Raw genomic sequence first — 143,624 nt, 5'->3', positions numbered from 1 at the left:
ACCAAAGCCTGCAGACTGGGGGTTTTCCAGGCTGGAGCTCCCTTTGCCACTGCACTGCCCCCAGTACCTTGCTCCCAAGCAGCTAGCCCTTCCCACTCCAGGGCTAGGGTGAGACTCCTTCAGCTTCTGGCCCACAGCCCTCTTATCAGGGCCAGCTGGGCCCTAATTGAGCTGGCTCCAGCTGTGGCTGCTTCCCCAATCAGCCTAGGTTTCCTGCTTTCACTCCCTTTCCCTAGCCACAGCCCTCTCCAGGGCTGATTTTATCCCGTTCTGCGGGCGTGGGGCAGTTGCCCCACTACAGGAGGATTTAACCAGAAAAGCAGGAAAGGCTTCCCGGGAGCCAGCGGCCTGGTGTGGGGAGTGTCGTAGGAGTCCTAGGAGGTGGGGCGCTGAGTCTGACCAACCAATGCACTAGGAAACACGCTGCAGAGGGATGGCCTACCAGGTGCTCGATGGTGATCAAGAGGCCTGACAGGTCTTTTCCTTCTTTCTTTTCCATGGGGCTCTCTCCAAGTCTGAGCTCTGAAGATTTGCCTTAGATAAAACCTCAATTTTTGTGCTGCAGCTCAAGCGCCTTCCTCACCAGTGCCAGACCCCTGCCCGGGTCACTGAATGGCAGGTCATAGGGACAGGGTGAACTACCCTCCTGCACCCCAAAACTGCAGGGCTCCCCTTGGGCTGCTCCTCCATGTGCAGAGCCAGCTTCCCTCTGGGCAGCAATCGGGTGACTCCCCCTGTGCCTCAGGGTCCCCTCTGGGCTGCTCAGTACTGCGGCCTCACATAAGAGGTGGGAAGCTGGGGGATGTAGGTGTGGTATGCCCTCTATTAAACTGCCTGCCTCCATGTTGGACCGACGGCAGAGAGATCTATGTCTGACAGGGAGAGCAGCCTCGCGGGGTTAGCTGGGCAGAGGACAGAGGTGGGGGCGGCCATTTTGCTGCTCTTCAGGGTTGGGTTACGCTCTCAGAGTTGCTGTTTGTTTGGTTTGGCAGGCCCATTTCTGAGTGCCGCTATTAGATACTGGCTCAGGATTATTTCTGGACCGCGCATTGAGCTGGGCTTTCAGACAGCTTTCAGTTTTCTTGCTTGTTTCTATAGAATCACAGAAGTGTCGGGCTGGAAGGGATCTCGGAAGGTCAGTGAGTCCAACCCCCTGCGCTGAGGCAGGGCCAAGTAAATCTAGACCATCCCTGACAGATATTTGTCCAACCTGTTCTTAAACGCCTTCAGGAGTGGGGATTGCACAGCCTCCCTTGGAAGTCTGTTCCAGAACTTAACTACCCTGAGAGTCACAAAGTTTCTCCTAATATCTAAATCTCCCTTGCAGCAGATTAGGCCCATTACTCCTTGTCCTACCTTCAGTGGCAATGCAGAACAATTGATCAATGTCATCTTTGTAACAACCCTTAACTGAGGACAGTTCTCAGGTCCCCCTTTTGTTATCTTTTCTCAAGACTAAACATGCCCAGTGGTTTTAATATTTCCTCATAGGGCAGGTTTTCTAAACTGATGAAGTGGGTTATAGCCCACCAAAGCTTATGCCCAAATAAATTTGTTAGTCTCTAAGGTGCCACAAGGACTCCTTATTGTTTTTGCTGATACAGACTAACACGGTTACCCCCTCTAACACCTTTAACATTTCTGTTGCTCTTCTCTGGACTCTCTCCAATTTGTCCACATCTTTCCTAAAGCGTGGCACCCAGCACTGGATGCAGTATCCAGCTGAGGCCTCACCAGGGCTGAGTAAAGCAGAACAATTAGCTCCTGTGTCTTATACATACAACATTCCTGTTAATACACCCCAGAATGATATTAGCCTTTTTTGCAACTGCATCACACTGTTGACTCATATTTACTCTGTGATCCACTATAACCCCCAGATCCTTTTCAATGGTACAACCACGTAGCCAGTTATTCCCCAGTTTGTAGTTGTGCATCTGATGTTTCCTTCCTAAGTGCAGTACTTTGCACTTCTCTTTATTGAATTTCATCTTCTTGATTTCAGACCAATTCTCCATTGTATCACAGTTGTCCTGAATTCTAATCCTGTCCTCCAAAGTGCTTGCAACCCTTTCCTTTTATAAGCATACTCTCCACTCCATTTTCCAAGTTATTAATGAAAACATTGAGCAGCACTGGACCCAGAACTGACCTCACTAGATACGCCCTCCCAGTTTGACAGCAAACCACTGATAACTACTCTTTGAGTATGGTCTTTCAACCAGTTGTGCACCCACCTTATAGAAATTTCATCTAGATCACATCTCCCTGGTTTGCTTATGAGAATGTCATGTGGGATGGTGTCAAAAGTCTGACTAAAATCAAGGTACATCACGTCCAACACTTTATTCAGGTTTGATGGTTTCGTACCCACCAGCAGATGAAGAGACACCCTCCACTCCATCCAAATGGGCACCAAGCTGCAATTGATTTAGGACAATTTTTGCCCCCCAGCTGCTGGGATGGAGAGAGCCAGCCCCATTGTTCTTTGCAGGAGCTGGCACTTTTGGGGGAGGTTCCTGAAGGTTCTCTAACAATTTTTCCCCAAGCCAGGAAGCTCCAGAGATAAGATTCTGGGGGACCATGAAAGCATCCACCTCAAGGTGCACAGTAGAGCTCAGCATGTTGAGTCTCCCCCGGGCACCAGAACGGCACCTACAGACCTCTGCACACCTTCCGTGCCTCCTGAATCCTGGGTTACACTCAGGTACCTTTTCACTGTTCTGGCAATGGTGTAATTCCAGACCAAGCCTTGAGGGCATCTCAGCCTCCCTGACCTCATTAGCTCTTGTCACCAGCTCTCCAGATAGAGGCCACAGTTCTTTGTTTTGCAGCAGTAATGGTTCGTGTCTCTGGTTGGTTTTCATCCCAGTTGGGGTCGGATCAGCTCAGACCGAGGTCATGTCTACACTACAAAATGAAGTCGACATTACACTGGCATGCTGCTGCTGCTGCAGTAATTACAACAGTTGTGCATGTCTACACTTTGCTTCTCGTGTCAGCAGTGTGGGTCCTCACCAGGAGCCATTTTATCAATTGCACTGACAGCGTGGGCCATTGTGGGAAGGCTCATGGAAGCCAGTAACAGTCGACATAAGCAAGGCAGTGACTAAACTGACACTGTGTTGGCCTATCTACATCGACTGTGACTCTACACCACCCATGGAGGTGGAGTTATTAAGTTGGTGTTGCAGGGCAGTTATGTTGGTAGGATTGAAATCTAAATGCACACTTCCATAATTAGGATGACATAAGTGGCTGTGCATTGAAGGGGGAAGTCGTAATTCCATCAGCCTTTTGTTTCCCAGGCATCAGTTGCCTCTTTGCAGTGCTAATATTGCCCGGGGATCCAGCCCCTTCCATCCGCACGGTCCCCAAGTGCTTTGCAAACTTCATAGGCAGAAACCACCTGAAAATGTAGCCGCCTTTGGGTGACCCAATGACCTGGCAACACTCTGAGAAAGCACCGAGTGCCACACCCAGCTGAAACTGCAGGAGGGAGGTGGAGGATGGTGTGCAATCACCAGCCGCACTGGGGTATGGCCCGCAGCCAGGGACGCTGTAACAGTGGAGACCAGGGGGCCTGGCCCATCCACTTTTTGCCACAGGATCCCGCTTCCTTCCCCTTCTCTTCCCCCCAAGATCCACCTTCCAGCCAGGCCAGCAGCTGGTGGAGCCTGGTCAGGGAGCCTGGGCAGTTGTGAGGAGCTGTGCGGACCCTTCAGCTGCCCAGGATGCGGAGGGCCCGTGAGCAGCTCCCAGCCCATGTCCCAGCCTCCCCCACCCCCCAGGGCAGGTGGAGGGTCTGCGCCGGCTCCCCACAGCTGTCTGTGCGGCTCTTACCATGGCTGGGCTGCGGCTCCAAGGTGCTGCCCCCGCTGGAGCCGCGTCAGGGTAAGAGCCGCACAGGCAGCTATGGGGAGCGTGGGTCCCTTCACCTGCCCTGGTGGGAGATCCTGGGGACAGGGACACTGGCCGAGTGCTTTCAACACCCCCCCCACTCCAGGTGGGGCATGCAGGCTCCCCAGCTCTGCTCTGGCTTGGCTGTGAGTGGGGCCTCTGGGGGAAGAGGAGGGGCCTCAGGGAAGGGTCATGGTCTTGGGGAAAGGGGTGGGGACTAGGGGAAAGAGGAGGAGTGGGGCGGGGCACCAGGGGTGGGGGGCCTTCCCTCCCACCTTTGGGAAGGCTCCGCTGCCCTTGCCTGCAGTGCCCTGCTTTTGCTAGCACACTCCCGGGATCTCCAGTGACCTGGGTTCAATGCTTATGTCAGGAAGTGCTCATCAGTTAATCTCCCATCACTTAAGGGGAGCCTGAGTCCCTCCACCTGGCCACTCTCTCCACCTAATTTTCAATGAGGTGCCACAGACCCACCCTGAAAAATGCTCTGCACACTGCCCTAGAGGCTGGGAAGCCACTGGCCAACTTGAGATGGGAGCCTATGCCCACAGCGCCCTCCCCATGCACTGCACAGGGCATCGGTACCCCACACTGCCCCCATCTGTCTTCCAAATATTGCCCATGCAGCAGGCTGCCCCAGGCCCTGGCTAGACAACACATTGCTCCATGGCTGACCTGAGCTCAGCATCTGCCCAGCCCGCTAAACCCACCCCCCCTCACCAATGGGCTCGAGGTCCACGCTGTATTAGCTAGCTCAGAAGGGTGAGGGCAGGTAGGATCTTCCTACAACAAATCACCCGCTGTTCTGAGCTGCTCCTGCTGCAGTGCAACCCCTGGCATAAGGCAGAGCAGCCCCCTCAGCTGCTCTAACATACCGCAGCTGCCCCACATGGGCTGCAGGATAGCTTAGAACTGCCAGGGCATGGCATGTTCCAGCCTCTCTTCCTCGCACGCCCAATTCACACCTCGTATCCTCAGCCACATCCGCAGCACACCCCTTCCCCAGGGCTACCGGCCAGGGAGCAGTATAAAAGCTGCTGCTCCTGCTTGGGGAATCCCCCCAGAGGCTGGTCCATGCCCTGCACAGTCCCAGTGGGCCACCTGAGGCACCCAGTCCCAGATCCACACAAGTATTTAGACGCCTAACTCCTACTGGTTTCACTGCACCCTCTCCCCGGTCACAGTATACATCAGAGATGGAGAAGATCATAGAATCATAGAATATCAGGGTTGGAAGGGACCTCAGGAGGTCATCTAGTCCAACCCCCTGCTCAAAGCAGGACCAATCCCCAACTAAGATGATCCAGTTCATTCTCTGGGCATCAGTGCAGGGTTGTCCCCTCCAGGGATTTCTCCAGCCAGGTTTTAAACATCTTGTACACTGAGGGTCTGATCTATTCCTGAACTGACTCCTTCTCCATCAGGGTCGGGCCCCGGGCAAAGACAGGACTGCACTTCGTTCATGCATTTAGTGTATTTATTTGCAGACCTTTTTCTGGTCCTCAGCCCCACAGGGTGGGAGTTAAAACAACTGCCATTGGGGGAATTGACCGGAAGGCCACAACTGAAGTTAAAGGCTGGCTTCCAAAGGAGAGTGGAGAAAGGTCTTATGGAACAAGGCAACGGCATCCCAAAGGGATGCAGCAGGTTCCTGACCCCTTGCATATGCAGCAAGTACATGGCCCATTGTGTATAAAACTGGTGCATCACCACTTGCATACACAGCAGGTGCACGGCCCGTTGTGTATAAAGCCAGTGCATACCGCTTGCATATACAGCAGGTGCATGGCCTGTTGTGTATAAAGCCAGTGCATACCCCTTACATACACAGCAAGTGCATGGCCCCTTCTGCATAAAACAGGTGCCCAGCCCTTTGCATGCACAACAGGCGTTGGGCCTCTTATGTATACAACAGGTGCATCAAACCTTGCACCTGAGGTGGATTCATAGCCCCCTGCATATACAGTATGTGCATTACTGCTTGCGTAGTCGGTAGCTGCATGGCCCCTTGTGTATGCAGCAGGCACGTGAAAATTGTCATCAGGTGTGAGTGAGTCCTATGCAGAATCTAACCAATCTGTGGTTTGTTCCCGGTCCCCCTCCCCTCTGGGTTTCCCTCTTTCATCCCCTTCCATCTTGCCTTTCTCAGTCATCCTCTCTCTTTTTCCCCCTTCCCCCTCCTCACTCCAGTTCTTCATTTCCCTTCTCCCCGTCTCCTGCATCAGGACCACTATTCCCTCTAAGCTGTGCGCATGTGCGTGCGCACACAGATCCTAAACCCCACGCACACGGCGAAACACCACGCGCACAACAATTTGCACAGAAGCACAACAATTTGCACAGAAGAAATTTTTTGCACACACGGCTTGTCAAAAATTAGAGGGAACATTGGCCAGGACCCATGGCCCAGGGAAGGATCAGCTGCCTGTGTACACACCACACAGTGCAGTCTCAGGGAATCTTTCGCTGGGAAATAGGAGAGGATTCGCAATGGCTTCAAATGGCGTCTTCTCCTTACACGTCACCTTATGCCATTTCGCAACAGCGCAGAAATTGTTCCCTCCTCGCTACCTTCCTCCTGCACTTTTCCACGGGGCCCAACTTCAGCACAGAAGAGGGCCAAGGGATCTCTTCCACAAAAGGAGACGCAGCAAATGCTCTCTACCCAGGGCAGCCTGAAGACCTTTCATGCAACCTCCGGCTTGGACCGGCCAAAGTTTATATTTAGAACCTGAGGAGGAGAAGCCAGGAGCCAGGGGCTTTCTGACTTTAAAGCTGTGTTTTGAGCTGTGTGCTTCAGCAGAAGGAAGATGGAATAGAAGTGTAATTTCTGCCCCCACCCGCAGTCTCCCCTGCCAGCAATACAGTTCCTTCATTGGAACAGCCAATTTGCAGTCACTAGGGTCTGTGTCCTACTGGGACAACTGGGATTGGTTAGTCCACGTAACTCAGTATTTACTTTCTGTTTATTGCCACTCTCCACGGGGACTTTCTCCCCTTTTCCTAACATGACTGACCAAGTCTGGAGTGAGGGTCACCTGACGTCAGGAGAAGCACAACCGAGCGGTCTTTCTTCAGACACTGTCGGCTCCTTACGAGACCCCGGGGACGTCGCAGTGCTAAGTTACCAAGAGCAGGGTAGCGAGAGCACTCAGGCTGCGCTGTCATTTAGGCAAAGCACAGGGAGAGTGGGGGCTTGTTAGTTTGTACCAAACACCGATCTGTGCTACTCTAGGGAGAAAAAGCTCCGAGACACTGACCGGCTGCCTGGCAGCAACCCAGGTCTTAATCAGATACTTACTTTTTGATGGAAAAAGCAGTGTCCCAAGGAAAGAGCTTTTAGGGTCAGATTTTCACTCTCCTTCGACTCCGAGAGTGTGAGTGGCTTTGGCTCAGCTGGTGCTTGCTGGCAGGACAGCTGCTGCTGCTGCTGTCAGATGGTCACGAGTGAAACCTGAGGACCTGAGGGGTTCTTCAGGTAACATCGGTCTCTCTCGGCTTCGGCATTCGTCCTCCGGGCAGCCAATCAAGTGGGAGGCAGTTCCTCTGGCTCTGCAGCCCCATCGCAGGGTGCTGGACAGCGGGGACAGGCTCCCTGGGACACACACACAATGCCCAGCGGCTCCCAAGTGATCCATGGGGAGCAGAGTTGGGAGCAGCTCACTAATTGAGTCCCAGCGAAAGGCTGATCCAGCCAGGCAGCTCCTGAGCTCAGGGCAGAACAAGGGGCAGGATCTGCTGGCCGGCGAGGGCGCTTCAGACTCGAGCTGGGCAGCAGCTGGTTTTTTGGTGCAGGAGTCGCCAAACCATAGAAAATAATCCAGTTCCAGCTGTGCCAAAATGACATTTTCTTTTCATTTTTCAGTTAAACGAAACAACGAAATTCACTTCAGCCCAAACCAAAAGGCTTGTTCTGAGTTTCAGTTTGATACCGTCTTCTTTTTAAAAATTAAATACAATGGAAGTCAAATTTTGAAGCGAAGGGTAGTTTCAAATCGAAGACAAAAAGTTTCATTTTGATTGTTTCTTCTTTCTTTTTGGGGGGGCAAAAAATGAATGTGGCATAAACTATTACAGTTGACCTAAATATGTGCTTTTCAGGGGGAGAAAGTTTTTTTTCCCAAAAAGGGTGGCCTAGTTGCCCTCCTGACTGAGTCTGGCACATCAGGGATCCCACAAATTGCTACCAAACAGGAGTGGGGCAAACCAAGGCCATCACACTCCAGCTGTTCTAACCTGAAGAGAAATGACATGCAAACAGGCAGGGCAGTAAGACGAGACAACTGTTAGGTAGGGGGTGTTCTGAAACCACTGCCCTTTATGCCGACCAATACTGTCTCATTGCCTCCTTGTCCTGCCCCATCTGTCCATGTGTGTCCGCCTGCCCGCTCTTGTTGTACACGCCAATTGTCAGCTCTTTGGGGCAGGAACCAACTTTTCGTTGTGTGTTTGGACAGCGCCTGGCACAATGTGGGGCTGGAGCATGGGTTCCTAGCTGCCACCTGTATAGAAATAATACCTACTAGTGGCTGGAGGGTCAGGCTGTAGATTGAGAATGTACCAGCTCTGCTTGGATCCAGGTCTAGCACTGAATGGCTCCCAGGGGCCAATTCTCCTCTCATTGCTCCTGAAAGAAGCTGTCTGTTGTCAAGGACAGTCATGCCGCAGCACCCAGCCCTCTGGGGAAACCAGGAAAGCACAAGCATCCTGGCCCAGAACAAACTCAGGTCCTATGTTGCAAGCCCCATAAATGGATGTGCCTCAGTAAGTGCCCCCGGAAGCAATGAAAACCCTACAGTGGAAGGGGAAGGCACTAGACTGCTGGAGAGCCGCACAAGCTGAACTCTGCCCAAAGCACAGACCTCCTCGCCTCCCAGCAGCCTCCAGCCACCCACAACCCCCCTGAACAAGAGTGCAAGCAGCCCACCCCTCCCCCACCACAGGATGAAATCCTCTGAAGAACAAGTCACAAACCATGCCAGCCTGGATGGCTACAGGTCCCCAAGCAGAACTGTTGGCTGGGCAGTTACCCCTCCAGGGTTAAGTGTGCAAAGCAAGGGCAGAGCCTCGGAGTGCAAATGGAGAGGGATGGTCAGTGTATCCAATCCAGGGAAACAGAAACCCAGAGACGCTCTTGACTCTCCTGGCCAAGGGAGAAAGACACTGCCTCAGAATAGCAGAAATCATCAAAAGCCACAAATTAAAACTGGGTGTAAGCCCAGGGGAGGGACAGTGAAGACGGCAATGCCAGTCGAATGGCAAATGTGTGAGACAACCCCGCACACTGGAAGGAAACTCCACCCCAGGCACCTGCTTGCGGATGTATCCACCTGGTATGGAGGCGCATAAAGCCAGAAGGGAGCACTGTGACCCCCTAGTCCGATCTCCTGTATAACACAGGCGGCTGAACACCCCCAAAGTGACTCCTGTTTGAATTGGATCAGATCTTTTCAAAATTTGATTTAAAACTTGCCAGTGGGGCTCCAGCATCCCACCCTTGGTTTCCCTACAGAGACACTCGTGTAGCTTGTTGGGGCAAAACAGATTTTGCCACACACCAGAAAGAAAAAGAATACAAAGCTGAGCACCTCATCCACGTATCCCAGCTTTTCAAAGACACAAACCACCTTCTCTTATCTGTAGTTAGGGCAGGTGGCACCAGGCAGCACTGTTACACAGCTTTCTGCATATTCTTCTTCACATGTGAGCAGATGTTTAGTTTTGGGAAGACATGCTGTGTTACCATTAGCTTTGTTACATGAGGTTCGAGTATAGGGAGCTGTGGGAGCAGCCCTCTGCCTTGGTCTTTCACAAAGTCAATTCTTGATGCAGAGTGGCTCTCTGGGATCTAAGCACTGGTGCTGAGCTGAGTTCCACCAAGTGGGTATTGCCTGTGTGCTGTTTGTGACTGCCTCCTTCCCAGGACTGGGATATCCATGTTCTGTTCATTCGCTCTGCAGCACCTGGCATTGGCCACTCTCGGAAGGCAGGATACTGAGCTAGATGGACCATTGGTCTGACCCAGTATGGCCGTTCCTAATTTTTTGCTAGAAATTTTAAAAATCAGGACTGTTTAGAGAGGCCTGGGTAGCAGTCCCTGCTCTTCCTGACTCAGAGGAATCTGAAATGAAACACTGTGGTTTGAATCAAGCTGGGCTAGGACCCGAACATGGTTCTCCCACAGTCCAGTGAGCTATCGCCAGACTGTGAACACACAGACTCCTCAAGCTCAGGGTTTGAGCTGAAAAGTAACATTCGGACACAATTTGGTTGTCACAGAAGGTTTGGGGCTTGTTCCACAGCAAACCAAAAACAAATGTCAGAACCTCAAAAGTTGCTGTGAAGTGGGACTGTCACTCACTAGGCAGCTCTACTCACCAGTGCCCGGCTCCTCCTCATGCTCACCACCAAGAGGTGCAGGCCACTAGCGTGCGCTGAATTGAAGAGAGGCCCATGCCACGACAGGACAAGCTCAGCACCACACAGGCTGAAATGTGAATGGGGAATATTGGGTTCCTCCTTCCCTCATGGCCTGCTTGCTTTCCTCCCCAAGAGCACAGGGTGTCTCTAGGGTCCTCACTGGGGGCTCAGGATAGCTCTGCGTAGACCAAGGCTAATTTGGCTGGAATGGCCAATCTGAACCAGAGCAAAGGAAGCCACATGGATCTCACCTTTCAGTCTTTGAAGCGGTTTCCACTTCCCCACGGCACTTCCCCTGGCTCAGATTAGGGGCTGTGCTGAGCCCAGGTTTGATCCTTGCTGCCCCATGCTACACATGCGCATGTGTTACAGGCCTATGCAATCTGAGAGCGGGGTGCTAGTGTAACACTGACAGACCCCAGTCTTTGGGATCAAACCTGGGTCCTCTGGAGCTTAGTGCATGTGCCTCTACCATATGAGCCTAAAGCCAACCAGCTGTTAGCTAAGGCTGTAGAGCAGACTCATTAATCTCTCTCTCTCTAAGTGGTCTTGGCACTACTCGGTGGGACACAACACCACACCCAGAAGGTGTGTGGGTTACAGTACCAATTGCAGCTTTGTGACTGGTCTGGTGACAGCTCCTGTGACTCAGACTGGGATAGGAATACACAGCTTCCCAAGGCAAAGCAAGTTATTTAGTACAGCCCCCGGGGTCCCTTGGCGCACAGCGAGCTCCACCTTAGCCCTGCACTCCCCTCCCCTCTGCCAGGCAGAGAATATTCCCATTGCAAAGGCCTGCACGCATCTCCTGAAAAATGAAGGGCTAAGTTCTACTCTCAGTACAACGAGCAGGGATCCAGTTATATGGCTCCCATCCTTGTCAGTGGGGAAAGGTCCCAAGAACACAGGACTGGGAGCGAGGCCGGGTGGCCCTGACAGCTCCTCCCGGGGGCAGAGTCCCGGCGGAGAACTGCAGCAGGATGAGTCTGCAGAAAGCCAGCAATCCACGCGCCCAGGTTTCTGGGGAGCAGCGCCGCCGCCTGCAGCTCTTGGGCTGGGTGTGGCGGGGCAGCCTCTGCAGTTCCAGGGACACAGGGGCTGAGCGGTGTTAAAGGCAGAAAGTTTGGGGCGTCCATGAACCCCGCGGGCTGGGGGAATCTCCCGCCTTCACTGCGCCCCGCGTCCAGGCACCCACCATCCGCCCCGACCCCCAGCCCAAGCCGGCAGCCAGGGCCACCAGACGCCCCGCACTCACAGGGGGCTCCAGCCGATCGCCCTTTTTTTGAGGGGAGGGATAGCTCAGTGGTTTGAGCATTGGCTTGCTAAACCCAGGGTTGTGAGTTCAATCCTTGAAAGGGCCATTTAGGGATTGGGGCAAAAATTGGGGATTGGTCCTGCTTTGAGCTGGGGGTTGGACTAGATGACCTCCTGAGGTCCCTTCCAACCCTGATATTCTATGATTCTATGACTGGAAAACCTTCCCTGTATATGCTGGGGTGTCTAACTCTAACAGGATGCAGAGGGGACAGCAGGGCTCTCACTCAGGAGAAGCCCAGACACTAGGTCACCCGGATCTTCCCGCAGCACAGGTGAGGTTCTTGTGGGGTGGCTGCTCCCAGCGCTGCCTGGCCTCCAGGTGTCTCTCTAGCTGCCCATGGAGCTGACTGCCTGTGGGGGTGAGGGCTGGTTCCAGGACTTGACTGGGATCCTGACTAGCTGCTGGCGAGAGCTGCTGTGAGTACGCTGCCCAACCAGCCACAATGAGAGGGGCCAATGGCAGGATACAGCAGGCCCAGGCTACAGGCTGTGAATGCACCTGATAGGGGCTTCCCCAGGTACCTCAGTGTAACTTGACTTGCCCTTTCCTGAGCCTGGGGCCAGCCTGGCCTGACTGCTGAAGAGGCACACCTGAGAGGGGTCAGGTGCTTCCCCTACAAACAGCAACAGGGGACTACGTGGAAGTGGGGATTGAGGGGGCCAGAGCAGAGTCAGCACATAAGCACCCGCAGAGAAACCTGCAAGGGGGCTATGAGACTCACTCCAGGCAGGAAACACCTGGTGGTGCTCTGATCAGAGGGTAACTGGTTGTATTGTGCTCAGGGAATTGCAGGTTTATTTTGAGTTTAGTTTCTGTCAATAAACCCAGACCCCAAGAAGGGGCCTTGGGAACAGCTGCCGAAAAGGCTGCGTGAAGATTGTTTAAGAAGCTCCTTGAGGGGGATACTGAGGCAGGCAGCCTATAGTGTGACCCCAGACCCTGAGATGGTGTACAGGAGCTAGCCAGCCTGGTGACACTCAGCCATAATGAGGAGGGGAAAATGGCCAAAGGGAGGTGGCCCTCAGGCCAATGGAAAATCCTGCCATGCTGTCTCAGCTGCAACCAGCCTCACAAGGACTTTCATGGACTTCCCTGTGAACTGGGCTGCCTGGCAGCCATGCCCCCAGTGAGAGGGAACCAGGCGAGTCTGGAAGAAATCAAGAGACCTTCTCCCTGGTCTGCCACAGGGAAGCCATGGGCAAAGGCGGGAGAAGGCGAAGGGGAGAACCTGCCCCAAAACGCTTGGCTCCAGTCATTGCCAGTGGTCATCCTGCTGCAGCCCATCGGAGAAGAATGTCTCCACCCCCGGAGCAGCAAAGCACAGAGTGCACACAGCACGGTTGCAGCTGTCCCTGGTGCATGGAGTGGCCTGTGTGTCTTTCCTCGTAACATCATGCAGCTGGCTCAGAGCACACTAATGTGGCTTGCTGGGTCTCACTGTGGGGTGAGAGTACCTGAGGGTGCCCATGAGCCCTGACTGAATCCTCCCATCTGGGCCCTGCTCTCCTGCAGAAGGTCCTGACTCAACAGCTACCCAGTCAATTCAGTCAAGGCAGAGGGAGTCAATGCAGGTCCCTGTTGGTCACCCCACGTCAGACACCAGCTCTCCGTGCCTATTGCTGGTTCTTCTGGCCTAGCAAGCCAGCTCCTAGCATGGCCCTGGGGCCCATCAGCAATGGTGCAGACGCGTCACTCTGATCCATTAGAGTAGTCATGTCCACTCCAGGCAATTCTTTGCCCCCAGGCCTGAGCACCATACGGCAAGGAGGGCTCACGTCCCCACCAAGGCAGGTGGGGGTGCAGCCGAGGGACAGAGGAGGGTGGAGCAGAGAGGGAGAAGATAGGTCCCAAATACCCCTCCGAGGAGAACAGCCGTCTTTCCCTTCCCATCTCCCAAGGGCAGTGAACCTTGTTTGCTCTCCTACTTCTCCCAAAGGCAGGCCCTGTCTTGTCCCTCAGAGCAGCACACGCTCCTCTCTGGAGCATCAGTCACTCACATTATAGCTGCATTGACCGAGGTGTTGAATTAAGAAGATTCCAGGGTGACAGATTTCAGGCTGTCTCCCCCAAACTGTGCCTTGCAGCTTACAGCTGGTCTGTACTGTCTTCCCAAAGAACCCCTGGAAGAGACTGGCCCTTATATATAGTGGAGACACAAAGCTCCTTGTCCTTTCCAAAGGCACCCTGTGCTACTGGTGTCGGGCCTCCCATTAGCCCCTGCCTGGGTATGTCTGGACTTGCTTCTTCCACCCTGCCTTACCCTGCCGGGAGCCTCCTTGCTGCAATGAAATCCACAGCTTTGGCCTCACCCCGACCTTAGAATTGCCTGGCTTTCTAACCGTTATTTTGTTGATAATGTTTGTGGAAGGCTTTTTCCCTATATACTTAGACTGTGGAACTCCCTGCCACAGGATGACAAAAACATCACAAGAGCCAAAGTGGGACTGTACCTTTATATGGCTCACAGGACTAGCCAGAGGGCAACAGTTGATGCTAACAAGGAGCATTGGAAAGGAGGGAAAACGCTGTGGTTCAGGCTTTAAATCAGTGTCTAACTATTAGGGACCAAGACGAGACTTATTCTGGGGGGCAGATTATCCCACATTGGCTACTGCAGATTTTCTGCTTTGTCCTTGCAGCAGCTGGTGTTGGCCACTTCAGAGACAGGCCACTGGACTGGCTGGACCTTGGCGTTCCTGCCTATTCCCAGCCTTAACTTTGCCTTACCAACCTGCTTGGTCTAGAACTAGGAATGGAGGCCTGGCTGGGTTCCCTGAGTATACACGTCCTGCAGAGAGTATCAGCTGCACCACAGGGACATTGATGAGCCCTGGTGAAGGGTCTAGTAAAGGCCATTCGGAAGAGACCCCTCCTTTGTGCTCCAAATGCTGCCGTAGTCCTGCATGCATTGCTGTGAGCCAGGCTAGGACCCAGCGAAAGGAGGCTATGCTGAATGACGCTAGCCCTGCTGGATCCCACGGACACAGCGGGCAGGATCATCCCATGCCAGGATCTGGGAGCGAGGAGTTTGCACAACTCTCCCCAACTCCCGTGTCATTGCTCGTCGCACGGCAGATTCTTAGCAGCTGGGCGCACACAGCACCAGGCCCAGTGAGTGCCCTGCGCAGGCTCCGTAGCGGGACGTCTGGGCACGCAGAACAGACTTGCTGGCTCCCCGTGTCCCAGCTGTGAGCTCCACGGGGCAGCTGGGTGCTCAAATGGCTAGTGGCACATCACCAGTCAGCAGCAGGTGACTGGAGATGGGAGCAAACAAGGGGGAGGGGTGGAAGAAGCAGCAGGGAAAGCACTGGACTTTTCTGGCTCATATAAAAGCTGGCCTGTGAGCAGGACCTTTGGCTTATCCCCCATCCCAGTCTGCTCATTAACCCCCTAGCAGCCAGGTCTCTGGGGTGACAAGTGGGGAAACCCTGGCTCCCCGAGCTCTCCCTCAATGCCAGGTGGGCCCGGGTGCCAGGCGCTGCTGAGAGCAGCAGAGCCCTCCCCCCTTCCTCCACAGGTGCTCTCAAGTCCCCAGAAGAAACACTCATTGACTGCTCAGGACAGCAAGAAGAGGGCAGCAGCCAGCGCTACTGTGGGATCAGACAGGGCCCTCCACTTCAGCTGAGCCTGTCTCCAATGCCCGCTGCTCTGGGGCTGCTGCTCATTCCACAGCCCATGCCGCTGTATCCAGTGTCAGCGCTGGCTGGACTGCTACAGGCTCACAGTGCCACCCGCAGGCTCTCAGCAAAGCCCTGCGCCGCTCCCCGCACTAGAGACGCAGCCCAAGCGGTGGAAGGGCCTCGTGTAGCCAGGAGGCTACAGCATATACTTGCCAATGAGGCAGCACCAGGAGGTGGCTCAGGGGCTTGTACCACCAAATCATCTAATGCTGATGCCTGAGCCTTGTCTGTACCAGGGCCTTGAACAACGCCACCCTGGGAGCTGCCCCCCCGCAGGGAGAACAGCCCAGAAGCAGCCTGGCGTAGGCGAGAACTCAGGGAGTCAGGCCAGACTGGTCAGGGCAAAGAGCTCCACAGAAGATTAACTGAGGCAGGACCATGGCCCAGACTCCTTCCCGTTCATCTGTGGATTGGGCCCAATGTGCATCAAGGAGAGGCCGGGCCACCCAAAGTAACCTGCAGGGCCCTGGGGCCCCAACCCTCTGTCGCTGCAAGAACCAGGACACCACTGGGACTGGAAGCACACAGCAGGCCAAGCAATGCGGAGTAAGGGTCTGTCTGCACTGGAGCGGGAGGGGTGGATGTACTCACGCTAGCTCCGTGGGCGCTAGTCTGTGAAAAGTAGCAGGGTTGCCACCCCATGTACACTCCTTGGGTCTGCACCTGAGAGACTAGCCTGTCCCACTGCTTGTGTCTGAAAATTACCCTCCTTGCTCCAGTGCACACATTCCATTAGGGCCTCCCACAAGGGATTCACCACCCACCTGCCTGTGTGTGTTGTGTCGTTCCTCTGTGCCCAGGCCAAGGGGGCTAGAACTGTCCACAGCTCCTAGGAATGGCACTTAGCCCGTTAGCCAGACACATTAATGCCAGAAAGGACTGTTGGGTCATCAAGTCTGAGTTCCCATAAAGAGCACAGGCCAGAGACCCTTCCCCGATAGCTTCCTCATCAGCCTTTACCTTCCCTGTGAGCTGCAGAGTATCTCTAAGAACGACACCCCACCTTGACTTAAAGATGGCGAGAGATGGGGAGTGCACCCCATCCTTGGGCAGGTGCTCCATGGGTTAGCTCAAGCTGCAGAGGGCTGTGCTCTCAGTGTTGCAGAGCCTGGGCTTGGTCACCTGCCAAGAGCATGAGAACAGCTGCTGCCAGGCCCCTTTGCATCCTTGTGACGTGGTTCCATTGTCGGGGAACGTACGCTGACACCTGCCGATGTCTGTGCAGTGTGGCCGAGTTAACACGGCTGTATGGAAGCCGACATTCCCGACACCCTGCCCCTAAATTCCCCGGCATAGCACAGCACGGACGTAGGTCTTTTTATTGAAATCACTCCTATGTGCACAAATAATTACAGAAGGAGAAGAGCTTTTAGTCACCTGGGCTATGACCACGATTACAGAGTGTGGCAGTATTGCCTAGTGGGGAGAGCAGTGGGCTGAAGTACAGAGACCTGGGTTCTAATCCCAGCTCTGCCACTGGCCTGCTGAGTGCACAGGAGTGCGCTAATCTGTCTAGGGAGGCAGTGTGGCCTAGTGTATAGCACACAGCACTGGGAGTCAGAACACCTGGGTCCTGTTCCTGGCTCTGCCATGGGCCTGTTGGGTGACCTTTAGCAAGACACTTCCCCTCTCTGTGCCTCAGTTTCCCTGGCTGTAAACTTGGGATAATGAAACTGATATCTTCAGCAAAACACTTTGAGATCTACTGGTGGAAAGCTGATTGATCAGGGCTGGCCTAGCCCCAGGCCTTAAAAAGGGGCAGGCTATGCCCTTACAAGGGGCCACAGGAGCTGGTTCTGATACTCTATCTATGCCCTGGTCTACACTAGGAGTTGGGGTCGAATTTACAGCGTTAAATTGATTTAACCCTGCACCTGTCCACATGATGAAGCCCTTTTTTCGACTTAAAGGGCTCTTAAAATTGATTTCCTTACTCCTCCCCCGACAAGGAAATTAGCTCTGAAATCGGCCTTGCCCGGTCGAATTTGGGGTACTGTGGACGCAATTAGACGGTATTGGCCTCCGGGAGCTATCCCAGAGTGCTCCATTGTGACCGCTCTGGACAGCACTCTCAACTCAAATGCACTGGCCAGATAGACAGGAAAAGGCCCGTGAACTTTTGAATTTCAATTTACTGTTTGGCCAGTGTGGCAAGCTGTAGGTGACCATGCAGAGCTCATCAGCAGAGGTGACCATGATGGAGTCCCAGAATCGCAAAAGAGCTCCAGCATGGACCGAACGGGAGGTACGGGATCTGGTCGCTGTATGGGGAGAGGAATCCATGCTATCAGAACTACGTTCCAGTTTTCGAAATGCCAAAACATTTGTCAAAGTTTCCCAGGGCATGAAGGACAGAGGCCATAACAGGGACCCGAAGCAGTGCCACATGAAACTTAAGGAGCTGAGGCAAGCCTACCAGAAAACCAGAGAGGCGAACGGCCGCTCTGGGTCAGAGCCCAAAACATGCCGCTTCTATGATGAGCTGCATGCCATTTTAGGGGGTTCAGCCACCACTACCCCAACCGTGTTGTTTGACTCCTTCAATGGAGATGGAGGCAACACGGAAGCAGGTTTTGGGGACGAGGAAGATGATGATGATGAGGTTGTAGATAGCTCACAGCAAGCAAGCGGAGAAACTGGTTTTCCCGACAGCTAGGAACTGTTTCTCACCCTGGACCTGGAGCCAGTACCCCCCGAACCCACCCAAGGCTGCCTCCCGGACCCGCCAGGCGGAGAAGGGACCTCTGCTGAGTGTACCTTTTAAAATACTATACATGGTTTAAAGGCAAGCATGTTTAATGATTAATTTGCCCTGGCATTCGTGGCTCTCCTGGATATATTCCCAAAGCCTTTGCAAAAGGTTTCTGGGGAGGGCAGCCTTAATCCATCCACCATGGTAGGACACTTTACCACTCCAGGCCAGTAGCACGTACTTGGGAATCACTGTAGAATAAAGCATTGCAGTGTATGTTTTCTGGCGTTCAAACAACATCCGTTCTTTATCTCTCTGTGTTATCCTCAGGAGAGTGATATCATTCATGGTCACCTGGTTGAAATAGGGTGCTTTTCTTAAGGGGACATTCAGAGGTGCCCTTTCCTGCTGGGCTGTTTGCCTGTGGCTGAACAGAAATGTTCCCCGCTGTTAGCCATGGGAAGCGGGAGAGGGGGGAGGGGCTAGCCAAGCACTGGGGGGAGGCAAAATGCGACCTTGGAACGAAAGACATGTGCTATGTACGTAATGTTAACAGCAAGCTCGTGAAAAGAGTGTACCCATTGTGTACCCACCATGTACCCACCGTGTGAGTGTACCCATTGTACCCCCTGTGAAAGAGTGTACCCATTGTTCTATAAAATGTGTCTTTTTAAATACCACTGTCCCTTTTTTTTCCTCCACCAGCTGCATGTGTTTCAAGGATAACAGGATCTTCTCCTTCCCAGAGGCTAGCGAAGGTTAGAAGGCGAAAAAAACGCACTCGCGATGAAATGTTCTCTGAGCTCATGCTGTCCTCCCACACCGACGAATGCATGGAGGCAGACAATGTCAAAGTGCAGGAAAGCACAAAATGACTGGGAGGAGAGGTGGCAGGCTGAAAAGAATAAGTGGCGGGCTGAAGAGAGGGCTGAAGCTGAAAGATGGCGGCAGCGTGATGAGAGGAGGCAGGATTCAATGCTGAGGGTGCTGGAGGATCAAACTAATATACTCCAGCGTATGGTTGAGCTGCAGGAAAGGCAGTAGGAGCACAGACCGCCACTACAGCCCCTGTGTAACCAACCGCCCTCCTCCCCAAGTTCCATAGCCTCCTCACCCAGACGCCCAAGAACGCGGTGGGGGGGGCCTCCGGCCACCCAGCTACTCTACCCCAGAGGATTGCCCAAGCAACAGAAGGCTAGCATTCAATAAGTTTTAAAGTTTTAAACTTTTAAAGTGCTGTGTGGCCTTGTCCTTCCCTCCTCCACCACCCCTCCTGGTGCTTCTCTCCTCCACCACCCCTCCTGGGCTACCTTGGTAGTTATCCCCCTATTTGTGTGATGAATTAATAAAGAATGCATGAATGTGAAGCAACAATGACTTTATTGCCTCTGCAAGCAGTGATCGAAGGGAGGAGGGGAGGGTGTTTAGCTTACAGGGAAGTAGAGTGAACCAAGGGGCGGGGGGTTTCATCAAGGAGAAACAAACAGAACTTTCACTCCATAGCCTGGCCAGTCATGAAACTGGTTTTCACAGCTTCTCTGATGTGCACCGCACCCTCCTGTGCTCTTCTAACTGCCCTGGTGTCTGGCTATGCGTAACCAGTAGCCAGGCGATTTGCCTCAACCTCCCATCCCGCCATAAATGTCTCCCCTTACTCTCACAGATATTGTGGAGCGCACAGCAAGCAGTAATAACAGTGGGAATACTGGTTTTGCTGAGGTCTAACCGAGTCAGTAAACTGTGCCAGCGCGCTTTTAAACATCCAAATGCACATTCTACCACCATTCTGCACTTGCTCAGCCTGTAGTTGAACAGCTCCTGACTACTGTCCAGGCTGCCTGTGTATGGCTTCACGAGCCATGGCATTAAGAGGTAGGCTGGGTCCCCAAGGATAACTTAACGGTGAAATCCTAGCAGATCTTAAGTATAAAAAAGAAGCTTACAAGAAGTGGAAGGTTGGACATATGACCAGGGAAGAGTATAAAAATATTGGTCGGGCATGTAGGAATGAAATTAGGAGGGCCAAATCGCACCCGGAGCTGCAGCTAGCGAGAGATGTTAAGAGTAAAAAGAAGGGTTTCTTCAGGTATGTTGGCAACAAGAAGAAAGCCAAGGAAAGTGTGGGCCCCTTAATGAATGAGGGAGGCAACCTAGTGACGGAGGATGTGGAAAAAGCTAATGTACTCAATGCTTTTTTTGCCTCTGTCTTCACGAACAAGGTCAGCTCCCAGACTGCTGTGCTGGGCATCACAACATGGGGAATAGATGGCCAGCCCTCTGTGGAGAAAGAGGTGGTTAGGGACTATTTAGAAAAACTGGACGCACAAGTCCATGGGGCCGGATGAGTTGCATCCGAGAGTGCTAAAGGAATTGGCGGCTGTGATTGCAGAGCCATTGGCCATTTGAAAACTCGTGGCGAACGGGGGAAGTCCCGGATGACTGGAAAAAGGCTAATGTAGTGCCAATCTTTAAAAAAGGGAAGAAGGAGAATCCTGGGAACTACAGGCCAGTCAGCCTCACCTCAGTCCCCGGAAAAATCATGGAGCAGGTCCTCAAGGAATCAATCCTGAAGCACTTACATGGGAGGAAAGTGATCAGGAACAGTCAGCATGGATTCACCAAGGGAAGGTCATGCCTGACTAATCTAATCGCCTTCTATGATGAGATTACTGGTTCTGTGGATGAAGGGAAAGCAGTGGATGTATTGTATCTTGACTTTAGCAAAGCTTTTGACACGGTTTCCCACAGTATTCTTGTCAGCAAGTTAAGGAAGTATGGCCTGGATGAATGCACTATAAGGTGGGTAGAAAGTTGGCTAGATTGTCGGGCTCAACGGGTAGTGATCAATGGCTCCATGTCTAGTTGGCAGCTGGTGTCAAGTGGAGTGCCCCAGGGGTCAGTCCTGGGGCCGGTTTTGTTCAATATCTTCATAAATGATCTGGAGGATGGTGTGGATTGCACTCTCAGCAAATTTGCGGATGATACTAAACTGGGAGGAGTGGTAGATACGCTGGAGGGCAGGGATAGGATACAGAGGGACCTAGACAAATTGGACGATTGTGCCAAAAGAAATCTGATGAGGTTCAATAAGGATAAGTGCAGGGTCCTGCACTTAGGACGGAAGAACCCAATGCACAGCTACAGACTAGGGACCGAATGGCTAGGCAGCAGTTCTGCGGAAAAGGACTTAGGGGTGACAGTGGACGAGAAGCTGGATATGAGCCAGCAGTGTGCCCTTGTTGCCAAGAAGGCCAATGGCATTTTGGGATGTATAAGAAGGGGCACAGTGAGCAGATCGAGGGACGTGATCGTCCCCCTCTATTCGACATTGGTGAGGCCTCATCTGGAGTACTGTGTCCAGTTTTGGGCCCCACACTACAAGAAGGATGTGGATAAATTGGAGAGAGTCCAGCGAAGGGCAACAAAAATGATTAGGGGTCTGGAACACATGAGTTATGAGGAGAGGCTGAGGGAACTGGGATTGTTTAGTCTGCAGAAGAGAAGAATGAGGGGGGATTTGATAGCTGCTTTCAACTACCTGAGAGGTAGTTCCAGAGAGGATGGTTCTAGACTATTCTCAGTGGTGGAAGAGGACAGGACAAGGAGTAATGGTCTCAAGTTGCAGTGGGGGAGGTTTAGGTTGGATATTAGGAAAACCTTTTTCACTAGGAGGGTGGTGAAACACTGGAATGCGTTGCCTAGGGAGGTGGTGGAATCTCCTTCCTTAGAAGTTTTTAAGGTCAGGCTTGACAAAGCCCTGGCTGGGATGATTTAATTGGGTATGGGTCCTGCTTTTGAGCAGGGGGTTGGACTAGATGACCTCCTGAGGTCCCTTCCAACCCTGATATTCTATGATTCTATGATTCTATGAACTATAGGCATTTCAACATCCCCAACGGTTATTTTCTGGTCTGGGAATAAAGTCCCTTCCTGCAGCTTTTGAAACAGACCAGAGTTTCTGAAGATGTGAGTGTCATGTACCTTTCCCGACCATCCCACGTTGATGTTGGTGAAACGTCCCTTGTGATCCACCAGTGCTTGCAGCACTATTGAAAAGTACCCCTTGCGGTTTATGTACTCGCCGGCTTGGTGCTCCGGTGCCAAGATAGGGATATCGGTTCCATCTATGGCCCCACCACAGTTAGGGAATCCCATTGCAACAAAGCCATCCACTATGACCTGCACATTTCCCAGGGTCATTACCCTTGATATCAACAGATCTTTGATTGCATTGGCTACTTGCATCACAGCAGCCCCCACAGTAGATTTGCCCACTCCAAATTGATTCCCGACTAACTGGTAGCTGTCTGGCGTTGCAAGCTTCCACACAGCTATTGCCACTTGCTTCTCAACTGTGAGGGCTGCTCTCATCTTGGTATTCTTGTGCCTCAGGGCAGGGGAAAGCAAGTCACAAAGTTCCATGAAAGTGCCCTTATGCATGCGAAAGTTTCACAGCCACTGGGAATCGTCCCAGACCTGCAACACTATGCGGTCCCACCAGTCTGTGCTTGTTTCCTGGGCCCAGAATCGGCGTTCCACACCATGAACCTTCCCCATTAGCACCATGATGCCCACATTGCCAGGGCCCGTGTTTTGAGAGAAGTCTGTGTCCATGTCCTCATCACTCTCGTCACCACACTGACGTCGCCTACTCGCCCGGTTTCGCTTTGCCAGGTTCTGGTGCTGCATATACTGCTGGATAATGTGTGTGGTGTTTAATGTGCTCCTAATTGCCAAAGTGATCTGAGCGGGCTCCATGCTTGCCGTGGTATGGCGTCTGCACAAGTAACTCAAGAAAAAAGACGCAAAATGATTGTCTGCCCTTGCTTTAATGGAGGGAGGGAGGGAACGGGGGCCTGACGATATTTACCCAGAACCACCCGCGACAATGTTTTAGCCCCATCAGGCACTGGGATCTTAACCCACAATTCCAATGGGCAGCGGAGACTGCGGGAACTCTGGGATAGCTACCCAGAGTGCAACGCTCTGGAAGTCGACGGTTGCCTCAGTACTGTGGACACACTCCGCCGACTACATGCACTTAGAGCATTTGTGTGGGGACACACACAATCGACTGTATAAAAACGCTTTCTACAAAACTGACTTCTATAAATTCGACCTAATTTCGTAGTGTAGACATACCCTATGTTAGATACTTACTTGCCCCTCTTCCATACCCCAGCAAGACAGGACAAGGCTGTTATCCCCATTAAACAAATGTGAGGGGAGAGAGAGTGCATGTGTGTGTGGGGAGGATGCAATTCTCCAGCAGGCTAGGGACCCTTGGGAAGTGGTATGTTGGCAAGCACTGATTTTATCACAGTCTGGGCAGCAACAGGAAAAAAACCAGAGGAACTGAAAATCACTGGCCAGTGGCCACTTCACTGTGTTGCTCAAAGGCCAGACTTTGTTGTTGCTTTTGGCTCCCTCCAGGACTGCGCTCTGAATGCCTGGGCTGTGGGGGCTCTTCTGAGTGGGCCATAAAATTAAACAGTTTCATAACCCAGGAGAGAAGAAATCAGTAAACAGCTCAGGGATTAGGGAAGCCAGCAGAGTGGTCTCACAAAGGACAAGTCTTGCTGGACAAACCTGACCGGGGCTTTGCAATGTTGTTGTAGCCGTGTTGGTCCTAGGATATTAGAGAGCCAAAGTGAGAGACAGTCAGAGTGTTGGTAGGTGAAGGGCTCTGGATTTTAGTGCAGCCCTTGACACAGGACATATCTGGGACATCTTTTCAGAATGCCCAGTAGTCCAGGTTACCTAAACAGGCATTTCTTTGGCACCCCTAGAGCAAGAGACAAGAGCGGTTGATGCTAGAGGCACACACCGTAACACAGTAATGTCTGAAGCAGCTTTATTACATCGGCATATAAAATGAGCTCAGAATAGGAACGACTGGCACAGTTTAACTCCTGCTTGATGCCCCTTGCAGCCAATGATTTTAGTTTATCATCCAGTTATTGGGTGATGTTATGATTAATTACCATGTCATGTTACATATAAGCATTGTATGGTAAATTGAGTTAAGTTGTAGGGTGGTAGAAGTATAAGCTTGAACAGTAGTTAGAGGGAATCAGGGATTAGATAGCTAAGGAAGAAAGGCTGAAATGTAAGACCTGTAGGCTGAGGCCTGCAAGATTTTAGCTTAGCTATTTTAGGCCCTGGAGCTAAGAAATGCTGACAAAATTAAGTGACTGTAGAATAACCCGATGCACTGAGATGATGGGAAAAGAGGCACCAAGGGGTAACATTGCAAAAAATTAGCTGGAAGATTAATTTTAAATCATAAAAATGTGGTAGAGGCCCACATGTGTCAATGCCAATGAGAATAAAGAGAACCTACATGACCTATAGAAATTGGGGTCCTGTCTGTTTCTAGAGAACATCAGACCAATAAGGAAAAAGAGGGGTGACACTTGCATGTACATGTGCAGAATGTAAGTATAGGGAGAATCACATTATAAAAAGGGGATGCTCAGAGCAGGAAAATTGAGCTTCCTATGGTCAAACTCAAGCAGGAAGCATCCCTGTACTGATGATCAATCCATGAGAGACCCACCTGACCCTAATGCTGTCTAGGAGGATGCGAGTCTGGCTGCAGTTAGAACTGGTGCCTGGATAGATCTAGGCATTGTATATGCTGTGATACTCATAACTGTGTTGGTAACGTTAATAAAATGGATACAAGATAATAGACCTTCTTCTTATGATTGTCTGTTACTTGCTTATGGCTTCATGTGTTCCTATGAGCTCTAGAGCTAAAACAGGCAGAGAGAGCTCTGCTGAACTGTAAAAACAACAAGGAGTCCTTGTGGCCCCTTAGAGGCCCCTTAGTGGCTCAAATTAGTCTCTAATTTGTTAGTCTGTTGAACGGTAGCTGCCAGAGCCAAGCCCTCGATGGTGTAATAGAACAGCACTAAAGTAACCTTTAAATAAAAATAAAGGCTACCTACACCCCAATGGTGTAGGAAGACTGGTGATGATGATGGCTTGACACAGGGTCAGATTTTCTGAGGTGGGGAGAGCCCAGGTCAGTGTCTCACCAAATCCTGCTATAGTGTGAAATTCACCCCGTGCACAGGGCCTGTATGAAGCCAAGACATCATTAAAAGCCTAAAAAAGTGGGACTGAAGCTGGTCCTCGCCCTAATGCTGGCTTCTCACACAGGCGCGAACCCTGTTCACTCTGATTCCAACTGCTGGGTGTGGGTATCCTGTTCTGTGGGTGGGGACAGGGCTAAAAGAACCAAAGCCAAAGGGGGAAGTATCAAATGAAGTGTTGGCCAGGGGTAAACAGCAAGGCACGGAGCTGGGAATGTGTGTTGTGCAAGGACTGGCCTCATCCAACATCTTCATTACTGAGCTGGGCAGTGGGAGAAAGCCACATGCTGACGAACTCTGCAGATGGCACTAGGCCAGGAGGAGCTGTGAGCACCAGGGAGAGGAACAGGAATCACAGAAAATAAGATTCAGCTTGGAAACATGCAAAGCCGCCCGAGAAAAAGCGTCTTGGGGGGAGGAGAAAAACCTGCCAGGTAACCAGGCTGAAATGCCCTGGGAGCGAGTGTAAAGAACAAACACACGATGGCAGCAAAAGAGAAGCCTTCAGGGCAGGTAGCACATCACGGTGCAGGAATACAATTTCCTTCTCTATATGGCCTGGGCAGGCCATGCCAGGCGATGCCGACATCTGGCCCTGGGCAGGCCATGCCAGGCGATGCCGACATCTGGCCCTGGGCAGGCTGTGCCAGGTGACGCTGCATCCCATGCAGCTCAGGACCAGAAAGATAGAGAAAACCCCTAAGTATTTACAAGAAGGGCAACCCACCTGCTAAGGAGACTGGTGGATTGGATGTGTGTGGGGGACGTGAGTCACAACAGCTGAGAGCAGGGTGGGGGCCCATGGCAGGGAGGAAGAGGAGTGAGTTAGAGCAGTGCATGGCTTATAACTAGGAGGAAGGCAATGAATGGAGAATACAACCTGAATCTCTGGAAACTTTTCCCAAGTGCAAAATCTTTGCTGTGGGGTCATTTCCCAGAGGGAAGGGGAGGAAGGTCTGTTTCTTGGGACATTGAACACAAAGCTGGACAAGCCCTGAAGAATAGAATGCAGAGTACGACCCTGAAACAATCTCTGGGGAGGGGCTAGAGTCGATCTACAAGGTCTTTTCCCTCAGTCCCCACCTCTGTATGTTTGGCCAAGGAAGCAGAAACAAACTGGGTGGCAAAGTGGAATGCAAGGCGCTGCCCTACTCCCCACTGGGGCTGCTGCTGCGGGGCGTGGAATAGCGGTCAGGCTTTGGGAAGCTGTTTATCACCAGCCCTTTCCCTTCTCAGGCTGTAAAGTCTTGGGTCACCAGGTTGAAGACGTTGCTCTCCATGGACGACTGCCATTTGCCCCAGTTCCTCCGGATCTCAGCCTGCACCTGGAACAGCCCAGCAGAGAATCACCTTGGAACAGCGCTGGGAGAAGCTGGGCCTTCCCCACTTTGAGCTTCACTTCAACCCATAGGAAATGGAGGCCAGCACCCAGACCCCTCCCCCTAGGACTCATTCAGGTTTGGCAAAGGGCTTTGAGAGCCTCACAGGGAAGGGTCCACAGGGATGCAGGGTCTCATATCTACAGGCCAATGAAAGGTGGCTTTTTACATCATCAGTTCAACTGATTTAGCCTCCCAGTGTCAGAAACCCCCTCCCTCAGCACTCTGGGAGCCCCCTTTAACAGCTACAGATGGCACCAGCTGGCTGGGCTGGAGCCGAGGAGGGATGTGGTAATAAGGACACAATCCCTGTGCTAGACACCGCACTGGGGAAGTTAATTAGAAAAGGAACCCTGAGCCAATACGGTGCGTGTGCACATCCTTGTGTTTATGTGTATACGTGTGTGCACTGCATGTATCTGTGTGCACATGCATGTGTTCACAAGTGAATTTGTGTGCACACGTGCATGTGTTTGTGCATGCACGTGTGCACACGTGTGCTGAAGGGAAATCACTCACCTCCCCATTCAGGAAGCAGTACAGCAGAGCCACCAGGAACCCCTGAAATACAACAGCAGGGGAAGAAGTTTCACAAAACAAACATGTTGCTGCATTTCTCCACCCTCCTGGAAAGCCCAAGGGCTAGACTCCTCCCATTTTATTTATGCTGTTACAAATACTCTGTGGATGTTTATCTAAAGAAGGTGGTTGCTGCTATTGGGGCCTAGCTATTCGTAGGAGCCACATGGAGTTTATCTGGCTGGTTTGCAGCCCTCACAGCAATGATACATTCTGTTCCTTGGTAAGATAAGGACTGCGCCTGGGGATTCTGGGTAATTGCATCGGGGGAGGGAATCAGGGTAGTACTGAGCTGGTTACAATCACACCCTGGCTGTTAGTTTGACATGCTGCGAAAGGGTGATGCTCCGTTTGCGTTCATGGACAGTCAGACGTCTCCTTCGACTGTATTTCCCCCCCTTATTTTGTAGTTGTTCTCTTTTTTAAAATAAAAAAATAAGAGCCCATTTTCTGCCTCTGTCAGCCTGTGGCAACCCCCTCCGTGCCCTGTTTTGATGTGTGGGCAGGGCACAGGGTGCAAGGGCTGCACCTGGGTGGTACAGGGAGAGAGAATCTGGGCCCAGGTTCACAGCTGGGGCTTCTGTTATTACTCCTCTCTGCGCCAGCTGCTCCCTCACTCTCATACCTGATAGGAGCCAAGAACCAGTTCAAAATAGAGTCTTGCTTCAACGCCAATATGCTCCGGGAAGAGGGCGAACACCACGTAGTGAACCCCAAAGAGGGGGATGAGAAGCAGTGTGGATTTTGCCAGTCTCCTGGGAAGAATCAAAGTGACAGGTTCTGGTTATACAAGAATCACTGGGTTCGCACTGTTAATGAATTAAAAATGCTCTCCCCTCCCAGGAAATAGAGCTACTGGGAAAGTATTAAAACTGAATAGTGCATCTGGCCTTTCTACATCCGTTTAAATGACACCGCACTAGGTCTGTTGCAGAACAAGTGTCACTTGGGGAGGGATCAGGAAAAATGACCCACTAGTTGGAGCCATGTTGGTCCCAGGATATTAGAGAGACAAGGTGGGGGAGGTGATATCTTTTATTCCACCAACTTCAGTTGGCGAGAGAGACAAGCTTTCAAGCCAAACAGAGCTCTTCTTCAGGTCCGGAAAAGACTCTCCGAGTGTCACAGTTAAATACAAGGTGGAACAGATTGTTTAGCATAAGTAGTTAACACATTTCAAGGGCCCATTCAAGGTGAAGTGGCCTGTTAACACACCTCCAGTCATAGGGGGAAAAGGAGAGAGAAAAAATGAAATGTTGAGGGGAGGTTGTGTTAGTGGGTTAGTGCTGTAATAAGCCATAAATCCAGTGTCTCTATTTAGTCCATGATTTTTAGTATCTAGCACAGTTATGAATTTAAGCTCCCACACTTGTCTTTTGAAGGTTGTGCAGGTCTCCTTTGAGGATGAGGCCTGAGAGGTCAAACACAAAGTGATCGCTTTCTGTGATGTGCTCACCCACATGTGAAAGGATGTTTTTGTCAATCATTTTCCTGTGTGAGTTTGTTTGAGAGCGTAGTGATTGTCTGATTTCACCACAATGTTGTTGCTGGGACATTTAGTGCACTGGATGAGGTACACCACATGTGATGGGCATGTGTAGGACCCATGGATCTTGGAAGGTGTGTTTGGGGGAGGACTTTGATCATCGTCGTAGCCATGGGCGGCAGGTTTGTATAATTTCTGGTGATGCCCAAGCAGAGCCGTCCCATCCATAGGACGGATTGGGGCACTGCTCCGGGCCCTGCGCTTTGGGCGGCCCCGCGCTTCAGGGGGACAGAGAGTCCAGGGTGGCCTGGGGTGCTAGCGGGGGGCCTGGTGCTGGCAGCAGCAAGCAATCCGGCCACACCATGCCCCGCCTCTTCCCACCCCACCCCCACTCCATCTCATCCTCCAAGCCCCAGCCCCTGAGCAATGCCGGGAGCCGGCAGGGTGGAGCGGAGTGGGCTGGGGCTGGGTCACTCGCTGCTGCCAGTGCCAGGCCCCCCGCTAACCCCCCAGGCCGCCCTGGACCCCATATCCCCGTGAAGAACAGGGCACCACTGTTAGAATATAGATATTCAGGCCTGTTGGTAAAGGCCTGTACTCGAAGAATTTAGGTCTATTCTTATCACTTGGCTAGTTATAGAGGTATAAAAGAAAGAATCAAAATCACTGTCTGCCGGTGTAAGGGCCTTCTCTCACTGTGACAGTCTGAGGCCCTGTGCTTAGGCTAAGGCCTTTGGCTAAGCTGCAGAGGCAGCCATAAGCTGGGAAGTGAACGGTCACCTCCTCACATTCCAAACTAGTCACACTGAAATAAGGTGCTATTGGGCTGTTAGGAATACACTCCTGTCCTGATAATGCCTATCGCCTCCAGAGAAAGGGAAGTGCCTAGAAAATGTAAAAGGAAACTTAATTTGATAGCATCCTGTCTGGCAAGAACTCACTTATCAATAGCTGGGATGTGAAAACCTCACTTCTGTACTGTTTTGTCATTATAGTTCCCACTTTGCTATTGTTTGTCTGTATAATCTCTGTCTGGTTCTGTGATTGTTCCTGTCTGCTGTATAATTAATTTTGCTGGGTGTAAACTAATTAAGGTGTTGGGATATAATTGGTTACATAATCATGTTACAATATGTTAGGATTGGTTAGTTAAATTTCAGGAAAATGATTGGTTAAAGTATAGCAAAGCAGAATTCAAGTTTTACTATATAGTCTGCAGTCAATCAGGAAGTGAGGGGGTGGGTGTGGGGAGGGGAAATGGGAACAGGGAATGGGGGTGGGGAAATTGGAATCATGTTTTGCTAAAGGGGGAAATGGGAACAGGTAATGGGGCTGGGGAAATTGGAATCATGTTTGGCTAAGGGCAGGAATGGGAACAGGGACACAAGTGTAAGGCTCTGTGGTGTAAGAGCTGGGAAGGGGGACACTAAGGAAGGAAACTGGAATCATGCTTGCTGGAAGTTCACCCCAATAAACATCGAATTGTTTGCACCTTTGGACTTCGGGTATTGTTGCTCTCTGTTCATGCGAGAAGGACCAGGGAAGTAAGTGGGTGAAGGAATAAGCCCCCTAACAACCACCATGTTGCATGACAGACACTTAACAAAATTACCGGACTTAGTGATGGACATTGGTGTGGGGTGGGGGAGGGTATTATGTTATTCAGTCATTCAACCCATAAAATAGCACACAATTTTTCACACTGAAACCCCCCCCAGTAACCTGGCTAATAATAATAATAATAATAATAATAATAAATTCAATACATATAATTAATGAAAAATGTGTGTATATGAGATTATTATATGAGAAATGAAAATGAGCTTTGGGAAAAATTATAAATGGACTTCTTTATAAAGAAATTGTAAGTTTTCTTACAGGAAAAGCCACAAACTGTTTGGAATGGAAGAGTAGATTGAATTACTTGCCTCAGTGAAATTAAATGCCCAGAGAATTGCTTGGCCTGTGATGATGACGACCTACGATTGCTCACCTGTGGCTCCCCCTCCCGGTGCTGTGGCGGCATCTGGAAGCAGGCCCCCTGCCTCAAGTGCGGCTCCCATTGGCCGCGTTGGCCAACAGGCTGGGACCCTCCCGATCAATGGGCTGGGGGGGGAGGAGGAAGGCAGAGAAGGAGATTGTAGGGAGCAGGGGAGGTAGGGGGAGGGGAGCTGTTTCTGGAGGCACAAAGCGGGGACCCTCTGGAGAGGGGTGACAGAGGCACAGGGGTCGGTGGGGATTTTTCAGGAGGGCAGAGGGTTGTGTGGGGCTGGGGGGGAATGATGGACGGAGCCAGCTGCAGCCTGGGTCTACTCTGCGGGGGGTGGGGGTGTTGCTATAGGCCCCCCAGAAAACCCCCTCTTTACCGTGTATTTTATGCCAGCCCTGGGATGCCCATCGCTGCTCCTTTCCCCCACCCCCAGCTCCATCTGTCTGTCCTCACAACTCCCCAGCTGTGTCTGTGTGTCTCTGTCTGACAGTAACAGACTCCTGCTGCCCTGGCTTGTGGGGTGGTGGGGGAGCTTCCCCGAAGGAGAGTGCCCCACGTTGCTGATCCATGCCACGGGGCCCCCAAAACACGGGGCCTGGGGCCCAAACATTGGTAGAGCTGGGCCCACCTTCATGAATGTTGATGGAGAATGGGCACCACGGGCCCACATATCTCGCGACCTATGGTTGTAGCAGTGGAGATATGGCCACAGGTTTTGCATCCATTGTTCTGGCTGGGTCTGGTGCTGCTTTGAGTTGGTGTGTCTTGGTCTGTGGGGAACACTAGCAGTGCTAGTGGCTGCCACCACCATGTTACCAGGCCCAGTAACTCATCATTATTCTTTCATTTATATAACACCCTAAAGACACATGTTGCGGAATAGGCAAATCCAATGTGACAATATCCCTGCCCAGGAAAGCTTGCAATCTAATGGCCTAATTATGCCATGAGTGAAGTTGGCAGATCTAGGCCTTATATTAAAACACTTAACTTGCAGCCAATCAGATTTGTGAGGCGGGGTAGGAGGGCGGGGGTGGGGAAAGGAAGTGTGGGTTTTATGATAAAAGATTGCCACAGTCTTAGGGCATGACCCAATAAAGATTTTCAGATATGGGACCACCACCAGCTCATGCCATGCTGACTGTGGCAACCATTTTAAACAACATTGTCATAGTCATCAAATAACATTGGTCTACAGTTGGAAATTTAAGGGATGGCTTCTTGGTGTTGCCTCAGTGTAACTTTACAATTGGTGTAAGGACACATTTTGTACTAATTTTGATCATCAACATACCCTTGACAGAATTTAATTACATTTCTCTTTTTTCTTTCAGATGCCACATTGGTAGTGTGAAAGCTGCTTGGTGACTGGCTAATATTAAGTGTACACAGTAGCAAAAAGTATTAAATTATTATTGGCTATTACTAGTGCTTCAAAACGTGTCAGAAAGATACAAGCTTGTTGGAGAGCCAGGTCCATCAACAGGGACGTCCCATTCCTCTAGCAAGTGTGTGCGTTGTCAGGAAGACACAGGTGCAGCATTGATTAAGTCAGCAGAACCACAAAGAGAGCATCTTGGATTTGGCTATCAAACTTTAGCAGAAAATAGCAGCTGTTTCCATAAGCTGAATGCACTTCCCCAATCCACAGATGTATGTAGATTAGATGATGGTGGTATTGAAGTGACATTGAACAAGAACAATAGACATTGCCAGAAAACCTGTTACATCAAATTTAACAGGACCAAACCACGAGGACTGAATTAAAAAACAACAAAAGAACTGAGAAAGCTGTGAATCACCCTGACGAACAGCAGAAGAAATATGCATGTTCAAGTGACCAACACAAAGGACCTCCAGAAAAAGAAGTGTGCTTCGTTTGTCAAATAAACATACCATCAGAAGACCACCATGAAGCTTATACCTTTGGCACGGGTAGTCTGCAAGTATGTACTTCAGCTGCAAAACCAGCGCTTGCGTGCAAAACTAAGTGCAGGGGACTTAGAGCCCCAAGAGGCAAAGTTCTGTGCAAAATGTTTGATGTCTCTCTATAATAAAGTCGGGAGAAGAAAACTGAGCAAAGCAACACAGCGATGATGTCATAGAGCTTTGCCTTTGCTGAACTGACAACACACATTGAAGAGGCAAGACTGAATGAAGATGTGTCTCCAGTGTTTATACAATTAGACCTTCCTAGGTGCTATAAAGCTAGACTAGAACACTGGCTGGGTGCATTCCCAGCGCTAAACCAAAATCCCACATCTCATCACATTTTCCAGATCTCCAAGCACACAAAGGATGTGATGCACTCCTTGCCTTCAACTAGGATTATTGGACATGCCCAACAAAAAGCATCTGAGGAAGATTGTGCCAAAGAAGCACTTCACCTGTCCCAAACAACAACAAACATTCAAAGGGACATGTTTGAAATGAAAAACACCGTTTACTGGATCATTTGATCCAGGATGCCAGGGAAAGTCTGTGCCTGGTCACTCCTGGCTGCGATGTTCGTGATATTGGATGGTCCAAACATTAAAATTCAGTCCAAACAAGTTTCCATTCGTCCAGCTCCCCCTACGTCAGCACAGCTGGTGCAGTGCAACAACAGCATCCGTTGCCATGAAGGAACAGAAAGTTTGTACCACAACAAAGCTCAAGAAACACCTTTCCCAATCGACACTGGTTTGACACTTCATGCACAGACACAAAAAATAAGTGAGCTAGTAGATACCTTTTTAAACTTGGATTGCTCATCTCCTAGGACAGAGCACTGGCTATCTCTACCAGCATGGCAAACCGTGCATGCCAGCACTTTGAAGAAGAGAATGTAGTCAGTCCTCTAAAGCTTTTGGTGATCTGTTCACTACTGCGGCAATGACAATTAGATGACAATCCCAGATAGATAGATGACAATCCGAGGTCCACCACAGCAATCGACTCCTTCCACGGAACTGGGATATCACTTTTTCATCATCCCAGTGCTCAGCTGCAGAGAGATGTCTGGGGAATTCCCAAACCGGACTGTGAGACTGCAGCATCAGTGAAGAATCTTGAATCTCTCACACTTGTCCCTCTATTGATTGTGAAGAAAACCAGCCCCCCGACCCCTGCTGCAAATGGTGAAGTCAAGACTGACTGCCAACAGATTCTTCTTTGCCCCCTTCCAGCTGACTCCAAGTCTGTGGCAATGATCCGTCTTGCCATGGATGTGATAAGGAATGCTATACACCACCTAACCCACACCACGTGCCAGTGTTCACTGTGGATCAGCCCCTTTTCACCATAACCAAAAAGATACTAAGCCTGGTCTGCTAGGTATAGAGAGGACAATTTTGTTATTAGGCTGAGTTGTCTTCACCTGGAAATGGCAAGTCTAAAGCTGACTGGAGACTGGCTAGAAGACAGCAGATGCACACAAGTCCTTGTTCAGGCCCCAGTGGCCTCTCTGGGAATGTTCAACTTCTTCTTGAAAATTGTCTCATGTCACACGTTACCAGGTGTGCCCACCAAGCAGCTACCAGCAATCTGTACTTGTTGCTCCAGAATGCATGCACACAGTACACAAGGTCTTGGGGAAGAGGAGTCCCCCTGGGAAATGATAAATGGTGTGACAAGTGAAAACGAGAAAACCCAGAGTTCTGCTTCTGGCATACCACACTTCATCTGGAGCTTCTGGTATTGACCTATGTGCACTCAATCCAACAGGCCAACTTTGCTCTATAGACTGAATGCTGGGAAAGCTCTCACCTTGCGTCTTTGCATTAGATCGTACCAATTATGCTCGTTGGGCGCGTGTTCACCTCCGAGATAGGGACCCTTCACATATCCTGACACAGCTAAGAAGGAGCCTGTCAGGTTCCCAAGACACAGCATGTTTTCTCTGCAATCGCACTTGACCAGGCTCATGAGCAAATAATGCCACAATCAAAGAGGTTGATGGAGCTGTTGGTCTAACACAAAGTCCAGAAGCCCTTTGGTGCTGGACAATAGCAGGACCAGAGGTGGCCAGGTTGAGAGGAGAATTTGAAGCCACAGCGGAGAAAGGAGCCCCCTGAAAAAGTCTAACACAAAGCAGCATGAGAAGGTGAAAGGTGCCTCGGTTTCTCTTGCATGACATGTCAAAGCACTTGTTGAGGTCACAGAGGACATGGGCAACCCTTTCTCAGAAGAGAGTGTAGACTTAGTTAAACTGGCCAGCAGAGATATTGCAGACCCTGTTGTGGTTGTGTTATGGAGGTTGGAAAATCAGGCCGCAGCGGAACACCATGTTTGTAACAGAGATCGCAAGACAAAACAAAGCCATCATCAGAGGCTAGCAAGCGAAACAAACTGCCCTTGTTCGGCAGCCCCCAGCAAGGGAGACCTCAAGACCAAATTGCAGTTTTCCTCCTTGACAAATGACTGCTCCCCTTTTCTGACCTGTACATACCTTGCCAAACACATGATGGTCACCGGGATATTTCTCAGTGTGAGAATCAGGCATGCTCCCTTTCATTGTCTTAGATGGGCAAACTACACATTGGCAAGCAGTCTGACCTGATGGCTATTCTGGAAGGGCTAAGTTCAGCTGCAAGGTACGCCTCCGGCAGTAGATGCCATAGTTTTTGATGGGGCAGCTCTTGTGAAGATGTTGAAGCCCATTGCTAGCAACACATTTGATGACGATGCTATGAACATTTTTATTCCCTACTTCAAGACACAACTGCAGTGTTGCAGGAGGGTGGGATGTTTGCATTCCACATAGTCTCAAGGTCCAGATCAGAAGCAAGATCAGAAGGGAGTCAAGAGGAGCACCAAGCCTTGCATCCCTCTACCACTAAAACTGGCAAGAGTTTCTGCGCATTGATGAAAATAAAAATGAATCTGCTGCTTCCTTGCATAGTCTATTACACAGTTAGCAGTAGAAGGTAAAGAGCTAATCGCCACGGATGGTCAAGATGGGGATTTGATAGCTGCTTTCAACTACCTGAGAGGTGGTTCCAGAGAGGATGGTTCTAGGCTATTCTGAGTGGTAGAAGAGGACAGGACAAGGAGTAATGGTCTCAAGTTGCAGTGGGGGAGGTTTAGGTTGGATATTAGGGAAAACTTTTTCACTAAGAGGGTGGTGAAACACTGGAATGCGTTACCTAGGGAGGTGGTAGAATCTCCTTCCTTAGAAGTTTTTAAGGTCAGGCTTGACAAAGCCCTGGCTGGGATGATTTAATTGGGGATTGGTCCTGCTTTGAGCAGGGGGTTGGACTAGATGACCTCCTGAGGTCCCTTCCAACCCTGATATTCTATGATTCTATGTACACCGCAGCCCTGCCTGTGACAAGACCAGCCTTTCCCCAGGCAACCACGAGGGAGCAAAAAGCAGAATGCTGCTCCTGTATTCAGTCAAAGAGGTACTCCAGTTCTCATATGCACAGTTGACACCGATGGCATAGTCCTTGCTGTCACATATGTGCAAAGACCTCAGATCCCTGCACTGTGGATTGGACTTGTACCTGCCCATGAGACAGCTTCTTCACTCCGCCTAAGCAAGTCAAAGGCATTCCCAGTGTTTCATGATGATACCGGTTGTGACACAGCATCTGCTTTTGCTGGAAGAGGAAAGAAATCTCCATAGGAACCCTGGCAGGCATCTGTCCCCTGCTTTCATGGGTTTGTCAGCTGCACCACAATCCACAGCGGACGGAACGATGTCTCTGCTGCAGTGCCCTGTGGTGCCTCTGCATGACAGGACAAATGGCACAAACGCTGCTGAGACAAGGGCAGAGCTATGGAATCCCTCCACTGACCAAACCTGCTCTGGTTCAGCACAGTGAGCGACCTGCATACCAAGCAGGACGCTGCTGGGGTCAGACTCCTGAACTCCCCTCCCCCAAGGAATGGTGATGGCCTGGGGGCACTGAGGGATGGAGCCCACTGTGGACAACCCTCCCAGAAGCACATGATTATTGTCGTGAACTCCTAAAATGGGGCTGCAAAATGGGGTGCCAGGCAAGGTGCAAGCATGGCAAGGCAGCACTGAGCTGGCTGCCCTGTGCCCTTGTGGTGGGGAGTGCGATGTTTGAACATACGGAAGACTGTGAAAGAGACTTTCTTGTTTCTTATTTTGTTTTAGGCTGCCTGTTTACGTACACTGCCTTTTCAACCTTTGAGACACAGCAATATCCTGATATACCGAGATCAATAGAGAATATTGTTATTGGCAAGGAGAAATGTAACTTTCAGTTTGTGAACAGAAACTCGTAAATGTTCTGTGTTATTTTTCTATATGATTAATATTTTAGTAAATATTCCCTGGTGATGTGCTACAGGGCATGTACTAAAATATCAAGAACTAATAATCTCAAGCCATTGCAATTCATTGCTTTCATTTTCAGGATACCTAAGACAATAGGAGTATAAATGTCCAAAAATAAAACCCCACTGGAATGGTTTAATTCAATAAACGATCACTATCAGAAAAAAACAGCAGTAGGGAAAAAAATGAATTCTGAATTTAAAATGGCTGCCACAGCCAACATGGCATGGCATGAGTTGGTGATGACTTGCTATCTGGGAGGGATAGCTCAGTGGTTTGAGCTTTGGCCTGCTAAACCCAGGCTTGTGAGCTCAATCCTTGAGGGTGCTATTTAGGGATATGAGGCAAAAATTGGGGATTGATCCTGCTTTGAGCAGGGGTTGGACTGGATGACCTCCTGAGGTCTCTTCCAACCCTGATATTCTATGATCTTTATTAGGTCATGCGCTAAGGTTATGGCAAATTTCACGCTTTTATCAAAAACACACAATTCTTTTACAAATCTGATTGGCTTTTGGGCCCCAATTCAGAAAGGCACTTAAGCCCATGCCCATACCTGGGGTTGTTAGTAAATGGGAAAAGGTTCAAACAAAAGTTTCAAGGATGATTCTAGGTCTGGAAAAGACTGAAGCACCCAGTCTGTTTCATTTACCCAAGAGAAGCTTAAGAGGTGACTTGATGATGGTCTATAGTGAGTTTCTGAAAGTCAAAAGTCCTTGAATCTAGGAGACAAAGGCAGAGCAAGCTCCAGGGGCTGGAAGTTGAAGCTAGACAATTCCAGACTGGACATATGGTGCAATTTTCTTAACAGGAGGATAATTAAACATTGGAACAACTTCCACCCCCTCTCCCTAAGCTTCAGCGCCCAAGCTCCAGCCCCAGCCACAACTTCAAAGCACGTCTCTACAGCTGTTTTCAGAGTGCTAGTATGAGCCCCACTAGCCCAAGTCTGTTGACCCGGATCAGGAGGCTTACTCCAAAACTCTGTGTAAATGGACCCATACGGACAGTAGGGTCTGAGGCTGAAGGAAGGGCGATAGTAACTGCCATCAGGGTGTGCACTTGCTTAACTCAGCTCATGGTGGTTCTGCATTTTCTAAATGGGTTTGACACCATTTATGTCAAGGGATGAGGAGGGTCAAATGGGTTCCCAAGGGAGGTGTTTTAAGGAGACACTTGGAGAAAGACAGTGAGGGGAAAATGTACCGTACCAATATTCTAACTACAGCTTCTTGACACAGCTCCAGCAGAGAGCTCGAGCATGACAGCTGGCATGGACATAAGCTATTTGCAGTCCTCCATGGGGCCTTTCCTTGTTTGGGTTTGATTTAGCAAAATTATAGCTTACAACTGCTGGGAAATTCTGTATTGAATACAGTGTAGAAAATGTTACAGCTACAGGTGCCACTTGGGGCCTACAACTCTCTCATGTGAGCAGTCTCATTTCTGGTTTTACTTGCATGAGTAAAGGATGCAGGATCGGGCCCTTTCAGGCTGATTAGGCCTCAACTGGAGTGTTGTGTCTAGTTCTGGGCACCACATTTCAGGAAGGATGTGGACAAATTGGAGAGAGTCCAGAGAAGGTGACTAAAATGATTAAAGGTCTAGAAAACATGACCTTTGCAGGAAGATTGAAAAAATTGGGTTTGTTTATTCTGGAAAACAGAAGGTGGAGAGGGGACATGATAACCATTTTCAAGTACATAAAAGGTTGTTACAAGGAGGAGGAAGAAGAATTGTTCTTCTTAACCTCTGAGGATAGGACAAGAAGGAATGGGCTTAAATTGCAGAAAGGGAGGTTTAGGTTTGACATTAGGAAAACCTTCCTGACTGTCAGGGTGGTTAAGCACTTGAATAAATTGCCAAGGGAGGTTGTGGAATCTCCATCATTGGAGATTTTTAAGAGCAGGTTAGACAAACACCTGTCAGGGATGGTCTAGATAATCCTTAGTCCTGCCATGAGTGCAGGGGACTGGACTAGTTGACCTCTTGAGGTCACTTCCAGTCTTATGAGTCTATGAGAGTTGGTGATTTAACTATCTAACCTTCATGTGGCATTAGAGCAGGTTTTTTAAGACCTTGTGGCCCAAAGTTTCCAGGCAGCACTGGGGATCTATGGGGGTCCTGACAAAGCACCTGGTTTTATGAGCTGATGACAGACCCCATCACAAAGCCTCCCTCTTTGGATAGCACCTACTGTGGTTACTCTCACTTGGCATTTTCTATTCTGGTCCTGAATCCATGACAGTAAATGATTGGGGACAGATATATAAATTGGTGCCTCTCCACTGTAGTCAATACTGATACAAACTAGGGATCTGGCTCTACTCTGCAAGCTTTGGAAAGCTCTGATATGGGGTTGGGGTGTCATACAATCACACCCCATATGACACCCCAACCCCATATCAATCACACCCTGTATAGCACCCAAGCATAACAGCCACTGGCCTGGTGAAATGTGAATCCTTGGGAAGGACGCTGGCTGGCCAAGCCAGGCCTAAGCGCTATGCAGGAGAAGGGATCAAATTTCCTGGGACCAGACCATTGACATGGTCACTGAGTCAAGTGGTTTATCCGGCCTGGGAAAGGGGCCCAGACTACTGGAGCAGAGAGTGTTAACGCTTTGCTTACATATACTGCTGCTTGTAGTTTTTGCCAACGTCAGGGGATCGAATCTTCTGCACTAACATTCGGATCACATTCAGGAATATGAGGAAGTTCATCTTGCAAAAGGAAGAGAAGGTTTGTCTCAGCCTCGAAATAGAACTGACCACCCGACAACATTCCCAAAACCCGCAGGCTGGACTCCTCCATCTCCCTGCAGGTATCCCAGCCTCCCAGGCAGGCTGCCCATCCCTTCTCACGGCACTCGCCTGGCAACCCGCACGTTTACAAAGCGAAACACCCTGCGGCATACTCACGAAGATGGCAAAGAGAATGGGGGCCTTGATCACCCACCAGTACAGACTGGCATAGTCATCCCAACACCTAGGAGAGAGCAGGGAAAGCACAGAAGCATTACCAACTCATTGTGCTTTTGCTCCCTGCGGCAGGGGTTCCCGCGAACAGCTCCAGCCTCCATGTGATTTTGGAGCTAATATTGACACTCACGCTGTTCTGGATGCCTCGGGGTGCTGCTAACGAGCTACAGAGCCTTTCAGCTGTCAGTCACCAGCCCGAATCCAGTCCAGCTCAGTAATGGTTAGCAGCCGTTCCCAGCTACTGGCTGTTTGGTGGCCCCTGTATGAGTCTGACAACTCTCAGCCTTATCCATCATGCTGCAAAGTCGCCGCCATGTTTTGCACAAGTCTGTAAGCTCTTCAGGGCAGGGACTGTCTGTGTCTGTGTGTGCACATGTGCCCGCATGTAGTGCCTGCACAATGAGATCTGTGTTGGGTCCTACAGTGAGACCTCCTGCAGTGGGAGCCACAATTGCCTTGCACGCTATCCATTTGTGAGTTGGTGGTGGAGTAATTGTCACACACACGGGAGGGGAGGGGGGAGTTCAAAACTCAGACAGAACAAAACACACAAGTGAATCTTTTTTAAAAACCTCACTATTTTTTAGCCAATTTCATGATTTGGCGGAGGTGGGAGGAGGAAGAGAGGGCTCCACTCATGATGACGCTGTCAACACTTGGGAAAGTCCCTCCAAGCCCGACCCAGGACAACTAGGAATGTTAGAGAGGCAAGAAAAATGAAACACGGTGAGATGAGCTGTCACAAAGTGGTAGAAAGGGAGGGGCGGGGTCTGAAATGAGTGGGGGAAGGGTCAGGGAGGTAGGCATGGCCACCACTGGCAATGGGCTGAGGGGTGGGCATGACCATCTAGCTAAACTGCCGGGAGAGTCACGTCATTTTCACGTTGCCGATTTTTTCACCATAAAACCAAAGGTTCAGGTGTGAAAAGGCAGCCCAGCCCCCTGGGAAAGTAACATGGGGCCAGTCCATTAGCAGTACTGCTTAGGGCTTGTCTACACAGGGAATCTGATGGCCACTGCTATAGCGGAATAGCTATTAGTCCATCTCAAGCGCCCTTCTTCTCAAAAGTCATTAGTGGATCCCCACAATCACCCCGCGAGGTAGACCAGCGTTATCCCTGCTGTACAGGCCAGAGTCTTCTTTTCAGGGAAGCCCCTTGACACTGCGCTGGTACTTTAATTCATTCTCACATGGCCAGCACGGCATAAAGAGGCTGAGATTACATGAAAAACCAGCCCAGCAAGTTTAAATGAGTGCCCATGTTCTAACTACAAAGCTTTGCAATGCTTCGAGGCTGGGGCGCTGTCCCTAGTATGTCTGTGTGTACAGTGCGCATCATGATGGGGCCTGATCCTGACTGGGGCCTGTGGGCACCACCAGAACAGAAAATAGAGACTAATAAAGCGTTGTCCCTCTCTCCTCCCTTCCTTCATTCTGCTGGTCAGTTTGGGCAGCCCCCAGGATCCATGGTCGCGCTGGGGTGGCAGGAGCCCAGGGTGAAATGCTGGCCCCATTGAAGTCTGTTAACAAAGCCCTCATTGGCTTCAGTGGTCTACAATGCACCTAGCAGCAAGCGTCCCAGCCCGGGCCCACAGGTTCACATTAGTGCTCTAAAAACAGTTGTCTAGATGCTGTGGCTCAGGCTCCAAAGCCTTGGAGGTGCGGGGAGGTGTCGGAGCCCAAGCTCTAGCCTGAGCTATGTCCAAGCAATGCCTACATTAGAGCACTTGGACTAGCCCCAGATCTTGGATCTAGGCTGGGAGGTTGCCCAGCGAGACCAGGATCTCATGCACAGGACTTAGAAGCCTTGGCATGATCTCTGAAATGCTGGATCAGGCTTGGGGGGGGGGTCTTGGGGGACATTCCTCTTGACAACGGAAATCAGTTTTTAGCTGTCAGAGCAGGAAACCCCCCTGGATTAGCTGTTGGAGCAGCGCACCCCCACCCCTGGGGTGTGTAATGGCTGCTCTCTAGACCTGGAGGCTCCATGTCGCTCATCTGGCTCCAGTCATGCCCCACGGGACCTGAGCTCATTTGGGACGCACAGGTTTCAATGATGCCCCTAGATAAAGGGGCTGAGCGCTGGGCGGTTCTTACCCATGGTTGTCGTATTGTAGCCGGGCGAAGATCCACAAGCTCACAATGAGCAGAGGTACGCCTGCAAGGAAAGAGGCCAGTTGTTCTCCCACAGGTGGCGGAGTCCTACCATGACTGAGCAGGGAGCTGCCATGCCACATGGCCCCCAACCCAGCACGGATAACAGATCCTGACAAATCCACAGCACTTCCATCTCCATTGGGAGAGAGGCTCTCCCGCCCCCCTCTGCCCACCGCAGACCTGGTGTCAGGGAACTTGTTGCTCAGGGAATGCTTCCCATGCTGCTCAAAGCTTGAGCCTCTTGGTGTGGAGGCATGGGACATGGTGGGACATGCGTGGGCAGGATGACGTGGAGGTACACTCTTCCTGCTGATGGCTGTGCCGACCGCTGGGGAGCTGGCAGAAGAGGTTCACGATGCCAGGCAGCCACCACCCAATCAAAAAAGGCAGCGATACATGAAAGGACTCAGACATGACAGCATGGTCCAGTGGTTAGAGCAAGAAGCTGGGACTTAGGAGCGGAGGGGTTGTCCCACTGACTTGTTCTGTGACTCATTGCTGAACCATTCTGTGCTTGTCCTTCCACCTGATCCAGTATGAGGCACCTAACCCTGGCCCTGCACACAGCTCCTGGCTCTGATCCCAGCAGCTGCATCTTCTCCTGTTAGCAGTTGCATGCTCCTCTGTCCATGATGCTGAACATGGGATTCATCTACCTATCCCCATACGCTCGCCTGCCCCATCCATCCCCACACACACCCATCCATCTACTCTGATCTTCTTTTGTGAAGCATGTTGAGATCTTCAGATGGTTGGTGGCTGAAAAATCTGCAGTATTTTCATCTGTCCTGACCCCCGCTGTGACCCTGCCCTATACACAGGCCCTTGATGTACTACATCCCCTCCAGCAGCACCTGGGTCCTTTGTTGTGCTGGGTCAGGAGTGGGGCTTGAAGGTTTTAGAACAAAAGGTTTTTTTCATTGAAAAAACAGCCTTTTACCAAATTCTTTGTGATAGATTGTCACCATTAGCAATGCTGTCTGGTTTGCATGACAATTTTAGTGACTTCTTTGTCTACGCTTTTTTCAAAATCATCATGGACATTTTTCATTTATCAATTCTTTAACAAGCGAAATATTTCAATAACAATTTCTATCAAAATGTCAATACAAAAATGTCATAAAAAACAAAAAGTGGGCCCATTTTAGACTCCCTGCAGCAAAACCAACTTCAGCATTTCAAATATTTTTGTGAAACTGTTTCCCCCCGCCATTTTCCCCCACCAGCTCCAGCCAGTGGGTTTGGCCCACACCTAGCCCACCCTGTGAAAAAACAGTCAACCTAAAGAAAGGTGGGCTGTCTCCAGAAGAGAACTCATACATTATGGCAGCATCCAGGGGTCCCAGTTGCTAGACGGTTTACAAATATCTTTGCTCCAAAGATCCAGGGAGAAACCCTGGCTCGATGGAAACCAAGGACATAACACCAGTTGTTCTATTTAGATAATTACATGCCCCCCTAATTAACAGAGTTTTTATACATACACCTCACAAGTCCCCTATGAGGCAAGGCTATTATCCTTATACACAGGTGGGGAATTAAGACCCAAAGAGACCACACAATGCAGAGACACAGCAAGGAGTTGAACCCAGCTCTCTGGAGTCTCAGACTAGCCCCCTAGTCACTGGCCCATCCCTTGCTCTGCTTCCTTCAGTGGAACCAGTCTAACAAGGCATGTGACAAAGATTCAGCGGCGGGAGCCACCTTTGGTAGAGAAGCAGGCAAACAACAGATTTTTTTTGGCTCATGGGAAATTAAAAAAAAAAGTCAGGGAAAAAATTTCAGGCTGAACCAAAAATGACTCAAATTCACAAGACATTTTGGCATTGCCAAATCTGCATTTTTTTCTCTCCCCTGAATAAAAGTTTTGTACAAAAAAGTTTCAGCTCTGCTTTGGTGTACAATTGTCAGCTAATGGGCTGCTCTGGGAAGATTCCTAGAACCTTTGGTCCTTCTTTAATGGTCCTCGCTATGGACATCCCGGGTTTAGTGCATTTCATGAGCATTCGCTTTACTCACCCCAGCCGATGAGGGTGTACCACCAGAAATACCTCTTGTCAGAGGTGAAGGTGAACAGCAGCAGTGTTTGCAGGTACATCCCCTCCACGAGGAGCCAGTAGAAGTTGGCCAGCACTGAGTACTGGAAGAAGGCAATGGCCGCTTTGCAGTTCACCTAGCAAGGGAGAGAGGAAAAGGTTCACATGGGCTCTTCTCTGCACCTGTTCACCAGCAGGTTGATGTGGGAGCACCATGCCAGCTCTGGCCCTGGAAGGAGCCAACCCCATCTGCTGAGCACCCTCTTACCGTTGACATGGTGCAGTGATTGATGGACTCATCCGCGAAGAGCACGGAGTCTTTGATGAACACGGCAGCTCCCCGCATTATGAAGGAGGTGAAGAAGTGGATGTGGATGGAATTCCTGGTGCAGTGAAGCTTCCTACAGAAAGAAGAGGATCCCAGTGATTTGGGGCAGGCTCTGCATTCTTTGTGGCAAACAGGTGGCAGGCTTGCCACGGCCTTCAACCCTAAGGGCCCAATTCAGCACAGCCCACAGGAGCTTGTGAAGCTGCCCCAGGGATGAATTTGACATGAAATGTGATTGAGATGGATACAACACTGAGGGCCATTACTTCATAGAGTTTAAGGCCAGAGGGGACCATTAGATCATCCAGTGCGACCCCCTGCATAGCACAGGCCATTACATTTCACTTTGTTCCCCATGTTCTGAGCTCAATAACATTAGCCAGACTAAAGCATTTCAGTCCTCACAACAGTGAGCAGTTGTGCAGCACCAGCAGAGACCTGGGAATGGACTAGGTGAGATATATCTGATGATCCCTGCAGTCAATCCATGCCCCAGGCTCCAGAGGAAGGTACCCTTTCCCCTCTCTCCCCGAATATCCCTCCATTCTGCTCTGGGGAAAATTCCTCCTGACCTCAGATCTAGCAGCTCAGTTTGCCCCTGATCATGTGAGCACGACCCAGCTAGGCATCTAGGCAAAGGATTTTCTGAACCATCTCAGAGTACTGGCCCACCCCGTCTGGTGTCCTGTCGCCAGCTGTGGCCAATCCCCAATTCTCCAGAGGAAGGCCAAAAGAACCCAAACGTATCTGGCCCATTGTGCATGGGATGGGGAGGGAGGAATCCTTCCTGATCCCTGCAGGTGCCCAGCTGAAGCCTGCAGACCTTGTCTAAGCAAGTGCATCTCTACTGACTGCAAAAGTTGTCGCCCCACTTACCGCAGGGTGGAATTGGATCCAGTGAGAGCAAAGGAGATGGTTGTTATTGCTGAGCCCGGGGCACAGTGAACAATCTCTGTTCCACTCCCTGAGGCGAATTAGACCCAATTAGCTCCTCAGTGCACACAACAGAGCTCTGTGCCATGCTCTTCCCAGGCTGAGCAGTGCTGGGCTACACCAGGCTCAAGTGGCTGGTGGTGGAGTACCCAGCCAATACAGTGGAACCAAGTGATGGTCCATAGGAATGTCACCATTGGAGCACCGACTGCATGCTGGCCCCTGGTTCTTGGCACCATGATGCTGCCTGGGGCTGTTTCGCGTGATACTCCATCTTGGTCCTGTGCTCTGATGGCCATACCCTATCTCCACTCACTTCCCCTGCAGCCCTGCTCTTGGTGTCCTGTGCATGTGGAGCGCATAGTTTGGGGATGGCGGGGGGACAGAGCACAAGTGCGTTTTCTGAGGACAAGAGCTTTAGTAGGGTTCCAAGAGCACTGGACGGTCAGAGATAGGGAGAACTCCCACCGCTCTGTCAGCGAGGACGGAACACCTAGAAGCTTGGGGAGGGATGTAAACCTTCCTTCTCCAGAGCACTGTCCAGCCTCTGACTGAAGGGACGTCAGAGCTGGGTCGTAGGCGGCTAGCCTAGTAGCTAGAGCCAGAGCCAGACTTCAGGAATTGGAGTAGTGGTCAATCTGAGGTTAGGAACCAGTGGCCAGTCTCAGGAGCCAAGGCCAAGTCAGGAGTCGAGAGTCGGGGCCGGGAGATAAGGCTGAGGTCACAGTCAGAAGCAGGAGACAAAGCTGGGTCAGAAAGCAGGCGGCAGAGCCAGAAGGGAAAAGGCAAGGTCAGGAACCAGAAGCAGTGCACGGAAGCAGGGTCTGTACCAGCAGCTAGTTGGGGAACCACCTATTTGCACAGACAGATTTCCTGTAGCCACCCCAGGCTTAAGTAGTATGTATGGGCCAATCAGGAATGGCCTGTCAGTTAGGCCCACCATGGGTGGCATGTCCTAGGGTGTGGGCCACTAAGGCTCATGACCTGCCAAGTGCTTCCACTACCACAGCTGTTGATGCTAGCATGGAAGTGGTTGTTCCCTGGAGAATCTGCAGACCCAGGTTCTAGACCTGCTGCTCCTTACATCATGGCCGCCCTGGGGAATTGTTGGACTTTTGTGAAATGCTTCTATGACATGTACATGTTGAGCCAGTTCCCAGGACTGCTCTTCAGGACTGTACCCATCCCAGTCCACAAGATACCATGATTTACCCCACTTCATCTTGGAGCGCTGAATGACCCAGGCTAGGTATTCCTTATGGCCCAGGGAGAGGGGGGATGTGTTTGGCTGGGAAGCAGGTTTTTGTTGAATGGTTTCAAAAGGGAGATATGGAAAACAGGGTGTATTTTGAGCAGACTCAGCAAGCGGAGTTTAACAGTGATGGAGTAAATTAGTTGGCAAATCTGAAACAGTCTGAGATATCAGTGATCTCCTTTATGAAATGGTCGGTGTGAAGATGTTTGGTGGATAATCAAATCTCCTGGCCTACCTTGAGTTCTGTGTCTGCCTGTCTCTGGTGATCTTCCTATCACTTGTAGGCTTCCTTTGCCTCTGCCAGGTATTCCTTGAGTTCTTCCTGGAGACGGTGGATTTGCTGAACCATATCACAGGCTGCTGAGGTGTGGGAGGCAGTTGGGAGTATGGGATGAAATCCCTAACTGGTGAAAAAGGGGCTTTGACTTGTGGAAACATGGTCAGTATTGTTATATGCGAACTTGGCATACGGGAAGATAGTGGATTGAAACAACACTCCAGCACTTGGTTTACTCTGTTTGGCTGGGTGTGGTACACAGATGACATGCAGATACGGATGTTTAATAGTTGGAGAATCTCACACCAAAACCTGGAGATGAACTGGGAACCTCTGTCAGATGTTATGTGGTCAGGGATGAAAGACATGTGCAAACAAAAGTTGAGCTGTGGCTCTGGGCAGTTGGGTGCAAGGGATGAAGTGTCAACAGGTCTACTACCATGAGCATAGTGATATATCCATTCAATTCAAGGAGTTCTTTGATAAAGTCCATGGTGGTTGTTCTCTAGGGTTGAAACGGGGTTTCTAGGAGCATAAGGGTGCTGAAAGGTTTTATGCACAGAACTTTGGCATGAACATGTATATCGCAGGAGTTGACATTGGTCCAAATATTCGTCTACCTCCTGGTCCAGCAAAAGAGGCGAGAGGTTAGACATAAGGTTTTAGAGAGACTGGAATGGCACACTGGGGGCATCATGGCATATCTGGAACACTTCTAACCAGGGGCACCTTTACAGGATGTAGATGCAGCAGCTAACATATCTTATTCCATCTATCATGGTATGCAGTCTCTTGGTATTACTTCCGGGTTGCTCTGGGGATGCTGCAACCTTCTGAGCCAGCAGGTCACTTTCAGAAGCCAGCCAGATCAGAGAAAGGAGATGCTGTTGCATTGCAGCACTGAGGAAGTTACGGGGTTTCAGGAGGAGGGACTTTTCCCCAGGTAGGGGTTTCTTCCTCCTTGCAGTACTCCCCCTTGCGCAATAGGACACCCACTTTGCCATTCTTGGTTTCTAATTGATACGTGGTGGTGAAATCAAAATGGGAAAAGAATAGTGCCCAACAGAGCTGTCTTTGGTTTAGGGCTTTGGTCTTGTATAAATATTCAAGGTTCTTGTGGTCTGTGTATACCTGTATTGGATACTGCCCCCCTCTCCCATCCCCCTCAAGGTAGTGGCACCACTCCTCAAACCTGAACCTGATAGTGAGTAGTTCTTTGTTGAGAATCTTGTATTTTTTTCCGGGAGGACAGCTTCATTATCTTAGAAAACTCATGGTGATTGGGGGAAGTCCCAGACGACTGGAAAAAGGCTAATGTAGTGCCCATCTTTAAAAAAGGGAAGAAGGAGGATCCTGGGAACTACAGGCCACTCAGCCTCACATTAGTCCCTGGAAAAATCATGGAGCAGGTCCTCAAGGAATCAATTCTGAAGCACTTAGAGGAGAGGAAAGTGATCAGGAATAGTCAGCATGGATTCACCAAGGGCAAGTCATGCCTGACTAATCTAATTGTCTTCTATGACGAGATAACTGGCTCTGTGGATGAGGGGAAAGCAGTGGACATGTTGTTCCTTGACTTTAGCAAAGCTTTTGACACTGTCTCCCACAGTATTCTTGCCAGTAAGTTAAAGAAGAATGGATCGGATGAATGGACGATAAGGTGGATAGAAAGTTGGCTAGATTGTCGGGCTCAACGGGTGGTGATCAATGGCTCCATGTCTAGTTGGCAGCCGGTATCAAGTGGAGTGCCCCAAGGGTCGGTCCTCAGGCCAGTTTTGTTCAATAACTTCATTAATCATCTGGAGGATGGTGTGGATTGCACCCTCAGCAAGTTTGCCGAGGACACTAAACTGGGAGGAGAGGTAGGTACGCTGGAGGGTAGGCATAGGATACAGAGGGCCCTAGACAAATTAGAGGATTGGGCCAAAAGAAATCTGATGAGGTTCAACAAGGACAAGTGCAGAGTCCTGCATTTAGGACGGAAGAATCCCATGCACCGCTACAGACTAGGGACCGAATGGCTCGGCAGCAGTTCTGCAGAAAAGGACCTAGGGGCTACAGTGGACGAGAAGCTGGATATGAGTCAACAGTGTGCCCTTGTTGCCAAGAAGGCCAATGGCATTTTGGGATGTATAAGTAGGGGTATTGCCAGCAGATCGAGGGACGTGATCGTTCCCCTCTATTCGACACTGGTGAGGCCTCATCTGGAGTCCTGTGTCCAGTTTTGGGCTCCACACTACAAGAAGGATGTGGAAAAATTGGAAAGAGTCCAGCGGAGGGCAACAAAAATGATTAGGGGAGTGGAACACATGAGTTATGAGCAGAGGCTGAGGGAACTGGGGAAGTTTAGTCTGCGGAAGAGAAGAATGAGGGGGCATTTGATAGCTGTTTTCAACTACCTGAAAGGGGGTTCCAAAGAGGATGGCTCTAGACTGTTCTCAGTGGTAGCAGATGACAGAACAAGGACGAATGGTCTCAAGTTGCAGTGGGGGAGATTTAGGTTGGATATTAGGAAAAAAGGGTGGTGAAACACTGGAATGCGTTACCTAGGGAGCTGGTGGAATCTCCTTCCTTTGAGGTTTTTAAGGTCAGGCTTGACAAAGCCCTGGCTGGGATGTTTTAATTGGGGATCGGTCCTGCTTTGAGCAGGGGGTTGGACTAGATGACCTCCTGTGGTCCCTTCCAACCCTAATATTCTACAATTCTATGATTCAGAGAATAGTAGGCAAATGGATGCAGTAGGTGTTGGGGCCTGTGGCTCTGGGAGAGTGCTGCCTCAGAAGCCACATTGGATGCATCAGCTTGTACTACAAATGAGCAGGGTGGTTCTAGGTGTACCACTGTGGCCTCAATGAAAGGAGCTTTGAATCACTAGAAAGAGAGCTGAGCCTCAGATGTCCAGGTGAACTTGGTGGGCATTTAGAAGAGGGCTATAAGGGGTGGTATGTGCCTCAAGAAGTCTGAGAAAGCACCAATAGAAGGTTGTGAAGCCTGTGAATCATGATACCTCTGACACTCCATGGGGGCACCCAGTCATGGATAATCTCTCTCTTTTGGGGATCTATTGGATACCCTCTGTGGAGAGGATGTACCTAGGAACACCAGGGAGGTCTAGTCAAATCATAGAATCATAGAATATCAGGGTTAGAAGGGACCTCAGAAGGTCATCTAGTCCAACGCCCTGCTCAAAGCAGGACCAATCCCCAACTAAATCATCCCAGCCAGGGCTTTGTCAAGCCTGACCTTAAAAACCTCAAAGGAAGGAGATTCCACCACCTCCCTAGGTAACCCATTCCAGTGTTTCACCACCCTCCTAGTGAAAACGTTTTTCCTAATATCCAACCCAAACCTTCCCCACTGCAACTTGAGACCATTACTCCTCATTCTGCAATCTGCTACCACTGAGAACAGTCTAGATCCATTCTCTTTGGAACCCCCTTTCAGGTAGTTGAAAGCAGCTATCAAATGCCCCCTCATTCTTCTCTTCCGCAGACTAAACATCCCCAGTTCCCTCAGCCTCTCCTCATAACTCATGTGTTCCAGTCCCCTAATCATTTTTGTTGCCCTCCGCTGGACTCTTTCCAATTTTTCCACATCCTTCTTGTAGTGTGGGGCCCAAAACTGGACAAAGTACTCCAGATGAGGCCTCACCAATGTCGAATAGAGGGGAACGATCACGTCCCTCAATCTGCTGGCAATACCCCTACTTATACATCCCAAAATGCCATTGGCCTTCTTGGCAACAAGGGCACACTGTTGACTCATATCCAGCTTCTCGTCCACTGTAGCCCCTAGGTCCTTTTCTGCAGAACTGCTGCCGAGCCATTCGGTCCCTAGTCTGTAGCGGTGCATGGGATTCTTCCGTCCTAAATGCAGGACTCTGCACTTGTCCTTGTTGAACCTCATCAGATTTCTTTTGGCCCAATCCTCTAATTTGTCTAGGGCCCTCTGTATCCTATGCCTACCCTCCAGCGTACCTACCTCTCCTCCCAGTTTAGTGTCCTCGGCAAACTTGCTGAGGGTGCAATCAACACCATCCTCCAGATGATTAATGATGTTATTGAACAAAACTGGCCTGAGGACCGACCCTTGGGGCACTCCACTTGATACCGGCTGCCAACTAGACATGGAGCCATTGATCACTACCCGTTGAGCCCGACAATCTAGCCAACTTTCTATCCACCTTATCGTCCATTCATCCGATCCATACTTCTTTAACTTACTGGCAAGAATACTGTGGGAGACCGTGTCAAAAGCTTTTTTAAAGTCAAGGAACAACATGTCCACTGCTTTCCCCTCATCCACAGAGCCAGTTATCTCGTCATAGAAGGCAATTAGATTAGTCAGGCATGACTTGCCCTTGGTGAATCCATGCTGACTGTTCCTGATCACTTTCCTCTCCTCTAAGTGCTTCAGAATTGATTCCTTGAGGACCTGCTCCATGATTTTTGAGTACGTCTCAGCTTTGGTGTACAGGACATGTTGCTGGAGCCTCTCTGGTATGGCCCAGATCATAGAATCCTAGAATAATAGAATATTAGGGTTAGAAGGGGCCTCAGGAGGTCATCTAGTCCAATCCCCTGCTCAAAGCAGGACCAACACCAACAAAATCATCCCAGCCAGGCTTTATCAAGCCAGGCCTTAAAAACCTCTAAGAATGGAGATTCCACAACCTCCCTAGGTAGCCCATTCCAGTGCTTCACCACCCTCCTAGTGAAATAGTTTCCTAATATCCAACCGAGACTTCCCCCACTGCAACTTAAGACCATTCTTATTCTTGTTCTGTCATCTGCCACCACTGAGAACAGCCGAGCTCCATCCTCTTTGGAACTGCCCCTTTAGGTAGTTGAAGGCTGCTATCAAATCCCCCCTTACTCTTCTCTTCTGCAGCCTAAATAACCCCAGGTCCCTCAGTGTCTCCTCTTAAGTCATGTTCCCCAGCCCCCTGATCATTTTTGTTGCCCTCCTCTGGACTCTCTCCAATTTGTCCACATCCCTTCTGTAGTGGTGGGACCAAAACTGGACGCAATACTCCAGGTGTAGCCTCACCAGTTCCAAATAGAGGGGAATAATCACTTCCCTCGATCTGCTGGCAATGCTCCTACTAATACAGCCCAATATGCCGTTAGCCTTCTTGGCAAGAAGGGCACACTCCTGACTCATATCCAGCTTCTCATCTACTGTAATCACCAGGTCCTTTTCTGTGAACTGCTGCTTAGCCAGTCAGTCCCCAGTCTGTAGCGGTGCATGGGATTCTTCCATCCTAAGTGCAGGACTCTGCACTTGTCCTTGTTGAACCTCGTCAGATTTCTTTTGGCCCAATCCTCCAATTTGTCTAGGTCGCTCTGGACCCTATCCCTACCCTCCATCATATCTACCTCTCCCACCAACTTAGTGTCAACTGCGAACTTGCTGAGGGTGGAATTCATCCCATCATCCAGATCATTGATAAAGAAGTTGACCAAACCGTCCCCAGGACCAACCCCTGGGGCACTCTGCTTGATACTGGCTGCCAACTAGACATTAAGCCATTGATCACTACCCATTAAGTCTGACAATCTAGCCAGCTTTCTATCTACCTTATAGTCCAGGGGTCAGCAACCTATGGCACGCGTGCCAAAGGTGGCATGTGAGCTGATTTTCAGTGGCACTCACACTGCCCTGGTCCTGGCCACCAGCCTCAGGGCTCTGCTGCTGGCCTGGGGCACTGGCCACCAGCCCCCTGCCAGCCGGGGTTCCATCCGCCGGCCCTGCTTAGCCCGCTGCCGGTCCCAGTCACTGGTCCCGGGGGCTCCACTGCCGCCCTAGGGTCCCAGTCGCTGGCTCGGGGCTCTGCTCCTGGCCTCGGCCTGGCACTCTGCAGCTGCCCCCAGCTGTGGCCCATTGGCCCCGGTCTGGGGCAGTGAGGGGTGCAGACAGGGTCAAGAGGGGGTGAAGCTCAGCAACACCTCCCCCTTAAAAATTGCTCCAGCGCCACTAGGATATTTTTAAATCCTGATTTGATGCTTATATCAGGCCACGTGGAACAGCGCACTGCTTTTGACCTTGTGCATGCCCTCTGTAGCCCTTTTTTTCCCCACTGAGAGTTGAGGGAAACAATTGACAAAATCTCAGTTCCTAAGAAAGCAAAGTTAGATGTCCGTTCATTTCAGCCTTCTTGGACAGACACATTTGGATTTATCCAAGAGAAGGACTGTGCTGTTTGTGCTTTCTGTTGTGAAAGTGTTGTTTGTTGCACATCAAGTGTTCGACAACATTTTCAAACGAAGCATGAGAAAACTTGATGAAGCAGACAAGACTGAATCGATCAAAAAGGCTGTAGCAGGATATGAGAAGCAAAGCAGTGTTTTTAAATGTTTAAGTGTAAGTAAAAATCAAGCTACAGAAGGAAGTTGCAAGATTACACAGTGCATTGCAAAAAACAGAAAGCAGTTTACAGATGGGGAATATATAAAAGAAATTTTTCTCAGCAGTTTGGAGGTTTTGTTCAATGATTTGCCAAATAAAGATACGATCGTATCTAGAATAAAAGAACTTCCTGTCTCTGCCAGAAGAGTTGAGAGACGCATAAGCGAAATGGCAGAAAACATTAACGAAAAGCAGACGACTGCATTCAAAGATACAGCAGTGTTTAGCATTGCAGTTTATGAGAGCATGGATATAAACGACATTCCATGTTTGGCAGTTGATGCAAGATATTGTGCTTCCGATGAAATCTAAGAGGAACTTTGTTGCCTAAAACCCGTGCATGGCACAACAAAGGGGGAAGATATAGCGGAAACTGTTGTAAACCATTTTGAAGAACAAGGAGTTGACAACAGAAAAATATTTTGTGTTCCATGGCTGGAAAACAGAAGGGATTTGTAACATTACTTGAAGATCAAATTGGCCGCCTGATGGTTAAATTTCACTGTATCATCCATCAAGAAAACCTGTGTGCTAAAATTTCTAATTCAGAGCTTAATAATGTGATGAATATAGTGGTGTGAATTGTGAATTTCCTTGTTGCTCGGTCTGCTTTGACTCAGACAGTTTCAAGCACAGCTAGAAGAGATGGGCAGTGCTTATAACAACAAGGAGTCTGGTGGCACCTTAAAGACTAACAGATTTATCTGGGTGTAAGCTTTCATGGGTAAAAAACTCACTTCATTCCACTTCACAGCAACATTCGGTGGCTAAGTCATGGCAAGGTTTTGATGCGCTTTGTAAATTGTTTTGGTACAATCAAGGCCTTTTTGTTGGAAAAAGGACAAAACTACACCGAACTGGATGATGACAAATGGCTGTGTAAGCTCATGTTTCTAACTGACATCACCACTCACCTAACCGAACTCAACCTCTGTCTCCAGGGTGCAGGGCAAACGGTTCTGGATCTTTATGAAGCCTGGAAGGCATTTGTTGTTTAGCAGTTTTTCTCGGGATATTCGAACTTCGACTTTCCACTACATCCAACACATAAAAGAGCTATCAACACGTTGCACTGTCAGTGTCAATGAGATTGGAATGTACACGCAAGAACTGGAATCAGAATTTTCTGACAGATTTCAAGATTTCCAGCGATTTGGCCCAGTGCTTTCTTTTCTAATTAAACCTGAAAAGTTCAATGAAAGCGACTTGGATTTGTCTGTATATCAGTGGATGGGTGTTGAAGATTTCGAAATGCAGCTCATTCAGTTAAAAAGCTCAGAATTGTGGGCATCAAAGTTTGGAGATCTGTGGAGTGCACTTGAACCTACCGAGAGAGATCATGAGGCCTCTATTCTGACCTGCTGGACGTCCCTGCCAGTGAAATTTAACTGTTTGAAGAAAATTGGTTTGAAATGCTTTCAGCATTTGGATCCACATACCGTATTTTCACACATGAAATCTGTCCTCCGTCCCTCTCAGAGCCAGTTAACAATTGATCACTCAGAAGCCTGTGTGCAGCTTAAAGTATCCAAATACGTGCCAGACATTGGAAAACTCAGCAAGAAAAAGCAAGGGCAAGGATCACATTAAACTGATAAGATCTGCATTTTAATTTAATTTTAAATGAAGCTTCTTAAATATTTTAAAAAGCTTATTTACTTTACATACATCAATAGTTTAGTTATATATTATAGACGTATAGAGAGAGACCTCCTAAAAATGTTAAAATGTATTACTGGCACGCGAAACCTTAAATTAGGGTGAATAAGTGAAGACTTAGTACACCACTTCTGAAAGGTTGCCGACCCCAGTTATAGTCCATTCATCCGATCCATACTTCTTTAACTTTCTGGCAGGAATACTGTGGAAGACCGTATCAAAAGCTTTGCTAAAGTCAAGATATATCACATCCACTGCTTCCCCCATATCCACAAAGCCACAGATGTGCTGGTCAGTCTGTTTTAGTCCTCTGAAAAGATGAGGATATCATCCAGGTAGGCTACCACTAGGCTCTTGGTCTAGAACAGGGGTGGGCAAACTTTTTGGCCTGAGGACCAAATCGGGTTTCCAAAATTGTTGAGGGACAGGTAGGGGAGTCTGTGCCTCCCCAAATAACCAGGCATGGCCCGGCCCCCGCCCCCTATCTGACCCCCCCTGCTTCTTGCCCCGACAGCCCCCCCGGGACCCCTGCCCTATCCATCCCTCCCTGTCCCCAGACAGCCCCTAGACCCCCCACCCCTGTCTGCCTGCCGCAACCCCATCCAACCCCTCCTCTCACTCCTGACTGCCCCCCTGGGACGCTTGCCCCATCCAACCACCCCTTCTCCCTGACCGCACCCAGAGCCCCTGCCCCTCATTGCCCCATCCAACCCCCCCTCCTTCCTGACTGTTCCCCGCCCTCTGACCGGCCCAACCCCTATCCTCACCCCTGACCACCACCCCAAACTCCCCTGCCCTCTATCCAACTCCCTCTGCTCCCTGCCCCCTTACCATGCTGCCTGGAGCACCAGAGGCTGGCACCGCTACAGCCGCACCGCCCAGAGCACCAGGACAGGCAGCCGTGCCACCCAACTGGAGCCAGCCATGCCACCGCGAGGCACAGAGCACCGGGTCGGGCAGCACAGCTGCAGAGCCGCAGCCTGGCAAGAGCTCGCAGCACCGTCACCAGAGCATTGTGCCGGCGGTGCCGTGAGCTGAGGCTGCAGTGGAGGGGGAACAGCAGGGGAGGGGCCGGGGACTAGCCTCCCAGGCCAGGAGCTCCGGGGCTGGGCAGGAGGGTCCCACGGGCTGGATGTGGCCCGCGGGCCATAGTTTGTCTACCTCTGGTCTAGAATATCCTTGAATATGTTGTTAATGAAGTGCTGAAATGTAGCTGGGGCATTAGGGAGGCCAAATGACATGACTGAATATTCAAAGTGTCCATGGCATGTTTGGAAGGTTGTCTTCCACTTGTCCCTTGCTTGGATGTGTACTAAATTGTAGGCCCTTCAAAAATTCTGTTTGGTGAACACCTGAGCAGATCAGACGTGGTCCAACAGTTCCAGGATTAGTGGCAGAGGTTATCAGTCCCAAACCATCACTTGGTTTAGCGCTTGGTAGTCTAAACAGAGACTCATAGACCTTAAGGTCAGAAGAGATGATCATGATTATGTAGTCTGACCTCCTGCACTTTGCAGGCCAAAGAACCTCACCTACCCACTGCTGTAATAAACCCCTAACCTCTGGATGAGTTACCAAAGTCCTCAAGTCATAGTTTAAAGACTACAAGTTACAGAGAATCCACCATTTACACTAGTTTAAACCTGCAAGTGACCCGTGCCCCATTTTGTGGAGGAAAGTGAAAAACCCTCAGGCTCTCTGCCAATCTGACCCAGGGAAAAATTCCTTCCTGATCCCAAATATGGCAATCAGTTAGACCTTAAGCATGTGGGCAAGACCTACGAGCCAGATACCTGGAAAAGGGACCCATCTCTCTTCTTTACAGAAAGAACAGGAGCTCTGGCAGGAGATGTTGAGTGACAGTTGAATCCCTTAACAAGGTTCTCCTGGATATACCAACAGAGGACTATGAGTTCCAGCTCTGACATCGCAGAGATCCAGCCATATGGAACTTTGGCTCTGGGCTGCAAGTCTATAGGACAGTTACAGTCTCAATATGGGGGCTGTGCATCTGCATTTCTTTTTTCAAAGATGTTGGCACAGTCTTGATATTTTTTGGGAACATGGAGGGTCATCTCTGAGGAGCATATACTCTGGCTGATGGCTGCGGCATGGGGTCCAGACAATGCTTGGGTTGCTGTTGTCTGGCAGTGAGACCCAGGGTCCAGGGATTTGTGGTCCACAGTGCACAGACAGACCTGCCTGCAGTACGTGGAAGAGAAGATAACCTTTTGGTCTCACCAACGGATGCGTGGATTGTGACGTGCCAGCCAGGTTATGCCAAAGATCAAAGGGAAATGAGGGGAATGAATTATACTGAACTACAATACTTCTTGGTTCCTCTGTATCACACACAGCCTCTAGTCACAGTGACATGGTCTCCTGAGTCACTGGTCCTGAGGACAGGAGGGTCCCATCTATTGTCACCGCAAAACCAGGTGTGGTTTCTGTTGGGACAAGAATTCGCAGAGCCCAGGCCATCTCTGCATTCATGAAGCTGTCAGGAGCACCGAAGTCAATGATGGCCCACTGTGGAAGAATTCTCTGGGCCTTGTCTGGAATGTACAGCTGAACTGGCAGCTAGTGGTGTGGTGAGAGTCTTAGTAACCTGGGACAGGTCCCAGACAGGGTTTGGGGGGCATTCCAAGGGGTAGCTCTGAGGTTTTGCCTAGGTCTAGCCTGCCTACGGGGCCTGGGCTCATTTGTTCCTGACCCCTGCTGAGTAAGGGTTCTTAAGGGACTTGAAGCAAGTGTGCGGCGCACCTTACCATAGTAACAGAATAGATTGTTGAGAACGGTTCCGATGTGACAGTCAGCCACCTTTGGGTCAGGTCCACTTGCGTAGCCTCAGGATTCTGGTCTGGAGGTGTTGGAGTGGGACCGCTCTTCTCTCTTCACTCATGCAGACAGTTATCAATGTGAAGAATCAAGTCCATGAACGCAGTTAAGTCCGTGGCAGCCTTCACCTGAGCCAACACGTGTTTGATCTCTTCGCTCAGCCCTGCCCTGAACTGGCACAGCTGGGCTGCCTCATACAACTCTGTACATTCAGTAAGCTGAGGGAATCAAATGGCATATGTGGCGGCCGGCTCTGACCCTTGCTGGAGTTTCTGAATGGCAGCTGCAGCCGAGTGGGTGAGATGGAGCTTGTTAAGGATGGTAGAGAAGGCTCTTAGGAAGACAATTGCTTTGCTGCCCTGCTCCAGAAAGGGAGAGGCCCAGTCTAAGGCCTATCCCAACAGCAGTCTTATCACCATTCCCACCTTGGCCTGTTCAGCGGGGAAGGCCTGAGGGCAAAAGATGAAGAGGAAGCGGCACTGGTTCATGACACCTCTGAACTTCCGCTGGTCCCTGTCAAACCGTTCAGGCAAAGGCATGGTGGGGCCTTGTTCTGGGAACAGGCTCGTGCCCCAAATTTGGAATGAAGCATTTCCCTCCTGCACATAGGTTACCTGGTCACGCCAGATTTGATTTTCTGACAACATCTGCGTCACTCGAGCACGTGGAGCCTGATTTTCTGCCTATATTTCAACAATCCACTCCGGCATATCCAGAGGCCCTTCGGCTCATCTAGGCACCGAAACGCCTTCTTCCCTCACCAGGGCATTGCATGGGCTGCGTTTAGATGGTCTGTGCAAGCTGTCAGAGCCAGGTCATGGGCCGCCGGCCTCACAGCGAGAGCCAGAGTCAGACATCAGGAATCAGAGTTGTGGGTCTCTGTGGGATCAGGAACAGAATCTGGAGTTGAGGCCAAGTCAGGAGCCAAGAGTCAGGGCCAGGAGGTAAAGGCGAGGTCACTAACCAGAAGTCAGAAGCAGGACACAAAGCCGAATCAGAAACTAGGTATCAGAGCCAGGAGGGAAAAGCCAGGGTCAGGAACCAGAGTGAGGAAGCTAGGTCTGTAGCAGCAACTAGCTGGGGATCCACCTAGTTGCACAGACAAACTTCCTGTACCCTCCCCAGGCTTAAATAGTATGTCCAGGCCAATCAGCAACCAGGAATGTCATGTTAGTCAGCCCCCTGCCAAGTGCGTCCACTGCCACAGCTGTTAGGTGCTGGCGTGGAGATGGCTGCTGCCAAGGACTCTGCAATCCCATTTTCTTGACCTGCTGCTCCTTACAAGGGGTGAGGAGGAGACTTTTCCTAGGGGCAGGTTATCCCACCTTTTACCTTCCTCTCAAGCAGCCGCTTCTAGCCCTGTTGAAGACAGGACCTTGGCCTAGATGGACACTGGTCTGATTCAACCTGCCACACCCCAGATTCCTCGGCAGTCCCTCAAACTGTATCCTGTTTCCCTGGCTTGCCCTTGTCTGTCAAGGTTGTTTGTCAGAAATCACCCAACCTTCTCCTCCTTTAGCTTTTTCACCTGGGGAATACTTGGGGCATAAGTGCTAGATGCCATTAATGATTCCACCGTATAAGCAAGTTGAGAGGGGGAAAATTGCTAAGTTAATTTTTAGATCTATACCCAGGGGGCTTGAACTCTCAGCCTTTATAGCAAGAGGGCAGCTGTATCCGGGCAAGGCCCCAACACTGAATAGCTCTGGTTGCTAATTAGCTACAGGAATCATGTCTGTTAGCCCACAACTACAACAGACAGAGCACTATGAGTACAGAATCATTCAAACATTGGTGGGGGGAGGATAGCTCAGTGGTTTGAGCATTGGCCTGCTAAACCCAGAGTTGTGAGTTCAATCCTTAAGGGGGCCATTTAGGGATCTGGGGCAAAAACTGGGGACTGGTCCTGCTTTGAGCAGTGGGTTGGACTAGATGACCTCCTGAGGTCCCTTCCAACCCTGATAGTCTATGATTCTATGAAACATTGCCCATAAAGATTGCAGAATTCAGGTCACACCTGTTCCCCTAGAGGCCATTTTGCAGAGGAGCTTCACTTCTTCAGCTAGAACTGAGAAGAAAAACATGAATTTCTTTCATCTCTGACGTGATGTGAGTGACTGACGCTTGGCAGTGTCAGGGTAACATCAGCTGGGTTTGCAGGAGGTGGCAACAGGAGCTACTCACATGACACTGAAGAAGAAACAAATGTTCCAGATTCCACTTCTGTAGACTGGTCCATCTAAGCTGGGCAGTGTTATTTGGGGATTTATTGTTGTTCAAATAGCATTTAAGTGAAATGTGTCCCTGTCTACCCTACCTGCACCTCCTGCCATCATGGAGACGAGTTAGAAACGCTGCCAGATCAGAACGCTGGAGTTCACCTGCACTTCACACTGGGGTGAATGACAGCTCCAAGGGCAGGTCAGTGGAGAATGGGGCCCTTTGTAGCAAATGCATCTTGGACTTTGTATAGAGAGGAAGGGCTGATCATACCTAGGGTCTTGGAGGAGCATGGACTGGAGCAGTTAGCCCAGGGCATTGTTTGCACCGCCGTGGCCATGCTGCTATTTGTAGCACGCTAACTCAGTCAAAGCTAGCATGTGTATGTCTCCCCAAGGTGGAGATTATCCCCCCAGCTCCAGTGTAGATGGTCCCTGAGCCTGCAGCAGACGGGAGCAACCAGGGCGTCGGAACAGAGCGGGGGCAGGAGGCCATGGCCCCACCACTTTTAAAACCTTTTTTTACCGGCAGTAAGGGGGCAGAGAGGAGTGAGCAGGGAGGAAGGGGCAGTGCAGGGGTGGGGCCACAGTTTGGGCAACAGTAGCCCCCCACACTTTTAGGAAGCTTCCCCTGCTACTGGGAGCAACCTATGACTGCAACCAAGCCACTGACACCTGGAATCAGCAGCCTGCAGACTCAATGTCCCCACTCTGTATCTGTGTGTTGGTGGGTCAAATGGGGGGGCAGATTCCACTTTGCCTGTAAGCACTCCTGTTTCCTCCCATTAGTAAGGGTCTCCTCCACCTCCCACATTCTCCCCACGCTCCCACTGGCTCAAATCTGCCTGCTGTAGCCCCTGCTCTAGTTGGCTTCTGTCACTTCATGGCAAACCCCTGGACCCCAGTGGCTGTGAGCAATTGGGACCTAGATCTGGCCTGGCAGCAGGCAAGGGGCTCAGCTACCTCCTGCCCTCCCGCAGTGCACGGAGCTGTCGGGGCCACAGCCCTACCTGAAGCAGGAGAAGATGCCGATGGCCAGGAGCAGAGCAGCCAGGGAGGCGGAGTAGCCGCAGGTATAAAGCACCTTCACAGTGGCAAAGTAGGCCCCCTGGAAGAGAAAGGCACAGCTGAGTTAGCAGGTCAGCACGGCAGTGCCAGGCAGCTGTGTGGGCACTAGAGCATGGCCGCGCAGCTGGGAGCACCACTGACCCTCTGGACCCTCAGTGGGGTGGAAATGTGGGGTGGGGGAGGACATGCTGCTGACAGACTTTGGGTCCTGTGGTGTTCATGCCACCATCCATGAGGGCCCCAAGGGACCGACCTGCCCCCTAGACACCTCGGCATACTGCCCACCAGCCCTAGGGGACCAGGCCTGCCCCCTAGAGCCCCCAGAAACCGCCCATGAGCCCCAGGGGACCCAGCCTGCTCCTTAGAGCCCCTGACAACCTGCCCACCAGCCCCAGGGGACCCAGCCTGCCCCAGAGAGACCCCGGCTAACCACCCACCGGCCCCAGGGGACCCAGCCTACTCCCTAGAGCCCCCGACAACCTGCCCCCCAGCCCCAGGGGACCCAGCCTGCCCCAGTTAGTGGAGTTCAGTTTGGTGCAGATGTGGGCCCTCATCAGTGTTTAATTAAATCTAGGCTGGTTCATTTTTAAACAACTCTTCCATTAAGTGGCAAACCCCAGAGTCCCCTGCGCAGCCTTGCAATGGGGAGACCAGCCCCCCTCCCACTCTCAAGCAGTGCCTTGCAATGGGGATACCAGCCCCCGTTCCACTCCCCAGCAGAGCCTTGCAATGGGGATACCAGCCCCCCTCCCACTCTCAAGCAGTGCCTTGCAATGGGGATACCAGCCCGCGTTCCACTCCCCAGCAGAGCCTTGCAATGGGGATACCAGCCCCCACCCCACTCCCCAGCAGAGCCTTGCAATGGGGAGACCAGCCCCTGCCCCATTCCCTGGCACAGTCTTGCTGCACTTGCCTTGGCTTCTGTGTCCTTATTGCTGCCATCCAGCTCACAGGCGTAGTACGGAGGGCTGGGGCTGCTCCAGCCAGACTCTGTGCAGTTCTTGCGTATCAACACTGCATCGACAAAGTGAAGCTCTTACAAGGACCTCAACCCCCAACCTCCTTGCCAGCACCCCAGATCCTGCCTCAGCCCCCAACCCTCTGCCCCAGCTCCCAGGCTGCACTGTAGTGTTTCTGTTCTAAGGGGCTCCGATGTCAGTTTCTGGTTCTCAGCCATGCCCTGAGGCTTGAAGCTGGGGGCCCCATCCTGGATGCCTGGCGCTGACAACCCTGCTGTAACTGGAGAAGAGGGATGTGGAGGGGACTCGATGCCACTCATGCCAGGTCCCAGACCACTCAGCACTGGCCTAACCCTGCTCCAGCTGGTGGCACTGGGAGCAGTAAAGCCAGTGCCGAGAGCTTTTGGGAATCCCACCCAGCACAAAGAACTAGATTGGAGGTCATCACACAGCCCTCCGTGTACTGTCTATGGATTAGCCCCAACATACATCATATCACATATATACATCCCAAAGATCATGTCATCACAGCCTCAGTTGCTGGTAAGATTCTCAGCAAGTCTCCGTCTCAGCTGACCTGTCCCAGGCCTACACTATGACCCAAGGCAAATGTTTATCAAAGCCCCAGAGCATTAGTAAATTATACTTATTTGCCCCTGTGGCCGGTCAGTTTTCTTTGTGCTCTGACAATGCTGAAATGAGTGCACTCAGAACCTAGCTTGGCTGCAGTCAAAGCCCAGTAAGGGACTCCTGCTTTGCTACCAGGAAAGAACAGCTTCGAAATAATAATAATATCCGGTTCATATCTAGCACTTGTCAGCAGTAGATCTCACAGCACTTTGCCAAGGAGGTCACCATCATTATCCTCATTTTACAGATGGGGAAACTGAGGCACAGAGCAGGGACATGATTCACCTAGCAGCAGAGCCAGGAATAGAACTCAAGCTTGCTGTGTCCCAGGCCAACATTCCCTCCACTACGCCCCACTGCTGCCTACAGGTAACTATTTTAAGGTGCATGCCCAGGGCACTACTGCCCATCAGTGCAGCTGCCCAGATCCAGAAAGCCACACTGCACATGTCAGGAGATATGTGCATTGCACCAGGCTGAGAGCATTGCACTGCTCTCTGGTGGCCTTTACATTAGACCTTCCTGCCCCCAACTCACTGTGATGATGGTATTTGGAATGACCTCCTTCTGCCCTGGCCCCTGCCCCTTTAAGGTGGGCTGGAATTTGAGAGGGCTGCCCAGAAAGGTGCGGGGAACTAGGCTGGCACTGCCAGGGCCCAGCGCAACTGGCAGCCTCTCCACTGTCCACTGCAAGTGTCCAGCTACTAACGGTGCACAGCACCCTAGAGTGTTCAGGGCTAGAGTGTGCACGAATTTACTCCAAGGGGTGACTCAATCCCATGACAAAAAGAAAAGGAGTACTTGTGGCACCTTAGAGACTAACCAATTTATCTGAGCATGAGCTTTCGTGAGCTACAGCTCACTTCATCGGATGCATATCGTGGAAACTGCAGAAGACATTATATACACACAGAGACCATGAAACAATACCTCCTCCCACCCCACTGTCCTGCTGGTAATAGCTTATCTAAAGTGATCATCAAGTTGGGCCATTTCCAGCACAAATCCAGGTTTTCTCACCCTCCGCCCCCCCACATACAAACTCACTCTCCTGCTGGTAATAGCTCATCCAAAGTGACCACTCTCTTCACAATGTGTATGATAATCAAGGTGGGCCATTTCCTGCACAAATCCAGGTTCTCTCACCCCCTCACCCCCCTCCAAAAACCACACACACAAACTCACTCTCCTGATGGTAATAGCTTATCCAAAGTGACCACTCTCCCTACAATGTGCATGATAATCAAGTTGGGCCATTTCCAGCACAAATCCAGGCTTTCTCACCCTCCCACCCCCCGGACACACACACACACACACACACACACACACACACACACAAACTCACTCTCCTGCTGGCAATAGCTCATCCAAACTGACCACTCTCTAAGTTTAAATCCAAGTTTAACCAGAACGTCTGGGGTGGGGGGGTGAGAAAACCTGGATTTGTTGCTGGAAATGGCCCACCTTGATTATCATACACATTGTGAAGAGAATTGTCACTTTGGATGAGCTATTACCAGCAGGAGAGTGAGTTTGTGTGTGGGGGGGCGGAGGGTGAGAAAACCTGGATTTGTGCTGGAAATGGCCCAACTTGATGATCACTTTAGATAAGCTATTACCAGCAGGACAGTGGGGTGGGAGGAGGTATTATTTCATGGTCTCTGTGTGTATATAATGTCTTCTGCAGTTTCCACGTATGCATCCGATGAAGTGAGCTGTAGCTCACGAAAGCTCATGCTCAGATAAATTGGTTAGTCTCTAAGGTGCCACAAGTACTCCTTTTCTTTTTGCAAAGACAGACTAACACAGCTGTTACTCTGAATCCCATGACAGCCTCTGCTGACCCTGTTATAAGCCTGGTGCCCTCTTTCTCTCTCTGACTCTGTCCAGAAGGGTCACTCCACCTGCAGGCAGACAGAGGGACTACCCATGGGAGAAGCCCTCTCCTTCTCTAGGGCAGCCCCTGTGAGTGGGCTGCTGGGTGGCTAGACAACCCCTTTCCAGGTATCAGCAGTGGGAAAGGCCTGGCTAGTTAGGGGGCTGGCAGGATTAGAGATCCCACTTCTTCTTCCAGCCCAGGAAAAGAGGGGTGCTGGAGAAAAAGACAGGGGTGCATGTGCAGCTGCAGAGGCTCAGGGCTGGGGGACTGGTGCCAGAAGCAGCCTGTGGGCCTGCTCTACATGGCGCCGCAAGCCAGAATCTGCCAGAGCCTAAAGGGGAGGAGGCACCTGACTGTTGGATGGGTGACAGATGCTGAAGGGGCACTCAGGCTGTGTCTCTGTTGAATAAGGGGTGGGGTGATTCCTGAGACGCTGCCCTCCCCAAGGGCCATAGGAGCAGCCTCCGCTAGAACTGAGCAAATCACTGATTGAAATGTTTCATTCAATCAGAAACTGAAATGGCCAAAGCGAAGCTTTTCGGCTTTTCAAAAATATTCTTCCTTTTTTTTCTATTCACTGAATTCCTCCCGAATTTGGGAAAAGTTTCAGAGTCCCGTGAAATGCATTTTTGTGCAAATTTACTATTTGCTGAAAACGATTCACCCCCCAGCTCTAGTCTCCATTCCCAGCAAGAGGTGGGAGTGAGGAACCAGCTACCCAAGCACAGAGCCCACAGCGCGGTGGCTTTGAGGGATACCGGCCCCTTTACTAGAGGGCTGTGGGGTGCCAGCACTACACCTTGAGATTTCTTGAATACTTGAAGGATCTCTTGACAGGTCACTGCTTGGGACTGGCCAACTGACACCGCCGGCCAGCAGCTGACGCCATCCCACTCCCTCAGGCAGCCTGGGAGAACCAAGAACAACGTTAGCGTTGGGGGTGGAAATGAGCAAGTCACCAGGTGGCATCTGGAGAGTGTAGCCATCATTTGGTGGGCACCAGGGCAAGTCACCCCCAAAAGAGAAAGGGGTCTCCTCATCAGTTGACACCCCATGGCCTCCCTCATCAGAACTCAGCACCCCCACCTGCAGAGAGGTTACCCAACCACACCTCCCTTCTCCCCAGTCCTGGGTCGACTCACTGCAGTCAGTAAAGGAGAAATTTCACACCAGATCCTCAGTTAGGTGTTAGAAATAAAAACATTACTGCGTCAACATGCTGTCATTCAAAGTGAAAGCCAAAGGCAGGTGAGGCTGCAGCAGCCTCAGAATCTGGATGGTGCCTGCCCATCTTTGCGAGCGGGGGTGCAGTTGCTCTATAAGAAGGGAGCAGCTGCACTGAAGCAAGCTAGTCTTTAAAGATTTGATCCCCCTGGCTCCTTCCTCGTCTGTGCAACCCCCTGTGGGAATTAGGATGCACGCAGCGCAGAGGGTGTGCAGCAGACTGGGTCATTCACCTATGCAATGAGGATTACTAGCTCCATAGGAAGCCAGACAAAATACAGATCCCCTAAAGCCAATGTGAATACATTCTGCTCAAAGGATCAGTCATTTCTTTTCTTGAAGTCTGACAACAGCTGGATCGGCTAAGTCAGGGTCATACAGCCCTTGGCAATCACCCAATAGCCCACCCAGTGCAATAGACGAGTATTGTTATCCCCCATCATACCGATGGAGGCACTGAGACCCAGCAGTTAAGTGACTGTCCTAACACCACACAACAACTCAGTGGCAGAGCCAGGACTAGAACTGAGGAGTTTGTACCTGCCACTGTTACGTGTATTCTGCTAGACCATAGCTCTGGAGTGGAAAACAGCTTCCTGTTTGCAAAGGGAAGGCAAGTCATACAGTCAAATAGGGTTCCCTCCCAACAGCTAAGCTACAAGATTCCTCCAAGATCACATTCACTTTCCTATAGGTCCTCTGTGTTGGTTGGGTTTGGTCCCATTTGATTGGCACTAAGAATAATTCTGTCCTACTTGTTTGATACCATGGTTCCCACTGACAATGTGTTGTGTCTCATGCTCTTTACACCAGATAAATAATGCGAAGAAATCACAGTGTACAGCTGGGTTCCACATAACCATATGTACCAGAGCTCTGTGAAAAGCAAAGTCTCTGTCCTGGGAGAAACTCTGATATTTAAACAGTTTTTTGGTCCCAGATCAGGGCAAAAATGAAACAGTAAAACTTTCCATGGAACAAATTGCTCAGAAAAATTTAAATTCATAAATGACAAAAAAATTGTTGTACGCAGTATAGTTGTAGTTGTGTCAGTCCCCAGATTTTAGGGAGATATAAGGTGGGTGAGGTCACATCTTTTATTGGACCAACTTCCGTTGGTGAGAGGGACAAGCTTTCAGCCATGCAGAGCTCTTCTTGGGGTTTGGGACTGGAAAAGCATTACAGCATCCCAGCATTACAGTTTATGGCTTATTACAACAATCTGTAACCCACTAACCCCCTCTTTTTGTCCTAGGTCTGCAGAGGTGTTAATGGACCACTCTACCTTGAATGGGCCCTTACAATGTCTGCTAACTACTTATGCTAAACAATCTGTTCCATCTTGCATTTAGCTGTAACACTCTGAGTACCTTTCCCAGACTTGAAGAAGGACTCTGTGTGGCTCAAAAGTTTGTCTCTCTCACCAACTGGTTGGTCCAATACAAGATACTACCTCACCCACCTTGTCTGTCTAAAATTTTTTGTTACAAGTCAGTTCAACATTAAACTGCATCTGTTTGATATATTGCAGTTAGTCATATGGGCCCCGCTCCCTGGCCAGACTACATCCCCCATGATGCACCAAAGTAATGGGACTCCCATGATGCACTTCTGTCACTTTATCAGAGGGGAGACTTTGGTGCATCATGGGAGATGTAGTCCAGACAGGAAGCCCAAACTACTACTCCCATGAGGTACCGTGACAGCTCATGCAGACAGATTAATATCAAACTGGCTCGAAACTAAATGGTTTGATTTAGTTCAACAAATTGAAATGTTTCCATTTGGGCCAACCTAAACCAAAATGGTATATTTGGATTTTGCCAAAGGAAAATCAAAAAAGTTCAGCAAAACTGAAATTTTTCTGAAGAAAATTTTGATTTTGTGAAAACTGTATTTTCCATCAAAAATCATTTTGATGGAAAATTTCTGACCAGGTCTAATCATAACAATAATAATAATACCTAGCACTTATCTAGCACGTTTCATTAGTAGCCCTCAAAGTGCTTCATAAAGGAGGTATCATTATCCTAAGCCAACTCTCGTGTTTACTAACCCTAATCCGCAAACGTGGCAGGCCTAGCTACCTAGAGCAGCAGGATGCAACTGGTTTCCGGAGGCTTCTAAAATCCACAGAACACTGTGAGCACCACAAGAGGGCTCACAATCTATTTAAAGTGATATTACCCTATTCCTATACATGTGTGTTGCCCAACCTTATTACACAGGAAAGCCTCATAAATCTAAGCATAACCTTGTGTTATGCATACATGTAGCAAACAGATTCTACATACTTTAATACTTAAAGTCACCTGTATTGATATCTATTTTAAGTTCCGCTTATTTCACCTGTATTTAGATAGACAATACTGTACAGAGAAACAACCTATTTACACACTTGTGTAAACTAAAATGTAAACATGATGAAAAAATGCTAATGAATCAGCTGTTAGTATATTGTGTTGAAGCAGGCTGTGAACCTTATGAAATGGTTTGGTAGGCCATGTAGGCCTTGTAAGGTCTCTTGTAAGGTATCATTACAAAGCTTATAATCTACTGAATATATTCATCCTATTTGTATGAATGTATCATTCTTGTATCTGAAACTAGAAATATAAAGTATAACTCTGAAGTCCTATTGTAATTATGCAAAGTGTGGGCCATTAACGGTGGTGTAGAATCTTGATGACTCCCATTGACTAGGACAATTGACTGTAAATGGCTGTTTACCTGAATGAGGTCTTACAGTAACATGTGACCATGTCACCTGATACTGGAATCCATCTTAAATCTGGTGTTTTTTCATTTAGAAGGTGGGGGGACGGGACGCAGAGAGAGACACAAAGGATTCCTGCCTTGTGCCAAAGCTATCAAAGGGGATAGAACAAAACAAAGAATCATAGAATCATAGAATCATAGAATATCAGGGTTGAAAGGGACCTCAGTAGGTCATCTAGTCCAACCCCCTGCTCAAAAGCAGGACCCATCCCCAATTAAATCATCCCAGCCAGGGCTTTGTCAAGCCTGACCTTAAAAACTTCTAAGGAAGGAGATTCCACAACCTCCCTAGGCAACGCATTCCAGTGTTTCACCACCCTCCTAGTGAAAAAGTTTTTCCTAATATCCAACCTAAACCTCCCCCACTGCAACTTGAGACTATTACTCCTTGTCCTGTCCTCTTCTACCACTGAGAATAGTCTAGAACCATCCTCTCTGGAACCACCTCTCAGGTAGTTGAAAGCAGCTATCAAATCCCCCCTCATTCTTCTCTTCCGCAGACTAAACAATCCCAGTTCCCTCAGCCTCTCCTCATAAGTCATGTGTTCCAGACCCCTAATCATTTTTGTTGCCCTTCGCTGGACTCTTTCCAATTTATCCACATCCTTCTTGTAGTGTGGGGCCCAAAACTGGACACAGTACTCCAGATGAGGCCTCACCAATGTCGAATAGAGGGGGACGATCACATCCCTCAATCTGTTCGCTATGCCCCTACTTATACATCCCAAAATGCCATTGGCCTTCTTGGCAACAAGGGCACACTGCTGACTCATATCCAGCTTCTCGTCCACTGTCACCCCTAGGTCCTTTTCCGCAGAACTGCTGCCTAGCCATTCGGTCCCTAGTCTGTAGCTGTGCATTGGGTTCTTCCGTCCTAAGTGCAGGACCCTGCACTTATCCTTATTGAATCTCATCAGATTTCTTTTGGCCCAATCCTCCAATTTGTCTAGGTCCCTCTGTATCCTATCCCTCCCCTCCAGCGTATCAACCACTCCTCCCAGTTTAGTATCATCCGCAAATTTGCTGAGAGTGCAATCCACACCATCCTCCAGATCATTTATGAAGATATTGAACAAAACCGGCCTGAGGACTGACCCTTGGGGCACTCCACTTGATACCGGCTGCCAACTAGACATGGAGCCATTGATCACTACCTGTTGAGCCCGACAATCTAGCCAACTTTCTACCCACCTTATAGTGCATTCATCCAGCCCGTACTGCTTTAACTTGCTGACAAGAATACTGTGGGAGACCGTGTCAAAAGCTTTGCTAAAGTCAAGATACAATACATCCCCTGCTTTCCCTTCATCCACAGAACCAGTAATCTCATCATAGAAGGCGATTAGATTAGTCAGGCATGACCTTCCCTTGGTGAATCCATGCTGACTGTTCCTGATCACTTTCCTCTCATGTAAGTGCTTCAGGATTGATTCTTTGAGGACCTGCTCCATGATTTTTCCGGGGACTGAAGTGAGGCTGACTGGCCTGTAGTTCCCAGGATCCTCCTTCTTCCCTTTTTTAAAGATTGGCACTACATTAGCCTTTTTCCAGTCATCCGGGACTTCCCCCGTTCGCCACGAGTTTTCAAAGACAATGGCCAATGGCTCTACAATCACAGCCGCCAGTTCCTTTAGCACTCTCGGATGCAACTCGTCCGGCCCCATGGACTTGTGCACGTCCAGCTTTTCTAAATGGTCCCTAACCACCTCTTTCTCCACAGGGGGCTGGCCATCTATTCCCCATGTTGTGATGCCCAGCGCAGCAGTCTGGGAGCTGACCTTGTTCGTGAAGACAGAGGCAAAAAAAGCAAGGAGTACATTAGCTTTTTCCACATCCTCTGTCACTAGGTTGCCTCCCTCATTCATTAAGGGGCCCACACTTCCCTTGGCTTTCTACTTGTTGCCAACATACCTGAAGAAACCCTTCTTGTTACTCTTAACAGCTCTCGCTAGCTTGAGCTCCAGGTGCGATTTGGCCCTCCTAATTTCATTCCTACATGCCCGAGCAATATTTTTATACTCTTCCCTGGTCATATGTCCAACCTTCCACTTCTTGTAAGCTTCTTTTTTATGCTTAAGATCCGCTAGGATTTCACCGTTAAGCCAAGCTGGTCGCCTGCCATATTTACTATTCTTTCGACACATTGGGATGGTTTGTTCTTGTAACCTCAACAGGGATTCCTTGAAATACAGCCAGCTCTCCTGGCCTCCTTTCACCTTCATGTTAGTCCCCCAGGGGATCCTACCCATCCGTTCCCTGAGGGAGTCAAAGTCTGCTTTCCTGAAGTCCAGGGTCCGTATCCTGCTGCTCTCCTTTCTTCCCTGTGTCAGGATCCTGAACTCAACCAACTCATGGTCACTGCCTCCCAGATTCCCATCCACTTTTGCTTCCCCTACTAATTCTTCCCGGTTTGAGAGCAGCAGGTCAAGAAAAGCTCCCCCCCCTAGTTGGCTCCTCTAGCACTTGCACCAGGAAATTGTCCCCTACGCTTTCCAAAAACTTCCTGGATTGTCTATGCACCGCTGTATTGCTCTCCCAGCAGATATCAGGAAAATTAAAGTCACCCATGAGAACCAGGGCATGCAATCTAGTAGCTTCCGCGAGCTGCCGGAAGAAAGCCTCATCCACCTCATCCCCCTGGTCCGGTGGTCTATAGCAGACTCCCACCACTACATCACTCCTGTGGGTGTCTGCTATAGACCACTGGACCAGGGGGATGAGGTGGATGAGGCTTTAGAAGGCCCAGTCATGTGGAATCCCTTGCTTTTCACCTAAGATGCCTGCTGGAACTAACAAGGATTGTACCAGGGGAAAGGATTGGGCCCAGACTACCAAGGAGTCTAGTCTGTGAAAGAAGCTTATTGGAACATTTCTGAGGGTGATATTTACCTGTATTCAGTTTCTTAATGTATTAGGCTTAGATTTGTGTGTTTTGTTTTATTTCACTTGGTGACTTACTTTGTTCTGTCTGTTATTACTTCGAACTACTTAAATCCTACTTTTTATACTTAATAAAAATCACTTTTGTTTATCAATTATCCCAAAGTAAGTGATTAATACCTGGGGAGCAAACAGCTGTGCAACTCTCTCTATCAGTGTTAGTGTTATGTGGCTGGCCACCTGGTGCTGGCTTCTCCTTGTTTCCAGCTGCAAAACAGTGCAAGTACGTGGCATCCTCACTTGAGACTGTTGGTTCATGGCAGCATGTTATGAGAAAGGGCATGGGGCCACATGACAGTAAGCAAGTGGGGCGAGAAGACCTGCATGATTTTGAATGGACAGTGTGCACGATACCATCTCTCAACTATGACATGGCCTTGATTATGAGAGTCCCTGCCACAGACATGCTTTCACCTCCTACCCTCGCTGGAGTGCTTCCCACCAGCTCTGCCCTGCCTGCACTCCCCCATCACACCTGTTCCAGGCAGCTGGCAAGGGCCTTTCCTAGCCCCTTGCTCACCTGGCTCAGGGCTAAACTGGCTGTGTTCCTGACCCCCTTCCCCACCAAGCCAGCCTGAGCTGTTTTGTTGGGATGCTTTTCCCTTCTTAATCAGTCAGTTCCGCCCCCTGTCTGATTCCTCCAGTGAGTTCACGGTTCAGCACATGCCATGAAATCTCTGGAATTTGGGAGTGCAGAGACGGGCACAGTTAAATCAACCTAAAGGGGCATCCAGAGGTGACCTGCTGCTGTACTGTCAGCAGCCCACGCCCTAGGCCAGGATTTAGGGAGCCCAGTGTTGTGAGACTGGGAAGTGCAGGCTGTCAGTCCACCTAGGGGCTAGAGAGAGCCACGGTGTCTCTCTGCGTCCAGCGGCCTCAACAAAGGCCCCCTTTGCACAGAGCTCTTCCTAACAACACTGGGACCCTGGCAAGCAGGAGGAGGTTGGTAACATCTCTTTAAGGTGCTTCATTTTCGGTTTTTACTGATTTTTACCAAAAAAGTCCCAGGTTTTACAAAAGCCATTATTCATTCAATTTTCACCCAAATGTTCGACGTGCCAGAACTCCTCAGACCCAGCTCCCAGCTCTGGAAGGAGAGATGGCAGCTCAGGAACCTCTCCTTCCTGAGCAGAGATTCAAGTCAGACATACTGGAATGACTCGAGGCTGGTGTAGGTACAGTTGTCAATCCATGCCCACCACATACTGGCTCTAGAGATCACGGATGGTGATCCACAGTTAAGCAAATAAAAGTCAGTGAACTGATTTTCATGCTAACATGGGTCAAAAATGAAAATGTGGATCTGACTATATTTCAGCATATAAGTGGGTTTTTTTAAGTTTGGGAAAAAGCGGATGCTATTTACCCAGAAAACTGCTCAGTTAATTGTTTGCGCCAATTTTCACCTGCATTTTAATTTTTATAGTAAACACTGATAAATTCCCAGGAAATTTTAAAGAAAATAAAAAGTGAAAATGAAGGGCCAGACATGTGTTGTACACTGAGCTCTGCAGCATGGATCACCAGCTTGTTAATGGCAGGCAGAGGGTTTGCACCAGAAATTTGCTACAAGGGTTACCCTCCCACCAAAATCCTTCCTCGGCCTCTGATGGTGGGGGGTGACTTGCCGTGCAGCAGCAGGGAATGGGGAGGAACAGGGCAATCTGTGCATTCCTTTCCCTATTCCAACCAGTGTCTGAATAACTCCAGAAGGAGGCAGCACAACTTGGCAAAGAGACTCCCCAGCTGGCAGTGGCCACACTTTGAGCTGTGTGTGGAGAGCAGAGCATCATGGGTGCCCCATGGCATTTGGAGAGGGGGAAAGAGTCTGCTCACCCAGGGCCATTTGGTCTTTGCACCCTCCTCTGTTGTACCCTGTGTGACACTCTACATCCCAGGGAAGCACCCTTTGACCTCCATCTTCATCATTTGCATATGATTGTGATATTGCATACAAAGCATGCCTTGTAAGGTATCACGGAACAGGTTATGATCTACTGAAACCCACTGTTCCATCTAAATATGTGTATCATTCATGCATATGAAGTTATGAGATTGTGTTATATGGTTGTCACTAAAATATGCTGTGGGTTTGGGAAGCACCCAGATACTAGCTCCCCAAAGACAATAGCCAGGGGAATAACCAACGTCCAGGCAGGTGTTGAACAACCATTAACAGCCATTGTCCAGCAAGAGAGCTACAATTCAATAACTCACCTGCATAGGGTCACACCCAGGGAATTGCTCAACCTTGCCTGGGGACTCAGCAATGCCCACCAGATATGCCTAGATTTGTGTTCTCCAAGCACATGGAATAAAGGTATATATTTTACTTTATTTTATTTTGGTAACCATTCTGACTTTTTGCCTATCACTTATAATCACTTAAAATCTATCTTTTGTAGTCAATACATTTGTTTAACTGTTTATCTTTACCAGTGAGTTTGCCTGAAGTGTGCGGTAAATCTGCTCAGGTTTGCAAAGGCTGATGCATATCCACTTTCCTTTGATGAAGTGATGAACCAATTAATAAATCTGCATTGCTTGTCTTGAGCAGTGCAAGATGGTGTATTCCTGAGGTACAGTGCTGGGAGCTGTGGGGATTTGGCTGGTACCTTTCTCTGTGTGATTCATGAGTGGCTCTGGGAGCATTCATGCAATGTAGCTGGGTGTGGGGCTCCACATGCAGATGTGCTGACTGATCACAGTGCCTGGAGGGGTTTGCTGCTGGTCACTAGCAAGGCACTGTGAGAGACAGCCAGGCTGGAGAGTTTAGGGGGCACAACAGTCCCACCATCCTAGGCTGCACCCTGGGGATCCCGTCACATCCAGCTGTGGGCGCTGTTGGGCACAGGAGCCTGAGTGGCTGGGCCTTGGCTCTGGCCAGGGATGGTGATTTCTGAGCTCCTGCCATTGGATGCAATCCGGTCTGTGCCAAAGGCAGACACGCTGCTTCTCGGAAGGGTCATAAGCCCTGCAACTGGCAATATGGGCAGGGAGGGTTCAGCAGGATCCGGTGGGGAGGGGGGCAGCTCTGACAGAGCCCAGGAATTCCCCTCCATCTGTCTAGGACCCTTCTCCATGACATCACTGCCCTTCAAGCGGCTGCAGCACTTCCTTCGGCCACCAAGAGCCTGCACAGCTGGGAGGGGAGAGCACCAGGGAGCAATGAAGGCAGTGGGCAAGTAAGCGAAGGCTGACAGGTTTGTTGCCGTAATAAGCCTGGTCTTTGTTCTGTGAGTGATGGGAGGATGGTTAAGGAAGGAGAGGAGACAATGAACTCAGACAAACACTGTGTGTCTGTGTCTGTGTGTCATGTGTGCATGCACTTATGTTCACGTGTTTCTGTATATGCATGCGTGTGCACTTGTGTGTAAGCATACATGCATGCATGTGTGAGCATGTGTCATTCAGTGATACTAGACTCGGGGAAGGGTGGGCCCTTTGCCCAGTTAGCCCTCTCCACTCTGGGGGCCCGTCACTAATGCCCACTCCATTAGCAGGGGTCAGAAATCACTAAGATCCCAGTGCCTGCATCAGCACCACACTCTCCCACCCAGCCGGCCCCATTACATAGACAGATTGTGTCCGCGAGGCAAGGCACAGTGCTGAGCACGGAGCTTGTGGGTGAGCTGCATAGGCCAGCCATGGCAGGCACCCAGACACTGCTGAGCAGAGCCTGGCAATACTCCCCCAAGGCGCTGCCCTCGTCTGTCAGCCTGGTGAGGCAATCGGGGGATGGACCCCTCACTGAGCCAAACGGGATTGGCCGCGGCAGTGCCAAGCATCCATGACAGAGGAACTAACCCAGGACACAGCACCCCTGGAGCTTTGTTAGGGAGCGGAGCCCCCAAGGAAGCCACCCCCAGCTGGGCTATTCTCCCCTTTCCATCCAGGGTGATCCCAGGGTGAGCCCTCGGGGGTGCAGTGGGGGAGGGGACTAGCATGAGCTATTTATACTAGGCACTCTTTCTAGATTCCCCCTCTTTGCCATTTGCAGAGCAGACTCTGGGAGCCCCCTCTCCCTCGACACAAAAACAGGCCCCGGAGCATCAATTACAGCAGGCTTATCCGAGTGGAGTGAACTCGGCTTCACTCACCTAGTGACAAACAAAGGCACCCTGTCTCCTCAGATGCTGCCTGCACAGCTGCTGCTGCTCTCCACCCACAGCTGCCCTGCAGCCCCCTTCCGCCAGGGCCAAGGGGACACAGAGCAGCCACTCAGCCCCGCAGTAAATGCCCCTCCAGCTCTGTGCAGGCCCTGCAGAAACCCCACACACAAAGGGGGCATCCTGGGGCAGATGGCAGCTTGGCCAGAGGAAGGCGGGGGCAGCTTGGAGGCAGGAGGAGGCATGGCTGGGGCAACTCTGAACCTCAGCTATTTCCTGGCTGCAGCAAGGCCCAGAGACCATGGCATCTGGGTCACAGGCCTGAGGCTACACTGGTCTGTGCTGGGGGGTCAAAGCTAGAACCAAGGAGGCAACCCCCCTAAGCCCCTGCAGCAGGCCTAGCAGGGTACATGGACAGGCTGAGCTGGGCGCCACTAGCCCCTGTGAACCATTCAAGCCTCTGGGTGATGTTGAACCAGGAACAGAGAGCTGCCCAGCACCATCTCCTAAGCCCAGGATGAAGGGCAGGTGTCTCCTCTCTTTCCTGAATGTTCCTGTGGCTCGGTCTCAATGGTTCTCATCTCTGACATCTGGAATTAGCTCTAGAGTTGCCAACTGTCTACTCGCACAAAACTGAACACCCTTGCCACACCCCTCCTCCAAGGCCCGGCCCCTGCCCTGCCCCTTATCTGAGGCCCCACCCCCTGCTTACTCCTCTCCCCACCTCTCTGTCGCTCGCTCTCTCCATCCTCACTCACTTGCTCATTCTCACTGGGCTGGCTCAGGGGGTTTGGGTATGGGAGGGGGTGAGGACGCTGGCTGGGGGTGTGGGCTCTGGGGTGGGGCTGGGGATGAGGGTTTTGGGGTGCTGAAGGGTGGGATTGAGGGATTCAGAGGGTGGGAGGGGGATCAAGGCTTGGGCAGGGGGCTGGGGCACGGGAGGGGGTGAGGGGTGCAGGCTCCGGGTGGCGTTTACCTCAAGCAGCTCCTGGAAGCAGAAGCATGTCCCTCCTACGCGAGGCGCAGCCAGGTGGTTCTGCACACTGCCCTGTCCATAGGCACCACCCCTGCAGCTCCCATTAGCCATGGTGCAGAGCCCCCGGCTGCCCCTTCCGAGTGCAAGGGAACATGCCGCTGCTTCTAGGAGCTGTGTGGAGTCACGGCAGGCAGGGAGCCTGCCATAGCCCTGCTGCGCCACTGACTGGACTTTTAATGGCCTGGTCAGCAGTGCTGACCAGAGCTGCCAGGGTCCCTTTTCAACCAGGCATTCTGGTTGAAAACCGGACCCTGGCAACCTTAAATAGCTCTGTATGAGGGGAAGCATCATCCACCATCTCTCACCAGTATGCAGCTCAGGACAATGCCCTGGTCTCACTGCTTTCAGGGAAGTGCCCTTTGGAGACAACATTCCCTCTTTGGTCAGCTTGTGGGATGTGGCATGGGGCTGTGTCGGCCTGTGGGACATGGCATAAGGCTGAGTTGGCCTGCAGGACGTGGCGTAGGGCTGTGTCAGGCTGCGGGACATGGTGTAAGGCTGAGTTGGCCTGCAGGACGTGGCATAGGGCTGAGTTGGCCTGCAGGACACGGCGTAGGGCTGTGTCAGGCTGCAGGACATGGTGTAAGGCTGTGTCAGGCTGCAGGACATGTCGTAGGGCTGTGTCGGCCTGCAGGACGTGTCATAGGGCTGAGTCGGCCCGCAGGATGTGGCGTAGGGCTATGTCAGGCTGTGGGACATAGTGCAGGGTTGTGTCAGCCCATGGAACATGGTGTAGGGCTGTGTCAGCCTGCGGAATGTGGCATAAGGCTCAGTCAGTCAGCAGCACATGGTGTCGATCGGAGTCAGGCTGCAGGACGTGGTGCAGGGTTGTGTCAGCCTGCGGGACGTGACGTAGGGCTGTGGTGACCTACGGGATGTGGCGTCAATCAGTCAGTGTCAGCCTGCGGGACATGGCGTAGGGCTGTGTCAGGCTTTGGGACATGGCGTAAGGCTGAGTAGGCCTCTGGGACACGGCATAAGGCTGAGTCGGCCTGCAGGACGTGGCGTCGGTCGGTGTCAGGCTGCATAGCGTGGTGTAGGGCTGTGTCAAGCTTTGGGACATGGCATGAGGCTGTGTTGACCTGCGGGATATGGCGTAAGGCTCAGTCAGCCAGCAGGACGTAGTGTCGATCAATGTCAGGCTGTGGGATGTGGTGTAGGGCTGTGCCAGGCTGCAGGACATGGTTTTAATATGACCCACAGGGAAGCGCTTGTGGTCTGAGCTAGGAATCTGTGTCCTCAGCTGTCTCCCTGCAATGAGCTGTGCTGGAGTACACGGCCCCAGGAGGTCATTCACAGGCCGCAGCGCTGCTGACAGGTTAGGAATAAATCTGCCTAAACAGTGGATCATATTTTGGATTCTTGTCAGCTCCAGATGGATTCAGGAGGCTGCATTTCCTTTTGGCCTTTCACCTTCTTCGCTCTAGGCATAGGCTGGGCTCACTCAGAGAGGCCCCAAGCAGTCTGGCCGTTTCTGGCTCAGCAGGCAACTTTCTGACATTCACACCAGACCATGATTTTCCTCTTCTGTACACCCATTGTACAAGGCCGTCATCCGCGTGACTCCCCTCCCTGAGGGCAGGAACTGGAGGAGCTCAACCACCCCACTGATGACAAAGGAAGGCGGGGGAGGTCGGAGCCAAATGAGGCTCTGTCTGGGGGTAGAGAATCCGCCATGTGGAAACCCAGAGGAAAAAGGCCAGAGCTCTTGCTGACACTGAGGAATGTATCTCATTTTTATCCAGCTCATAATGGAGGAACTTCAGGGCCCTTTCTGGAGAAGCCAGTGAGGTCATTTTAGGAATTTCTCTTTCAGATCTCACCCTGTTTCTCTGTGCAACCCCAGGACAGACCCCCCCCCCCCATTTCTGAGCCTAAAATGTTCTGCAGCCTTTGGCCTGGGTTAGTTTGCAGGGCTGGGGCTTCTGCCGGTTGAGTTCACACTGCTCGCTAGGGGCCGCGTGATCTGGTGCACGGGGCAGTACTGCAGAGACCCGCGTTCTCAGCCTGGCTTTGCTGCTGGGTGACCTGGTGCAAGTTGCTTTGTCTCTGGCTCTCCTCCCGCTCTTTGTTGGTTCAGACCGTGAGCTCACCGGAACAGGGCCTGCGTCTCACCCCATGCAGCGCCTGGCACAATAGGGCCCTGGGCTCAGCTGCAGCTGTTGTAATACTAGTAACAGAGTAGATTGTGAGGCTCTTGCCCATATCGGCTTGTTCACAGTCCAATGTTCCTCTTGATTGTCCTCCTCCCGAATGTATTTTCTCCCCCTTGGTCCCCATGCCATCCTCCAGCTAGCACAGAGTCCTGCAGTGCGTCTCCTCAGCCACATGGGCTATCTCAATCCTGTGCTTCTTACATCAGCTTCCCACAGAACAGCAAGTCAAGTTCAAGGTCTCAGTCCCTACCTTCAAGGCGCTACAGGGCCTGGGACCAGCATATCCACAAGAGCTGAGAGCTCTGGGATGAAGACAGCGCAGGATGGCTCTGCTACTTTGGTCCCACAGAATTTTCTGCCCCAAGGGGGAAGCTTGAATGCTCTCGGGGGCCAGCCCAAGACTCTGCAATGAACTCCCAGAGGAGAGAAACCTCCCCACCTCCTGGTCTGAACACCAGCCACGCCTCTCTGACCGGCCTTCTCTGACACACGTACAGCAGCATGGACACATTGAAACAAAGGCCTACCAGAACGACCCACTCCACCTCCCTCCTGCTATCCACATGGGAAGGGGACGAACTACATGGGACAGAGGTTAGTCATGTCACGTAGTGCACAACTGGAAGGCGCTCGGATACCACAGGGATGGGGTGGGATGAGAATATGCCTTGATGTGAGTAAAATCCCCTCTGGGTTAGCACCACCCTGAGACACTGTCACCGTGACTAGCGCCCCAGGCCAAGAAAGTGTGAGCATCCCTGCTCCAGTGCGAGGAAGGATTGGTGAGAAGGGACTGCAGACATGCCAGATCTTGTCCCCAGAGCAAGGAACAGAGCTGGGGTCCGGGGCATGGGCGGTGGGTATAATAGGCCAGGAGGGGCTAAGCCTGCCCTGGTGCAGCCACCACTGACCCTGCCACCAGACCCCTGGGCCATGGTGGCCCCGCCTCTTCCCCTCCCTCCTGGGAGTGGGCTTCCGCCGGAAGATTTTGCTTATTTATCATGCGCCATCCAGGTTCCCGGGCTGCTGAAGAGGCGATATCTGCTACTCAGCTTCCCGGGTCCCTTGGATTCCCCAGGGAGATTGCTGATGATCCTGGGAAGCTGAGTAGCAGATACCCTGGAACCTGTATGGCGCATATAAAAGCTCAGCGTTCTCAGCCCGCCACTGCCTGGCTGCTCCTCTCCAGCACTCCACCCCCATAAAAACCACACTGGAGGGAGCAGTCACAGAGAAAATCCTTCCTCCAATCTACACATCCACTGGGGGGCTGGGATAGAGCCCTCTCTGAACAGACACACTGATGGGGGGATGGCCAGGGACAGAGCCTGCTACACAAAAACAGTGGGGGGGCAGCTAGAGTGACAGGTTAGGAGCAGAGCACACCCCACAGACCAGAGGGGAACCAAAGCTCCCCCAAACACCCAGCAGGAGGAGACACAGCTCCCCACTCTCACACACATGGAGTGGACAGATCCCCGCGTGGTACTATCCCTAACCCCCCATAATGGCTCTGGACACCCCCGCCCCAGGGTCAATGCATGCCCCGGCTCTGGGCCCCACTCACCTCCCATCTGCCCCAAGGCAGCAGCTCCCTTCCGGGAAGGGCTCGCCCAAGGCAATGGCGAGTGTGAGCACTGAAGGGGCAGGTGGTGCGTGCGTGCAGGCATCCAACCAGAGCGCAGGTTGGGACTGTTGTGTTTGGGTTGCCTGGGTGAGCGGGGCGGGGAGGGAGTGGGGGCCCTGCTGCCCTGAGGGTCACTGGCCTGGCTGCCCATTGGGGATGAAGGTGAACGTAGTAGCACACACCAGGCAGGTTTGCAATGCACACATTACCATTAATTTGCAAACTGGACACCATTAACTTAGGCTTGAATAGAGACTGGGAGTGGATGGGTACACAAAGTAAAACTATTTCCCCATGTTTATTCCCCCCCTCCTACTGTTCCTCACACATTCTTGTCAACTGCTGGAAATGGCCCACCTTGATTATCACTCCAAAAGGTGTTGGTTTTTTTTCTCTCCTGCTGGTAATAGCTTACCTTACCTGTTTCAGAGTAGCAGCCGTGTTAGTCTGTATTCGCAAAAAGAAAAGGAGTACTAGTGGCACCTTAGAGACGAACCAATTTATATGAGCATAAGCTTTCGTGAGCTACAGCTCACTTCATCCGATGAAACTGTAGCTCACGAAAGCTTATGCTCAAATAAATTGGTTAGCCTCTAAGGTGCCACTAGTACTCCTTTTCTTTTTACCTTACCTGATCACTCTCATTACAGTGTGTATGGTAACACCCATTGTTTCATGTTCTCTGTGTATATAAAATCTCCCCCCTGTATTTTCCACGGCATGCATCCGATGAAGTGAGCTGTAGCTCACGAAAGCTTATGCTCAAATAAATTTGTTAGTCTCTAAGGTGCCATAAGTACTCCTTTTTTTTTTGAGGATACAGACTAACAGGCTGCTACTCTGAAAACTATAAATAATGTAACCAGCCCAATATACTAGTACAGCTGTTCATGTTTTAATCCTTGCTAGCAAACAAATGCTGGAACAATCAGCCCTGGGAGGAGAGGAGGGACGCACACAGTGAGCGGAGAGGGCGCCAAGTGGGGAAACGGGTGGAGCCTGGGGTGGGGCGGGGCCATGAGTGGAAGAGGTGGGATGGGAAGCTAGCCTCCCGGAGTGGAAGCTTCACCTGCCGCCCATGGTCTGGAGGTTAAAGGGCACCTGTCTATGCACCCTACCCTCTCTGCAGTAGACAGACAGATGCTTTTACTGCCTCCTACCCCCTGGTTTGCAGTGTTTGTTTAAAAAGCAGAACATGAACACTTGAACCCAAATCCAAGAGCAAATAAATGCTTTCTTTCTCCTAAGAATCATAGAATCACAGAATATCAAGGTTGGAAGGGACCTCAGGAGGTCATGTAGTCCAACCCCCTGCTCAAAGCAGGACCGATCGCCAATTAAATCATCCCAGCCAGGGCTTTGTCAAGCCTGACCTTAAAAACTTCAAAGGAAGGAGATTCCACCAGCTCCTTAAGTAATGCATTCTAGTGTTTCACCACCCTTTTTTCCTAATATCCAACCTAAATCTCCCCCACTGCAACTTGAGACCATTAGTCCTTGTTCTGTCATCTGCTACCACTGAGAACAGTCTAGAGCCATCCTCTTTGGAACCCCCTTTCAGGTCGTTGAAAGCAGCTATCAAATCGCCCCTCACTCTTCTCTTTTGCAGACTAAACATCCCCAGTTCCCTCAGCCTCTCCTCATAACTCGTGTTCCAGTCCCCTAATCATTTTTGTTGCCCTCCGCTGGACTCTTTCCAATTTTTCCACATCCTTCTTGTACTGTGGGGCACAAAACTGGACACAGTACTCCAAATGAGGCCTCACCAATGTGGGGAATAGAGGAAAACGATCACGTCCCTCGATCTGCTGGCAATGCCCCTACTTATACATCCCAAAATGCCATTGGCCTTCTTGGCAACAAGGGCACACCGTTGACTCATATTCAGCTTCTCGTCCACTGTAACCCCTAGGCCCTTTTCTGCAGAACTGCTGCCTAGCCATTTGGTCCCTAGTCTGTAGCGGTGCATTGGATTCTTCTGTCCTAAGTGCAGGACTCTGCACTTGTCCTTGTTGAAGTTTAAGGAGTTAAAAATCAGCACTATAAGATCCTTGGTTCTTTTACTTTAAAATATCTGGAATGTCAAGTCTGTTTCACCCTGCTTTTCTGGAGGCCTTGTTGGAGTTTCCAACGTATACTGCAAATCTTCACGCAGGGGCCAGTGTTGGTGAAACTTTCACTGAGGCTTTCTTTTCCCCAAGCATTTGTTAAGCATTGGAGTCAAGTCCCTCCCTTCTCCACTAGAGACCTCGCCCCGTCAGAGAGGCTTCAGCAATGCCCAGTGGTGCTGGAACTCACTCACCTTTCCAGCTGGAAGGCTCTGGAAACTCGTTGCTTTGGTTTTCACTCCTGATTGTTTCCAGACACTCAGCCTCTCGTTCCTGTAAATGCAGAATGATGGAGCACTCCGGGTGGGTCGTCTGCACCTTCAAGAGGAAACGGACAGACACCAGAACACAGGGTGTTAAAGGGCTTTCACTCTTAACACACCTGTGCCTTCTGTTCAAGGACAAAATATTCCTGTGTGTCATATTTCCGCTAGCCCCAGCCCCAGGCAGTCCTCGCGGTGCACCTGTTAGCCCTGATTTTGTCATATTTCCTTTGCTTTACGGTTTTTGCCTGGTGAACACTGTTAACAAACATGGCAGTCATCATTTACAATCCTCTCTGACAGGTTTCAGAGTGGTAGCCATGTTAGTCTGTATCAGCAAAAAGAACGAGGAGTCCTTGTGGCACCTTGAGACTAACAAATTTATTTGAGCATAAGCTTTCGTGGGCTAAAACCCACTTCACTGAATGCATGCAGTGGAAAATACAGTAGGAAGATATATATATACACAGAGAACATGAAAAAATGGGTGTTGCCATGCACACTATAACGAGAGTGATCAATTAAGGTGAGCTATTATCAGCACGGTGTTTAAGAAGTCTCCTCTGAGAGCCATGGTGCCATACAGAAGAACTGTGCTTTCAATATGGAGCCATTTGAGCCCCTTACCGGGGGGACGGGGGTGGGGGGGATGGACAGACAGCAAAGTATTTGAAACAGAACAAGAAAACAAAATGTATTAGAGACAGAAAAAACTATTAGGACATGTCTCTTGCACTCCTCTGTCAGCCAGGACAGGGTTGTTCCCTGCAATAGATTTCCTAGTTCTTGGTCCTGTCCATTTTAACAGATTTGAAGAGGAGACACCTGGGTGGTTGTAGGAAGGCAAAACCTTTCTCTTATTCCAAGACAAACCAGTGGGAAAGTGTCTCGGCAGTGCAGGCACAGGGGATTCATTAAAGTTTCAGCCTCTGTCATCTGGACAAGTGCTGAATGTACAGGATAGCGAGACATCTGGGAGAGAACGCTCAGACACATTTGGATTTCAGGATCATTCCAGGAAAGTCCATTGCTGGCACATTTTTTTAAAGGACAGGAAGGTTATAAACCTTTAATGAGATTGTACACTTACATAGCCTCCCACATCCCTAAGCCTCCCAAAGCAATTCACAAAATCTGCTCTGCGCCAAAGGAGAGAACAGTAGGCAGGTTGCGAAGTTAAGCACGCAGAAGATAGGAAATACCCATTCAACCTCCTTGGGAGCTTGCATCTTTATTAATATGATTGCCCTGATTTTTCCCCATCTATTTTTACAGTGGGAGAACTGAGGTTCAAAAAGAGTAAGGCCAATGTTTGAAAAATGTCCAAGAATTCTGCCCCCTCAACCAAGACACCTCAGGCCTGGTGTTTCAGAGGCACTAAAGCATCCACAGCTCCCATGATGTCAGAGAGGCCAGGGTTCAGTGCTTCGGAAATCAGTCCTTAGGTGTCTCAAACTGAGTGCCCAGATTAGCCCTGCCATGCCTCAAATTGAGGGTCAATATGGTACAGAGCATGAGGCACTCAGATACTATGGTAACAGTAATAATAGAAGTACTTGAGATAGATAGATAGATAGATAGATAGATAGATAGATAGATAGATAGATAGATAGATAGATAGATAGATAGATAGATAGATAGATAGATAGTGAATTAGCCCTTGCACTCAGCAGAAACTGAAAGGAAGATGGTCTAAGGCCATATGGACATCTGCTAATTGGTTCTGCAGTGTCACTATTTGACTTTCTCCTGTTCTGTTTCTATAGCTAGTGTGTTGGCCTAGCCATTAGCCACTCACACGGAAGCACAGGCGGTCAATAAGATCAATTATTTCACCTCTTCAAGTAGTATTCATTTCTTTTGAGTTTTACACAGGAACATGTGCATTGCAAGACTGGATCTGAGCCGAGGTCCACCCAGTCCAGTATGCTTTCTCTTGACAGCACCAGCAGCAGATGCTTCAGAGAAAGGCGTTGGAGATCCCTCCCTAGCACATGTGGGATAATCTGCCCCCAGGAAGATCTCATCATAATCCCTAACAATTAGAAACAATTAGAAATTTCATTAATGACTTTTAAAATGAAAAAGGAAACTGTGCAAAAAGTGGAAACATGGCCAAATTGATAAGGAGGGGTATAAAAGAACAGCACCAGTATGTAGGGACAAAATCAGACAGGCTAAGGCACAAAATGAGTTACACCCAGCCAGGAACATAAAAGGCAACAAGAAGAGGTTCTTTAAATACATTAGGAGCAAGAGAAAGTCAAAGGAAAATGTAGGTCCTCTACTTAGGAAAACTAATAATTGACATCAAGAAGGCTGAGGTGCTTAATGCCTATTCTGCTTCAGGCTTCACTAAAAAGTTAATTGTGACCAGATACTCAACACAATTAATATTGACAGGTTTCAGAGTAGCAGCTGTGTTAGTCTGTATCCGCAAAAAGAACAGGAGTATTTGTGGCACCTTAGATACTCACAAATTTATTTATTAAAAATTAATATTGACAACCAAGGGGAAGGAATGCAAGCCAAAATACGTAAAGAACAGGTTAAAGAATATTTGGATAAGTGGGATGTATTCAAGTCAGCAGAACCTGATGAAATTAATCCTAGGTTACTTCAGAAACTAGCCAAAGCAAATCTCGGAGCCTTTAGCAATTATCTTTGAGAAGTCCTGGAGGATGGGAGAGGTCTCAGAAGACTAGAGAAGCGCAAACATGGAGCAAATTATTAAACAATCAATTTGTAAGAACCTGGAGGATAATACAGTTATAAGGAACACCCAGCATAGATTTGTCAAACCAACTTAATTTCCTTCTTTGATAGGATCAATGACCTAGTGTGTGGGGGGAAGCAGTAGCCGTGATATACCTTGATTTTAGTGCTGCTTTTGACACAGTTCCGCATGATGGTCTCATAAGTAAACTAGGGAGATGTGGTCTTGATGAAATTACTATAAGGTGGGTGCCCAACTGGTTGAAAGAACATACTCAAAGAGTAGTTTTCAGAGTAACAGCCGTGTTAGTCTGTATTTGCAAAAAGAAAAGGAGTACTTGTGGCACCTTAGAGACGAACCAATTTATTTGAGCATAAGCTTTCATGAGCTACAGCTCACTTCATTGGATGCATACCGTGGAAACTGCAGAAGACATTATATACACAGAGACCATGAAACAATACCTCCTCCCACCCCACTCTCCTGCTGGTAATTAAGGAGAGTGATCACTTTAGATAAGCTATTACCAGCTGGAGAGTGGGGTGGGAGGAGGTATTGTTTCATGGTCTCTGTGTATATAATGTCTTCTGCAGTTTCCACAGTATGCATCCGATGAAGTGAGCTGTAGCTCACGAAAGCTTATGCTCAAATAAATTGGTTCGTCTCTAAGGTGCCACAAGTACTCAAAGAGTAGTTACCAATGGTTTGCTGTCAAATTGGGAGGGTGTATCTAATGGGGTCCCGGGGGGGGGGGGTGTCAGTCCCTGACAGGTCAGTCCGGTACTATTTAATATTTTCATTAATGACTTGGATAATGGAGTGGAGAATATGCTTATAAAATCTGCAGATGACACCAAGCTGGGAGGGGTCGCAAGCACTTTGGATGACAGGTTTGGAATTCAAAATGACCTTGACAAATTGGAGAATTGGTCTGAATTCAGCAAGATGAAATTCAATAAAGACAAGGGGAAAGTACTTGACTTAGTAAGGAAAAACCACATGCACAACAGCAAACTGGGGAATAACTGAGTAGGTGGTAGTAGTGCTGGAGAGGGTCAGGGGCTTGTGGTGGACCACAAACTGAATGCAAGTCGTCAAAGTGATACAGCTGCAAAAAAGACGAATACAATTCTGAGATGTATTAACAGGAGTGTTGTATGTAAGCCACAGAAGGTAATTCTGCCACTCTACTCGGCACTGGTGAGGCCCCAGCTGGAGTACTGCATCCAGTTCTGGGCACTACGCTTTAGGAAAGATGTGGACAAATTGGAGAGAGTTCAGAGGAGAGCAACAAAAATGATCAAAGGTTTAGCAAACCTGACCTCTGAGGAAAGGTTGAGAAAACTGGGCATGTTTTGTCCTGAGAAAAGAAGACTGAGGAGGGACCTGATAACAGTCTGCCAATGTGTTAAGGGCTGTTATAAGTAGGATGGTGATCAATTGTTCTCCATCTCCACTGAAGGTAGGACAAGACATAATGCAGAAAGGGAGGTGTAGGTTAGCTATTAGGGAAAACGTTGTAACTAGGACCACCAAGGGAGATCGTGTATTCCCAACTATTGGAAGCAAGCTGGGCAAATCCCTGTCAGGGATGGTTGAGGTTTAGCTGGTTCTGCCACAGCACTGGGGGCTGGACTTGACCTCTCAAAGTGCCTTCCAGCCTGATATTTCTATGATTCTATGAGATCTTAGAGCAGGAGTCTTTAGCTCCCTGCGGATGCTCTGTGCTAGCACTAACTGCGATAACACAGGAGAGCTCAGGGATCCATAGACATGTCCAATCCCTCTTTAAATCCTGCTAAGCAGGTTTTCGTACAGCATTTCAGACATTCCAAACGTTTCCCAGCAGGGGGTACCCAGGGACACTGAATCACTATCTCAGCATTCCAGGAGCTGGGAGCTGAGATCACTGGGACAAGGGGGCTGCTGAACTGGGGGTTTGGACAGAGCCAGAGACAGTGAAGTTCTGATGTGGAGGCACTTTTGACCACATGGAATGGCTAAGGTCCATCACAAGGGAAACCTGCTTGGGGACTTTAGAAAGCCGGGCTGCGCAGGACTCCCTCCCATAGACCTTCGCAAAGGGAGGAGAATGGAGTGTACAGCTATGGTGGGCTGCAGCCAGTGAAAAAGGAGACTGGCTGGGGCCTGGAGACAGACAGAGCTAAGGAGCCAGGACTGGAGACTGAGGAGCTGAGGAGTTGGTTAAACCAATGGTTCTCAACCAAGGGTCTGGGGCCCCCTAGGAGGCTGTGAGCAGATTTCAGGGGGTTCACCAAGCATGGCCAGTGTTAGACTCACTAGGGCCCAGGGCAGGAAGCTGAAGTCCAGCTGCATGGGACTGCTGCCTGGGGCACCAAGCCCCACCACCCGGGGCTGAAGCCAAAGCCTGAGCAACTTAGTTTCACAGTGCCCCCTGTGGCATGAGGCCCTGGGCAACCGCCCTGCTTGCTACCCCTAATGCCATCCCTGGCTTTCATATGCAGAGAAACAGTTGTTATGGCACAGCTGGGCCGTGGAGTTTTTATAGCATGGTTGGGAGGTGGGGGTGGCTCAGAAAGAAAAGGCTTGGGAACCCCTGGGTTAAACCATCATAGCTGCTCTAGGAAAACCTCTGCACCCCGACGCAGAAAGCATTAGCCAGTGCTCAAGCTTCCTGCAGACACACACACTCAAAACAAGAGGCACCTGGCATGCTACTTTACAAACAACAAAGGCAATTCCCATGCAAAAACTTAGCTACAGTTATGGTTGCTGTGTGCAGTTCTGGAGCAGACATATGGGACCACTGAGCACAGCCATGAACTCCCTCAAACATTAAAGACTAAGGATATCATAAGGTTCCATCAACAGTTTTGACACCAGTCTAGCCTCCAGTTCACACAGAGACACCATCTCTCTGAGCAGCGTCCAAACAACCTTAACTCTGCCCCTGCTCTAGTATTTAATGGGAGTTGGACCAGGCATTTATACTATGTGCCTTTTTAGCATGGCAAATATGGATAGCTGACTACATGATTAGTTGTATCACCATGGACTAGGATGCCATTGTGTGAGGTGCTGTCCAAATACAAACCAAGAGACAGTCCTTCTGCATAGAGCTTACAGTCTGAGTACATTATTTGTTCTGTGGCATCCAGTTGCCTCGTTCATTATGGCACATACAATTCCTGCTTTTATAGAAAAGCTGTCATTTTATGATCTGGTGTGAGAGGTCTGTTTAAGTCAATGTTCATTATATTTGTCTAATTATCAGTGCCTGGAATTATTTTGCTCAGTAGGAAAATACTGTAGTTTGGACATGTTTCTATGGTACAAAGCTGGGCACTCTCAGGAACTCTCATGTACTCCCTTGGTGGCTTCTGGGAGCACACAGTCTCCCTAGGACTCAAGGACGAGGAGTTCAAACCCACTAGGCAGGTGCTGCATATTCTGGGTGCAGCTGTGCTCTCAACCTGCCTTTCTGTTTGCCCGCTGGAAGCAGCGGGTAGTATCGTGCTTTGTGTGCATGTCAGGGCAGATTCCGAGTCTCTTGCTAGATCCCAGCAGTCTGGAAGGAACTGGTGAATTTTGTGCACAGCTGTGTGAAAAACCAGATTCTCACAACTCCGCGTGACTGAGAGGCTGGCATAAAGTGCTTGCGCATGGTTCTGAGAGGAAGCTACAGTTTAGTCGCAGTGGATAGCTATCTTTTGGTCACAGGGTCTTTGCATGCTAGTGGATGAATGCTCAGGTTCAGTGGTCTGCATGTGTGAACGGGAGGCTGGACTGGTTCATGGAACCTCAACCATGGTTTAATGTTTGGGGGGCAGGGGAAATGGTTGAGTTCAATGATCCTCTGAATCATGCTGAACCACACCTTGCAACGTGTCCTTTGGGATTAGACTACAGTGATCAGGAAGGTAACCCAGCCTTGCTTATAAAGAATTAAATTAAGCCCTGTGGACTTCTGGGAGGTTTGCACAGGTGAAATTGTTTGCTCCCAGACATCATGGTGATGGGTGTGTTCAAAATATGTGGCTGGATCCTTCACCAGCTCAGCATTTTCCATCTCTATTCATGGGGATGGAAGTTGTCTCCAGAGCTTCAGAGCCTGCTCAGAGCCCTGTGTCAGCACGTTGAGCAGACAGCCGACAGGCTCTCACAACGTGACCTATGGGGCTAGGGCTGAGCTGTCACTCTGATCTCATCTCAACCCAGCTGTGCAGAGACTCCAGAGAGGGGGAAAGTCAGGTGGGGGTCTTCCTTATCGCGGGCCTGATCCTGCATAGTGCTGAGCTCCCGCAGTTTGCACCTAAACCAATGGGAGCTGAGACTTCTCAGCACCGCCAGGGGCTGCTGAGCACCCTGTGGGATCCAGCCCTAGAAGGACTCCCCACATTGTACAGCACCATGGCATCTGCTTGACCTACATGCACACGTCCTGCTGCGACTGCTCCAAGTCTTAGAGGCAGCGAGCACCCAGTGGCCTTGCTTCGGAAGCTTGTTCTCTCTATTAGCAATTGCTCTCAACTGTCATTTCCGGGAAGGAGCTGCTGCTGAGTTTGCCCTGGGGTAATTCAGCAAGTGTCCCTTTGCGGTGGGGGGGGACGACATTCTCTGTCTCTAATGCTGGGATTGTCAGGTGCAGAAACCAAGCTGGAATTTGCAAATGCAATACAACTGCCCTCCCTCCAGGAATGTGTTAGTGCTCTCCGTGTTCTGCTGTGCAGTCTAGACGTGCGGCTGTTGCAAGCACACATTTCTCAGGGCTGGCAGCAACCGCTGTTGTGATTGCTCCTGGGGTTCCTCATCCTGACAGCGATAGTTTGGCATAGGGGCTGAATTCTCTCTCGCCAAAGGAGAGCAGGGGAATCACCCTAAGAGAGGTGATCCCAGCTCTCAGCATCAGCCATGCATAACTGTGAGTCACCTCTGCAGCTCTGTTACTAAAACATAAAGGTCAGGGTGAGGATGGCAGCAGAGTTATTGGCTGGAGGCAGAGTTAAGGTTACTGAGAAAGTTCGGGTTCGGGTCATTTTAAAGTAACTCCAGCTGGATTAGTGTTGGAGTCAAAGAGACCTTAGGTTTCAGGGTTAGGGTTAAGGGGACCTGACAGCACTTCACATTGGACTTTCCTGAACTCAGAGACTGCTTTCAGGTCTAGTGGCCTTGGGTACCCAAGAGCTAGCTTGGGCCTTTAGTCACAGCCCTGAGCAAAGCATGATGGGTAAGACACTGCACCTCAGAGACAGGCCTCCGTGGCATGGCTCCCTCCCTGTGCCTTCCTTCTGGCGTTAGTTGTGTGCTGGGGACATAGAGTTGCAGCGAAGCAGAACACCACAGCTGTGCTGACTGGCACAGCTGGGGGGGAGCCGCGATTCTGCCCCCGCACCCCTCCCCACCTGCTCTAAAGGGGCACAGCAGGCACATGGGGTTGCCGGGGAGCACCTCTGCAGCGGCACATGGGACAGCCGCATCAGGCTGTTTGGTCTCATAGCTGCTGCGCCAGGCACCCAGATAGGACACCTGAGCCCCACGTTCAGACACTGACCCCACTGCAGAATCTGCCCCATTTGGAGACAGCAGGCTCCATTCAGTGCTCTCCTCTCCCCCTCTTCCATTCCACTCCAGGCCCCCCCTTGGCAGTGCCTGTATCTCTAGGCAAGGGGCGGGGGTGCAGTCTGCCCCTGGAGCCCATCTGCACCCCACAGACAGCTTCACTACAGTGTGATGGGCAGGGTCTGCTCCCTGGGGGGATGAATGTGCAGGCGAAACACCAGGGAATTGGGGGCAGGGGAGTCCCTGGTTGCCAGGGGCACTAGGTTCAGGGTTAGGGTTCAGACGTTCAACACACCACCTGACTGTGTTCCCAGCCTGGGACCCTGCCCTCCCTTATGGGCTCCAGGATGGGGACACCGTGAGAGTCGGGGTCAGCGCTGAGGAATGGAGCAGCAGCAATAGCCAGGCAGAGCCAGGAGCCAAGAAAGGCCCTTCCTGCTCCACACGTTGGCCCCTGTAACAGAGATTCCAGGTGGCCCATGGTCTCCAGACCTGGCCCTGTAGGTAACAACCCTGCCCATTAGCACTGGCTGGGCTGGGCTACAGCATGGTTCGGCTCAGCACGGTTACCGTGAGGCTGTTCCTAAAGCAGGCAGCTGTGGTGCTGACACACGCAGGGCCCCAGTTCACAGGGCGTCTGGGGAGGAGGCTAAGGGGGCACCTTCATGCCGCCCCTTTGGGGTCTAACGCGGACTCTGGTGCCATTAGAGCATGTCAGGGCAGCTCTCGCTGATGTGCTGCTTCCCAGGGCCCCAATGGACACTGAGGAGCAGAGACTCTCCGGATTGCAGTGTGTCCCCCCACGCCCTCTTCCTACCCTGCTCCATCCACTCTGACAGCCCCCTGCGCTGGGGCCTGGGAGTAGGTGGGGACAGGAAGGTGGGGGACCCCCCTCGCCCAGGGGCGTTCCTCTCTCCACCACCACAGCAGCTTGCAGGGGCTTTAGGCCAAGGGGGACTTGGCCCCAGGAGCAGGGGCACTGTGTGAAAAGTAAAGCAGGTCCTGGCTCCCAGGGGAGTCTACCCAAGGCCTGAGGAGCCCAAACCAAGCTGAGAATAGAGAGCTAGTCATGCCCGTTGCTGCAGCATCCCCCTCCCCTGGCCAGCCCTGCAATCGTAGTGTCCTTTGCGCTGGACCTGGGTGGATGCTGCCAGCAGGATGGGGGTCCATGGTGCTTCCCCATCCTGTGCCCCTATGGGGGCGGGGGGCGGGCAGGTGCTGCCTGGGGGCCATCCCAAAGGGCGAAGTGGGGAGGGTTGGCAGGCAGAGCTGGGCTGATGTGGAGCCGGTCATCCAGCGCCCCTCTGGTGTGCAGGATGCCTGTGCTGAACCTTCTCCTCCCAGTTTGCTCCCCCTCCAGGCAGGGCTATGGAGGTTGACGGGATTGGGGGGTGAGACAGGAGAGGCTGTCCTTTGCTCAGGTGAACTCAAGTACCTCTGCCTGGGAGGGAGACAGGGACAGACAGGACAGAAGAAGCTGGGATTTCGCTGCTAGCCTAGGGCTCAGGAGACCCGTGTTCAGTTTCCCACTCTGCAACAGACTCCCTGCATGACCCTGGCCAAGTCACTCTGGCCCAGAGCCAAAGGTAATTAGGTGCCTAATTAGGTGGGAGTTCAGAGCCTACCTGCTTTGGTGTCTCTGGGCCTTAGCTCCCATCTATGCAATGGGGAGAACACCCTTGCTGGCCCCCGGGGTGGGGATGGGAGGGTGAGGCTAAATACATTACAGTCTGCAAGATGCCCAGGTACTTCCAGGATGGGGATCAGATGAGAGATGGGGTCAAAGGAGTCTCAAGTTATGACTCCCGAAGTCCCTGGGGAGGGTCAGGAGTAATTCAGGCAGGAGCAGAGGGCTTGCCTCCAGAGAGGGCAGAAGCAGCTGCCAGTACAGGCTTTCTGTAGGAGCCTGGCAGTGCCAGCTGCTACTCACTGCCCCACTCCTTCCACCCCCTCCCTTGGGCCCAGGGGCCAGCGGCTCCCGAGCTCACTGGGACGTTGCTGGCAGCCCCTGCCTGAGACCTTAGCGGTAGGTTTGTTTCCATCCAGTGAATTCCGCCTCACTTCACCATCATCACATTAGCCAGCGCACAAAGGGGCAGCCTTGGCTCAGAGCCCCCGGCGCGCACCTAGCCCTGGCAAGCCCAGCTCTGGGCTCATCACCTCTCTAGTGGGGTGGGGCAGGGGAGGGGGAAGTCTTTTGTTCCTTGGAAGAGAAGACTCTCTGCGCACTGCAGGGCGAAACTGAAAGTGTCTCTTTGCCTGTCCGGCTCCAAACCTGCTGCTGAGCTGGTATTTCAGAGACTTCCCAGCTAGCCCATCACTGCAACCTGCTCCAGAATGCCCAGGGAGGGGACGGTGGGCAACTGAATCAGAGAGCGGGGCAGGCCCCGCCTGGCAGAGGGCTCTTGGGGAGCTGCCCCAGGGCATGCAGACCTCTCCCATCCCACTGGGGAGCCCCAGGGCGAGCCCTGCTCTCCTTGCTCATCCACTTTTAAGTGCTGCTCTGGGGAGGAAACAGCCTGAAGAACCCCTGTGGCAGAGGGACTGAAAGAGGTGCCAGGGCTCTGAACTGCCAGGCCCGGAGGTGCTGGGGCTATGAACTTCCAGGCCCTGGCACAAATTAAGCCCTGGGGACTGGTAGGCACAGAAATGGAAGCCAATCTGGCACTGGCTGCCCTGTGGCACCACACCACTCAGTGCTGAGAGTGGGTGGCTAACGCAACTCCGTCTGCCAGCGTAGGTGCTGCCCCTCCCACCCATCACAGGCCCTCCCCTCCCCCCTGCGGCCAGGATCCTCGGCCGGGAGCACTGGCCTGGGGTGGGAGCAGGGGGGAGATTTTGCGGCCTTGGCACTGCACTTACCGGTGTGAGTGGGATCGCTACCAGCAGGAGCGGCAGCCGCCAGATCCCAAAGGGCTGCCATGTTCTCCGCATCTCTGGAGCAGGGAGCTGCTTCTCCCCCTGCTTCTGGGGGTCAGCACGGAGGACAGGGGATCAGTCCAGCTCCTCTTTTATGTCCCTGCCTCTGCTCCTTCTCTGATGGGATCCACCAAGTGTAATCAAGGCACCTGGCCTCAGTGATGGCCCTGGCACGCAGATCCCTCTGCACACTCAGCTCCCTCTGCGCTCCCAGCTCCCCCTACATGCCCAGCTCCCTGCACACCCAGCTCCCTCTGCGCCCTCCCTGTGCACCAGACCAGCCTAGTCCCTCAGGTCCTGCTGAGCCCTGACACTGTCTCCCACTTCCTCCCTTCTCGCCCCACAGTCTTCTGCCAGTTCCTTCCTCTGTACTCTGCTCCAGCCGAGCCCCCGTGCCTGCCCCACACACCTGGCTCCGGCTGTTCACCCGGCTCCCACCTGCCCCTTTGCTCCTTCCCTGGGCCCTGGCCCCGGCTCCCCTTCCCTGCCCAGCTCCAGCCGGTCTCTCTCCCAGAAACTGCATGTGACAGCTCCTGTATCTGGTAGAATGACAGGCTCCACCCTCCTCCCCACGCAGGAGGCTAGATGGAAAGTGCAGGGATTGGGGGATTCCCAAGCTGGGCGCTACCCAGTGCAATCCAGGGCCTGCCCCCACTGCTGCCCCCCACAAGGCATGAGTCCTTCCCCGGCACTCTAAGCTTTCCCTGGTGATCTAGGGGTTCCAAGCTGAGCTACCCCAGGCCCACACAGGGACAGGGAGCCCCTCTGCATCACCAGGCGTGGGGCTTTCTTGTGCGCCTCATTGGTCAGAAGCCATAGGGAGGGGGACTCCAGCCAGCCGCTAGTGCAGCCTGGAAGCCGTACAGCCCTGGTGAGGGGGCTGCCTGGGGCACCGAGGAACATACAGCATTGCCAGCCTCAAATGAGCAAAAATCATGAATCAGAGCAAAAGAATCAGGAGATTGGCAAAAAACATCATGAGACTGAGGGGCGGAGGGGTAAGACTGTCTCATGGGGTTTTGTGTGTCTTTTGCTCACTGAACACCCTGGCCCGACGACCAGTGCTGCCCTTGTTCCCAAACATACTGGGTGGGGGGGTTATGGCCCCTGCTGCAGGAGCTCTCACCCCCCCACACACACATCTGCCTGGCCCCTGCCCAGCAATTAACCCTGCCTCCACCCAGCCCCCACCCCAATCAGCTCACTGCCCCCAGCCCCAACTCTGCTCCTCCAGGGGCTCTTCACCCCCCATTCCCAGACCTGAAGGGATGCAGCGGGGTCCCCTTTGCCCCCTCCAGGCAAGGGGGGCCAGCTACACAGGTTCTTCACCCTCCCGCCCAGCCAAGCTGTTGCGGGGGTGGCGGGGGGGAGCAAAGGAGTCATCCTCAGCACACAGGAGGGGAGGAGGGGGCCGGGTTGCCCTGAGTTACCAGGCTCTTTCTGCTCCTCCTCCCCTCCTGTAAGGATGGGGTGGATTGCTGATGGGAGCGGGAGGAGAAGAGCACTTAGGGTGACCACCCGTCCCTTATGTCAAGGTGCATTGAAATGGATTACAACTGATACTAAGTGCCGGTTTAAAGATTACATTGAAGCTCATTACAGGTTTCAGAGTAACAGCTGTGTTAGTCTGTATTCGCAAAAAGCCCAACTTGATTATCATACACATTATAAGGAGAGTGATCACTTTAGATAAGTTTCAGAGTAACAGCCGTGTTAGTCTGTCTTTGCAAAAAGAAAAGGAGTACTTGTGGCACCTTAGAGACTAACCAATTTATTTGAGCATGAGCTTTCGTGAGCTACAGCTCACTTCATCGGATGCTGTAGCTCACGAAAGCTCATGCTCAAATAAATTGGTTAGTCTCTAAGGTGCCACAAGTACTCCTTTTCTTTTCACTTTAGATAAGCTATTACCAGCAGGAGAGTAGGGTGGGAGGAGGTATTGTTTCATGGTCTCTGTGTATATAATGTCTTCTGCAGTTTCCACAGTATGCATCCGATGAAGTGAGCTGTAGCTCACGAAAGCTCATGCTCAAATAAATTGGTTAGTCTCTAAGGTGCCACAAGTACTCCTTTTCTTTTTATTGAAGCTCATGGTAATTGCATTGTATGGCAGAGGGCAGGAGAACCCCAGGCTAGAGAGTCAAATGCTATGGGAAAGGGAGTTTCCCTTCAAATAAAAGCTTTGTCTCTTCTGTTTTGTGTGCTTTTCCCTTGTTTCCATCTAACAGCCTTGGTCACCCTAAGAGCACTGCATCTGCAGCCTCACCACTCTGGTGCATGTGTGTCTCTCTGAGCTGCAGTCGCACCCCTGAGGGCAGTAGAGATACACCCTTAGTCCGTTAAGGAATTCATGCTTCAGAGTGCATCTCAATAACACCAGGGGCAAATGCAGGGCCAGATTCCACTGCGTTACCCTTGGAGAACCTCACCTGTTTCCCTGACTGACACTGGCCCAGAACTGGAATAACACAGGGGAGGAACACTGGGGTGTGATCATTATTAATTGTATTGCAATAGCTCCCCTCAAGATCGACCCCCCACCACATTATGCCAGGTGCTGTACACACATGCAGGAGTTGACCTGTAGGGGGAGCAGGCAGACTCTTCCAAGCCCCACCCACAAACCAACACCTGCCCACACCAGTTGTTTGGCAGACCAGGACATACCACTTCCAGGTCCGTTAATGCTTATCCATCCCCAGGCTTTCAAGGGGGCAGGGGTTGCATTGTAAGTGCTTTGGGACAGGGGCAGTTTCCTGGTTATATGTAGTGAAAAGACCATCCCTGCCCCCAACGAGTTCCCATCTGATCCCACTATGCCTGGAAGCCAGGAGAAAAGACAAGCTGGACATGTAAAGTGCAGATTCCCTCAACAACCTTAACACTGCCTCACACCCCAGTGCCCTATGTATCACATGTCAGATCTGGGGTACCAGCCTGTTTTTCTCAAATCCTGACTATGCCCAGGAGACGTGGCTGATGGAATCTCTTAGCTGTGGTGGTATCCTTTTGGTATTTCACCTGCAACAGCCATCATCTTCCCCATGCAAGAGGACCAATTCTGCTCCTGCTGCTGCTGCTCTGCCTATCCTTTTTCAACTGCCTCTCCTACATCAGGGGGCAGCTCCAGGGGAACCTCTTCACCCCCTTCCCAGGCAGCAGCGGATTTAGAGTTAGTGGGGCCCTGTGCTCAGCTTCATTCCCCCCCCCCCCCGCCCCGGGACCCAGCCAAGAAAAAGAACATTCTCTCTTATCTCCCCCACCCCCTGTTTTTCATTCTTTTTTTCTTCATCCTCCTCCTATTTTATAAGTAATGAAAATAAAGTGAGGCACCTTGATTGTTTTTGTAGTCTAACTTTTTTTTCACAGACCACTTGAAAAGTGCTGAGGATCTTGGCAGACCACTTAATGATCTTTCCAAATATTGTTTGTACCGTTAGCTAACTATTGTAAAGATAAGAGCGCTTTATAAAAAAATCATCATGACCTTTCCACGGTCCACCTGAATGGAGTTCTCAGACCACAGTTTAAGAACTTCTGGTCTAGATTAAAGCTTGTATTTGCATTATGCTAACATGAAAAATGTGTAAAAATAAAAAGTATAGATGATGCATGAATGGAAAAATAAAAGTTAACTTCCTCTGAAGAAACTTATTCAATTTGAAAAAAAATTATTTCTATACTTTTTCTTACAAAAATCATCAGTTAAGTCATCATAAGTAATATTTTGAAAAGAGGCACTTTCAATTGTATCTAGCGAATCCACAGCTTCTGTAGTCGTGGCAGAGCGCTGAGAGAGCTTCCAGTGCACTGAAAAAACCACCTTCATGAGGGGCGTAGCTACCAGTGCTGGTGTGCTGTCTAGACTGGCGCTTTACAGCGCTGAAACTTGCTGTGCTCGGGGGAGGGGGGGTTTCACACCCTGAGCGAGAAAGTTGCAGCTCTGTAAAGCACTAAGACAATCAGTTTACTCATAGGAAGGATGCACTCTGTTCTCTGGAGAAACTCCACATAGGTCAGGCTGTGGGGCCAGCAGCCCCTGTTCTGCACTGCTAAGCATGGAATCAATTACTTTTGTTGTGTCCTTTCCACATTAGGTATTTTCTTACGTTCAGACATTTGACTGCATGAAGAATTGCATTCTGCTCTCTTGGGCTGCACTGGCAGGGGTGAATGAGAACAGTACTGAACACCCACCTGAAGGTGAGAGGTGGGCACGGTTCCATCAGTGGTCACTTTAGCGCCCTGCTGCCTCTGTGTGCTCATCTCTGCTCACCTCCCCTGGCTAGCCCCTCCGCCTGCGGACTTTGCGCAGGCTCCTGCGGCCAGTCCCATCCCCCAGCTGGCCCCCACTGCCCGCCGGCCCCACCATGGGCTGTGCCCAGCCACGGCACAAAAGTTTCCCCTTCAAAGCACTGCTTCTCTCCAGCCGGCTGTGCAGCCACCCTGTGTGCCTCCTGCATCTTCTGGCCCACATTCACGGCACTCGCCGCCATCCATACCTCCCGCCTGGTCCCCTGAGGCTGCAGGTGAGCTTCCCTCCCTGCTCTCCTGCCCCCCACAGCTTCTGCCCCCTAATCCCCCCCTGCAGAGCAGGCTGCCTGAGTGCCCAGCCTTGGGGCCCCCTGTCATTGGGGGGGCCCCATGCCAGGACATGGTATGTTTTGCAGTAAATCTTCCCCTCTCCCAGGCTGGGGCAGTGGGGGGTGGTCAGTGCTGGGGTTTTTCACCACCCTAAGGCCTAGAGGCAGAAGGAGTCAGAGAGAGATGGGGACCTGCAGAGCCACTGAGAGGTGCAGTTTCCCAGCCAGAATCCAAGGGCTAATGGCTTCGATAGCACTAGACCTGATTGGAAAATGAAAATCTTTTTCTGCAAAACTTTTTCTTCTTTTTTTAAAAAATTTTTGAGATCCAAATCCAGGATGAAACTTCAGAAGTGCCACATGTTTTATGGAAAGGGATTCAAGAGAAGTTCCCATTGCAGGGGGCTCAAAAGAGAATTTTTCAACTTCCCAGTCCCCACCACAAGAGTCTTCCAGCCCAGCTACCAGAGATGCAGAGACTCCAGCCATTCTGCCTCCCCCAAATGTCTGGAAGGTGTGTGTGTTTGTGGGTGGGTGATGAGGCAATGGGGCACTCTGAGTATGTTTACATCATCAGTGATCTACAACCCATCCTGGACAATGATTCCTCACTTTCACAGGCCTTGGGAGGCAGGCCAGTCCTCACCCACAGACAATTCGCCAGCCTGAAACATATTCTCACCAGCAACAACACACTACACCATAGTAACTCTAACTCAGGAATCAATCCATGCAACAAACCACGGTGCCAACTCTGCCCACATATCTACACAAGCAACACCATCACAGGACCTAACCAGATCAGCCACACCATCACCGGTTCATTCACCTGCACGTCCACCAATGTAATATATGCCATCATGTGCCAGCAATGCCCCTCTGCTATGTACATCGGCCAAACTGGACAGTCCCTACGTAAAAGGATAAATGGACACAAATCAGATATTAGGAATGGCAATATACAAAAACCTGTAGGAGAACACTTCAACCTCGCTGGACACACAATAGCAGATTTAAAGGTAGCCATCCTGCAGCAAAAAAACTTCAGGGCCAGACTTCAAAGAGAAACTGTTGAGCTTCAGTTCATTTGCAAATTTGACCCCATCAGCTCACTGTAAGGGGACTGTTGCCCCCTTACTAACATTCAGGGGGAGTGTTTTAGTTGCTAGCTCCCAGTATTAAAACGGGGAAGGGTCGATGTGGAATCAGGACCCTGAGACTGACAGTCCCCGAGGCCAATGCTCCAGGTCAGCCTGAATGACAGGGCGGGCAGGCTAATCAGGGAGTCAGGAGGCCAGGGAGGTCCCGTCCTCCGTGTGAGCTGGTTTTGCCTGGGTCAGACAGAGTGGGGCCGAGCTAAGGAGAAAGCAGGGGCCCAAGCTGAGCTGGGGAGCAGAGCTGTGCCAGATCCCGAGGGACCAGAAAAGCAGCCCAGAGAGAGCAGACCCTGTCCTGGGAGCAGAGCTGCCGCCCCAAAGCCAAAGACACAGCCCAGAGAGAGCAGACTTGTCCTAGGAGCAGAGCTGCAGCAACCAGAGCCAGAGGGGCCAGAAAAGCAGCCCAGGAAGCAGGTCAGTGCTGGGAGCAGAGTCACAGAAGCAGCCTTCAAAGCAGACCTGTCCTGGGAGCAGAGCTGCAGCAACCAGAGGCAGAGGGGCCAAAGAAGCAGCCCAGGGAGCTGGAGGCAGAGCAGCAGCAGCGCTGAGACAGAGTGGTGGAGCCGGAGCAGTCCAGAGCTGGGTGCGGTGAGCAGCTGGGGAGAGCGATTAATTGTTGATTAAATAACTTACATTTGCTTTAACTTGTATGTAATGGTCATGGGGTCAGAGAAGTGCCCAGGGCAGAGAGAGTACCCCAGAGTGGGGACACCCAAGCCCCTGTCCTAGGTGACCACAACAGGGTTGGAGGTCGAGCCCCCCAGGAATCCTGGGCCCAGCCTTGTTGGGGTTACGAGAATTCTGCCAGACAGGAGAGTGGAAGGGGAGTCCTCAAGGACAGGGAGGCCACTGGGTAAAGGAAGTGGGAGCGAGGACTCAGATCCTTTCGCTAGCCCACTTCACTGGGGTAGTGCAGAAGCCAGGAAAGTTCCCCACAATAGCGGTACTATTCCCCCACTTACATCAGGATTAAACAAAGACTGTGAATGGCTAGCCCACTACAAAAGCAGTTTCTCCTCCCTTGATGTTCACACCTCAACTGCTAGAAGAGGGTCTCATCCTCCCTGATTGAGCTAACCTCCTGTTTGCCCTAGCCTGATTCTTGCTTGCATATTTATACCTGCCTCTGGAAATTTCCACTACATGCATCTGACGAAGTGGGTATTCACCCACGAAAGCTTATGCTCCAATACGTCTGTTAGTCTATAAGGTGCCACAGGACTCTTTGCCACTTTTATGTCTACACTGCAGCTGGGAGCATGCCTCCCAGCCTGGGTAGAAAGATACACACATGGGCGGCACCGAAACCACCTAGCCCCCTGCCCTGCCTCTACCCCACCCCTTCCACACCCACCCTCACCTCCTGGAGCCAGAGGAGCCCCAAGCCCCCCACTGCAGTTAGGGCAGCAAGGCCAGGGCTCCTCCGAGTCCTGGGTCACACACACACACACACACCCCTGAGACGCCCCAAGTCCTGGCCTGTCAGCCGGCCCAAGCCCCAGCCCACCAGTTGGCCTGAGCGTCGGCCTGCCCACCCGCCCCAGCATCTCCAAATCCCACTCCGCCGGCTGCCACCACCCTGCTGGCTAGCCCAAGCCCCGAGCCCCTGCTGGCTTCAGGGGAGAGGCGGAGCAAGGGTGGGAAGAGAAGCAGTGTGGGCGGGGCCATGGGGGAAGAGCAGGATGCGGGAGCAGGGCCTCGGGGCGGAGCCTGGGCAGGGCCATGGCCTAGCTGTTTGAGGAGGCTTAGCCTCCCCTGGCCTATTATACCCGCTGCCCATGGACACACACTTGCTCCGCTCAAGCCAGCCTGCTAAAAATAACAGTGTGGATGGTGCAGCAGGGATGGTGGCTTGGGCTAGCCAGTCAAGGTCTGACCAGAGTGTCAGGTGGGCTCGGACTTGCATGACTGGCCTGAGCTGCTACCTGTGCCCTAACATCCACCCTGTTACATGTAGCACACTAGCCTGAGCGGAACTAGAGCGAGTCTATCTACCCGAGCTCACTGAGCCAGCTAAAAAAGGAGCTGGAGGATTCGGAGGTATGGAGACCTTGTCAGAACAGCTGTTAATGAAGGGCAGGGAACCTTTGGGCATAGGTGAATCAGCCGCAGGCTAATTGACATACATACCATTATTAGCTGGCACCAAGAGAGCCTGATGCAGATCAAGGCCCATTGTGCTGAATACTGCAAAGGTTCAGTCCCTGCCCCACAGAGCTTCCAGTCTAAACAGACGCAAGTCAAAGGGAAAACAAACACCCAGAGGCAAAGTGACTTGCCCACAGCCAGGACTAGAACCTGAATCCTAGACCAGCTCATTAGCCACTGGATCCCCTCAGTGTATTGGAGCCTATTAAAGGGATTAAACAATTGATTTACTGACTTTCTGACTGGTTTCTGAAAAGTCTTGCAGAAGTGGGGATGTGTTAGAAGCGTGGAAAGAAGCAGAAAGGGAGCTGCTCCTCAAGAAGAGAACACATGGTGATCCTAGCAATCACTTAAGGCAAATTTCTATCCCTAGTAAAATAGTGGGATAAACAGTAAAAATCAAATCACTAAAACTCTCCAAGATGATGGTACCATGGACATTAGACAGCCAGCTCTTCGACCAGAGCTGTGTCTCTGCAGTGCCCCACAATACACAGCATAAGGATCTCTTACACCCACAAAACATGTGTGAAAATAACCTTAAGTCTGCAAAGTCCAGCACCCAACAGTTAGGAAATGCCAGAATTAAGGTTGCCCATGCAGACCCCTCCTGCCAAATTTCAAGTTCTTACTCTAAAACATGGAGGCACTAGAGCTTCTCGATAAAACAGTTGTGTTGGGGACACTGGGGCATGGCCACTAGGTAACTCGAGGGGATGGAAGACCACGAGTGTCGAAGAAGCCCCCTCGCACTAGGCCCAGGTGTCCTTGGCCCCCCCTCCCGCCTGGATGCACTCGCAGCAGCTCTGCGTACTAGGCCCAAGTGTCCTTGGCCTCCCCGCCTGGAGGCACACACAGCAGTTATGCTGAGAATCTGCAACAATATGTTGCAGAATCAGACTGCCTGAAACTAAGCAAGGCCACACAGGGCAGATATGGAAGAACAATGCTGAATAAAGCAGCTTTATGTATAGTTTAATAAATGATACAGAGAACCAGGGAACTAGCTGAGAACTGGATTGGCTGGCTATAAGGATACTTGGGGCAGCTTGCTATTGGGTAAGTATGCTGGGAAAAAGGATGTATAAAAGCCTGTGTAACTTCCTGCTCTGTGTACAGGATATGAGATTCAAATCTCCCTGTACCTATTTGAAGCTTCAAATAAACTTTTCTGCTTCTCCACCCCATTGTGATTACTGGGTGTAGCACACCGGGTAATGAACCACTCAAGCTCTTGTTCAGCCTCTCAGCACTGGGTGCCGGCAACAGTTGTGAGTATTTTTTTTACCATGGGCAAAACAATGTGTTCTTTCCCTAACCTCATGTTTGGAAATGGCTAAACCACTTGAGCTGAAACTTTCCAGAAACATTCAGCTGAAGGCTGACACCTGGTATGGACAATTTCAGCCCAAATGGTTACAATTTGGTAGTTATAAGTGACTGAAAACAGGGCCCTATTATGCAAAGTGTCAGGCAACCTTATCCAAATGTGGAGCAATAAAGAACACATTCTGCCAAATGGATTTGATTGCACAGAGCTGAAAATTCAATGGAGGAAATGCTGGAGAGGTAATCTATTTGGATTACGGCAAAGCATGGGAAACAGTTTCGCATGAAATCTTACTCACAAAAATAATTCAGTTTGGCTTGGCAAAGAGGATATGGATTGAAAAACCATTTGAAGGAGCGCAAACAAAGGGTTCTGATGTATGTCCATGTCTAGATGTAGTGGGAGGGCTTTGTAGGGACCGGTGTTCTGTTCAGTCTTATTTAGCATCTACATAAATGATGTGGAAAAGAAAATAAATAGCATGTTAATGAAATTCATAGACAATACTAAATTGGGAGGTGTTGAGAATGCCAGCGAGTCCAGAGAAATAGTGCACAGGGCTCTGGAGGGGCGATATCAAATCTGGAGAAAGATGCACTTGGAATGAAATGATCCAATCCTCCAAGAGCAGCACCAGCAAATGTCCTCCAGGGCCAGTTCTGCCCAGGCCCAGTGGGGAGTGAGATGAGCTAACAGATCTTTAAGTCTCTGATTCCGTGAAATGACCAAGGCTGAGTGAGCCTGAGGCTATGGGCAGCTGATACAGCTGTGCGCTTTGATGAAGATGCTCTAAGCTGATGGGAGAGAGCTTTCCCATCGGCTTAGTTACTCCACCTCTGTGAGAGGCTGTGTGTATATTGGTGGGAGAAACTCTCCCTCCAACATGGCACTGTCAACTCAGAGGGGTAAGCTCGGTATAGCTAGGTCACTCAGCAGCGTGGATTTTTCACACCCCTGAGCGGCGTAGTTATATCAAAGTGTAGACCTGGCCTGTGTCTACACTAGAAGTGCTACAGCAGCACAGCTGCAGCACTAGTGTAGACACTACCGTGATGGAAGTGGTTCTTCCATCAGCAGAGTAAATCCACCTCTCTGAGAGGGGATAGCTAGGATGACAGACTTCTTCTACCAACACTAGCTGCATCTACACTAGGGCTTAGGTTGGTTTAACTACATTGCACAGGACTTGAAATGTTTCACATCCCTGCACCATGTACTTAAGCCAACCTAACTGTGTAGCACAGACCGGCCTGTAACTGACAGAACTATTCATGGGAACCAGCTGGCATCAAATGGCAATGACTCTTCTACCTGAAGTCTGTCTCACATAATGGATGACAGGGCAATGCTTAGATAAGCAGGTGGAAATGTGGATCTCTCTTCTACTACTACTCGCAGTCTGGACTCACTTCTTAGAAATCCCTGTATGGATCAGGTCTTCAGACTCCGTGTTTGAACTGTGCTTCTCGCCCAGTGGTTTTCAGCCTTGTCAAGGGGGCGACCCCTTACTAGAAGTCTTAGATTTTCACAACTCCCTTACATTTACTATAAAAGTGAGACTAAAAAAAAAATCTATCAATGCTAAGCCAATCAGATAGATTAGGGGTGTCTTTTGAGAGGTTAGCAAAGAACACTTGGCCCTGGTCTACACTACAGAATTATTTCAGTATAAGTATGTCACTCAGGGAAATCTACACCCACAAGCAACGCAGTTCTACCGACCAAAGCGCCAATGTAAACAGCCCTATGTCAGTGGGAGGGCTTCTTCTACCAACAGAGTTACTGCCTCTCGTGCAGGTAGATTAACTACACTGACAGGAAAGCTCTCTCTTCCTTTGCTTGAGATTGCAATAACATTTTATTAACATTGTTAGATCAAGGGGGTTGGATTCTAGAAGGGTTTTGCACCAGGATTAGCAGAAGAACCACTTCTGTTCTCCTAACAGTATATAGGCTGGCTACTAAATGAGAGCGTATTGTAAAGCTGTCTTTGGTAGCTGGTTCTATAGATCTAAGGCCTTGTCTACACTACAGTCAATGTCAGAGAATGCAAACCATCCCAATGTGCAGAAAGAATAGCAAATGTGGCAGGCGACCAGCTTGGCTTAACAGTGAAATCTTCGGTGAGCTTAAACACAAAAAGGAAGCTTACAAGAAGTGGAAACTTGGACAGATGACTAGGGAGGAGTATAAATATATTGCTCGAGCATGGAGGGGTGTAATCAGGAAGGCCAAAGCACAACTGGAGTTTCAGCTAGCACGGGATGTGAGGGGAATAAGAAGGATTTTTACAGGTATGTTAGCAACAAGAAGAAGGTCAGGGAAAGTGTGGGACCCTTACTGAATGGGGGAGGCAACCTAGTGACAGATGATGTGGAAAAAGTTGAAGTACTCAATGCTTTTTTTCCCTCGGTCTTCACAGACAAGGTCAGCTTCCAGACTGCTGCACGGGGCAGCACAGTATGGGGAGGAGGTGAGCAGCCCTTAGTGGTGAAAGAACAGGTTAAGGACTATTTAGAAAAACTGGACATGCACAAGTCCATGCATCCGAGGGTGCTGAGGGAGAAGGCTAATGGCATATTGGGCTGCATTAGTAGGACCACTGCCACAAGTTCGAGAGAAGTGATTATTTCCCTCTATTTGGCACTGGTGAGGACATATTGTGACAGATTTCTGTTACTAATCTGCCTGAGGCGTCAGGTGATCAGGCTGAGGCCACGGGATCGTTGGTGGAGGAGATGACAGAACACACCAAGTGTCTAAGTTTTAAAGCTTTATTAATAAAATAATAAAATAACAGTGGAGAGTGCTGGTGGGGGCATTCCCCACGTCACTCAGAGCAAGGAAGAAAGCGTGAGTGCCTCAAGCCCTAACCCACTTTCATACTCACACCCGCACTACCCGAGGCTGGCCAGGCTTGGGTGTAATGTAAGAAGAAGAGGGGGAGGAGTGGATGGGAGTTCTGTTCTGTGTGCACAGGTCTTCCAGGATCTGCTGTTGATCTCCGATTTGCCTTGGCTCTTAGAAGAGTTTTTAAGTCCTGGACTGTCTGTGACTCCGTTTTAAGGCAGTTATAGTGCCTAAGGAGTTGGCACTTGGGGCAGTTGGTTGGTGAAATCGAAGTTAAAACTCACAACCAGTGAAGGGTTTGTACCTTGGTTTTCAGCAGTCTGCCCTGAGGTTGGCACTCATACTTTTGTGTCACCATTGAGTAGCGTTACTATAACCAGCAGAATAGAGACCTTAGCCTTGTTAAACAACAACCACTTCAGACCTACCTACATTACAACACACCTGGATTAAATTAGACTCTCAGTAGCTCAGTGATCCCTTAAAGTGCCTATGACCACAATTATGGTGACTGACTTGTAGTTCAGTTCTCCCTCTTCCCACCCCTCCCCATCCCAAGGTGGTGCAGAAAAAAATCTAGAGCCCCCCATATTGGGAATGTAACCATAGTAACATGTTCAAAGCAATATGTACTCCTGGGGAATTCTGTACCACTGCACTTGTGCAGAATTCATGTGTGGTGCAGAGAAGTGCTTCAATTATGCCTTTCTCCCACCAAGGGCCGCTGGGGTGCCAGAACAGAGAATCTGTGGACAGCACCCTGCCCATGGGGTCAGGTCAGGAGAATCATAGAATCATAGAATATCAGGATTGGAAGGGACCTCAGGAGGTCATCTAGTCCAACCCCCTGCTCAAAGCAGGGCCAATCCCCAACTAAATCATCCCAGCCAGGGCTTTGTCAAGCCTGACCTTAAAAACCTCAAAGGAAGGAGATTCCACCACCTCCCTAGGTAACGCATTCCAGTGCTTCACCACCCTTCTAGTGAAAAAGTTTTTCCTAATAGCCAACCTAAACCTCCCCCACTGCAACTTGAGACCATTACTCCTTGTTCTGTCATCTGCTACCACTGAGAACAGTCTAAATCCATTCTTTGGACCCCCCTTTCAGGTAGTTGAAAGCAGCTATCAAATCGCCCCTCATTCTTCTCTTCTGCAGACTAAACAATCCCATTTCCCTCAGCCTCTCCTCATAAGTCATGTGTTCCACTCCCCTAATCATTTTTGTTGCCCTCCGCTGGACGTTATCCAATTTTTCCACGTCCTTCTTGTAGTGTGGGGCCCAAAACTGGACACAGTATTGCAGATGAGGCCTCACCAATGTCGAATAGAGGAGAACGATCACGTCCCTCGATCTGTTGGCAATGCCCCTACTTACACATCCCAAAATGCCGTTAGCCTTCTTGGCAACAAGGGCACACTGTTGACTCATATCCAGCTTCTCGTCCACTGTAACCCCTAGGTCCTTTTCTGCAGAACTGCTGCCGAGCCATTCGGTCCCTAGTCTGTAGCGGTGCATGGGATTCTTCCGTCTTAAGTGCAGGATTCTGCACTTGTCCTTGATGAACCTCATCAGATTTCTTTTGGCCCAATCCTCTAATTTGTCTAAGTCCCTCTGTATCCTATCCCTACCCTCCAGTGTATCTACCATTCCTCCCAGTTTAGTGTCATCTGCAAACTTGCTGAGGGTGCAGTCCACGCCATCCTCCAGATCATTAATGAAGATATTGAACAAAAACAGCCCCAGGAACGACCCTTTGGGCACTCCGCTTGATACTGGCTGCCAACTAGACATGGAGCCATTGATCACTACCCATTGAGCCCGACGATCTAGCCAGCTTTTTATCCACCTTATAGTCCATTCATCCAGCCCATACTTCTTTACCTTGCTGGCAAGAATACTGTGGGAGACAGTATCAAAAGCTTTGCTAAAGTCAAGGAATAACACATCCACAGAGCCAGTTATCTCCTCATAGAAGGCAATTAGACTAGTCAGGCATGACTTGTTCTTGATGAATCCATGCTGACTGTTCCTGATCACTTTCCTCTCCTCTAAGTGCTTCAGAATTGATTCCTTGAGGACCTGGTCCATGATTTTTCCAGGGACTGAGGTGAGGCTGACTGGCTTGTAGTTCCCCAGATCCTCCTTTTTCCCTTTATTAAAGATGGGCACTACCAGTGGTGAGCTGGAGGCGGTTGTTAAATTTAGAACTAAAAGGGCCTCTAAATTTAACAACTGGCCAAAAGTGCTGCCTTAGGCACCGACTCCATGGGTGCTCCAGGGCTGGAGCACCCATGGGGAAAATTTGGTGGGTGCAGAGCACCCACTGGCAGCTCCCTGCCCCGTACCCAGCCCCAGCTCACCTCCGCTCCGCCTCCGCCTTCTCCCCTGAACGTGCCACCCCGCTCTGCTTCTCTGCCCCCCGGTTTCCCGCAAATCAGCTGTTCGCGCAGGAAGCCTGGGAGGGCTGAGAAGCAAGCGGTAGCTTTGCGCTCAGGCCCAAGGAGTCGGAGGCAGAGTGGAGGTGAGCTGGGGTGGGGGCGGGGGGGCATGAGGAGGGCCGCACGCGCTGCAGCAGGTAATGGGGGGGGGTGCAGGGGAACCGCTCCCTGCCCCAGCTCACCTCCGCCTCCCTGGGCCTAAACGCGAAGCCGCCGCCTGCTTCTCAGCCCTCCCCGGCTTCCCGTGCGAACAGCTGATTCGCGGGAAGCGGGGCTGGGGGGGAGAAGCAGAGCGGGGCAGCACGTTCAGGGAAGGAGGCGGAGCAGAGGTGAGCTGGGGCCAGGCGTGGGGCGGGGTGGGGATCTGTCGGTGGGTGCTCTGCACCCACCAAATTTTCCCTGTGGGTGCTCCAGCCCTGGAGCACCCATGGAGTCGGTGCCTAAGGCGTGGCTTTTGATGTGATCAGTGGGGGGAGCAGCCACTCCCCCCCAGCTACACTACCCCGCCCCTGGGAGCCAGAGGGACCTGCCGGATGCTTCCTGGGAGCTGCCCCAGGTAAGCACAGCCAGGACTCCCCACCTCGCCCCCCAGCAGGTCCCTCTGGCTCTTAGGGGCGGGGTGGGTACCCACTACAGTGGTCCATGAGACCCTCCTGCCCGGTTCTGGGGGCAGTCAGGAGACAGGGGAGGGGGTGGATGGGGCAGGGGTCCCGGGGGGGCATCAAGGAACGTGAGGGGTTGGATAGGGCAGGAGTCCCAGGGGCAGGGGTGGGCCACAACCCCCTCGTGGGGTGAGGAGGGAACCGGTTGTTAAGATTTTGGCAGCTCATCACTGGGCACTACATTAGCCTTTTTCCAATCGTCCAGGACCTCCCTCAATCGCCATGAGTTTTCAAAGATAATGGCCAATGGCTCTGCAATCACATCTGTCAACTCCTGTAGCACTCTCGGATGCAGCACATCTGGCCCCATGGACTTGTGCTCGTCCAGATTTTCTAAATAGTCCTGAACCACTTCTTTCTCCACAGAGGGCTGGTCACCTCCTCCCCATGCTGTGCTGCCCAGTGCAGTAGTCTGGGAACTGACCTTGTTCATGAAGACAGAGGCAAAAAAAGCACTGAGTACATTAGCTTTTTCCACATCCTCTGTCACTAGGTTGCCTCCCTCATTCAGTAAGAGGCCCACACTTTCCTTGACTTTCTTCTTGTTGCTAAAAGGAAAGGAGTACTTGTGGCACCTTAGAGACTAACCAATTTATTTGAGCATAAGCTTTCATGAGCTACAGCTCACTTCATCGGATGCATTATGCTGAAATAAATTGGTTAGTCTCTAAGGTGCCACAAGTACTCCTTTTCTTTTTGCAAATACAGACTAACACAGCTGCTACTCTGAAACCTTCTTGTTGCTAAAATACCTGAAGAAACCCTTCTTGTTACTCTTAACATCTCTTGCTAGCTGCAACTCCAAGTGTGATTTGGCCTTCCTGATTTCACTCCTGCATTCCTGAGCATTATTTTTATACTCGTCCCTGGTCATTTGTCCAATCTTCCACTTCTTGTAAGCTTCTTTTTTGTGTTTAAGATCAGCAAGGATTTCACTGTTAAGTCAAGCTGGTCGCCTGCCATATTTACTATTCTTTCTCCACATCGGGATGGTTTGTTCCTGTAATCTCAATAAGGATTCTTTAAAATATGCCAGCTCTCCTGGACTCCTTTCCCCCTCATGTTAGTCTCCCAAGAGATCGTGATCATCAGTTCCCTGAGGGAGTCAAAGTCTGCTTTTCTGAAGTCCAGGGTCTGTATTCTGCTGCTCTCCTTTCTTCCTTGTGTCAGGATCCTGAACTCGACCATCTCTTGGAGGTGTGGGGTTTAGGGAGACAGACAGTGTGGGGCACTTGGAGCTGCTGACCGGTCACAGACTGGGGTTCAGAAAAGCTTGTTGACAATCTAGGGTGGGGTCTGAATGGAAATGGGGGTGCTGAGCCATATGGGGACAGGGGAGGGAGTGGTTGAGTGGCAATGCAGGGACACATAGGGACAGGGGGATGAGGGGTGGCTGAATAGGAGATGCAGGGACACATGGAGACAGGGGCAGATGTGCCTGACTGAATAAGAGAGGCTAGGGATCAGCCAGGGTCTGTATGGGGAAGGCTTCCTAACAATCCCTCCCACCCCCCAAAAAAACCCTTGTTCCATACTTTTCGCACTCACACCCAACAACCCTCCAAGTTCACACCAAGGCTGCTTCCCAGCAATCAGTTCTCTCTCCCTCAGCTCCTCCATTACCCATGACTCCTCCAAGCCTTTGTACTGCTTCTGAGGGCTGCGGAAAATACATTTCTGTACTGTGGTTTAAATGAATTATTACTCAGAATTCTGTATCAACGTGCCTAGTAAGAAACTTTGTCAAAAAATATTTCCTGAATCTTTTTTGTTGTCTGTATTGTTATAGACATACTTGCTGACAGGTATTTTGAAATAAATTACCAAACTAATTGAAAGTCGTGTGATTATGTTGTGTTATTGTGACAAATATAATATGCAGAATTTTAAAATATCATTCACAGAATGTTTAATTTTTTGGTGCAGAATTCCCCCTGGAATAAATATGCAATACACTGTCTTTAGAACTGCCTCTACCAGCTTTCTGCAAGTTTCAGGGCATTTAGTGCCCCTTAGTGGTGATTTCCCAGGCTGACTGGCCCTAGAGTTTCCAGAGGTAGGGAAAAAGAAAAGGAGTACTAGTGGCACCTTAGAGACTAACCAATTTATTTGAGCATAAGCTTTCGTGAGCTACAGCTCACTTCATCGGATGTAGGGAAGACACCTATATTAAGGAGGTGCTGGCCGTGACTTCGTAATTACTGCACCGAGCAATGCATTTAAAGCAGCAGTTTATTCCCCTGAATGCATTTTACCAGCCCTACAGCCAGGATGTAAGGGTCTGGGACAAGATGTGAAAGCAAGGTGCTTCCATGGCCACAATCTTCCAGCAACATCCTCAGCAGCCCTGCCACCTTCCCAGAGGGTTCACCGCTCCTTGTTCTGTGGGGCGGCAGGGCGAAGAGGGCAGATAAGATGCTTGTGTGGGCTCTGGCGGCCACTTGAATCCTTGGCTGGGGGCAGTTTCTCCAGCTGTCTCCCATGGTCTGGCAAGATTCCCTCAATTTACGAAGAGAGGCCACCAGGGGCAATATTTATGCCAGCGAACTTGACAGAGAATTTCCTTTGTGCCAGCCCAGTCTCCCATCCTGGCTCCCTGCCCTACTTGCAGCTCTCAGCTGCAGGACCTGTAGCAACCTGCGGCCCCTCTCTAAAGTCTATTTGTGCAGCAGGATTGCTAGATCCCTTCCCACAGATCCTGGCGCTGAGAACACTAGATGCTTATACCTGGGAATATCATTTGCAGCTCAGTCTAGTCCTGAGGAAACCAAGAGAAGATTATTATATCTTTTCCTTTGGATGACATAAGGAAGCAAAATATGATGTAATAGTAACTAAACAGTAACAAAAAAACCACACAGCTTTTACTGCACTTAACTAACAAACCTCAACCCCTATAATCTTCATTACCACACAGCAATCTATAGCTCATTCCACCACCCCTTAAGCTGCCTCTTTCAATAGGTTATGGGGACCGACCTTGTGAACAGCTCTTTCTTTTAAGTCTGGTGCAAAACACTTCTGAGAGCCCAAGTGATGAAGAGATTCAGTATGATAAAAACTATAATCAACACAAGGTTTTTAGAACAGTCTGTTACACTTCACAGAAAATCCCAGCATTCCTTTGTCCCGATAATTTGTATGCTATGTGATTTCCAGTAGAATCCCTGCCCTGCAAACTGCTGGTGAGTTCAGAGATTGCTGCAAAGAGCCAATGGCTAGAAGCAGAAGCAAGACAAGTTACAATGAGCAATCAGGCACAAACATTTACCAGTGTGGATGAGTAACTACTGTAACAAACAGATTGGAGGCCTTTCTGGAAGATGCTTTAGCTTGACACAAGCATAAGTGACAGGATTTAATACAGGGATAACTGGGTGAAAATGATCGGTCTGTGCTAGGCAAAAGGTCAGACTAGATGATCTAATGGTCCTTGCTGGCCTTAAACTCTATGAATCTCTGAGCTTAACTCCCATTTCGATACCAGAACAAGTGGCCACGGTTTCAAGAGGGCTCAACAGGCTGGGTGTGCATGTGGTGCTGATGAGCCCTTTTGAAAATGGCCGATTAGTGTCACATGGGAGCTGCTGGGGGCTGGGCACCTTGGACACTCCAGCTAGCCCTTCTTTAGGTGCCTGAATGGGAGCTGAACTCTTTGGAAAATCCGGCCCCATATATCCAGCCCTCTGTGGAGATAGAGGTGGTTAGGGACTATTTAGAAAAGCTGGACGTGCACAAGTCCATGGGGCCGGACGAGTTGCATCCGAGAGTGCTGAAGGAATTGGCGGCTGTGATTGCAGAGCCATTGGCCATTATCTTTGAAAACTCGTGGCGAACCGGGGAAGTCCCGGATGACTGGAAAAAGGCTAATGTAGTGCCAATCTTTAAAAAAGGGAAGAAGGAGGATCCTGGGAACTACAGGCCAGTCAGCCTCACCTCAGTCCCTGGAAAAATCATGGAGCAGGTCCTCAAAGAATCAATCTTGAAGTACTTGCATGAAAGGAAAGTGATCAGGAACAGCCAGCATGGATTCACCAAGGGAAGGTCATGCCTGACTAATCTAATCGCCTTTTATCATGAGATTACTGGTTCTGTGGATGAAGGGAAAGCAGTGGATGTATTGTTTCTTGACTTTAGCAAAGCTTTTGACACGGTCTCCCACAGTATTCTTGTCAGCAAGTTAAGGAAGTATGGGCTGGATGAATGCACTATAGGGTGGGTAGAAAGCTGGCTAGATTGTCGGGCTCAACGGGTAGTGATCAATGGCTCCATGTCTAGTTGGCAGCTGGTGTCAAGTGGAGTGCCCCAGGGGTCGGTCCTGGGGCCGGTTTTGTTCAATATCTTCATAAATGATCTGGAGGATGGTGTGGATTGCACTCTCAGCAAATTTGCGGATGATACTAAACTGGGAGGAGTGGTAGATACGCTGGAGGGGAGGGATAGGATACAGAAGGACCTAGACAAATTGGAGGATTGGGCCAAAAGAAATCTGATGAGGTTCAATAAGGATAAGTGCAGGGTCCTGCACTTAGGACGGAAGAATCCAATGTACCGCTACAGACTAGGGACCGAATGGCTAGGCAGCAGTTCTGCGGAAAAGGACCTAGGGGTGACAGTGGACGAGAAGCTGGATATGAGTCAGCAGTGTGCCCTTGTTGCCAAGAAGGCCAATGGCATTTTGGGATGTATACGTAGGGGCATAGCGAGCAGATCGAGGGACGTGATCGTCCCCCTCTATTCGACATTGGTGAGGCCTCATCTGGAGTACTGTGTCCAGTTTTGGGCCCCACACTACAAGAAGGATGTGGATAAATTGGAGAGAGTCCAGCGAAGGGCAACAAAAATGATTAGGGGTCTAGAACACATGACTTATGAGGAGAGGCTGAGGGAGCTGGGATTGTTTAGCCTGCAGAAGAGAAGAATGAGGGGGGATTTGATAGCTGCTTTCAACTACCTGAAAGGGGGTTCCAAAGAGGATGGCTCTAGACTGTTCTCAATGGTAGCAGATGACAGAACGAGGAGTAATGGTCTCAAGTTGCAGTGGGGGAGGTTTAGATTGGATATTAGGAAAAACTTTTTCACTAAGAGGGTGGTGAAACACTGGAATGCGTTGCCTAGGGAGGTGGTGGAATCTCCTTCCTTGGAAGTTTTTAAGGTCAGGCTTGACAAAGCCCTGGCTGGGATGATTTAACTGGGAATTGGTCCTGCTTCGAGCAGGGGGTTGGACTAGATGACCTTCAGGGGTCCCTTCCAACCCTGATATTCTATGATTCTATGATTCTATGATCTACTGAGATGTGATTCTACCCAGTTATTCACCACACTTCAAGAAAGATGTGAACACATGGGAGAGTCTCCAATATAGATGAGCAGCTGTCACGACACCAAAGGATCTGTGGAGGAGGAGCAGGGGGTGGGGCCACAATTCCGGTGCTCCTGTGGAGGCTCCCAAATTGGCCAGGGCCTCTGGTCACAGGCCCAGTAGGCCCGTGTGTTAATCTGCCACTGCCTTCAGAGTGCCAGAACCCCTGGGAGTGCCACTCTTCCTGATGGGAGGGCCACGCAGCCTCGGCACCTCCGAGACTGAGCCCCTAGGCTCCAACCCTCCTGTTTCTCACAATGAGCTCTGCCCAACAAGTCCAGCTGAGACAGAGCCCTGGTTAGAGGCTTTGGGCCCCCTTCGGGGATCAGTACACCTTAGCCAATATTTGCAGTGATGCCAGGCCACCTTTTCAAACAGACTAGGGTTTATTAGCCAGCTGGAGCGCAGCCTTGGGAGGTCCTTGGATTAGCAGAGAGGAGCAAAGGTAAGAAGACTGAGTTCAGACAGGCCAACTGTGACATTCCCCACAGTATAATCTGGATAGATGAGCGGCTGTGCCTTCTCAATTCTCCAATCTGGGGTGCTTTTCACACGCTTCGCTGTGAAAGCTACAACTCCTGGTCTGCTAACAAACAACGTCCAGAATGTAAACCCCAGCCCCAGACTTCCCCCCAGAAATTTGCATCTTGTACTGCCCAGCACCCTCCTTGACAATGAGAGCTCATAGAAAGCCTGTCATTTCATTAATAGAAAATGATATGCACAAATCCTGTTATCTCAAATGGAAGCTCCCAAACACTTCAATCCAAACACACTGGCTTAGATAAAACAATAAAACAATACAGAAAGAGAGATTTTAAGTGATTACAAGTAATGAGTCATAAAAGTCAGAATTGGTTACAAAGAAATAAAACGTAAAAAGCAAACTAATACCCCGGGCTAGATTAATATTTTGTGGGCCCCAGTGCCTGGACCTTGGTCCTATCCCCGCTTGGCCTCTTCCCTCCGAGGCCCTGCCTGCTGCTTACACAAGGGGGGGAGTGGGCGGAGAGGAATGAGCTGGGGGAGAGGGGTGGTGGGGGTGGAGAGGAGCGAAAAGGGCATAGGGTCTTGGGGGGAAGAAGCCAAGTAGGGGCGGGGCTTGGGGGTGGAGAGCAGGCGGATGGGGGGCAGGCACTGTCTTGGCACCGGGGCCCCTTCTGAGTGTGGGCCTGGGCCCATGGTGCCATTAGCACCATTGTAAATCCGCTACTGCTAATACCTAACTTAACAAGCTAAGTGAATTCCAAGAAAAAGTCTCTCTCACCACATGTTCTAGCAGTCTTGCTGGCTGAATCTTTCAGCCAGATCTCTCCCCAGCCCAAAGTTGTTTCCTTTCTTGTTCAAATGTTGTCTATGGCATGAGTAGAAATGAATGGACAGATCATCTGGAGAGTTTATACCCCATTTTTATATATCTTTTCCTCCTCTTTGAGAATCATCTCCAGCTGGGGTCCAGGAGACAGAAAGTCTGTGGGGTGGGAATTTCAAGCTGTTTCTTTGCCAGCATGTAAATTTCTCACACCCTTTTTCTTTCCAAAGAATGGTCGCTTAACGAAGTGACAGTCCATTTGATTATCTTGAAACCTGTCTGAGGTGTCAGTTTGCCTTTTGTCTCTGAGGGATTTGTTTGTGCCTGTTTTTGTAAACTTAGAGCGTGTCCTAGTAAAGTCATGCAGTAGAATCTGATAACTTTGCATACAATATTGCCACACATATTTTACCAGGACAATAATGTTCAGTGGATTATGAGTTTTCAAATGATACCTCACAAGGCATACTTTGTACAAAATGTATCATAGTCTTGAAAAAAGGATGAACATAGGAGTACAGACTGTCACACCAACATCATGGATCTACCCAGCCAAGCTGCTGTAGAATCCATTTAACCTCTGGTTCCCTCTTTGCTCCAGGCGAGAGCTGCTATTATCTCCACTGACCTTGGACTCTCTCTGGGCCTCCCTGGGTCTAGAGCCTGGTTCTTCGCTTAATCATCCTTCATGCAACAGCTGGATTTTGTTTAACTTCCCAGTGCTTGGCTTTTCCCCTCTTCCCTGCTCTATGATGCTCTTCTTAGGGAAATGTTGGAACCCACTGTCCAGCCACCTAGCCCCTCTGGGCGCAGTGCTGACCCTTCAGACTTCCTGGTACTTTAACACACCCCTCTGCCAGAGCTCCAGCTGTGAAGCCGTCAGCGCACACACATACTTTGAACTTTCCATGTAAAGCCCAGGAGCGTACAGGTCACACTGAACACCCTAAACACCATGTCCCTTGTTACCTCACCCTTCCCTTGGGAGTCCTTAGGGGATCCTCTGTGTTTTCTCAGGCAGGTAGGGGGGCCCTCCACCCCATTGCTTACCCTGCCCCTGCAGCAGCCTCCCTCACCTTCATCTGGCTCTTTCTCCCAGTCCCCTCCTGTGAGCTCCTGTACAGAGGCCTGCTGGGGTCACCAGCTCCTTTGTCCCACCTGTTGGTAATTTTCCATTACTTCCCTCAGAGAAAAGGAGGAAGTGTCTTCTCCCAGATGGAGCAAACCTGCTGTTCCCAGGTTGTCTCTGGCCTGGCAGAGACGTGACACAAACCTGCTAACTCACGGGGGATCCCCACACCTAGAGGCATTCCAGGAAACTGTGATTTCATGGTATAATATAATAAAATCATCCCCAGCTCCAAAGTGGTACAGACAGATACAAACACCACTGCCTCCACCCATTTGTTACAGAGGTTTAGAAAACATGACCTATGAGAAAAGGTGCAAAGAAATGGGCATGTTTAGTCTAGAGAAGAGAAGGCTGCAGGGGGCTGGTGATCAATTGTTCTCTGTCCACCGAGGGTAGGAGAAGAAGCAATTAGTTTAGTTTGCAGTCAGGGAGCCTTAGGTTAGATATTAAGAAACACTTTCTCACTCTAAGGACAGTTAAGCTCCGGACCAGGTTACCTAGGGTGGTTTGGAATCCCCTTCACTGGAGGTGTTTAAGAACAGGTTGAGCAAACCTCTGTCAGGGATGGTCTAGGTCTACGTGGTCCTGCCTCAGCAAAGGGGGCTGGACTAGCTGACCTCTCGACATCCCTTCCAGCACCACATTTCCATGATTCCCTGAGTGAAGCTGACTGTAAGTGGGGATTCAAGCTCCCATATAGCCACTCAGCTCCTCTGTACTGATCCTCCCAAAAATAGCTACTTGCAGGTGAAGTAAGAGGAAGGAGGGGAGACCTAGCACTTGAAAACCATAAAACTGCTCTCAGAGTGTGGAGAACCTAGCTAGGACACATGTCAAGGAAGGCCCAGAGTCTCATTGTGGGAATCAGGGAAGGAAAATGCCTCCACAACAGCGCTTGCTGCTCCGGGTATATGTGCAATAATCAGGCTCAATGAGGCACATTCAGAAAGAGTCACGTCCCCTGTCCCTTCAGGGAAAAGAGTCAAAGCCTCCGCCTTAAGCAGCTGATAAGACACCCCATCTGATCTTAGCCCCAAGACTAAGAAAGAAACAGCACCATTTTCTCTGTGTTAGTATCTGCCCTTGAAAACCGCACCTTCCCCCACAAATGCAACTCCAGGAATGGTAACGTGCTAGCTAGCTTCATAGCTCATTTCCCTGCTCAGCTGCCTCTCCTGACAGCTGATGGTGATTGATCGACAGGTCAGTTCTTCTGCTGAAGGTTGGTGCAAAGCCCGTATTCAAATCCAAGTGTATTAGGCTACATCTACACTGCAAATGAAGGTTGCAGAGTACGTAGGCGTACCCGAGCTAGCTTTAATCTAGCGTGTGCCCAGGTACCTGGGTGTCCAGCAGCTGGGTCATTGCTTGGGTTGTTTGTTTTCTTTACGTGGAATTGACTGTGGCCCCAAAACTCCCTTATGTGTTTCTCAGATGGGAAGAAAATGGCTATATTCAGATTTGAGCTTCCCAGAGTCAAAAGATTGAGGCCAGCTACAGACTTGAACCTAATTTGAAAAGTAATCCCACCAGATGGGGTATTAGCTGGTGTCTGCTACAGACCATCAAATCACACCAGGAACAGCATGACTGGCCCTTTCTATAATATGTAGGGAAAACAACTGCATGATCCTGGGGGACTGCAATTTGAATGACACATGCTGCAGGTCTCATGCTTCCAGCACTAAAACATCCTTGGAAATAATATAGATGACAATTTCCTAACTCAGAAAGCATTGCATCCAACATGGAGGCATTCTATATTAGACCTAATCTCAAGAGATAAAGGCGAATTAATCAAAGAACTAAAAATTAATGGTAGTTTAGGTACAAATGATCATAACTTGATCACATTTATAATGTGCAAACAGAATAAAGTCCAGACCTGTTATATATATATACATATTAGCCAAATCAGCTGGGAGGAAGAATTTAATTAGAAAAATATGAATGATAATTGGGAATTGTTGAAGAACACTTTGCTAGATGCTCAAAAAGCCACAATCCCATAACTGAAGAAGTCCATATTGGTTAAAAAACTGATCTAGCTTAGAGGGGAAGAAAAGACAGAGAAGGGCTACTAGGATGATCCGAGGAATGGAAAACCTGTCTTATGAAAGGAGACTCAAGGAGCTTGGCTTGTTTAACCTAACTAAAAGAAGGTTGAGGGGAGATATGATTGCTCTCTATAAATATATCAGAGGGATAAATACCAGAGAGGGAGAGGAATTATTTAAACTCAGTACCAATGTGGACACAAGAACAAATGGATATAAACTGACCATTGGGAAGTTTAGACTTGAAATTAGACAAAGGTTTCTAACCATCAGAGGAGTGAAGTTCTGGAATAGACTTCCAAGGGAAGCAGTGGGGGCAAAAGACCTATCTGGCTTCAAGATTAAACTCGATAAGTTTATCGAGGAGATGGTATGATGGGATAACGTGATTTTGGCAATTAATTGATCTTTAACTACTCATGGTAAATAGTCCCAATGGTCTGTGATGGGATGTTAGATGGGGTGGGATCTGAGTTACTACTGAGAATTCTTTCCTGGGTATCTGGCTGGTGAATCTTGCCCACGTGCTCAGGGTTCAGCTGATCGCCATATTTGGGGTCGGGAAGAAATTTTCCTCCAGGGCAGATTGGAAGAGGCCCTGGGGTTTTTTTGCCTTCCTCTGTAGCATGGGGCACGGGTCACTTGCTGGAGGATTCTCTGCACCTTGACGTCTTTAAACCATGATTTGAGGACTTCAATAGCTCTGACATAGGTGAGAGGTTTATTGCAGGAGGGGATGGGTGAGATTCTGTGGCCTGCATTGTGCAGGAGGTCAAACTAGATGATCATAATGGTCCCTTCTGACCTTGATATCTATGAATCTATGAAAATATAATATAATAACAAATGGAAGAAAGGGGAAGTTAATAGTAATAAATGTAAATCTGAAGCTAGGACTTGTAGAAAATTGATAAGTGAAGCAAAGAGGCACAAAGAGAAATCTATAGACAGCAGAGTTAAGGACAATAAGAAGCTTTTAAAGTATACTAGGAACAAAAAGAACACTAACAATGGTACTGGGCCATTACTAGATGAAAAAGGGAGAATTATCATAAATAATGCAGTAATGGCTTGGGGAGGGGCTGCACCCCTGGCATACTCTACAAGACTAGAAAAGCCAGCTGTCATTATTGCAGTGCAGGGTTCTTATGTGGCATTGCCCCTGTGTTTCTTTGTCACTTGCACTGTTCCCAAGCCTGCCTCTCCCCTCTGCCCCATGGTCTGTGCTTTGCCCTGGGAAGCTGTCTGCCAGGACTGTGCAGGCCTTGCATTGCAATGGAGGCAATCCATTGTCTTCACTGTACCTTCTTCCCCTCAGCTCTCCACTGACTTCACATGGCTCATTAGCAGCTCTCGCCAGCGAAGGCCTGAGCTCTGTCACCACCTGAGCAGCTGTGCATCAAATTGCCATAGCATTGAGATAATGTTCTGTAATGCAGGATGAGAGCTGGTGTGTCTGTGCTGCTGGGAGCAGAAAGGTCCCCCTCGCCCCCCGCACTTGCTTCTGCTTCCTTCTTCCTTCTCGAGCCTTCACAGGTAAATAATGGTGTCCCCCAGGGATCTGAACCAGGCCCAGACCTATTTAACATATTCATAAACAATTTGGAAAAAGGGATAAATAGTGAGGTGGCAAAATTTGCAGATGATACAAAACTACTCAAGACAGTTAAGTCCCAGGCAGACTGTGAAGAGCTACAAAAGTATCTCACAAAACTGTGTGACTGGGCAACAAAATGGCAGATGAAATTTAATGTTGATAAATGCAAAGTAATGCACATTGGAAAACATAATCCTAATTATACATGTACAATGATGGGGTCTAAATTAGCTGTTACCACTCAAGAAAGAGATCTTGGAGTCATTGTGGATAGTTCTCTGAAATCATCCACTCAATGTGCAGCAGCAGTCAAAAAATTGAACAGAATGTTGGGAATAATCAAGAAAGGGATAGATAATAAGACAGAAAATATCATATTGCCTCTTTATAAATCCATGGTACGCCCACACCTTGAATACTGTGTGCAGATGTGGTTGCCCCATCTCAAAAAAGATAGACTGGAATTGGAAAAGGTTCAGAGAAGGGCAACAAAAATGATTAGGGATATAGAATGGCTTCCGTATGAGGAAAGATTAATAAGACAGGGACATTTCAGCTTGGAAAAGAGGCGACTAAGGGGGAATATGATAGAAGTCTATAAAATCATGAGTGGCATAGAGAAAGTAAATAAGGAAGTATTATTTACTCCTCATAATATAAGAACAAGGGGCCACAAAATGAGATTAATAGGTAGCAGGTTTAAAACAAACACAAGAAAGTATTTTTTCATGCAACGCACTGTTAACCTCTGGAATTCCTGCTAGAGGGTGTTGTGAAGGCTGATATTATAACGGGGTTCAAAAGGGAGCTAGATAGGTTCATGGAAGATAGGTCCATCAATGACTGTTAGCCAGGATGGGCAGGAATGGTGTCCCTAGCCTCTGTTTGCCAGAAGCTGGGATTGGGTGACAGGGCATGGATCATTTGATGATAACCTGTCTGTTCGTTCATTTTGGGGCACCTGCCATTGGACACTGTCAGAGGACAGGATTCTGGGCTTGATGGACCTTTGGTCTGACCCAGTATGGTCGCTCTTACTTTCTTATGTCACTCCCCACATGGGCCTCCAGCACCTGTCCTCTCCTGGCTCCAGAGACACTGTTCTGCCCCTCTGTCAGGGTCCTGTGATTTGTCATGGGGGTTTGGATCCCTGAGGGGCTGCCTCTCCAAGCTTTTCTCCATGAGCACAATGGCTACAAACTAATTGAAATGAAGCCCAGAGTCTCACATGATCACAGGACTCTGGGAGCTGAGGCTTTCAGAAAAATACCCAAAACGGTGAGACTCACAATAAAATCATGAGCCCTCATAATGCTGCAACAGCACCCAAATGCCTCCCCTGCCCCCCTTCCTCTCCCCTCTAGCTATTAGTCACTCCTGAGACTTTTTAGCTGCTCTTTGCGTCCCCAGGGTGGCTGGGAGGCAGATCCATGGAAACACTTTCCAGGTAAGAAAGCCTTTGATCATTCACTGGCTCTGCCCTCCCCATCCCCACTGCCTGCCTACCACCCATCTACCCACAGACTGTCAGCCCTGGCTGTTCCATTGCACCCTGCCCCCAGATTCCAGGTTTAAAGTAAGTGGCTCACTGGGGCTGCTGCCTGGTAGATGAGCTCTGTGCTCAGGGCACCTGCCACACCCCTCCCTCATTTGCAATGGCCCATCATGCAGACACATGGTACCCAGCTGGGAGCAGTCTTTAACAGCTGGGGGAGGGAGCCAGAAATTTAGCAAGTGAGACTCATCAGGGCTGAGCTGAAAGAGCAGGATCTTCACAGGGAAACTTCTGGGCTCCCTAGCAGGGCACCCCCAACTCTGTGCCTAGTCCCTGTGTGGGGGAGAGATTTGGGGCCCATGGGACACGGCGTCCAGGGTCAGGCAGCGGCCAGCAGCCTGTGGGAAGCGGCGTCCCAGGTCAGGGAGCAGCTAGGGGCCCATGGGATACAGCGTCCTGGTGGTCAGGGAGCGGCCATAGGACTGTGGGATGTGGTGTCCTGGGGTCAAGGAGCAGCCACAGGCTCGTGGGATGCAGCATCCTAGGGTCAGGGAGCAGGCAGGGGCAATTCTCTCTGTTCTCTCTGTGGCCAGTTTAATTTTAGAAACATGAAGTCCTCTCCTTTTATTTCTGTTAAAATACCTTTAGCCACGACTTCTCATTCAAGTGCTTTTCCTGGTTCTGAAGGGAATGTTATTAAGCAGATAATCAGCCTGGCTGACTCCAAGCCCAGATGAGATCTCAGAATGGACAATACATGAATTGAGGCAAACACCAGAGGGAAGAACCATGAGTTCTGAGTAACATGTGGGACCCTTACAATGGTGAGTGTGTCACACAGTGCAGGACGCCCTGGCAGACCTACAGGCCTGGTGAACAAAAGGCAGAGCACAATGGATCCAGGGCACTAAGCCAGGCTTCATGCAAAGCTCTGAGGCGGTAGGAGTCACCTGTTTGAATAGAAATCCCCGAATGAGTGCTGAGGGGAGTAGAAGGAGGAAATGGGCTGTCACGCAGCAAACTGTGAGTAATTATTAATGGTGCAGCTCTGAAATGTGGGGGAGGCAGTAAGTGGGGGCTCACAGGGATCACGCTGGGACCTGTATGTCTCAATTAATGATCTGGAAAGCAGTATAAATGCCACATGGATTAATAGCACAGAGGAGCCCAAACTTACAGAGCTGCCAACCAGTAGAGAGGAGAGATCAGAAGTTCAGATTAGGGTGGCGAATTTAGTGACAGCTGGGTAGGTACAAAGGAGGGGGGTGGGCAGATATGCCAGTGCTAGCCCTGAAGCAGACAGGACAGTCAGCAGGGTATAAAATGGGGAATAGGTGTTTAGGGCCAGATTTTGACACCTTTCCTCTGAGTGGTATCTTCCTCCATCCGGAGCCCGCTGACTGTGTGTACTGCATGGTGTAAGGGTGTAAGGCTGGCTGGTAGGGCAGTAAGGCAGGGACAGGAAGTAGGAGCTGGCCTTGGGGCCAAGTCCTTGTCCTGGGACTCAGCAGATCTGGCTTCAGCTCCTGGCTGTGCCCCACACTCCCCAGGAGATGGTGTCAGCAAGTCACTTTGCCTGCTTCCCCACTGACCTGCCCCACAGGGAGCCAGCCATCAAATCCAACCATTTCACCCTCTCCCGGAAAACGATGACACGTGGGTGTGATAAATGAAGGCGGGGTGGGGTAGCTCCCTTTTATGGACACCCATCCAGCCTATAGCTATAAAATCCCTCTTAGTAGCTATTCTCTAATTGCTCTACCTGTAAAGGGTTAAAAAGTCTCACTGCTATGCACAGGTAAAAGAAAGTGAGTGGACACCTGGCCAAAAGAGCCAGTGGGAAGGCTAGAACTTTTTAAAATTGAAACGACTCCCCTTTTGTCTGTTTGTTGTTGTTCTCCTGGGGAGAGGTGGACAGGGCAGAGCTATGCTTTAAGAATCTTGGGCCAAGTATGAAAAACCGTCAGTATCATACCTAGAAACTACTAATTTGAAACCCCAGATATGTAAGTAGATCAGGAAATGTATAAGACGACATGATTAGGTTTATCTCTTTTATTTCTGTATGGCTTGTGGATTCCTCTCTGCTAACCCCAGATGCTTTTGTTTTGCTTGTAACCTTTAAGCTGGACTTTAAGAATGCTATTCTTGGTTCTTAATCTGTGTATTTTCTCTTTTTAAATTTAGCAATAGCCTGAGTTACCAGATGTATTTTCTTCCTTTTTTTAAAAAAAATAAAATTTACCTTTTTTAAGAACAGAATTGGAGTTTTGTGTCTTAAGAGGTCTGTGCATGTTTTTTTTTTTAAACTAGCTGGTGGCAACAGCTGATTTCTTTTTTTTTCTTTCCCAGCTCTTCCCCAGAGCAGGGGTGAAAGGGCTTGAGGGTACCCCACAGGAAGGAATTCCCAAGTGAGCCCAAAGGGGTTTTTGCACTTGGGTGGTGGCAGCATCTACCAATCCAAGGTCAGAGAAAAGCTGTAACCTTGGGAGTTTAATACAAGCCTGGAGTGGCAAGTATTAATTTTTAGAGTCCTTGTGGGCCCCCACCTTCTGCACTCAAAGTGCCAGAGTGAGGAATCAGCCTTGACATGGTGGCAGAGCAGTAGGATCATTTTGAACCAGAGGTACAGGCCTCAGGATTTTAAAAGGACACATTTTTCCTTTTGGCAGCCTGCAAAGCCAGGGATTTTTCTTTTCTTTTCTTATCTTTTCTTTGCTGCCTGAGGGGGAACCGGGACGCAAAGGGTTCAGCCTGCAAAGCCAGGGAGTCCAACAAGCAATTCATTTTCTTTTGTAGCTTTGTGGCAACAAAATAGCTAGGCTATAGTAGGGCAGCCCTGTGCATGAGGTTGTGGTCGTGCACTGAAACCCTAGACCAACCAGTCTTCCCAAAGCGGCACGCCAAGAAGACAAACCCAGATCAAGCCCAGACATCCAGCACCATGACAGAAATGCAGGGAGGGGATGGGGAACCGGAGATTTTCCTGGAGGGAATGGTTACCCCTCCCGAACCCGAGATCCAGGTACCAAGATGGAGGGATGCTCTTAACCCAGACCAAGTTCTAACTGCAGAAGACAGGAATTTCTTCCTAGAGATGAAGCGCTTGGAGGCAGAGGAGAGGAGAGAGATAAAGAGCTTGGAGGTGGAAATGGAGGCGAAGCACTTAGATCTGGTGTGATATTTTTGACATAAACTGTGACTGTATAGATCATTATTGCAACCACTGTTATACATTTGCAGCAAATATTGTACAAAGTTTGTTGTGTGATGTATCTAAAAAAAGATTATGATTTGCTGGTTATGATTATGCTATCTGTATGCATGTATCATTTTTGTATTTGAAGTTAAGAATACTGGCTATGTACTATCTCAATGTGTTGATTCTAAGTAGCATTAGTGAAGCATTTGGTCAGCTTCTTGAGAAAGGAATTTTTAGATCATGTGCCCAGTCAAGAAACACTTAACTGACATTGGACTTTGGGAGATGCCAATCCACACCTGCTCTTTCCAGGGGCATTCAAGGTTGCATGTGAGCAATGGCTGCTGCCTGCAAACTGGGTCATGCATGGAGATGTGACTTGCCCATGTGGCTACAAACTCCATCTTGATGCTGTGATTTTGCACAGGAGATGCAAAAAAAAAAAAAGGGGGTTTCCACCCACAAGAGAAAGAATATGAAAGGCCCTGGAAACCCCTCCATTTTGTCTTCAATCCTACTTCTTACCTCTGGAGGAACTTTGCTACACTGAAGCTCTGAAAAAAGGGCTGAATGACCCATCCAAGCCGTGGATGTACTCCAGAGACTTAATTTAAGCCTGCCGTTTATTCCATCACTGTTACAAGCCTGAACCAAAAACTTTGTCATTACAGTATGTAATTGATTCCATTTAACCAATTTTAGCTCTCATCTATATTTCTTTCTTTTTATGAATAAACCTTTAGATTTTAGATTCTAAAGGATTGGCAACAGCATGATTTGTGGGTAAGATTTAACTTGTATATTGACCTAGGTCTGGGCCTTGGTCCTTTGGGATCGGGAGAATCTTTTTTCTTTTACTGGGGTAATGGTTTTCATAACCATTCATCCCCATAACGAGTGGCACTAGTGATGATTCCTGGAAACTGGAGTGTCTAAGGGAATTGCTTGTATGACTTATGGTTAGCCAGTAGGTTGAGACCAAAGTCCTCTCTGTTTGGCTGGTTTGGTTTGCCTTAATAGTAAAGGAAACCCAGCCTTGGGCTGTAACTGCCATGCTTTAAGCAATTTGTCCTGAATTGATACTCTCAGTTGTGTCCCTCCAGAGCTAGCATCTTTACAGCTGGAAAGGGCTAAGCTGGGTCAATCAGGTCGCCCTAACAGTCCTCCTCCAGGTACCGCTCCCCATTCCAAGAAATTCCCCACATACAAGATAGGCGATGATACAGAGGTCTTCTTAGAAAATTTTGAAAGGGCCTGCCTTGGATACAACATCCCTCCAGAGCAGTATATGGTGGAGTTGAGCCCACAACTCAGTGGACCCTTAGCAGAGGTGGCAGCTGAAATGCTAAAAGAGCACATGAATGAGTATGAACTTTTTTAAACAAAAGGCCAGAATCAGGATGGGGCTAACACCTGAGCAGGCCCATCGGTGGTTCAGAGCCCTAAAGTGGAAACCAGACGTGGTATTTTCCTGACACGACTAGCACATTGTAAAAAATTGGGATGCCTAGATATCAGGAGACAGTGTTAAGACTCTGGAAGATCTGTCTCCCTTAATGCAAATGGAGCAGTTCCTAGAGGGTGTTCCTGAGGAAATAGAAAGGTACATCCTAGATAGGAAGCCCAAAACTGTAATTGAGGTGGGGGAGATTGGAGCCAAATGGGTGGAGGTGGTGGAGAAGAAGAAAGCTAGTAGCAGTTGGTGGGGATACCAGAAGGGGCTACCCGAGACTACACCCCACCATCGGAGTCAGCCCAAGGCCCCACCTCACCAGGAGGAGCCCTCCACACAACCAGGGAGATCCCAGATGCTCTCTCGTCCCATCACCCCACTCTCTAACCACCCATCTCACCCCAGCCCACAGTCAGCTGGGTGATGCTTTAAATGTAATGAGCTGGGGCATGTGAAGGCCAACTGCCTCAAGAGCACCAGCTGACTGCAACTCATCACCCCGGGATCCCACCGAGAGCCTTCAGGCCCAGATGCCTCACAAATACGCCCAGAGCAAAGGGAAACTGTGAGTGTGGGCGGGGGGAAGATTACTGCTTGGAGAGACACTGGAGTACAGGTGTGAGCTATCCACCAATCCCTGGTGGATCCCAAATTCATCAACCAGGAGGCTCAAGTGACAGTGCAACCCTTTAAGGCCAACTCTTTTAACTTGCCTACAGTCAAGTTGTCTGTCCAGTACAACGGCTGGTCAGGAATATGGACTTTTGCGGTCTATGATGATTATCCCATGCCCATGCTGCTGGGAGAAGACTTAGTCAACCATGTGAGGGGGAACAAAAAGGGTGGGGATGGTCACCCACAGCCAGGCTATACAGGCCTCCACACATCACTCCATTCCTGAGCCTCCTACAAGGACCCCATTTGTGTCCCCTGATATCACAGGCCTGGGGACCCAGCCAGAGGAGGTGGAACCAGACCCCAGACCATGGCAGCTATGACAGCGGTTGTAGATCCAGTTCCTGGGACCCAGCCAAAACCAGCACAAGGATCGGAACTGGTGGAGCCGTCAGCACCAAAGCCCATGCTTGCAACCCCTTCAGAGTCAGGGGAACCAGCACCAAAGGGCGCCACAGAGCCTGCCCCTGCAGCAGCAGCTAAACCGGCGCAAGAAGCTCAACCAGAGCCTGAAATACCACGCAGCTTTCAGGTTTCCCTTCCGACTCTGAACTCAAGGGTACAGATGTGGGGACCTGCATGAAAGACCCCCAAAGCTTATTTCTACCAGCTTAGGTTAAAAACTTCCCCAAGGCACAAATCCTTCCTTGTCCTTGGATGGGTACTGCTGCCACCACCAAGTGAGTTAGACAAAGATTCAGGAAAAGAACCACTTGGAGTTCCTGTTTCCCTAAAATATCCCCCCAAACCCCTTCATCCCCTTTCCTGGGGAGGCTTGAGTATAATCTACCAGCCAAATAGGTAAACCAGATTCTTAAAAAATAGAACTTTATTATAAAAAAAAAGTAAAAGAAGCACTTCTGTAAAATCGGGATGGAAGGTAACATAACAGGGTAATCAGATTTAAAACACAGAGGATTCCCCTCTAGGCAAAACTTTAAAGTTACAAAAAAACAGGGATAAACCTCCCTCTTAGCACAGGGAAACTTCACAAGCTAAAAATGAAAGATAATCTAACGCGCCTTGCCTTATTTACTTACTCTTTTTGCAATATTGAGACTCATTTTAGGATGATCTTAGGAGAAGGAGTTTTCTGACCTGATGCTTCTCTGCTTGCCCAAGAAACACACCAAACAAAGAGCACCAACAGAGCCTTCCCACCCCCCAGATTTGAAAGTATCTTCTTTCCCCATTGGTCCTTTTGGTCAGGTGCCAACCAGTTTATTTGAGCTTCTTAACCCCTTACAGGTAAGGAGGAATTCTAGGCTACCCTTAGCTGTATGGTTATGACAGCAGCAAAGGAAAGGTCAACCTTCATCAACCATGTAGGGCTGTATGAATTTAATGTGCTCCCTTTCGGACTACGAAATGCACCTGCCACCTTCCAGAGACTGGTAGATAACCTTCTGGCTGGATTTGGGGAATTTGCAGTCGCCTACCTTGATGATGTGTCCATATTCTCAGATTCAGGGGCAGAACACCTGGAATACATCCAAGCTGTCTTCTAGCGTATAAGGGAGGCAGGGTTAACCATTAAGGCCAAGAAATGTCAATAGGCCTAAACAGGGTAACGTACCTTGGATACCAGGTGGGAGGAACTATCAACCCCCTACAGGCTAAAGTAAATGCTATCCAAAATTGACCTGTTCCTAAGTCAAAGAAGCAGGTCGAATCCTTCTGGGCTTGGCCAGGTATTACTGATTATTTGTACCACACTACAGCCAAATTGCCACCCCACTGACCGACCTAACCAGGAAAAAACAGCCAAATGCAGTTCAGTGGTTTGAGAAGTTGACACGGACTCTCAGGTCATGCCCACTCTTGGCCCTGTGTGGCCTGTGGGAGGAACCCCCTTCAGTGAGACAACTCTCGGGGGTTAAGCCCCTCCACCTCCTGGAGCCGCACCTCTCCGAGCCTTAGCACACCTGTTCCTTGCCGTAGGCCCCCTCAGGGAGTCCACTCGCTCTGGACCCCAGGGGCCTCCACTCCCAAAGAGAATAATGCAACCCTGTTCTCTAGACTGGAGTGACACTCAGCCAGTGTAAAACAGGAGGGTTTATTGAGTGTTTGAACACAGCATAGGAAACTCTCAGGGCCCTCAGGCCTGGCCTCCCTCAGCAGAGCACATCCAAGTCTCCCCTGCATCCAGGTGGGCTCTGTCTGCTCTCTCTCCCCAGCCCAGACCCCCCCTGCTTCCCAGCTGGGCATCTGATATCACTGGCCCCAAGTCCCGCCTTGTCCATTGTCTTCTCACCAGGTAAACAGGGTCCCCTGGGCCTCTTCTCCCCTCTTCTGTCCTCTGGCCCCCTCTGGCTGGAACCTGCTGGTTAGGTCACTCGGGTCCTCTCTTCGCAGCCCATTGTCCTCCCACTGGCCAGAACCGGCTGTGACTCCCGAGCTGGGCCTCCCAGTCACCAGGTCACCAGTTGCTGGGATATCCATTCTCCAGACCATGGGCTGGGGTCCCAAGTTCCATCGCTGGTCCTCTGTAACAACAGACTCCCTCTCCCATCACCTCGTTAAACCAGTAACACCCAGGGAAACTGAGTCCCACCCTCTCTGCATGCAAACCATTGAAAAACAAGGAAAAAACAAGAGAATCCCCCACTTCGTCACAGAAGTGTCAAAAAGCCTTAACTAACTTAAGGCGGCCCTTACATCTGACCCTGTACTAAGGGCCCCGGACTTCGACCAACCTTTCGTTGTAACCACAGATGTGTCCGAGCGTGGTGTAGGAGCAGTTTTAATGCAGGAAGGACCAGACTGACAATTGCATCATGTCAAATTCCTCAGCAAAAAACTTTCTGAGAGGGAAAGCCACTGGTCAGTCTCATAAAAAGAATGTTACACCATTGTGTATGCTCTGGAGAAGCTATGCCCATACATTTGGGGACGACATTTCCACCTGCAGATTGACCATGCTGCACTGAAGTGGATTCACACAGACCAACAAAAAACTTCTTCAGTGGAGTTTAGCTCTTCAAGACTTTGATTTTGAGATACAACACATTTCAGGATTCTCTAACAAAGTGGCTGATGCACTCTCTGGGGAAGGTTTCCCAGACTCAGCTGGGGAAAAATGCCCCTGTATTGTAAGTCATTGTAGTCCTTAAAATGTGGAAAATACTGTTTAGTTCTTCATGTAATTATTAGTAAAATTAGAGGTGCATGCATCTTATTAACTCTGTTTTCTTAAACCTCCAGGAAGAAATCCCAGCCAGTGTGGACCTGACTTGAACCAGGCTGGTCAACACTGTCTGTGATTTGGGGGGCATGTGATAAATGAAGAGGGGAGGGAGTAGCTCCCTTTTATGGACACCCAGACAGTCAATAGCTACAAAATCCCCCTTAGTAGCTGTCAGGGTTCCCTCCCCACTCTGAACTCTGGGGTACAGATGTGGGGACCCACATGAAAGACCCCCTAAGCTTATTTCTACCAGCTTAGGTTAAAACATCCCCAAGGCACAAATCCCTTCTTGTCCTTGGACGGTATTCGCTGCCACCACCAAGTGAGTTAGACAAAGATTCAAGGAAAAGAACCACTTTTCCCCGGTTCCCCAAAATATTCCCCCAAAGCCCCTTCGCCCCCTTTCCTGGGGAGGTTTGAGAATATATCCTCACCAGTTGGTACAGGTGATCACAGACCAAATCCCTGGGTTTTTAGGACACTAAAACCAATCAGGTTCTTAAAAAAACAGAACTTCGTTATAAAGAAAAAAAGGAAAAGAAGCACCTCTCTAAAATCAGGATGGAAGGTAATTTTACAGGGTAATCAGATTCAAAACACTGAGGATTCTCCCCTTGGCAAAACTTTAAAGTTACAAAATACAGGGATAAACCTCCCTCTAAGCACAGGGAAAATTCACAAGCTAAAACAAATGATACTCTAATGCATTTCCTTGCTATTACTTACTATTCCTGTAATTTTAGATATATCATTCAGTAGGAGCTGTATTACTTGCTTGGTCTCTCTCTTTGTCTCCGGAGAGAGCACACACAGAGCACAAAAACAAAGCCTTTCCCCCTCCCCCCAGATTTGAAAGTATCTTCTTTCCCCATTGGTCCTTCTGGTCAGGTGCCAGCAAGGTTAATTGAACTAATTAACCCCTTAAAGGTAAGGAGAGTCTGTATCTCTGGCAAAGAGAGATTTTATATTACTGCATACATAAAGGTTGTTACCCTTCCCTTTATATTTATGACAGTAACTGTTCTGTAATTGCTCTACCTGTAAAGGGTTAAAAAGTCTCACTGCTATGCATAGTTAAAAGGAAGTGAGTGGGCACCTTGCCAAAAGAGCCAATGGGAAGGCTAGAACTTTTTAAAATTGAAAGGACTCCCCTTTTGTCTGTCTGTTGTTGTTTTCCCAGGGAGAGGAGGACAGGGCAGAGCTATGCTGTAAGAAGCTTGGGCCATGTATGAAAAGCTATCAGTATCATACCTAGAAACTACCCATTTGAAACCCCAGATATGTAAGTAGATCGGGAAATGTCTGTGTGGAGATGGTTATTGGGAAAAGGGGGGCAGGAACAGTTCTAGGGTTGGGCAAGCCAGGTGGTTGCCCTGAGTGCCAACTTCCAGGGGGCATCGTACCACTGTGCCACGGGGCATTTGCTCTGCTCTGCTTGGTTAGCTGTTTTTGCTCTGCTGCTTGGCTGGACCCTTTTTCCCCTCCCTTTGCTCTGCTGGGAGGCTGGAGCTGCGGGGCGGTAGATGACGTGAAGGCTTTTGTGCTTCCGCAGCTCCCTAGGCTGGAGAGCTGCAGCCTGCCTTGGGCACGGCTGTGCGTCTGCACTAGCGCTAGTTTTATAAGCCGCCTGCCATCTGCCATGGATATCTGTTCAGATCAAACCACAATCATTCAGAGGCTCAGGGGGAATATGGGTGTTGGGGACACTGGGCACTACACTAGGTAACTCAGGAGGGTGGAAGACCACGAGTGTCGAGGAAGCCCTCCTGCTCTAGGCCTGGATAAACCAAGGCCCCTTTGCTCCTCGAACCCTCTGTGATCCTGCATAACACTGAGGAAGCTAGCACACAAACAGACAGGTTTGCACACGGCTCGCCAGCCAAGGCCAGCTTCGGCCTGGGAAACAGATAGATAAGGCAGAAACGTTTAGCAAAAACCAGTAACAAATAGGACCAAATAAGGCAAGGCTCGGGCAATGCTACTGAGGAAAAACACAACTGGCTGCTTTAGCTGATTGGCTACAGTATTGTACGGGGCAATAGGTAATTGGTTGCATAAGCTTGTGTAGTGAAATAGGCAAAGGTATAAAATGTATACTGGAATCTGCATGCGCTGCTGCAGGATTTGAGACAGCTTAGTCTCCCTGTGCCCTATTTGGAGCTCCAAATAAATCTCTCTGCTTCTCCACCCCATTGTGGTCATTGGCGCGATGCACACCAGGCAACAAACCCAGCTGGTGCTTGCCTCGGCACTCTGTGCCGGCAACATGGATAATACAGCCCAGAGCCAGGGCTGATGCTGAAAGAGATGGTCCATTCAGAGATCCCCCGGAACTCCTCAGAAGGTGACTGTCCCATGCAAGGGCTGAGAACACAGGGCCTTGGGAAAGTGTGAAGGAGAAACAGGGGGTGGGGGCACTGCGAGGCTGACAGACATGCCCTGCTTCTGTCCTAGGGCTTGTTTTACCACCTCAAACAGCTCTTGTAAAGTGTTCAGATCCCTCACTGGGCTCATCTGGGACAATGTGCCATGATGCGCTGGAAGATGGGTTAGCGCTCAAATGCTTCAGCCTTTACAGGAAGGATGAACCCCTGTCGCCCTCCCAAAGAGTGCCCCCCACAGCATGCCCAGCCCCCCCTCCCAAAACATGCCCAGCCCCAATCTCCCTCATGCCTGCCCCCCACAAGCATGCCTGGGCCCCCCTCCCAAAGCATGCCCCTCCCCCCAGCACTTAATACCTGGTCAGTCATTAATTTCCACAGCCTGCCCCTGCCTCATTAAAATCATTTCACAGACCCAAGGCAGAGGAGGAAGTGACTTGTTTGAGTGACGCAGTAAGTTGGTGTCAGAGCTGAGAACAAGGGACAGGGTTGCCAATGGGGAAGGGGTTAAAGGGACAATGATAACACCTAGCTCCTCTGGGTAGATCTCAAAGGGCTTTAGAAAGGAGACTAATATGATTATCCACATTTTACTCATGGGGAAACTGAGGCACAGAGCAGGGAAATGACCTTGAGGTCACCCAGCAGGCCAGTGGCAGAGCCAGGACTGGAGCCTAGAACTGTTGGCTCACAAACAAGAATGCTAACCACCAGGACACACTGCCTCCCACCAAGGCTGAGGTGTACAGAGCAGTAGGGGGGAGCAAGTGAGATGGAGCAGAGGTGCATGCAGGGCTGCGCAAGCCAGGAGAAGCAGCTTGAACTTGTTACAGAAGAAGAGCAGGGGTGGGATGCAGGGATTCAGGGTAGGGCGCAGAGGGAAAGGCCTTGAGGAGGATTTAGTCAGCATTCCCTGGCTCACCCACCATTCCCACACTGGAGTAGAGTTTGGGTGGCCTTAAGGAAGGGGAAGGCAAAGTTCAAGGAAGACCAGCCCCTTTCCACCCAAGGCATCACAGCAGCTCCACCTGGCAGGCTCTGGACTAGGAACAAAGAGGACACCCCAAGTGATAAAGAACTGAGCAAAGTCTAAACCAAGAGAGCAAACTGTGTCCAGAAGCAAAATGACAGCAGCCAGTACATGAGATTCATGCTGCTGCTGAAGAGCCTCATTAACCTGGTGGAAGAGTTCAATTATCTATAATGTTATCAGCAATTCAATATGAGCCTGGGGATATTGATGTAATGCACCAAAGACTGGATCGCATGTGGCGGCGATCCAGTCTTTGGTGCATTACATCAATATCCCCAAGCTCATACTGAATTGCTGATAACATTATAGATAATTGAACTCTTCCACCAGGTTAATGAGGCTCTTCAGCAGCGGCATGAATCTCATGTACTGGCTGCTGTCATTTTGCTTCTGGACACAGTTTGCTCTCTTGGTTTAGACTTTGCTCAGTTCTTTATCACTTGGGGTGTCCTCTTTGTTCCTAGTCCAGAGCCTGCCAGGTGGAGCTGCTGTGATGCCATGGGTGGAAAGGGGCTGGTCTTCCTTGAACTTTGCCTTCCCCTTCCTTAAGGCCACCCAAACTCTACTCCAGTGTGGGAATGGTGGGTGAGCCAGGGAATGCTGACTAAATCCTCCTCAAGGCCTTTCCCTCTGTGCCCTCCCCTGAATCCCTGCATCACACCCCTGCTCCCTTCCTCTGCGTGTGACAGTGGTGGAATCTGGCCCCATCCACCTTTCGCCCAGCAAATCCTGTCTCTGCAAATACTGCTGTCTGTGCACTGGGTTCTTTAGTCAGTTAGAGAACAGGGAAGCATTGCAGGCTTGCAATGTCCAGCCCCTGCCCAGGGAGGGACAAGAGGTTCCATCTCAGAAAGGGCGTCCAGGGGTGCAAAGTGTTTGAATGTTCAAAATAACAATTCCCCTACACTGCCCCCTTCACCTTCCTGAGTGATCAGCAAGGGAGGTAGCCAGGGGCGCAAAAACAGGGGAGTCCAGGGGCCATGCCCCCCCATTTTACCAGCTATAAGGGCAAGAGACATGGAGGAGGGGTGGAGAGGAGCAAGTTGGGGGCAGGGTCTTGGGGGGAAGAGGTGGCACGGGAGCAGGGCCTCAGGGGGAATGGGCAGTCTGACAGCGGGGGCTCAGGGAGAAGGGGCAGCATGGGGGCAGGGCCTCAGGAGGAAGGGGCGGGGTGGGGGCAGGGCCTCAGGGAAATGGGGGGTGTGGGGGGCAGGGCCACGGTTCGGCCCTGTTGCCCCACCCCCATTAGAGCCCTTAGTTCTGCGACTCCTGGAGGTAGCCACAGGCTGAGCAAAAAGCACACTCTGGAGTCATCCTCCAGTGCATGAGGAAGAGGCAGGAGCTGTCACAAACAGGACATCAGGGGGGAGCTGAGGCACTTATGAGGGGCTGACGAGAAGACCTGAGGAAGAACTCTGTGAATCTAGACAACTTGTCCCTTCCACCCACAGAAGTTGGTCCAATAAAAGACATTCCCTCCCCCACCTTGTGTCTCTAATATCCTGGGATCGACCTGTGACGTTGCCCCCCATAAGGCTTTATGGAAATATGCTTATGAATATAAATGACATAACTGGAATATGTTCAATGCTACATATGCCATGTAACATATCTATGTAAAGGTTACGATCTACTGAATCTATTAATCCTATTTGTGTGCATGTATAATTTTTGTATTTGAATTATGAATATTGGCCGTGTACTGGCTTGATTTCTAAATAACCTGAGTAGAGCATTTGGTCTGTTCCTGGAGAAAGGAATTCACAAAGTTAAGTGCCCAATCAAGAAGCACTTAAGGAATAATGCATCTTGGAATGCTTCAATCCACATAGGAAGTCTTTCTGGAGACATTCAAGATACCATGTGGGCAATGGCTTCTGCCGTAAAAACTGAGTCATACATGGTCATGTGACTTGCCCAGGTGACTCCAGAACTCCATCTTGGAGCTGGACTTTGCAGAGGAGAGAGGAGGGGGTCGCCACCCACAAGAGAAAGTCTATTTAAGCCCTTGGGAGACCCCTCCATTTTGTCTTCAGCTGGCTAAGGAGCAGAACCGGCTATAGGCACCAGCAAAGCAAGCACATGCTTGGGGCGGCACAATTCCAGGGGTGGCATTCCGGCCATCCTTTTTTTTTTTTTTTTTCTTGGGCAGTTGCGCTCTCAGAGCTTGGGGTGGCAAAAATCCTAGAGCCGGCCCTGCTAAGGAGATAGCCTCTCCATCCCCAAGGATAAATGAAAGAAACTGGAACAAAGGACAGTAACTACAGGGGGTGTGAGTGCTTGCTGGACCCAGACTAGAAGGAGGCTAGTCTGTAAAAGAGAGCTTACTGGAATTGGTGAGGTTTTTGTCTGTATTCAGTTTGATTAGATGTAGACTTGCGTATTTTATTTTATTTTGCTTGGTAATTCACTTTGTTCTGTCTGTTACTACTTGGAACCACTTAAATCCTACTTTCTGTATTTAATAAAATCACTTTTTACTTATTAATTAACCCAGAGTATGTATTAATACTTGGGGAGGCAAACAGCTGTGCATATCTCTCTATCAGTGTTATAGAGGGCGAACAATTTATGAGTTTATTTAGGGATTTATTTAAAACGGATTTATTTAGGGTTTGGACCCCATTGGAAGTTGCGCATTTGAGTGTTAAAGGCAGGAACACTTCTTAAATTGCTTTCAGTTAAGTCTACAGCTGTTAGGGAACGTGGTTCAGACCTGGGTTGGGGTTTGCAGCAGGCTAGCGGGTCTGGCTCAAACCAGGCAGGGCGATGAAGCTGACTGCGCAGGAAAGCAGGAGCAGAAGTAGTCTTGGTACATCAGGTGGCAGCTCCCAGGGGGTTTCTGTGATCCAACCCGTCTCACGACCTAGCTACAACATCACTGCAAACATCTTTGCTCTTGAGCCAATACCCAGTGTCATAGCTTATTCCCATAGCCGCTTTGAGGAGGTTAGCTTTCATTCACACAGCCGGTTCCCTGGCCATTCCTGGTAGGCATCTCATAAAACTTCCAGCAAGTACTTTTCTCCTAACAGTCGCGGCCACCATGTCATCATAGGTGACCCTTATTAGTTCTCTCTCAACTGCCTCCAATGCCTCTGCCAGAATGTTTCATTACCACGCAAATTGAAGCAGGCCTTTTTGCAGGCAAATTTTTACTACAGAGTAAAGCATATTAACCAACAAGATTTATATAGCAGGCTCAGTTCATAGCAGGCAGGCTGGGCTCTGCCGGATACAGGGGGTGATCAGCATGGTAATTAAATACGCAAATAATACTCAGTTGGGAGTTATAATAGAAGCCAGCGAGGGCAGAGAAATAATCCAGAAGGGCCTGGAGAAATTAGAAACATGGAGAGAACATTTAATCTAGCAGGAAAAAAAAGCAGAATGAGATTCAGTGGCTGGAAGATGAAGCTAGACAATTTCAGAATAGAAATAAAGTGTACATTTTTCACAGGGAGGGTATTTACCCATTTATAGAATCATAGAATATAAGGGTTGGAAGGGACCTCAGGAGGTCATCTAGGCCAACCCTCTGCTCAAAGTAGGACCAATCCCCAAATAAATCATCCCAGCCAGGGCTTTGACAAGCCTGACCTTAAAAACCTCAAAGGAAGGAGATTCCACCACCTCCCTAGGTAACCGATTCAGATGCTTCACCACCCTCCTAGTGAAAAAGTTGTTCCTAATATCCAACCTAAACCTCCCCCAACTTGAGAACACAACTTGAGACCATAACTCCGTGTTCTGTCATCTGGTACCACTGAGAACAGTCTACCTCCATCCTCTTTGGAACCCCCTTTCAGATAGTTGAAAGAAGCTATCAAATCCCCCCTCATTCTTCTCTTCTGCAGACTAGACAATCCCAGTTCCCTCAGCCTCTCCTCATAAGTCATGTGCTCCAGCCCCCTAATCATTTTTTTTGACCTCCGCTGGACTCTTTCCAATTTTTCCACATCCTTCTTGTAGTATGGGGCCCAAAACTGGACGCAGTACTCCAGATGAGGCCTCACTAATGTCAAATAGAGGGGGATGATCACATCCCTCGATCTGCTGGAGGTGCTTCTACTTATACAGCCCAAAATGCCGTTAACCTTCTTGGCAACAAGGGCACACTGTTGACTCATATCCAGCTTCTTGTCCACTGTAACCCCTCGGTCCTTTTCTGCAGAACTGCTGCCTAGCTGCTCAGTCCCTAGTCTGTAGCACTGCATGGGATTCTTCCATCCTAAGTGCAGGACTCTGCACTTGTCCTTGTTGAACCTCATCAGATTTCTTTTGGCCCAATCCTCTAATTTGTCTAAGTCCCTCTGTATCCTATCCCCACCCTCCAGCGAATCTACCACTCCTCCCCGTTTCGTGTCATCTGCAAACTTCGCTGAGGGTGCAATCCACACCATCCTCCAGATCATTAATGAAGATATTGAACAAAACCAGCCCCAGGACGGACCCTTTGGGCACTCCACTTGATACCGGCTGCCAACTAGACATGGAACCATTGATCACTATCCATTGAGCCGTGTGGGGGATGCTCGGGGCTGGGCGTGTCCCTGTTGCTAACCAGCAGAGTGGGCAGGCTGAGAGACAAGGGCTTGTGTTGCCCGTTGCCAGTGGAGGTGGGGAGCTGACCCCTGGCAGGCACAGACAAGCCTCATGTTAGGAGCAGATGGTAGCGATGTGCCTCCCAACCCTGGTCATCCCTGGGAAGCATCACACAGCTGGGTTAATGTTGCTGACTCAACTGCTCCCAAAGATTCCAGTTGCTCTTAGGCTATTTTCATACTGGCCGCTATTTCCAAACATTTTGTTTCATGCTCTTACGAGATCACAACTGACTGCTGCAGTTCCTGAAACCAGCAACAGGAATTCCTGACACAGCAAAGGAATGGCCATGTCTCCTAAGATACGATTAACAGCCTCTTATTGATCTTCTAGGAGCTCCGGGCCTGCACAACAGTCAGCAAATAGCTTGGCATTAGTCAGTCAAACCCCTTCTGTTGCTCTGAGCTGAATGGCTTTTCTCGCTCATTCTCACCCAGCTCTATAGTGAGGGGTTGTTCTTTTCCCCTGGCAGATCTGATAGAGTTCATGATGATAGAAAACGCCCAGATGCATCAGGTGATCATGAACAACATGACAATGGCTGCACTGACATCCTTTGGATTCAGCCCAGATCCTAGAGCCCAGGTATGTGTGTCTGCCTGGGGACGAGACTGTCACACTGTCTGGAATAGTCCACCACCATGAGCACTTGCCTCAGGGCAGACTGTCAGAAACCAGGGCAGACACCCCAAGCCAGTGATGTGGTTTCTAATTAGATTTCACCAAGCCAGTAATAAATGTGAACTCCTGGATCACTATCCCAGTCTGACCATGGAGTCAGACAGTCCCCTTGGACTCTCCAATCTATCTTTCCACCCTGACAAACTGGACTTGGGATAAATGGTCACTCCAAAAATCACACCACGTTCAGGTTGCTTCCAGTCCTGAGAGCCCAGTCACTTACCCCAGGTCAACTAGTACCCTAGATCTTATGCCAAAGACAACACCTGTAGCCAATTCTATGGTAAAGTAACAAAAAGTTTATTAGCTAAGAAAAAGAAATTAGAGTTATTGAGAGGTTAAAGCAGGTACAATATATGTACAGGTGAGTCACAGTCTGTAATTCCAAATGGTAGCAGAGATGTAGCAGTCTGCCACTTTTCCAAAAGTCTCTCAGGGCTACCCAGAATAACTCTGGGGATCTCTGTCTTCTCATTCAGTTATTCCACCCTGTTAAAATCCAAACATTCCAGAGATGAAGGCTTCCCCCTGAATCCACACCTATAGCATCTTCTCACAGAAAACAAGCTGCCAGGGTCACTACCCATGTGGGCTCTTCCTTTGAGGACAGAGAGTGAGGAATGCATTTAGAGTCTTTGACCTTCAATCATCACACACACAATGACCACTTGCTTTGAAATTAACACTTTACTGTTAAAGTTCGTCATTTGCATGCCACAAGGCTTCTTTCTCATCTAGTGGATTATTTAGTTACAGGGGTATGTAACGGGCTCCAGAGAAGTAAAAACCATGGATGTAACTTCCAATTACTTGTCATGAAGTTTAAACACTCGTACATTTAACAATGACTTTGATCTATACTAATATACAAGTGAATTGGCCTGGCTTCCAGCCATGCATTTGTAAGCATTCAGTGAGGCCTGGGTCTTTGGCAAGAGCTGGCCCCTACTCTGTCAGCATCACAAAAACATTGACCAGAACTTAACTAAGGGCATGGCTACACAGGAAACTTCAAAGCGCTGTCGCGGGAGCGCTCCCGTGGCAGCACTTTGAAGTGTGAGTGTGGTTGCCCACGAGCGCTGGGAGAGAGCTCTCCCAGTGCTCCTGGTAATCCACCTCCACGAGGGGATTAGCTTCGAGTGCTGGGAGTGCGGCTCCCAGAGCTCGGAGACTGTTTACACTAGCACTTTAAAGCATTCTGACTTGCTGCACTCGGGGGGGTGATTTTTCACACCCCTGAGCCAGTAAGTTAGAGCGCTATAAAATGTAAGTGTAGCCAAGCCCTAAGTAAAAGAGAAGCCTGAGTTCACTGCTTGAGCCACTGAGCTAGGTGCAGAAGGTAAGTAAACCCCTGTCTTAGCCGGGGAAAATAAGTAAGATTTTAAAATTCTTTCCCTGGAGTAATCTAAGCCTTGTCTACACGCAGAGGTTGTACTGCTCCAGTTATACCAGTGGAGTTAAAGCTATGCAATCCCCTCCCACTATAGCACGGATCCAGCTATAGCTAGACCGAGGGCCAGGCTACACTTAAAAAGCTGCAGTGGTGCAGCTGTAGCGCTTTAGTGAAGAGGCTACTGTGAACCTCTCCCATCAGCGTAGTTAATTGACCTGCTCGAGAGGCGGTAGCTACGCCGACAGGAGAAGCTCTCCCGTCAACACAGCACTGCGTACACCAGGTTTTGGTCAGCGTCACTACGTCGCTCACAGGTGTGAATGTTTCACACTCTAAGCAATGCAGTTATACCAATGCACATCTGTCGTGCAGACCTGGCCCCAGATAATCCCCTGTATGCAGATATAACTGCATCTGCACTTAGAAAAGGGATTGTGTCCCTTCAACTCTGCCAGTTTAGTTAAAGGAGTTCTAGTGTAGACAAGGCCTGGTTCTCTGTTTTTCTGCACTCTGTGTGGTCATTTATTGAGTGCAAAGTGGGTACCAGATGCTGCCATTCTGAGACAGGAGCATTTCATACCCTCTTTGCCCTGGTATTAATGGTGGTGCATGGCGCAGGGATATGGAGAATCAGGCCCTGTGGAGTCAAATTCTAATCTCATGTCACACCCCCTGCAACAGCCCTGAAGCCAGTGGAGCTGTGTGCTGTGTCATGAAGGGCTTGTCTCCATGGTGGGTTAGGCCACACTAGAGAGGGTGAAGTCTAGTGCACACTAGTGTGTTACACACTAATTGGCCCTTGTGAATGCTGCTGGTGCACACTGAAAGTTCCCTAGTGCAATACCATTTGAAACAGGCCATTAGCACACACTAGGGACCTTTTAGTGCACGCTAGCAGGCTCTGCACAGGCCAGACAGTGCGCAACACACTAGTGCAGACTAGAATTGACACCCCTCTGGTGTGGCAAGCACACAAGCAGACAAGCCTGAAGGGTTATGTCTACACTGCAGTCACTGGGTCTGATGGCAGCTTGTGTGGACATTCCTGAGCTTGCTTTAATGGAGCTCACTCCAGGAACTGGAGCAGCGAAACCAGGGCAGCTGCGCAGGTAATTATCCAGGATCCCTGGTGGGTTTTTACAGGCTGCAATGACGCCCGTGCTGCCATCGTACCTGAGCTAGCTAGATCAAAGATAGCTGGGTGTGTCTATGTGAAGTGCAGTCAGACCCTCAGACAGGATGTGGCCCACAATCTTTAGTGTGGAGTTGTCCCTTTAACCCTCAGGTCCTTTCTCTGACTGTTGTGTGGCAGCTGTTTCGTGTTCCATTGACAGGCCAGGACCACATTGCTCAGTGCACCGTGTTCCCACTCTGCTCCATGACAGCCTTCCGCTGCCTGGCACCTTCCACTGCTGCGCACTGTGGCAGCAACTCCCCCAGTGCCTTCTGTGCCCCCATTCCAGCCTGACCAAGTCCAGGGGAACGCAAAAGTGACTTCAGCCTCCCGCTTGGACTGTGGGACACTGGGTAGGAAATGATGTCTTACGCTCTCTGTACTGGGGAGATGATTGTTCCCACAAATCCGAGCGGATTGGGCAATCCCTGCTCTCTCCAGGCCTTGGTCATTACAGTGATGTTGCCAGGTAGTCCAGGGCAGGCAGCAGCAGTTTCCTTTCCAGAGGCCTGCTGAACATCCTCCTTGTCAAGCCAAGAAGCTGTGGCTATGGGCCAGCGCTGGTTGTCATGAACAAGGCCAGAGGGCACTCTCCAGGGCTTATCCCCTCCGATCTGCAGGCAGTGGGACGCCATCAACCAGGGGAGCCCACCCTGGCTTGGGATCCTTATAGTTCTAGATTGTGGCCCTTGAGGGCGATGGTGTGTTTGAAAATGTGTCTCCCTGAGCCGGGCCCTGTGGGCGCCTTCCCCACGGCCTCCTCTGCAGCCCCAGGGACAGCGTGGGTTGAGCCAGGAGTGCTGCGAGCTTCTGCTGAGCAGCTTCCCCGCTGCCCATCCATGCATGGTAGGGAGCAGCTCTGCCTCTGGCCGATACGTTGACTGCTTGGGGGGGTGCCTAGCATAGGGCGGCTCCCTCCCCACACAGCCCTGCAGGGCAGACCAGGAGAGGGGAAAGGGGAAGAAGCTGAATCCCAACAACCAGTCATGGCTCCTGGTTCTCTGCCCCAGCCCTGGTGGGTGGTGAGTGTGGTGCCCAGCTGGGGGCACTGTGTGCTCCGGCCGCCCCTGTGCCAAGGCCGTGGTGCATGCAGCGTCAGACCCAGCTCTGCTGGAGCCGCGCTGCTAGCAGGTGGTTTCCTTTGCATTGGGATCAAGACAGCACAAGGACTCTGTCCTTATGTTTAGATTGGGGCCCCTTGGCCTTTCGGAAACAGGCTGTCTGCCCTCAGACTGAGGGAGCCCAGAGTATGTGCTGCAGGGGTGGGGGGTCACCTGAACACTTCCCTCAGTGTGTCTGTCTCACTACATTGTGGAGCAGTCTGTGATCCCAGGCCCCGTCCCTCCGGCAGGCCCCCTGGCTGGATGGGCGTGCAGGGGATGAGGCAGGGCTCCTGAGTTTCCATCTCTGTGTCATTCTGGGATGCATTCTGGTCCTGGTTATAACAGTGTAATCCCCGTTCCTGTGACTGGCCCACGCAGAGCTGCAGTCACGTGAGTAGGGCTCTGTACACCCATTGATCAGCAGGGGCTGTGTCCCACTCTGCCCCTGATTCACAGAGTGCTTGAGTCTGCTACAGCCCCACTGACCCAGCCTTGCTCCTTAGCCCCTGACAACTCATGTTTTAGCTCTGAAGGTCTTGGATTCAACACCTGCTGTGGCAGCCAAGACACGCAAGCAGACTCCCTGCAGACTGGAGCTTTGGACTGAACCAGCTCCATAATGCCAGTCGACGTGGGTGTAGGCTGGCTATGCAGGGTGAATGTAGTAGGGCTGTGTGTTCACTGAACAACGAGGATGGAAGCAATTTATTAAACATAACAGCCCGGCAAAGAATTTAA

The 143,624-nt window shown here is 50.2% G+C and overlaps 1 protein-coding gene across 1 annotated transcript; it reads right to left on the bottom strand.

Annotated features, from left to right (window-relative positions):
- Positions 1 to 26,339: 26,339 nt before the first annotated feature.
- LOC144257824 (vasoactive intestinal polypeptide receptor 1-like) lies at positions 26,340 to 98,371 on the bottom strand. The gene is made up of 17 exons (XM_077805993.1): positions 98,245 to 98,371; positions 96,305 to 96,333; positions 93,819 to 93,923; positions 82,657 to 82,754; positions 79,141 to 79,148; positions 72,516 to 72,524; positions 65,258 to 65,365; positions 61,904 to 62,004; positions 60,933 to 61,030; positions 44,274 to 44,406; positions 43,989 to 44,142; positions 41,910 to 41,970; positions 39,752 to 39,818; positions 39,462 to 39,553; positions 27,691 to 27,820; positions 27,006 to 27,047; positions 26,340 to 26,432 (listed from the first exon to the last, which is right to left on the bottom strand). Exons 1-17 carry the CDS (start codon positions 98,369 to 98,371, stop codon positions 26,340 to 26,342), a joined length of 1,455 nt encoding a protein of 484 aa, XP_077662119.1.
- Between the last annotated feature and the right edge of the window lie 45,253 nt (positions 98,372 to 143,624).

Source organism: Eretmochelys imbricata, chromosome 27 (assembly GCF_965152235.1).
Source record: "Eretmochelys imbricata isolate rEreImb1 chromosome 27, rEreImb1.hap1, whole genome shotgun sequence".
Classification (NCBI taxonomy): Eukaryota; Metazoa; Chordata; order Testudines; family Cheloniidae; genus Eretmochelys; species Eretmochelys imbricata.
This window is presented reverse-complemented; position numbering and strand designations above follow the sequence as displayed.

What these genes read in the sequence shown, in the direction of transcription:
- LOC144257824 (XM_077805993.1), bottom strand. Translation starts at nt 98,371, where the DNA reads ATGGCGGCGAGTGCCGTGAATGTGGGCCAGAAGATGCAGGAGGCACAC. An exon ending in AGTATTCAAGAAATCTCAAG is followed by an intron (nt 62,005 to 65,257) that starts GTGTAGTGCTGG and finishes TTGTCGATGCAG; the next exon opens with TGTTGATACGCAAGAACTGC. An exon ending in GTACACCCTCATCGGCTGGG is followed by an intron (nt 41,971 to 43,988) that starts GTGAGTAAAGCG and finishes CTTTCCTTGCAG; the next exon opens with GCGTACCTCTGCTCATTGTG.